A 144,179-nucleotide genomic window follows, 5' to 3' on the forward strand; every position below is an offset into this window, starting at 1 on the left:
TGAGGGCCTTAAGAGACATTGTTAATCTTGTGGGAGCTTTGAATACTCATGCAATATAAAAGAATATGGGTTCATGAAGAATTTTTTTCGATGTTATTAATTCCTTGTAACTACTCAGAGGGATTTGTTGTGAGGGTTGACGTAATTCGAGGAAACAAACAAAGGCGTAGTCAGAAGGAAGGATAAAAAATGAAAACACATACATGAGATGATACTACAATTTCCATCAATGGTGTTAATACAGATTTAAGTGCATAATATGGGGTATTAAAAACACATAATCAACTCACAACATGTAAATCGAATGGCTATCCTAACCCCAATCAAGGCTTTAGGTCTGAAAGAAATAGATGTTGAGGTCATTGTGGATATAGAGCAAGTTCAACTTCCAGTGATGATATGCCATCAGAAAATGGGAAAAGTCAACAATATGTAACAATAAGAGGGAGAGGAAGGAGGAATTTTTAGAGAAATAAATAGAGTAGAGGTTACTACAATTGGAGGAATCAAATATCCTATCCTCATCAAAATTACACTGCAAAAGAGGGCATATTTTAGCCAAGGAATGTCAATGAGGTATGCATCCTGGGATAGAGCACTACAAATTAGGATTTTAGTGGAAAGAGTTCTACAAATAAGGGATTCATTGGTCAATCCAATAATGGAAATCACCCACCCACAAAAACAAAAAAAATTCTAAAGCAAATGGATTTGAGGGGTGCTAAGAACAAATCTAATGTTAGTACATTAGTCATCCTACCATCTTAATCATGTTTATCAACAAGTGGTCTCAATTTTCTTGGTGGAAAACCAAATATTTTTTACCATCTACCTATAGAATAATTTGTTTAAAACTCAAAAATTAGTAACAAATGAAGCATAATTAAAGTATCTACTACATAATTAAAAAACAAAAAATTGTTAGCAAACATTTCAAAATGTAGGAATCAGAAGAGGTATCAGGTGTCGTATCCTTAGTAGTGGATGTGTAAGGAGTTGAAGTAGCAGTAATAGATAAAATGTGGCACTAAATTTGAGCTAGCCAAGTGTCCCTTCTCTAAAGATAGATCCAGTGGTTTCTATGGATATGTTTGACATCCTCAAGAATTGCAAATGATTATATCTTTCGGCCTGCTTTTCAGTAAGGACCATTCCCAATAGGCTTTTTATTTTTTATATTTTGATAAGGTTGTTGGGTGTGGAGCCTGATTATCTCCTTTATTCAGAGGTATCGCTATTGGATCCCAGTTTTTAATGTGGTGACAACACTGCCCGTAAATGTACGTCGTCACGGGGGATTGGGGGCAACGCCCCCGAAGCTAAAAATAGATGTAAAATTGCCTTGTAAAATGTTGTAATTTTTTAGTCAATCTGGGTCATTCATTAGGCAGAGATCTGATAGTAGAAGTTATGTTCAATTTAGGGTTTTTTCCCCTAGAAGGCAACCCCTCACTATATATGAGGGAATTGTATTGCGTCTATGCAAATCTATATTCTGAGTGAGAAAGAGAGAGGAGATTGTGTGAGAGTGAAGAGGGAATTATAGTGGATTTGTTGTAGGTTGTATCTCTTTAGTTTGATGGATAATATAAAAGGAATGACTAGCTGTTTCTCCATGGATGTAGCCCAAATTGGGTGAACCACGTATATTTGTGTCTCTCTTGTTTTATGTGTTTTCTGTGTTTATATTTTTGCAATATATTTTATGTGTTCCATTGCTCTGTAATATATAATTTTCTAACAACTAGTATCAGAGACGAAGGTCTATTTGGATGATAAACTTGTAGGAGAGAAGGGTTCCTGGTTCGAGTGGGAGAAATGGTAGAAAATGATAGGTTTTGGGGTCGAAAAATTTAACAACCAAAACTACCAGCTATGGAAGATGCAGATGGAAGATTATCTGTATCAGAAAGATCTATACCTACCATTGAGCGGAAAGACAAAGAATCCAATGAGTATGACAGACATAGAATGGGATATTCTCGACAGAAAGGTACTTGGAACAATACGGCTATGCCTAGTGGCGTTGGTAGCCTTTAATATTTTAAAGAAAATGCCAACAAAGGGTTTAATGTCGACACTGACCAAACTATATTAAAAACCCTTGGCCTCAAATAAGGTATTTCTCATGAAGCACTTATTTAATATGAAGATGTCAGAAGGTGGATCTGTTGCTGATCATTTAAATGAATTTAATATAGTTACCAGTTAGTTAAGTTCTATAGGGGTAACTTGTGATGATAAAGTTAGGGCTCTTTTATTTTTGTGCTCATTACCAGAAATTTGGAATGGTTTAGTTATGTCCATTAGTAACTGTTGAAACCCCGAAAATCAGGTCTACAACAAGGGGGATACCCTCCCGATCCGGACCTTGGTTAGCAGCTCCTTTTCCGTTTGGTATAGTGGGTCCGACTGGGGATATGGGACCAGTTTCCCAATTTATGTGTGTGTGTGGAGAATTGATATTTATTTTCTAATGGTTTTTAAATGGAATTCCTTTACTCTAACTCTAATCTAATAACATGCAACTATATTCTAATAAACAGAAACATCTAATTCTACAATAACCCGAGGTGTAATCCTTCCGTTATGCGATATAAAATGATTTCAAATAACAATTGGTAATAAAAATCATTCAACTATTATGAGAAAAGAATTCAATAGAGATGAACCACTTCATATAAAAAGTTAGACGAAACAGTTGTGAAAAACATATCGCATAATAAGCTACTCATATATTAAGCATAAATAAATAGCTATCACCGTACAGAAGTGCCAAATGATAACTCAAGCATTCACGCATCAATATATAAATAACTAAACATAAATATCACTTTAACACAAAGGCAAAAATAGTTAAGAGATAAAAGAACCATTTGTAACTAGTCCTACTCATGCACTTCAAGTGATAATGATTTATCTCTCCTTAATCCAACATCCACTAAGAGTACAGAAGTGCAACATCAATAGTAGATATTAAAAGCAGATATCAAGAAATTCTATTCCATTAATTCATCAAAACCTCCTCAGAGGGTACAAAAGTGCATGTTCTGGGGATAGGTTTTCGACAAATTTCAGGACCCTTCTCTAAATGCATGAGAAGGGTTTAAATACTACTAACTGTTACACAAAATATTGTCACCATGACTATTTGTAGTCAGTATGGGTCTATCATCATTCATAATGTCCTCCTAAGCAAGTCTCAAACCTCAGCTCTTCATGTCAAGCTTTGAAAATGAGAGAAAGCCCTTAAAAATCAATAAAGCTCTGGTTCTACACTTTCTCTCACTATTGCCTGTGGTCCCGCACCCCCTGTACATGTTACCTATGGACCTGCCCGCTCTATCTCTAAAGGAGTGGGTGCGGATCCCTGTGAAAGTAAAAAAGGTGCAAGTTTATTCTTAAAAACTCACTTTGGGTTAATTCTAGATGATTCTAGAAGGAATCTTGACATGGATGGTTCGCTCCTAGGTGGTTCATGCATCCCAAAAGTGAAGGAGCTAATCCCTTGATGAGAGGATCTTATCCCTTTGAAGGAGGGCTTTATCCCTTTGAAGGAGGACCTAGTAACTTCCCCCCATTGCACTATAAATTAAGGCATTGGGTTGGTTGCTAGAGAGGTTAGAAGATAAACATTTTTGAGGGTAAATGCTGTTGGAATTGAGACTTCCTAGTTAAGCTTGGAGGAGAGATCACATACCTTTTGGCTTCATTGGGAAGAGAGTGAAATTTGTCAAAGTAGAGGAGACTTCTTGATGGACCCTGGGAGGAGCTTGTACAACATCAAGGCACAGGTTGTAAAGTTCTTCTTTGATTTAAATTAATACAATCAGATTCATTTTTCTCAACAAATTGTCTTATGTGATTTGTTTCATGAATTCCTTGATCATCATGATAAGTATGCTTATTATATTGGATTTTCAGGTGCTATTTAATTTGTGTGCTTGTTTGTGTTTGCAGATTCTCTACAAGGGAGCTCATTTGGATCAACGGAGTCAGGTTTCCACAAACTTGCATTGGACCCAAGGGAGGCCTAAAACACTTGTTTTCCTTTATTTGTAAATTGCATATTTAGAGAAATATAGAAGTTGATTGGTTTGTTTGTCGCTAGATATCAGTAGATACTAGGGAGGTCGGTCTTGTCCACAAGAACGACTGATCCGGTTGACAAAATGGCGACTCCACTGGGGACTTGATTGTTTGATTTGCTTTTACTTTGACTTGAGAAACTGTGTTTTTGTTTCTGTTTTTGGCTTGTTGTGTGTGGAATTGGGTAGGTTTAGTTAATCTTGAATTATTTTTTGTTTTTCATACTTTTGGGAGAGGACCGCACCCTCTACTTGTAACACAGTGCGGACCTATCCACACTTTTGCTTTACAAACAAAGCAGTCTCGCACCTGTGTGAACTGCAGGCCCGCGAACCCTGTCGAAATTTTGAAAAACTTAAGATTTTCCCTTTCAGTCAGCTTAGGATTTGTTTAGGTGTTTTTATCCTCTGCTCAGATTTGCACGTGACTTGTCAGGAACTTTTCTTAGGTTAACTCCATTGGCATTAGGGTTTTAGGTGAAATTCCTAGAAGTTTTGGTTGTTGGGCTTGATTTTGATTTCGATCTTGTACTAGCTCAGAGCTTAGAAGCCTTAGAAGCCTCAGATCACCTTGGTTTTTACTGGCCTTCTTATGAGTCTGACCGTTTGCAAAATCTGCCTTTGTTGAGGAATCCATCTTGTTTTTTCTCTTTTCGAAACTTCGAAAGGACTTGTGATTAAAAGTTTTGGATTTCATTTTTAGAAAAGAAAACAAAAATTGGTTGTTTTTTGATTGATTTGTGATTCTGGACAAATTAGTCCTTAGTTTGCTTATAGCTAAGTAAAACATCCTTGAAAATAAATCTTGTAAGCTTTTACTTCAAATAGTTATTAGAATTAGTAGAGTTTAGGCTTCTGTGATCCATATCAAGTTTACAAAAAAAAAAAAAATCGGCGAAGATCACATGAGACATCATTTGTCGATGCGTTTTGAGCCAACCAGTGTGGTTCATCGTCAGGACCAGTTGAAGAAACAGATCCAGCTTGGCATGTTAAATAGTCTGAGCAGAGACTCCAACGGCTAAATCGACCAACGGCTAATTTTGACCTATGGTCCATAGGTCAAATACTATTCATAATTTAATATTATTATTATTAATAAATTATTCATCAATTATTATAAAATATATATATAATATAGTTGAGGTTAAAATTTTTATTAAATGGTTAGTTAGAAAAGGTAAATTCTTTGATTTAATAATATAAGTAATTATTTATACTTAATATTATATTGGTAAAATAGCCTTGATAATAATATATTATTAATATTAGTAGTGGAAATATTATTATTAATTTAATATTATTAATATTAATATTATTATTATTATTATTTATGGAAAAAAGTTAAATTAGGTAATATATATAGATAAATTATTTAGTTTATTTATCTAAATTATTTATTAATAATTATATATATATATATATATATATATATATATATATATATATATATATATATATATATAAATATATTAATAATATTAGATAAAGTTAGGTAAAAGACCGATGAAAAATAAAATAAAAATAAAAACAAGGAGCCACTGTTGTGGCGCTAGTCCCTGCCGGTTAACAGAACAGTTTGGTCAGTTATTATTATGAGATTTAATTTGCGTTATCATGAGAGCTGGTTTCCATTACTAGTGTGTTGTAGGCATGCTTACTTGTATTAAGATTTAATGAATTGGATGGCCAGTTGTTGTATGAACTTTTTGACTTTATGCGAAGAGTGAAATATAATGAACTTTGCCTTTGTTAAGTAAGAATTGTCATAAATGTCATTGAACTGATAAATGCTTGTAATGTTGAGTTTGTATTTCTTAAAATAAGATTAGTTTTAGATATAATTTTCCAATGTTTCATGATTTAAAAAATGCTTAGATTAATAATTAAAATATAATGAAATTTAACAGTGAATCATAGAAAACTTGAGGGAAAAAAACTATAAAAGGTAATAATAATGCATTATAATGTATGAAGAATTAGAGAGTGTTAAAGCAAGTTATGTATTTTAATAAGCACGAGGTATAAAATATATTTAAATGCATAATAATGAATTATAATGTACGAAGAATTGGAAAGTGTTAAAGTGAGTTATGTATTGTAATAACCATGGTGCACAAAACATATTAAAATAATAGGAAGGTGTTAAAGTAAGTTATGTATTTTAATAAGCATGGTGCACAAAACATATAATTTTCTTACTTTTTTACATTTGAATATTATGGAAATATTCATAAATTGATAATGACCAAATAAACATTATTATGAATATAAATTTGTTAATTAAATTCGTGGTGGAGAGTGTTCAATATTTACATAGATCATTCTCGAAGGTCAAAGAAGAACTTAAGCATTTAAAAATTATAGTTATGGAGTCTTGAACCCATGATTAAAAGATTACATATCAATGATTGAGGAATTATTCCATGGTCAAAAGAACAAAAGATATATTTATTTAAAAATATTGTTAATCATAACTTTAGTGTGAACTTTAAATTTGTCCAATTACTAATTAGCAAAGAAAATAAACCCTGCATCTAATTTCTAATTAGTAATTTGTTGCATTTAATTAATAATTTGTTGTGATGCAAAAGGACATGACTTTTGGCCTTTTTTATAGTTTTGGGTTAGTAAATATAGCATCTAAGTACAATAATAAAATAATTTTGATAAGTTTATTTTATAAATTAAAAATTAAAATAAACAAATTAAAATTAAAAAAACATTTAAACTTTACGAGTTGAAATGTAAATTGATCATGATCTCCAAGAAAAAAATCATTAGCTTTTGGTGTTCTATACTCTTGCTTTCTGCAATATCATAGTATTCGAATTAAAAAATATAATTTATAATTTAAACTGATAAGCTAATACATTGTGTAATAATATATTGAATATATATAAAAATACATATTTTTTACACAGAGAACATTGGTTTTGGAGCATAAGCAGTGGCAGTAGAATCCAAATTCAAAATATAATGCAGTTCATGTTTATCAAAATCGTTCTGTCATTTTTGTTGCAAAATACATTTATGTCAAGTCAAAGAAATGGCACTTTATAGGCTGGATAAAGAAGTATTGTGTCAGTACAATGTCAAATTTTGTGTTGTAACATTTTGTCATTCTGTCAGTACAATGTCATTTTGTCAGCAATGACAGCACTTCATTCCAAGTCTCCATGTTTCAAAAATTTCAGTTGAAGTCCTAGAATGGCTGCAACTGTGCGTTCAGATATTACAACTTCAACTGTAGTTTTTGTGATAAGCTCACCAGCTGCTCTGACACTGCCAAAGGTGATATACAATGCCAGGGACATTAGTACAGAAATGGTGATCAGCAAAACCCCCATGATAGCAGTAATCGACAAAGTTTTGCAAATCTTGTGTACCTTCCAAATCTGGCAGAACTCCCTTGACGAAGAATTGGCTCCTCAAACTCAGAGAAATTGCCAATACTGTTTATATCGCGATTTGACTGAATTTTGAAACAAAGAATATAGTTAGTACTACAGGGGTTGGTGTTTGCAGACAGATTTATGCTTAATTATCTTAAATAGAAATTTAATTGCAGCAAGGAATCTGCTTTTATTCTAAGAAATCAAAATAAAAAAGTAGCAACAGAGGGACAATAGAGAAATTGTTGGCAAATGTTGGAAAATGTCAGAGGGAAATCAAGAACTGCATACAAAATGGGTGCACTTGTTTTCTGTGGAGTGCCTGAAATTTGAACCAGTGCTTCAGATGTTCCTGGTCTAACTTCAAGAAGATTAACTTTGGCATGAGAAATCTGTCCATACAAAGAAAACATGATCAGTAAATAAAGGGTCTTCATAGCAAGGTATATCAGATAAGCCATCACATATGCATAAACCTTTCGAGGCAACAAAATGCAACCATACCCGACATTGTCTCTCTCAACCATATTTTCCACTATGTGCTCTTTCTCGAGATGGAACTCCAAGCAGGGATTTCATTGCATCGTATGTAGTAAAGCCAATTGCCACTGAAGGTACAACCTGCCGAGACCAGAATGGCAATTATTACTAATCAAATGTTAGCTTTGCTAAACTATTTAATTCCCTTCTGTAGAAAATAAAAACCCAAAATGTCATGTAACCATTGGCATCACCATAAACAATGAAAAGCTCAAACGCCAGCTTGGGCATCCTTCTATTTCAAAAAATTATCTGGCTATATTGTATGCCATAGCATATGCATAACATTAATAGGTGACATTGACAACAGAGAATCACGAAATGCTGGCTAGCGAATCAAACAGGAGTCAAGCAACTCAATAATTGTGTGGCTGATGCTGAAATTTAAAATACACGCAGCAATAAATTACTTTTATGCAACGAGATTATAAAGTTTACCTTTACGTAATTAATACTTAGCCCAGAAAACATTTGCTTCCAGCCTTGTCTTTGAACAATGGTAACAAGACCATCTAATGTTCCTTTGAACTTGGGTTCCATTTGTTGAAGAGAAGATGCACTATTTTGGTTAGCTGATAATGTCTGTACCTGTAGTGCCACTCAAACCATAATGGTCAATTTTCAGTATCATAGACTTAAATAGCCTGTATCTTTGACTTAAAATTATGAATACAGAAAACCAAGACTCCAGTTACCAAGGAAATAAAATGTTCAGCCTGCATTTGTCGTCTAACAACATCCAGAGGATACGTGCAAGTATCAACAATCGAGCTTCAATCATATACAGAACAAGTCCTGTCAAAAATTGATCCACTACAAAATTATGAAAATGACAGAAACTATCATTTGCTAAAATTCTGAAATTGAAACATGATACATTGAACCAAGCGATTATAACCTAAGTTGAACCAAAGTTTTGGGGTGGAAAGGTTTTGGGGTCTTATTGCGGGTTTCGCATTGTTCGAGGTGAATGGCAGGCTTTGGCTCAGTGTTTGATGTTACTGCGGTACAGATGGGAGTGCTTTTGGGGGTGGAAAGGTTTTGGTGTCTTATTGCGGGCTTTGCATCGTTCGAGGTGAAGGGCACATGGTCCCGCGACTCCCAAGCGGATGTGTAACGCTCCTATGAATCGGACAGTATACAATTGATTTGGTAATAAATTCATATTGATTTACAATCAACTTGGGTTACGGCATGTACTGTAGTGGTCTTATCGGCAGACAACTGTCCCTCCTCGAGATCCTGGAAAGTTACTCGGCTTGGGTTTTACCCTGTTCGCGCCCTTTGGGTTATTATTGTTACTTGGTTGTTTAGCTCTGCAGTCTCTGCGATTTTTCCTTTGTATTTTTTGTATTGTCTGCGGTGAAAACACAATGCGGTTCCTGCCTGCTCGGTTAACTGTATAGTTTGGAGAAAGGAATAACTAGACTTTTCATGGTTTAAATTTTCGGGCAGTGTTGAAGTTATGTGAACTAAAGCTTGTTGTGTAACCCTTATATCACGTACAATGTGCCAAAAACTTGTTTAAGATTAAAAAGGGTATTTGATTGACTAAAGCTGTATAAGACTAAAACACATGCCTAACATGGCTTGTTGCAGCTTTGCAATGTTGACGAGATCTCTTTTGATTTGCAAAAACAATTTATTAAAAAGTGAGTATTGTATATACCTGAACCAACTGATCAGTTTCGAAAGCACACCGAGGAAGGTATTCTCTTTGTAATATTCTAATATTGGCAGCTGTTATGTGCCTCATATCAGAAGTCACTGCAGCACCCCTGTGAATTAGACAACACAATTTCAAAATAAGATCAAGCTGCTGAAAGGTACTTTATCATATGCAATCCTATTACTGGTTACAGAACTGTATCTGCCATCAAACTTCAGATTCACGCTGACTAGCTAAACATGACAATGCAGAAGGAGAGATCAAAACTGTGAGGCTACAAAGTCATAAACTTCTGGAACAAGGCTTGCAGCGCGTGCTTTTCAATGAGATCTAATAGAAACATTGGCTGAAAATATTGCACAGTGCTGAGGATGTAGGCAATTATGAGATTGGCATTGTCTTAGTATACAACAAAGGGGCAAAATGGTGCAAGAAAATGCAAACAACCGACTAGAAATTTTAGGCACGGGTTTCATAAAAACCTTTAAGTCCCCTTGCCGAAGTACTCCAAAGGTAGCTTCTCCATACACGAGACTGTGTGTGAAGTGCACTTCAAATCATATAAAAAATGAAATGGGTTGAGGTAAACTTACTGCTTTGAAATCCAACATTGAGTGCGAGCAAGAATACCAATGGAATGAGTGGAAGCTACCAGAAATGTATATCAGCCATTGTGTCCTTCGTCCTTTGTAGATTGGAAACCATGTGACCATTCTTCAGATTGTAAATTGCAAACCATGTAAGCACTCTTAAGATATATGGCATATTCAAATGGTCTCTGGGATAAATTCTTTCCTGGTAGTGTTAGCAGATTTTATGCAAAGCAGTTACCCTGTAGCATTCGTTTCGAAAATATAACTCTACGTTTGACTTTGAATCAGATGTATTTATAAACATGCAAAAAAATTAAGCAAATTGTAGAGGTAACAGTAAACAGAAACTTACGTAAAATAAAACAAAACCTTTCCATTGCAAAACTTTTGTTCGATTTAGGTTATAATGCTATTATAATGAAAAATCATGTCTGTCAAGCAACGGCCAGCAATTGATCAATCCCATATAGTCACAGGGAGGTAGTAATAATACCAAATGCATTATGCCATAATTCCATTTTCAAACAACATATATTCATTTTAAAGTCCATATAGTTTGGTGCTATTTATAAAGTCTAGCTTCAAGCATGTTGCAGAATGTGTTCGATCTCAAATACAAGACAGAAACACAAACAATACAAATAGACATGTATAAAGACTTTCTAGCTCTCTTTCCTGAATCGTTACCTACACTATGCAAGAAACAAAAACTAACATAGCATTCAGCCATAACATAGGAAGAAACAGAAATGAGTAAGCGATTCAATATACAATTTGTCATTTAACTTGAGTGGATAATAAGTACATGTTTAATCAATCTATGGAATCTTTGGTGTTTGCATTGAGCAGCTATAGATACAAAATTATTGCTCATCTGATGTTGCATTTGCTGTATTCAATGATATAATTTAAACCAAACATGGTAGTTTTTAAGATGGAGCAAAAATATAAATAAAAAAGGTGGAAAGACAATCTCTGGTTGTCAAGGTTGAAGCATGATGCAGAATGCGTTCCATTTGAGATACAGAACAGAAACAGAAACAGTACAAACACAGATGCATAAAGACTTTGTAGCCTTTTTTCGTCAACTGTTGCGTTACATGTTCTTTGTAAATGAGTCAAAATTGCAAGTCAAATACTTGTATTGCAGTAAGAGCATAATATGAAGAAACATATTCATATTACTTTTGCATTTGTTCTGGACGTGAAGGCCAGCATGTTCCTGCATTTTGTAATCTGTATAACAAATAGTTAGTTAGAATAAAATGATAACATTGTAAATTGAAGAGAGGACATATTTGAGACAAAACATCTTAAGGAGTTATGTGAACTAAAGCTTCTTGTGCAATCCTTCTATCATGTACAATGTGTCAAAAGATTGTTTAACATTAAAAAGAGTATTTGATTGACTAAAGCTGTATAAGAGTAAAACAGATCTCTAACATGGCTTGTTCCAACTTTCCAATCTTGACGAGATCTCTTTTAATTTGCAAAAACAATTTATTAGAAACTGAGTATTGTATATACCTGAACCAACTGATCAGTTTCGAAAGCACACCGAGGAAGGTCTTCTCTTGGTAATATTCTAATATTGGCAGCTTTTGTGTGCATCATTTCAGAAGTCACTACAGCAGCGCTGCTAATTAGACAACAAAATTTCAAAATAAGATCAAGCTATTCAAAGGTACTTTATCACATGCAATCCTATTACTGGTTACAGAACTGTATGTGTCATCAAACTTCACATTCACGCTAACTAGCTAAACATGACAATGCAGAAGGAGAGATTAAAACCATGAGGCTACAAAGTCATAAACTTCTGAAATAAGGCTTGGAGTGCCTGCTTTTCAACGAGATCTAATACAAACATTGCCTCAAAATATTCCACAGTGTTGAGGATGTAGGCAATTATGAGATTGCCATTGTCTTAGTATACAATAAAGGGGCAAAATGGTGCAAGAAAATGCAAACAGCCGACTAGAAATTCTAGGCATGGGTTTCATAAAAACCTTTAAGTCCCCTTGCCGAAGAACTCAAAAGGTAGTTTCTTGATACATGACACTCTGTGTGAAGTGGACTTCAAATCATATAAAAAATGAAATGGGTTGAGATAAATTTACTCTGTGTGTGAAGTGGACTTCAAATGATATAAAAAATGAAATGGGTTGAGATAAACTTACTGGTTTGAAATTCAGCATTGAGTCCGAGCAAGAATACCAATGGAATGAGTGGAAGCTACCAGAAATGTATATCAGCCATTGTGTCCTTCGTGCTTTGTAGATTGGAAACCATGTGACCATTCTTCAGATTGTAAACTGCAAATCATGTCAGAAGTCTCCAGATATATGGCATATTCAGATGGTCTGTGGGATAAATTCTTTCCTGGTAGTGTTACCAGATTTTATGCAAAGCAGTTACCCTGTAGCATTCGTTTTGAAAATATAACTCTATGTTTGACTTTGAATCAGATGTGTTTAGGAACATGGAAAAAATTTAAGCAAATTGTACAGGTAACAGTAAACAAAAACATAGGTAAAATAAAACAAAACCTTTCGATCCCAAAACTTTCGTTTGACTTAGGTTATAATGCTATTATAATGAAAAATCATGTCGGTCAACCAACGGTCAGCAATTGATCAATTGCATATAGTCCCAGGGAAGGACTAATAATACCAAATGCATTATGCCATAATTCCATTTTCAAACAACATATATTCATTTTAAAGTCCATATAGTTTGGTGCTATTTATAAAGTCTAGCTTCAAGCATGTTGCAGAATGCGTTCGATCTCAAATACAGGACAGAAATAGAAACAATACAAACAGACATGTATAAAGACTTTCTAGCCCTCTTTCCTGAATCGTTACCTACATTATGCAAGAAACAAAAACTAACATAGCATTCAGCCATAACATAGGAAGAAACAGAAATGACTAGCCGATTCAATATACAATTTGTCATTTAACTTGAGTAGATAATAAGTGCCATGTTTAGTCAATCTATGGAATCTTTGGTGTTTGCATTCAGCAGCTGTAGATACAAAATTATTCCTGATCTGATGTTGCATTTGCTGTATTCAATGATATAATTTAAAACAAACATGGTACTTTTTAAGATGCGGCAAAAATATAAATACAAAAGGTGGCAAGACAATCTCTGGTTGTCAAGCTTGAAGCATGATGCAGAATGCGTTCCATTTGAGATAGAGAACAGAAACAGAAACAGTACAAACACAGATGCATAAAGACATTCTAGCCTTTTTTCATCAACTGTTGCGTTACATATTCTTTGTAAATCAGTCAAAATTGCAAGTCAAATACTTGTATTATAGTAAGAGCATAATATGAAGAAACATATTCATATTACTTTTGCATTTGTTGTGGATGTGAAGGCTTCCATGTTCCTGGATTTTGTAATCTGTATAACAAATGGTTAGTTAGAACAAAATGATAACATTGTAAATTGAAGAGAGGACATATTTGAGAGAAAACATGTTAAGGCATATGTTGATGTACCTTCCATTTGTTAGTTGACATGTAATAGCTCACTATCTTCATCGAGTGTGAACTTGCTCTGAATTTTGAATTCACGTAAGATGTAAACAGTGGTAGATTTCTGTTGCAAATATGTTTCATATGACATTGATTTTAAATCAGGAAGCAAGTCATGTAATAAGGGCTCCCTAATAATGCACTGGACAAAGTTATTTGTAATGGATTCTATTACAGCATTTATACAATGCTTGTAGAGGAAAGGGCAATTATCATTGCATTGTGAACAGAAAATTGTTGCATTGGCTATTGCTATGGATGAATTCACTGGGGAGTTACAAATTGCACAAACAGGTTCGAAAGGAGTTGAATATGGATTTGTTGCGATCAGAATACCTTCGACCTGTTTATAAAACATTCAAGCGTTAATTTACATTATTACATGGAAAATGCAAAGGCAGAAAAAACATTATTATTGCTATACTTACAGCATAGGTAGATGTAGTTAGTTTTCTGAGATTGTTGAGTGCATCTGTGTTAAGTTCAGTCATGAACGTTGACTTCGATGCTATGAATATTGTTTCTTTTGTGTTTACCTTTTTTGTTAAATTTTTGAAAAGGATGAGCGGAAAGTGTCCTTTTTGCAATTGTTTTTCCATTGAAAGGAAAAATTGTTCATGTGTCAAAGAGTTGCAACTCCAAAACAGAAATTGTTATGTATTGAAAAATACAAAAAGTAATATGCAAATACATTGTTCGTATGCATTGAAAAATTGCAATTGCACTAGACAAATTACAAAAACTATAGACAAATTACAACAACTATGTATTGAAGTGATGCATGTTATCTACTGAAAATTAGGAATAAGTAACATCTGAATACATACAATTGCATTGTCATTTTCAGAATCTCCATCTTTGATATGAAGTATGTAATGCAATCCAACTCGTTTGGCAAGTGTAACGGCGGCAACGATTGTGCCAATTGGGTACATTTCTTTTTTGTTTGCAAATTGCCTAATGGTTGTATTGGGAATGAAGCAATATTCTTTGCAAACTTCAGGTACAGTTTCTATGATACTTGATTCATTAAGCATTATTATTTTGTCACAGTCACCGCAATCATAAACAGTTTTAGGCAATATCCTGAAATTTGTAATTGAGATGCTGTTGCCTTGCAAAATTTTGTGTTCATGTCGCTCCACCAAATGTGTAGGTACACTCAACGTTATAGTCATCATTCCTTGAGCATCTGTCAAATCAGCTCGTAATACTTGACGTGATTTGTTTGCTTTATCAAGGAATGCAGTATAGACAACCATTATGTCTCCAACAAATAGCTGCCCAATTTTACGACTATTGAGATCTTCAATTGATACTTTAATTGGCAGTATCTGTTTTTGCCTATTAAAATTGCTTAGTTAGAAATTGCTATAAACATTTGTAGAATAGTATGTTTCTCCTAAAGACTGAATAAGTAGAAATAGATTAGAGTGTTGTGTTTCATATGCATACATTTTTGATGTATCATTTTGTACATTTGTTGAATGAAGTTTGGCTGCGATTATTTCAGTTGGACTAACACAGGCAAACGCATGGTTCAATATGATGTGGATATTATCACATGTATTTTGTGATAAGCAATCAATAAAGAAATTTTGATATGTAACTTGTACATGTCTTCTTGCTGCATTGTTTGGGGGGACTTACTACTAGTGCTTTCTTCACTCGTCCAATATTTTCTAATTTATATACATTTAAATATAGATATGTAAAAAGAGAAGATATATATAGTAAACATTAATCTGATATATATACATTTAAATATAGATATGTAAAAAGAGAAGATATATATAGTAAACATTAATATTTTAAATAGAAAATAGCATATTTGTATAGTTTTCATACATACCTTTTCAAAGCAAGTGGTTGGTTTGCATTTTCTAATTGAGTTATGCGCTCTATTTCTTCAGTTGTTTGTTTTCCTTTTTCAGGATTTATGCTATGTTATAGAATAGCAACGTATATTTAGTTCAATTTGAAAGAGCATATAGAAGTAAACAGTTAACAAGGAACATTAAAACCATACAACCATACATATGTAAAGATAGAATGCATTTATAGTAAACATTAATATTCTAAATACAAATTGGCATATTTGTATAGTTGTTATAGACATACCTTAGTGAACATTATTATTCTAAATACAAATTAGCATATTTGTATAGTTGTCATAGACATACCTTTGCAAAACAAGTGGTTGGCTTGCCCTTTCTAATTGGGTTATGCATTCTATTTCTTCAATTGTTTCTTTTCGTCTTTGAAGATTTAGGCTATGTTATAGAATAGTAACATATATTTAGTGCAAATTAGAAGTAAAAAGTGAACAAGAACATTAAAACCATAGAACCATACATATGTAAAAATAAAAATAGAATGCATATATAGTAAAGATTAATATTCTAAATACAAATTAGCATATTTGTGTAGTTCTCATAGACATACCTTTGCAAAACAAGTGGTTGGGTTGCGCTTTCTAATTGGCTTATGCATTCTATTTCTTCAATTGTTTCATTTCCTTTTTCAAGATTTATGCTATGTTATAGAATAGTAAGACATATTTAGTGCAAGTCAAAAGAACATATAAAAGTAAAACTTGAACAAGAACAGAAGATCCATAGGAAAGGAAAGGCAAAAAGAATATACTCTGTTTGTTTATGTTGCATGTTGTTGTTCTTTTTTCTTGGTCGTTCTGTTCAATTGAAAAGGGTTTTACTAGCAGAATCTGCATCCATAAATAGATGAGGTCATATCTGCAAATTTATGATAGGATACTTGTGTTGGTTAATTGAAAAGGTTGTCTTTGGCATAACTTGCATTGATCAATACAGAACGCCATATATGTAAATGTACAATAGAATTCATAGTATGTATGTTGTTATCACTTCGTTTAGTACAAAAAGGATATTGTAGTATGCTTTAGTAAAATAGATATGGTAAAACCAATGAGGTATTGCAAAAATGTCAAAATTTGGAATTTTGTAAACTGTTTCATGTGTATATCATAGCTGAAGGACAAGAGATATTGTATCATGGTCAGACCAATATGTATCCAATACGAAAATTCTATATTTTATATTAGCTAGATTTGCCCAAACATGGTCAATCAATGATTTGTGCATGCTATTAGTTTTGTCAACTAGGAAATGAAGACTGTAGTTTTGCATGTAGGTTTCTAGCTACTTTGTTTTTTGATTGCAATGTACCATATCAATATTGAAGTCCCCTAATATAACTATGATATTGTTTAGATCTAAGTGGTATAAAGCTTTTGCAATGACATTGAGGATATTGTTTAGGTTTGCATGTGGCGATGCATATATATTGAGTATTGCAATTTGTAATGTGTGAACTTTTATTTTTGCGAGCAATGCTTCTACAAAGCAATCTTCAAAATGGGTATGTTCAAGGATAATGATATTTTTCTTTATCAATATCATTACTCCATGCTTAATGCAACTTGAGATGCAATTGAAATTTTTGAAGTATTCATTTTCTATACACAACAACATATGTGTTTCTTGTAAGCACAAGATATCAGATTGCATTGTGTCATGGTCATTGCATATGTCAGTAAGATGCGCATGAAGATTGCGAGTGTTCAATGAAAGAATAAAGATGGATCGAAATGATTGTATTGATGAAGAGTCATATTCTAATTGCCATTTTGCAGTGGTTTGCAAACGTTGCATTTCACAATTTACTTTTTTCTTGACCTTGAAATTATTATGTTTAAGAGGATTAAGCAAATACAATGATTCTATGTTTCTGACATGTGATAGTGCTGTGTATACTAGGCCATGCACTTGTACTCCAGTAGGGTCGAATGCAAGCCTATCCAAGGTTAAGCCTTGTGATCTATGTATTGTGCGTGCACATGCAAGTTGAATTGGAAATTGTTTTCGTATTTTCAATGGGGCCATCTTTGATGTCATAGGCATTGCTTTTGATATTCGCAATATTGGTGTCCAATCATGTGCTATCTCTGAAGTATACAAATGAGCTAGTTTTCTAGATTGTCGATGACCAATATTAGGGTCATGGAACTTAATCCATAGAACATCGACCTTATCTGTATGGGTATATGCTTTAAATATTCCATCTGCACCATTCACTAGCCCATCTGGTGCATCATAATCGCAAGCATACATTTCAAATAACATGTTCAACTTTATCAAAAGGTGCGGAGGCAAAATAGCCGTATGTTGATGAGTTGGGAAATTGTCGTTATTCTCCTCATTTTCGTCAATTGCATTAATTAAAATTTCTTTGCCAGGTATCAGCATCAACATTTTCTTGTTATGCATTGCAACATCATTGTTTTTGTAAAATAAATAGGGAAATGTTGGATCATTTGGTACAGGGCGCATGCAACTTGTATTCATGTATGTTATATCGTCAGATGTTTGACAATTTGTTCTCATTCTATTTAACACTGATATGAATCTCTTATTTGTTTGTCGCATCATCATATGCAATTGGAAGCACTTGACATTATCCTTCCAAAAATCATGCGTTATTGTTTGATTGTTGAATGTTGGTTGTTCAAAAATAAGAGAGTCTTGAATAGGTTGTGCTTGATAGAAATCACCACAAAATATGATGTCAATGTTCCCAAAGTATTTCGTTTGGACATGTTTTATGTTTCTGAGTCTATTGTCAATAGAATATAAGAACCGACTTCCAATCATCGAGATCTCATCTATGAAAGCTACTAATTCTTGATATAGCTTTGATAAGTTGTCCAATACTTCTTTGCTCAATGAGAACAGTTGAGACTTGTTAAAAGGCATTAGCAATGCAGAATGGATTGTTGTTCCACCTGCATTATATGCAGCTTTTCCTGTGTATGCTAATATTAGACATTTTGGTTTCATAGGATCAGTTGTGTTTTGTGAATCATAAATTCGTATAAGCATTTGGAAAATCGCTTTTGCTGTGAGCGTTTTACCTACACCTGCTCCACCTGTAATAAAAAGGTAAATTGGTTCCTTGGGGTTTTTTTTTTTAATTGCAATGTCTTTTACAATTGCTTGTTTCTCTTTGTTCAAGATTCTTCTAAGTTTGTAATATTCATTGTTCTCCATTAAAAATGGATGGGCAGTAATTTGAAATCCAAGATTGATTTTTTTCTTCATTTCAAATTGTTTTGGAAATTGCAAGTCCGATTGCAAATCATATTCCTCATAATGGCAATTGTTCTCTTGGTTTTGCATATTCATTTGGTTAGCATTCAAAGAACTAATTTTCTCATTTGTTGCAGTCTCTAAATCACCACATGTTGGATTGATGTTATATGTAAATTTGGCTTCATTGACTTGAATTGTTTTTTCATGTAATGTATATGCAGAGAGCCATGTAGGCAATTCTTGTTTCAATGTATCTTCACAATTTTCAAATGGCATATATAACAATAATTTCTCTCGACAAAAGTTTTCAATATCATTGTGTTTGTTATATTTGAAAAATCGTATAGCATTTGGTTTTTTCCTTTTAGATATGGGTCTGCCATCTTTCTTGTAATTTGATACAAATTCTGCAAGGCAGATTTTGCTAATGGAACTTGGTCGTCCAATGTAGTAGTCAACAATGGAATGGCACATAACATCTTCTGAATCATCAGGTTCTTGTTTCAAAAGAATAGGCGGTTTAAGCATAAATGTGCATTCATCAACTGGAGATGTGTTTACAAATATACATTCCCTTGAACTACAACTCAATGGCAATGAAAGTGCGATATGCACTGCTTGTTGAGCTGACATTTGCTGTAGATTGAGTAATGTATTTCCAAGTTTACGAATCATTTTCATAGCATCAATTTCATCTTTCTGATGCTCTTTGCGTATTCTTCTAAATGCATTTGTCATAGACTTGTCAATTTTGGTCATATATGAACTACAATATGACACTGCAGCGTATGCATTTAGCACAAATTGTGCATCTGTATTTGCATTCCATAAAGTAGGCATAGCCTTTGCAAAACTGTTATTCCAAATGTGAGAAGGTTTTCGTTTCAGGAAAATTGTTGGTTGTTTTATTTTATGTTGTAATAGTTCTATGTACTTATTTTCTAATAGCCCTATTTCTAGGAGGAAATTGTCATGTGTTATTGAATCATTGTAGTTTGTTTGCTCCAAGAATGCAAAAAACGATATTGATTTCTCTACAATTTTTTTATTTTCTGCATTGGTTGGTTCAATGATCATTGTTGATTTCATTAGTGGCGTGGGGAAGTTGTATCTGCAATTTGAATTTTTTCGCTTCTTACAACTTTTTGTATGGTGATGTTTATGCAATTTAGCAACATCTGGCTCCAAATGATCTGTATTACAAGTGATGTAATTGTCAAGAAACTTCTCAATTTCTGAATTGCTTTCTTTTCCATACATTGGAGCATTCTCTATCCATAACAGTCCATGTTCATGTTCAGTTCCTCTATTTTGGAATTCTGTTACGAAATAGTAATCAGATATTTTTCCAAAGAATGTAGTATCTTAAGATATCAATCGCTTTATAGCATTAATTCTATGTCTGTAGTATTGGCTACATGTGACTGGATATTTTCTTATAAGGTAGTCAATGTCATCATCTTCTAATATATCAATAGCATTTTTATTTGATTTATTTCCAAACAATGTGACGAGTGTATCTACTAATGGTTTCCATCGATGTTCTGCACTTGTGAATGTCACAAAGAAAGTTGGAGGCCCCAGTTGTCGTATCATTGCAAATATGTTTTTCCTAATTTGTTCCAAATGGTCAGAAGATATGCGAATGTTTTTGAAATCTATGTATCCAATGTCAGACTTCAATAACTTTTCCAAATTTGCTCGATACTTGACATCTTTTGCTAATATTTTCTTGCCTTTTAGTTGTCCTTTTCTTATTCGTACCCATATGCAAGAAAGCACTTTATCAATTATTATTCGCATTGTCTTGAAAAACAAATTTGTTGTATGATATTGGAAGTCACCACTTGCTTGTAACAATTCCCATTGTACAATTTTTTGGTAACTAAACCTATTTGTGATGTCATGATCACGTGAATTGCCATAAAATAATGTTGGAAAGTTCATTTCTTCTGCATATTTGTCCTTGAAAATGCCTAATGGTCGTTGTCCTTCAGCAGGTGCCAATTCAATAATCTTGTCTTGCAAATCGTAGATGCGTTGTGATTTTATTAATCCATGCACCAATGTTTCAGCAGGTGTTTCATTATTTGCATCAATATCTGTATCACTTTCATTGTCACTGTTTGAATTTTGTACAATGTATTCATTATTCTCTTGTAAAACATGGGCCCAATTCTCATTTATACAAATGTTGCTAGCTTTATAAAGACTTCTAGAACATAGTTCGTTCAATGCTTTCATGACAATAATTGGACGTACTTTACCTGTTTGGTATGCATTTTTGTATTGCAATTGTCTTTTCAATGCAACTGCAATTGTCATTGTATCATTTAGATATTGTGGCAATGCTTTTTGCACAATGTCCATATGAACTGGTACATTGATAATTGATCCTGTTAAGCCAATTTGTGATCGTCTATGTCCCCATTGTCTGATTTGTGCAAATGCAATTCTCAATGACACAAGTCTTTCTGCTAGGTCTGAAAGTATATTTACAGTTGGCAATGAAATATTACGTCTTATTTGTTCAGGTGTTGCAAATTGTGGTAGCTTTCCATTCTCGAGCGCTTTCTTGCAAGAAACACATATGTTTTCATTGCTAAAGGTCCTATTGTTCAATGTCAAATTCATATGCTTTTCTTGCAAATCTATAGTGAAGAATCTAATATTTTTTGCAAAATGCAATTTGTTGCAAACTGCACATGTATTCCTAGGCGTGTCTTCGACTTTTTCCATATAAATTTGTATTGCATTTTTCTTGCTTGTAATTCTTGACTTCTTATTAGAAAATGGTTTTTTGCATTTGTCATTGCATTTGCGTTTTGTACGTATGAATTGCTTTAGCTTGTGATAATTCAGCCTACAATCCTTAGTTGGTTGCATTTGATCTAAATGACATGCTATCTCAAATGCAATATTATTGCTAAAATGTACTTGAGATATACATTTCTCTTTTTCTACTATATGCTTATGACGCAATTGATTACAAACGTCATTTGCTTCCATGTGCAGTTGTTGAGAATTGTGAACATATTCTTGTATCATTGCGTGGTAGTGAATATGTGATGTATTTGTCATGAATGACAAGATGTTAACAATATCATTGCATCTCGAATAAGCAGAACTGTAATTGACAAATTTATTAGCAACAGAGGACCATACTTGGATATTGACTTTGAATATCACAGATATCCATTGTAGACAAAATGGTCCGCCTTCCACTTGTCCTTTTTCATATGGCATTGCCATATTTATCAGATATTGTTGCCAGTTGCTATTCATTGTATAGTGTATCTCATCAACTACTAGGTATTTCTCTAAACAATGCAATGCCTCTTGATTCTTATGCATAAGTGCATTGCAAAAATATTGCACAATGTAAAGTCGCAAACACTCTGTATTGAATTATGTTGCTACTAAATAGCAAATTGCATTAAAGAGACTGTCACCACAATTAGATGTCACTTGCTTTGCAATTGTTAGTCCATTTAAAAGCATATTATTTGCAATGTGCATCCAATGGCTTTCAATATCTTTGCAAATAGGTGACATGTAGATATTAGACTGGTTGCAAATGCCAATTGGAAACTTTTGGTAAACCAATGGTTCATAATGACCACTAACAGGATTTGCATCATGAAAGAGAATGAAATATGGAATTGCATTTTCATGTTGATTAAAGAGCAAATATCTCGTTTTTCTTGTCAATGACCAAACTGCAATTGATATATCTAGCCATTTAGCTAACCAACGTATGCAAAAGGTATCACCCCATAAACCTCGGTCAGACTCCTTTATATTTGTAGATGCAGAATAACACATTTTATGAAGATATGTACCAATATCATTAACACCATGTAACTCGTATAGGAAGTCAGGTGCTAGTTCATACTGATATGATTGTATTGCTTCAACGTCATTGTTCTTTAAGCAAAAAAGAAAGTGGTCTACTAACCCATTTCGCAATTCATTTGAAGTATAACGAAAATGTAGAAGCATTTCGAATGAGTCAAATAGACAATCTCCTACAGTATATGAAAATGCATTTAGTCTAAAAAGACCATTTCTTTTTAATACAATATCAATGTTCTCAGGCAAAATGCATTGCAATCTGAATTTGTAATTGTCAACATCTATTATTTCTTCCATCATTTGCAATTGCTTACCAGAGTTGCCTTTTGCAATTGTCTTGTACAACTTTGCAAAAAATATTGATGAAGTTAGCAAAAACTGAACATGATTGTTTTGAACAAAATGTATGTATATTAAAAAAATAGGCTATTGCATTATGTTGCTAAACAAATATCAAATTTCTAGCAAGAAGCCATATTTATAAATAACAAAGAAATTGGAAATGGAAACAATGCAAAGACATAATGAAAAAATGGAGCATAATTTTAAGAATATTTGTGCAAGTTAACAAAAGGAAGCAATGGAAAGACAAAATGAAAAAATGCAGCATAACTTTAAGAATATTTCTAAAAGTTAACATCATTGTCAATTGCATTTGTGAAATAAAATAACTGTGAGGCTATTTATGAGTTTTACATAAGTGGTGCACCAATTCAACTGTCAAAATATAAAAAGTATTGTCTCCAATTTGTGCTAGGTTGAAACTCCAATATATTTCAAGGTAAAAAGTTTCCTGCTATTCGGTATCAGAGTATGGTTATACTATATGGATCTAAACAAAATTCAAGGATCAAGGAACCCAAACAAGGCATTGAGAACCAGATACGAGTAGTGCATAAGCATACTTCTATAAGGCTTGTCAAGAAGATCCATCATTATGTGATGCTGGAGGTATGATTCATATAAATGATGAACATGTAATATGTTCAAAGGACAGCTTTGGCAAACACAGCAACAATCTGCCTGAGCAAATTGTCCCAAGACTGTTGCCAATTGTGGCACGTGAAAAAAGATGCCCAAAAATTACAGATCTTTGATGATTCACAAATTGTGGTGAATTGGATGAATGGAACAAATTCATTGGATAATTATAAATTTCAGCCTATATTTCAGGAGATTCAACTTGCTTGAACAGAGTATTTAACACATTATCTTTCAACATTTCTACAAAGACAGAAACATGGAAACTGATGGACCGTCAAAAGCTAGATTACACTTGGTAGCACGAGCTTGGATCATTCAAGAGAAAGTGGAAGGGCAACTCATGGAATGTCTTGACACAGTTTTCATATAATCATGGGACTGTTTAAATGTGAATATCCATATGTATATTTTTTTATGGCACTGTTTATGAACATATCTAGGAGCTAATTTTTTATGAGACAAAACTGGTTTCAAACCTGCGATATATGTCAGAATGACCATGATAGGGCTGTCATATTGACATTTTTGAAAACTGTTTATGAAGCAAGATATCTTCTCAGCCATACTTTTATCACTTCCTATGCTTAAGGATATCTATGTATGTATATTTTTTATGGGACTGTTTATGGACATATCTAGGAGCTAATTTCTTATGAGACAAAACTGGCTTCAAATCTCTGATATATGTTAGAATGACTATGATACTTAGGTTATATTGTTAATATAATGAAAAATCACGTCGGTCAACCAACGGTCAGCGATCGATCGATCGCATATAGTCCCCGACAGGGATCACGGAGTAACTCGACTATAAACCTAGAGTAACTGGACCATAAACCTACACAATATAAAAATTAAAAGCCTAACAAATTGACAAAAAGCAATTAATAGAAAAATTGACAAAAAGCAATCAGTAGAATAACGCCGTACCTGCAACGAAGCCGAAGCAGTCCGCACAAGCCTGATAACTCGTGAAACCAGACCCTTGAATTTAACAGAGGAGTACCAGGCAAACAATGCTCCTTTCCCCAAACCATAACACATTCCATTAATAACAATACGTTCCATTAATAATAATAAAAGCCAATATGCGGCACATACATACATAAATACTTGTAGGTCTTTATTTCTTTCTCCAAACCACAATACATTCCATTAAAAACCCAATATGCGGCACAAACAGTTCAAACAGTTCAAAACCCCAATTTATTTAGATCTTCATGTGCAAAAACACTTCAAACTACAAAAGACTGCTGCTCAATCTGTACCAACAATCACAGCTTCACCCAAGTCATCTCGGCCCAAATGATAAGGAAGTCACATGGTGGTCAAAACCGACATTTACGGAAATTTCCATAAAACCCATGCAGGTAAGAGAAACCCTCAGTATTTAACCAGAATGCCATTAACTTATAATGCTCAAATAACCATGGACTCTTGAGGGAAACGAACAGACAATACTGTGACAAACATCAACGCCACTGGAAAATGCCAAACGACAGAGGAACAAACATCTAAACAATACAGTAGCCGAACTTACCAAAGCGACACCAGACAGTCGAGGCATACAAGCCGGACCTGGAACAACAGAACCGCAACCAAACGTTTGCTATACAGTTAACCGAGCAGGCAGGAACCACATTCTGTTTTCACCGCAGACAATACAACAAATACAAAGGAAAAATCGCAGAGACTGCAGAGCTAAACAACCAAGTAACAATAATAACCCAAAGGGCACGAACAGGGTAAAACCCAAGCCGACTAACTTTCCAGGATCTCAAGGAGGGACAGTTGTCCGCCGATAAGACCACCACAGTACATGTCGTCCGCTTGGGAGTCGCGGGACCACGTGCCGCTCAATCTGTACCAAGAATCATAGCTTCACCCAGGTCGTCTCGGCCCAAATGATAAGGAAGTCACATGCTGGTCGAAACCGGCATTTACGGAAATTTCCATAAAACCCATGCAGGTAAGAGAAACCCTCAGTGTTTAACCAGAATGCCATTAACTTATAATGCTCAGACAATACTGTGACAAACATCAACGCCACTGGAAAACGCTAAACGACAGAGGAACAAACATCTAAACAATACAGTAGCCGAACTTACCAAAGCGACACCAGACAGTCGAGCCATACAAGGCGGACCTGGAACAACAGAACCGCAACCAAATGTTTGCTATACAGTTAACCGAGCAGGTAGGAACCGCATTGTGTTTTCACTGCAGAAAATACAACAAATACAAAGGAAAAATCGCAGAGACTACAGAGCTAAACAACCAAGTAACAATAATAAGCCAAAGGGCGCGAACAGGGTAAAACCCAAGCCACATGGTGGTCAAAACCAGCATTTACGGAAATTTCCATAAAACCCATGCAGGTAAGAGAAACCCTCAGTATTTAACCAGAATGCCATTAACTTATAATGCTCAGACAATATTGTGACAAACATCAACGCCACTGGAAAACGCCAAACGACAGAGGAACAAACATCTAAACAATACAGTAGCCGAACTTACCAAAGCGACACCAAATAGTCGAGCCATACAAGCCGGAACTGGAACAACAGAACTGCAACCAAACATTTGCTATACAGTTAACTGAGTAGGTAGGAACCGCATTGTGTTTTCACCGCAGACAATACAACAAATACAAAGGAAAAATCGCAGAGACTGCAGAGCTAAACAACCAAGTAACAATAATAACCCAAAGGGCGCGAACAGGGTAAAACCCAAGCTGAGTAACTTTCCAGCATCTCGAGGAGGGACAGTTGTCCGCCAATAAGACCACCACAGTACATGCCGTCTGCTTGGGAGTTGCGGGACCACATGCCCTTCACCTCGAACGATGCGAAGCCCGCAATAAGACCCCAAAACCTTTCCACCCCCAAAACTTTGGTTCGACTAAGGTTATATTGTTCATATAATGAAAAATCACGTCGGTCAACCAACATTCAGCGATCGATCGATCGCATATAGTCCCCGGCAGGGACTAATAAATAATTTAATTAATTAATTAATTAAATTAAATTAAATTAAATAATTAATCAATTAATTAAAAAATAAATAAATAAATAAATATCAGGACAAGTTGAAGAAACAGATCCAGCTTGGCAGTTTAAATAGACAGAGCAAAGCCCCCAACGGTTAACAAGACTAATAGCTACTTTTGACTAGGTACCTTAAAAAATGCTACCCAGGGGACCAGTCCTTTAAATAAATTAATATTAAAAATAATTAAAAATATATAATAGTTATGTTCAATTATTACCTAAAAATAATTCATGTTAAAAGTTAGTTAAGGACAAATAACTAAAAATCATATCTAAGGGGAAAAATTACCCCAGAGGGGACAGTCCCTCAAATAATAATTAAAATTATTTTTAAAATAAATAAACAACTCAATTAGTAAAAATAAGTTATAAAAATAGTGAGTTAGAGATAAATGATTAAATATTATATCTAGGGGAAAAAATATTTCTCATAGAGGGACCAATCCCTTAAAATAAATAAATTAATTATGTGAAAACTTTTATATTAATAAAACTTATATGATAATAGTTAGTAATGGTAATAGTTAAATAAACATAAATAATCAAAAATTATATTGAATTAAATTATATTAAAATTATATTAAAATTAAAATATAATAAAAATTATATTGAAATTATATTATTAAATTATATTAAAATCATGTTATAATAATTAAAATTATATTACCCTAGGGGGACCAACCCCCTAAAATAACATGATTTAATTCAAAAAATTAAAACTTTTAAGTTAAATTAGTAATTCAAAATACTTCGTGATAATATTTATTTACAAATAAATTAATAAAAATAAGAAGGAATTAAAAACCGGACCATTAACATGAGTAAAATAAAAATATATATGTATATATAAAAATATATAGAAGAATAAATAAATAATTAAATAATTAAAAATAATTAAATAAATACATAAATAAATAAAATAAAAATAATAATTAAAAAAAAAGAAGGACTAGGTCGAGAGTGCTGGGACCCAACACCGACTAATTTTCCAGCCATCATCTCTATTGAGATTACTCGGTCTCTTTTCAATCTCAAGCGCCTCCCTAAATTTCCGATGATGGAAGTGCGAAACCTTAGCAATAACACTAGCTTCTTCAATACAAACATGATGATTGGTTTTCTCGGCATGCTCAGCCAAAGCGGAAGACTTAGTATGCATATGCTTAAGATCAGCTGCATGTTCACTAATCCTCTGATTAATGGAGCGACCAGTTTCCCCAATGTAGGGGGTCCCACGGGAACAGGGGATCAAGTACACACCTTTCATATCCTTAGGGTCGACAGGATCCTTCGCTGATCTGAGGGACATGCGAATGGTGTTCAGGGGCCTAAAGGTCACAGGAACATCATGCGACCTGAGAATCCTACCTAGAATTTATAGATCTCAAGATTAGATTTTTCCATAGTTTTGAGTGTTTTATAAAAATAAAAAATCTCTTTTGAAAAAGTTTGTTTTTGTAGTATTTGTGTGTTTGAAAGAAAAGGGAAATTTTCATGAGCATAACTAGTTGTCTCATTTTTGAGTGTATTGGAAAAGACAAAAAGCTCTTCTTTTGATTTGTTTGTTGAGGAAAGATTTGTTTTTACAAGCATTTGCATTCTCAACTCTTTCCTAGCTAGAAATTCATTGAAGGGAAAAGATTTCTTATCATCTTAAGTGAATTTTTTAGTGATTTGGAGTCGAGTCTTCATACCATAAGTTTCATCTCCGCACCTTTTGACTTAGGAAAAAACCAATAAAAATAACACTTAAAGTAAAATCTATCTAGTAATCTTTTTATTTCTAGGGCTCTATATCACCAACATAGCTTAGGCTAGTATCTTCGAGTAGGGAGTAATTAACTCTCCAAGATAGTAAAACAAACAAGTAGTTGTATCTTGCGGTAGGAGATAAAATCCAATTGTTACATCTATGCTCTGGGAAAGATCCTCTTAAAGGAGAAGCACAAGATCATATCTGAACCAGTGTGGGAATCAATCCTTCCTCATTAGGAATGATAGAAGATATTCACGTATAAAAAACGGTAAACCTCGGATTAACCATTGTCGAGGTGCCTGGGGTCACTTGTTGGTAAACCTTGGATTATGTCAAGGAGCATTCAAGGGGATTGAGCTTGTTACTTTGCCCTTGCGTGCATATCGGATAGTAGAATGTTCCCCTAGGTATATTTGTTTCTGTTGGTAACCATAGTGACCCTATTCTATAGGATTCTTTCCTAAGGTGATGGTGGAGGGAAGATCCCACTGTACCTGGAGCAGACATCGGTTAGACTCGGATTTTTTGGGGGGTTCTATTCACTCGAGACAGTTTAGTGGAGAAACTTGTGCCAATCTATTCATTAAGCAGGTTGCTGGGGTAACTGTTCCAACCACCATTTCTGTATTGAACTCTGCGACTTTGGATTTCATCACCAACTAGTGTTTTCAGTGCGGAAAGTTTTCGTTTGTGTGTGGTTTGATCTCCTAGATTCTTTAGGCGTGTGATTCAAAATTGTTTGGTTCTTTAGAGACTTTAGGTGGTTTTCATTGAGATTTTTCTTTGTTTGCGTGTGAAGTAGTTAAAATATTTAATCATGGCTGATTTACCGAGGAAGTCCCGTAGACTTCGGGGCCAACCTCCTGAGTTTTCACCGAGACAGCCTGAAGGGTTACGAGCCCTTGTAACTCCTAGAGACAGTAGAGTTGGGTCACCTGAAGAAGGAGAGTCTTCATTGGTTTTACATCCTGATTATCAAGCTTTAGTAACAGATTATAATCCGCAATCTATTTCATTTTCCGAAATTACTGGTATTTTTTCATCTACTAGTGATTTAGGTGAGGAACCTGAAATATCTGAACCTGAAACTGAATTTGCTGCTACTCCAACATCAGGATTTTCCTCTCCAACTTCTAGTGGTCCTATTTCACCCAGGGTAGAAAGAGTAATTACCCAAAATCTTCCTTCTGGACTTATAGCTATTGAATAATTTGCTGCTCCAGAAGAAGGTATCCCTGTCCCTAAAAATCAACCAACTATAGAACTTAGGGAGCGTGAATCAATATTTTACAGTCCACCTAGGAGCAACTCTTGGTATCTTTCATTGACCAATTTTTTGGAAAACCCAGGACTAAGTTTTTCACCACCTCGCATTCCTTTTCACCCAACAACTAAGGGTTTTATCCTCCGTTAAATATGTCAAGACAGTCGTCCGTGTTTTCTCAATCTCCAGAAACCTTTTTATACAGTGGTCCTTCTATTCCCTCTGGATATCAGTCACTTACTGGTACTTTTTTGGGAGCATCTCCTCAATCTATTGAACAAGGGTTATTAACTGGAAATAATGGAACTAAGCAGTTGAGTGTAGAAGATATTCTTATGATGTCAGGTACTATTCCTAATCCTCAACCTCAAGGTGGCCAGTTACCACCTAGGGGGCAGCCTCAAAGTCCTCAAGTATCGCCTAGGGGGCAACCTCAAGGTACCCAATTTCTGCCTGGGGGGCAACCTCAAGGACAGTACATACTTATGGGACAGTACGTTCCTCAAGGTCAACCCCAGACTCAGTATGTACCTCAAGGTCAACCCCAGTATCAATATGTACCTCAAGGTCAACCCCAGTATCAGTACGTGCCTCAAGGTTATCAACCTCAAGGTCATTACCCAACCCAAGGTTTCCAACCACCTTCCGGTCAATCATTTGTCTAAGGAGCTGGAAATGTACCTTTGAATTATCAACCCTACCCTCAACCCGGTTATGGTCCTCAATATTCTTAGCCTGTTATGGGTTCGTACCTCGGAATGAATTTAGTGTGGGATCCATCTCAATCTCAACAGACCTTGCAACCGAATGTGCAGTTGTCATCTCAAACTGGACAACCCTTGGTTTCTGGTTCACCCCAACAACCTGTCCAGTCTACTATTCAAACTTCTGCACCTTTTGTAGTTTCTCAGTCTGGGCCTAGTACGCCTCGTACTCCGCCTCAAACGACTGCTGCAACATCTATTCAATCTACCCCACCTACTTCTGGAGTATCGACAGCTCCGGTTTCTACTGTTCCTGTATCAACTCCTCAGACATCTTTACCTCAGTCTGGATCCACAATTCAGACTTCGGTTCAAATGCCTGTAGGACAACCTGGTCCAAGTACGGTTGTCAAAAGTCAACCTCAATTTACTTATCAACTGTACCAGGGATAGTACCAATTTGGTCCTGCTATGCAGCAGCCAGTCTATCAGTATCAACCATACCCTGGATATACATATCAGCAACCTCAACAACCCCAGTACGGTCCGGTTATTCCTAGTTTTCCAGGAGGATATAATATCCCAAATGCAATTCCAATTCCTAGTTATCCTGGATATCCTCCTGCTGGGGTTGGTCTCATGACCCAGGGTTTCAGGGATCTAATCGTCAGTTACCGTTTATTGCAACTTTGGACTTACCTGACTTGTTGCGCCTTACGAATGATCCAATTAACTATCTTCCGTTTTGGCCGCCAATGCCAAATAAGTTTCCTAGTGATATTCCTAAGTTTGAAGGCAAATCAGGGGAGGACCCGTCGAACCATGTGATGACTTATCACCTCTGGTGTGCGTCTAACTCCATTTCAGATGATTCAATCCGTTTAATTGGCCTTGCGGCCAAGTGGTACATTGAGTTACCGCGAGCCACTTTTTATAACTTTAGTCAGTTAGCTACTTCATTTTTAACTCATTTTCAGTTGTCAATCAAATATGACAATGGCATCGAATTATTAACTTCATTAAAGCAGCCAACGTCCACTTACATTTCAGATCACATTCATGAATGGAGACGTCAACGGCATTTAGTGAAAGTTTTTATTCCGGATCAAATCTTACATGAATGGTTTGTAAAATCTTTATTGCCGAAGATCACTGAGGATGTAGCTAAGGCAGAAGTCGTTACTGAGGAGCAAGTAATTGCTCAATCTCAGTACCTTGACTTAGTTTATATGTAGTCAGGTACGTTACACGAGAAAATCCCTGACCTTCCTAAACAAAATCAAATAACTGCAGCTCCTTCAAGGTCTCATGCCGCTGATGGTATGATTGGTACGGTTAATACCAAAAGTAAGAAGAAATCTTCTAAGAATTCTTTTCCTATCATAACTTTACCAGATTCCCCGACAAGAGATTCTTCCGCGGAAATCTCCGTCGATATTCATGTTGTAGAGTCATCTACAGCCAAATCAAAATCCGGCGGTAAGAAGAAAAATAAAACAGATAAAAATTCGAAAGAGAAACCAGAAAAATGGAATCAACTAATGAGAAAGGAAAACCTCGTTATCCTTGTCTCATTTGTGACGAAGAGCATTTTACAAGAGACAGCCCTCATCGTGCAGAGGTTGCGAAAATTGTCAAAGGTTCCCAAACGCCCACTGTTTTGAAGGATCCTTTTCCTAGTCAAGACAGTAAGATGATAGGTTCTTCCTCAAATGCCTCTGAAGAATCCATAATGATGATGTCCCATGTTAGGATTGCGACTCGATCGCATGATTATGGAAGTAAAAGTCATGTTGATGGTAAGGAAACAGAATATTCTCATTCGAACCCATCAATTTCAACTCCTGGTTCTGATCCACTACAGATCGAGAAACCTAACCTAGACTTAGTAATCAAACCGCCCGCCAAGGGTATACTTCGAAAGTCGTCTTTCAATCCACATGCGAGAGTGGCTTAGAACTATAACATTGTTGAAGAATTGGCTATTTCACCTTCAGCAATGTCGGCTTTGGAAGTGCTGCAATCATGTCCAGCACAGCGTAGATTGCTATTGTCGGCTATAGGAGCTATTGACGTTCAGGACTCGAACCTTATAATTTTCGATCTAGAAAATAGTACACTGTGCTTACCTCATCAAATGGCTTTCCAGATCCCAGTGTTAGTCAAAAGCAGACCTTGTTATAGGACTGTGATTGATGAGGGAGCCTCAACGTGTATTATGTCGATATAGTGTTGGAGATTGCTTGGTTCTCCTACGCTAAATCAATCCCCGATGATTCTAAAGGCCTTTGATGGCCGTGGGTTTCATCCTTTTAGCATTCTACAGGATTTGCCTATAGGGGTTGAAGGCAAAACTGTTAATCTATATGTGGAGGTGGTTGATGCCCCTCTAGATTACGACCTTCTCTTGGGTCGTAGTTGGTCTTACGGTATGACAGTTGTCGTTTCATGGGTCTTTCGGCTTATAAATTTCCCTCATAATGGAAAGATCGTAACTATAGATCAGCTGACTTACTTTTCATCCGACCCAGCCTCTTCTGAAAGTATTCAGCATGTTGGCAAAACAACTATCCCGTATAAGGATGTTGGAGTAGGACTAGTTAAAGATTCTGGTTTACTAGGAACTTTTCCTTCTCCTCCTATCAACGCATCGTCTTCTATTGCAACCATTCATATGATTTCGTTAGACACTATTGTTTATGATGATCCTTGGATCGTACCTTCTGAATCTAAGATAGACTCATTTGGTGATTTTATGCCTTTGAGTCCATATGAAATTTCGTATCAGGTCGTGCAGTCGTTTTCCGACCCTTCTTCAACCAAAATTGACTTAATGAATGTGGTCCATGAGGAACCACTTTCAACATCAAACTTGGATTCAACAATTTTTTCCGAACTTGTTCACACCGATGAGCAAATTCGTGAAATCCTATGTGTCGATGATTTACCATGGGAAGATATTCATCATAGATCTTCGTTTTTACCTAAGATTGATCGCTTTGAAAATGATTTTTCATCTATTTTTACGATTGAATATGTCAAGGAACCTCAGAATCCCATGAAAAATCCTGATTCTGAGTTAAATTTGGGAAACATTTCTCGAACTATTCCTATTGATTTAAGCCTGGAATTGTTGAAAACATTCATATAGGTGCCTCTTGTACGTAAGATGAAATTCAAACATATAAGGCCCTATTTCAAGAATTATGTGATGTATTTGCCTGGTCATATGAGGAAATGCCAGGAATTGACCTGGCAATTGTTGTTCATGAAATCAAAACTTACCCGGATGCTAAACCCGTCTGGCAATGTTTGCGTCAGATCCACCCGCGAAAAGCTTCTTCTATTAAAGTAGAAGTTGAAAAATTACTCAAAGCAGGTTTCATTTATTTGATTCCGTTAACGGATTGGGTATTGAATATTGTTCCTGTTAACAAAAAGCAAGGGACAATAAGAATATTTATCGATTATAGGGATATTAATCGAGCCTGTCCAAAAGACAATTACCCAACTCCCTATATCGATCAAATCATTGATGATTGTGCTGGAAGTGAAATATTCTCCTTCATGGATGGTTTTTCTGGATACAATCAAATAAATATTCTACCTGCTGGTCAGCCAAAAACGGCTTTCATTTGTCCATGGGGGACATTTGTTTATTGCAAATTACCTTTTGGGCTCAAGAACGTCGGGGCAACTTTTCAAAGAGCCATGTCTTATGCGTTTCATGACATCAAGCACATTGTGCAACCCTATCTCGATGATTTACCTGCTCATTCATTACATCGAGCTGATCATCTCATCCATTTAGGAGCAATCTTTATGAGGTGTAGGCATTATCGAATTAGGTTGAATCCACACAAGTGTGTTTTTTGTATAGAAACGGTTCGGTTACTGGGTTTTGTTGTTTCGAAAGCCAGAATCCGCGTCGATCCCTCGAAGGTTGAAGCTATTGTCAAATTGCCTCCTCCTTCGAGTCTTTGCCAACTCCAAATATTGCAAGGGAAAGCAAACTTTTTATGACAATTCATTCCTAACTACGCCGAGATCACAAAGGGTTTTACCCGGTTGTTGAAACAGAATACTCCATTCTTTTGGGATGAGATAGCTGATAAAACTTTTGATGCACTAAAACACACGTTGACCCATGCACCGTTATTGCATCCTCCCAACTACAACCAGGACTACTTCTTGTATCTCGCCGCCTCGCATTCCACCATTGGAATGGTGTTAGTTCAGGAAGATGAATTCGGTAGTGAACATGTGATATATTATCTTAGTCAAACTTTAAATCCAACTGAGCTAGAATACTCACATGTGGAGAAATTGGCATTGGCAGCTATTCAAGCTGTCCAACATTTTCGTCATTACATTTTACTACGTAAAACTACAGTAATTTCTGATTGCAACCCTATGATCTATATTTTGACCAAACAATTGCTAGGGGGCAAGTACTCCAAATGGATTGTAATCCTGCAGGAGTTTGACTTGGAATTTGAAAAATCTAAGTCGAAGAAATCTTTAGTTTTTGCGGAGTTGATGTGTGACTTCCCGCGTGCTGACACGGAAACTGTGGCAGAGGAGCCCATTGCGGACGAATCCTTGTTTCTAATCAGCACTTTAGATCCATGGTATGGGGATATCATAGTTTATCTCCAGACCCAATCCTTTCGTCCAGAAATTTCAAGGTCAGAACGTCGAAAAATACGATTCCAGTCCCAACAATTCAAAATTATTGGAGATACACTTTATCGTCGTGGGGCGGACTCTGTTTTTTGACGTTGTTTAACTCATGAGGAAGCTGAAAGGGTTCTAAATGACTGTCACTCTGGAGCATGTGGCGGTCATATGTCTGGGTTTGCCATATTCCAAAATATATTGCGCGCTGGCTATTTCTGGCCGTCTTTGTTTAAATATTGTATTAACACGGTCCGAAAATGTCACAACTGCCAAATTTTTGATCGAAATATGTGCGCTCCACCTGCTCCTCTCCACCCTATAATTGCCATCGGTCCTTTTGTGAAATGGGGTATCGATTTTATTACATGTAACCCTCACTCGACTGGGGGGCATGCGTATATCATCCTTGCGGTAGGTTATTTTACCAAGTGGGCCGAGGCGATGCTTACATTTGAGGCAGACGGCAAAACTGCTACGATTTTCATGTTCAATCATATAATTGCTAGGTTTGGTGTTCCACAAGCGATTATCACTGATCATGGGCGTCATTTTCGAAACATTATGATGACTGAACTTACAGACCAACTTGGCTTGCGTCATGATAGTTCAACTCCATATTATCCACAGGCTAATGGTCTGGTTGAAGCCATCAACAAAGTTCTAGTCATCATGATCCGATGAATCATTGGAATTCATAGGTCGAATTGGCATAACATGCTATTTTCAGCGCTTTAGGCGTATCGAACCTCAGTAAAAACGTCAACCGGGTTCACTCCTTTCCAACTAGTTTATGGTCTGGAAGCTGTGTTACCCATTGAATGCAAAATCTCGTCATTGCAAATGGCCATCAAATTACTTCCAGCCACTTCTGAAGAGGAAAAACGTTTGTTATACTTGGCTCAGCTAGATGAGAATCGACGTGATGCTGCATTAGCAATCGAAACTCATACCAAATGTATTAAAGCTCAGTATGATCGAAATGTTACCCCTCGAAATTTTTCGGAAGGAGACCTAGTCTTATTGTACGATCAAGCAAATGATAAATTAGGCGCTGGGAAATTCGTACCCATGTGGCATGGTCCTTATGTTGTTAAGCGAAAGGTAGCAAAAGGGGCCTATGAATTGGTAGACTTTGATGGGGTCTCTTTAGGTAAAACCAGAAATGGTCTTTACCTGAAGAGGTATTATGCTTAAATCTGGGTGTGGAGATTTTTTAGTTAGGTTAGTTTTCTTTCTAGCTGGTGTGTTTTAGTTTAAAAAGTGTGCTTAGATTAGAGAGTGTTTTTTGTCATTATTCCTGCTTATCTTGGTTTTACTCTTGATATTGCAGATGTCGACGCCTCTCCAAACATACATTGGTTTTGCTGATGGTGCTTGTCGTAATACACGGAACATTTCTTCCACAGCTTGGGTTATCTATTCGCCCTTTGACGAGTTGGTATATATGCATGGGGTAAGCCTCGGTCAAACAAAAAACAACATTGCAGAGTATAGTGCAGTGATTGAGTTATTATCTGAGTCTATTTCATTTGGGATTCGGAGTTTGATAGTGAGGTTAGATTCTGAACTAGTTGTATTATAGCTTAATAGAGTATATGCCATTAGAAATCTAGTGTTATTGAGATTATTTTTGAGAGTTCGTTTCTTGGAACGTGAATTTGACTATATTGAATATCAACATATTCCAAGATATTTAAATACATTAGCAGATGCAATTTCTTCTCGAATGTTAAGTAGACATTTGCAATAATCATACAAGTAAATTTAAAAACATTCCATAACATGTTTTACAAGATAAGCCGGTAATAGTGATATAGTATAGTATAGAAGTGTGCCAAATATACATCGTCTTCGATCATAGGTTGAAAAACACCTTATGATCGGCAAAAATGATAGTAAAAAAAGAAAAAAATGTCATATGTATCTACAATAGGTGATCATCCTATCACTGGTGATGATCACGATAATAAACCACTGTACGGGCCACCTTAGTAAGGAACCTCCTAAAAGGTCCTGGGACCCCAATCACATAGCGCTATAGCCTAAAAGGAATGTCATCTATGCTGGTCTCCGGAATGTCTATTGTCAAACACTCTAGATGACTCTCCAATTCGGCCAAAGTCTCTGTGGATTCGTCTTGTGGGGCTGGTGCTGCTGCAGCTGGTTGTTTCCTCTCATAGGGCCGGAGAGTGGCAGGTCACCCTGGACCTACATCTACATTTAAAACTTTTACTATCAATTTTGGGACGAGATAAAAACAAAACAAAAAAAATTAGAAAATGTTGAAAATGATTTTACCTGAGTCATCCCATTTCTCTCCTGGTGGAAGAGCCATGTCTGGGTCACCACGATAATCAACCCCAGCGTAAGGAAAGTCCTGAATAGCAAAAAATTGGTTCTCCAACCAATGGAAATACTCAAGAGTGAATCGAACGACCTCTGTCCCCTCCTCAGGATGACGGGCCATAACTGCAACCCAACGCATTAGTTTGGGCTCTCAAGGAAGTCCAGCTCCAACAGTGAGATGCTATGGGACCAACATTGGGACCCTCTCCAGACCAAAGCTCACGACTAAAGCACCATATCCAAAGGTATTCAGTTGTCCATTCTTTGCTCTAATCAGTTGGCCTTTTATATTAGCCAACACAGCGTCGCACCAGTTGAAGATGGTGCCTCGAAAGCAGTCTACTGCCATCTGCATTTGCGATCCAGTGGCTATATGTAGTGATGTGCTTCCGCAGAGCCTGGTAATAGTAAACGCAATCACTTTCAGTTCATAAAGAGATACGGTTTTGATATCTATCCCTTTGTCTCTAGTCTGGTCGTTGCAAAACTCTAGCCGGAGGCTATCGACAGACTGGCCACCTGGCCTAGTCCCAAATAGAGTCAAGTGTTCATATCTCTTAGGAAAACTAGTCAAGAAGTAAATGTCTTGCTGCTCCATTTTGAGCTGGTGACCACCAATAAAGAAGCAGTGGTCCTGTATGCTCCACCTGTCTACCAGCCACTGCAAAAAGTCCACCGGGGCCCTCATGCCAGGTATGGCCCAGAATTTGTATAAGCCGCATGACTTCAATGCATCAATCGAAGGTTGATTTATTGCGGCGAGATCTACATCCTTGTGCTCCCGTTCTCGTCAATCAAGCATGATGTATACCCTACATTCAATAAAAAGGCAAATTAGAATATCTAAAAGCAAAATTTTTGTGTGAAATTTGAGAAATTTAGGTTTAAAAACCCTTGCTGCGGGGACCGCACCCTCTCTACTAGAGACAGTGCGTGGGTCCGCACTTTGCCTTCATGGCAGGTGTGGACCCCTGACTTTTTTCCTTTTACGAAAAAGTCGGAGTTCACAGGTTACCTGTGTTATGCTTGCGAACCCCTGTGCGCGGGTTTCTAACCTAAAAATCCCTTAAAAATGAAATCAAAGCCTAAAAACAAATTTGAAATGGAGGAAATTAAAGAGTAGGATGATGTAGATTACCTGGAGGAGACGGCGTTCGATTCCAACGGACGTATTTTCCGCAATCTTCACGGGAAGTTTCTGACCAAAAAACTCTCTTTTCTCACTCTGAAGTCAAATGGTAAAAATGAATTTACAAAAGCCCTTTTTATAAGTTTTTTGAATAAATGAGTTTTTAATTTGTTTATGTTTCACTTTAAAGAGGTAACTTTTGAAGCATTTTTATCTATTTTAAACAGGTATGAGTAATGTTTGAGTTTTTGTGCAGGATAACGAATTTTTCAGGAAAAATTGGTCATTTTCGACAAAAAACATTAGAGTCACCTTTAAGCTCTTTTCTGACTCCTAAAACATGAAAATATCGCTGAGTTTTTCTTTTTAAACTCGTTAAAACGGAACTAAAAAGACGGTCCACTTACAACCCTTTACTGACCGTAAAAACATGAAAAGATTGCCAGATTTTTGTTGTTTCAAATTCGATACTGGTTATAGAATGACGTGTCATTGATCGCTTTTTTACTTTTTCGGATCAGAGGCACTAATTATGAAAAGTAATCCTTGGTCATAACGATCAAGCAGTTCTCTCAAGTATTATTTTATAATTTTTTGGGCTTGGGAGACACAAATTTACGAAAAAGGACAACCATGGAGTTTTCTTAAGTTTTTTCAAACTCTCTAAAATTGAAAAACACCGAGTTTCTCCTATACTGGACTCGTTAAAATTTAACAGTAAAGGACCTGTTCAATTACAAACAGGAACAGACCACTCCTTCTTAGGGTTCAAATTTAAACTAAGTTGGACTCATCCGAAGGATGAGCTTATAATCAAGCAAATGTTATCCTCCTCAAGCTTGTCAAAAATAAAGAGGTACTTGCCAGAAATGGTGGGGGAAAAGAGAGAAAAATGAGCCTCTTTGTCATACTTTGTAACCACTCTTGAACACGACACTTTTATTCACCTGGGTTGGGAGATCCTTTGCCTAACAGTTGATCAAACCATATTGAAAGTCTTCAGTCGGTTTTTGGGTATTAACTTTGTGTCAATTGTCACCAAATCATCTGTTGTGTCGTTATGTGTTCAAGAGGTCAGTGCAAATAAGCCATTCATCTGTGAAATATCTGTCATACATTTTGACCATCCCTGAGTCAGTCCTTGCAACTAAATTTCTTCAAAATTGATCTATGATTTCGTTTTGTGGGCTTGCCTACGACGGATCGCTTTCTATCGACTTCAGCTCATTATCTAGAAAGATGATCTAGAAATCGTCAGTACCTTGGGATCTGCATGCCTCAATGGCAGGTTTCTCACCTTTGATGATAGGTTGCATCATTGACCTTCGATCAAAGGATTCCATGACATGTTCGACATCAACACATCTATTCACATTTCATGGATTGTACTGAGTACTTTGAGAGCCATTGACATTATTGGTGGTTTCTCTCACACTTGTTAACAATTTACATCATTGACTGGTAATCAAGTGGTTTCTACCATGTTCGACTTTGACACATTCATTCACATGGTTAGAATCGTATTATTTCGGGAAGTAGAAATCAATACCCTGGATCTAGTTTCCACCATCCAGGCTGCGAGGAATTTTGTATTCATTATACAGTGGACTATTCATAAACAGATGGCTGCATCCATACTGTGTCTACATGTGTCTATACTTGTGATGTATTACAAGATCATTCCTATATCAGAGCAGTGGGTAGTTTTCTAGTCAGTTTTGATTTGAGTATGGGAATTCCTACCTCAGCGATGATATGATCTCATATATATATATTTTGCATTGAATTTTTTTACAGGTTCCAACTGGACTCTCCACAAGATGATCCTCGAAATGATAAAGTACTTCACTCTTCTTAGATGATAAATGAAATCCTCATCTACGACAAACTTCGCACTTTAGGGGGCAATCTGTTACAAAAATATTGTCACCATGACTATTTGCAGTCAGTATGGGTCTATCAGCATTCATATTGTCCTCCTAAGCAAGTCTCAAACCTCAGCTCTTCATGTCAAGCTTTGAAAATGAGAGAAAGACCTTAAAAATCAATAAAGCTCTGGTTTCACACTTTCTCTCACCGTTTCCTGCGGTCCCGCACCCCCTGTACATGTTACCTGCGGAATTGCCCGCTCTGTCTCTAAAGGAGTGGGTGCGGACCCCTGTGAAAGTAAAAAAGGTGCAAGTTTATTCTTAAAAACTCACTTTGGGTTAATTCTAGATGATTCTAGAAGGAATCTTGACGTGGATGGTTCGCTCCTAGGTGGTTCGTGCATCCCAAAAGTGAAGGAGCTAATCCCTTGATGAGAGGAGCTTATCCCTTTGAAGGAGGGCTTTATCCCTTTGAAGGAGGACCTAGTAACTTCCCTCCATTGCACTATAAATTAAGTCATTACACTGGTTGCTAGAGAGGTTAGAAGCTGAACATTTTTGAGGGTAAATGCTGTTGGAATTGAGACTTCCTAGTTAAGCTTGAGAGGAGAGATCACATACCTTTTGGCTTCATTGGGAAGAGAGTGAAACTTGTCAAAGTAGAGGAGACTTCTTGATGGACCCTGGGAGGAGCTTGTACAACATCAAGGCACAGGTTGTAAAGTTCTTCTTTGATTTAAATTAATACAATCAGATTCATTTTTCTCAACAAATTGTCTTATGTGATTTGTTTCATGAATTCCTTGATCATCATGATAAGTATGCTTTATTATATTGGCTTTTTAGGTGCTATTTGATTTGTGTGCTTGTTTGTGTTTGCAGATTCTCTACAATGGAGCTCATTTGGATCAATGGAGCGAGGCTTCCACAAACTTGCATTGGACCAAAGGTAGGCCTAAAACACTTGTTTCCCTTTATTTGTAAATTGCATATTTAGAGAAAGATAGAAGTTGATTGGTTTGTTTGTCGCTAGATATCATTAGATACTAGGGAGGTCGGTCTTGTCCGTAAGAACGAATCATCCGGTTAACACTAACTAGAGATAAAAATAACTTATTACAAAAATGTAGGATGCGGTTTAAATGACCGTCCTAATTTCAGGCAAAAATAAAACAAAATTAAAACTAAAACTGAATCTGAAATTAAAAATACTAACTAATTATTTTTGTATCTGCTCCTTGAAATCGCACGTGTTCAGCATTTGTTTGAGAAGAGTCGGCTGGCTGACTTCCGATTTTAGCTATGCTGTGAAAACATAATCGGCAAGAGCTGGCGCCATCTTCTCGGCAGAATTGATGATACACTTGAGAGTCATGCACTAGCTGTGTGGTTTTACCAAGTATGCCCAGTAAGAATCCCAATTCAACTTAGTTAATCTTTTGATTGATTCTACCTTTTCTTGAGCCTTCTGTCTCCAGCCTGTCTGCAGTTGTTGAGCATATATACATACCATTTTGAAGATATTTCTGACAAATACCACTGGTTTTAGAATTTGAGTTTTTATTCTTTACCTCTAGCGTTACTTTCTTACAAATTTCTAGGCTTACAGGTGACTGAGCAATTAGAGGTTTTCCCTTTCAAGAGGTTTTGCATTGGAAACTGCCTCCGTTTCTTGATCCGGGCTTCCTTGGTGCAATTTTTTGCCTCTTGCGCGCTTTTTGTTAGCAGATATAAAGCTTAAATTTTGTGAAAATAACGAATCTGTAAGTTGTTGACACTGAGTCTTAAATTGTCTGTTTGTGATGTCAGCACTCTCCAGTACCTATTTAACCATGTCCATGTATGGAAGAATTTTGGGCCTTGCTGCTATTTGGTGTAAGAATGAGCAAGCTAGCTCTATAATAGATGCCTCAGAAGACCTGTGTGAGCCAGCAGTAGCCGCAACCTCCATCACTTTAGGATTCTCCTCCTCAAGTAGACTATACATGCCTTCCCAAGTAGCAATACCAGCGTCTCTGTTACAGGTGGTGTCTGTATACAAGGGCGCCATTTCTTTCTCTTTAGAGCTCGGAGCTTTGCCTTTCTTCCCCATAATATCCTGTGTACTGCTTTGTATATTTCTCTATTCTCTGTTCCTGCAGTTTACAAGTGAAGTGAGAATAATGATAAGGAAAGGTGACGGGAAAGTTTTAAATGCTGAAGACATATAAAATACCACCTTATGTGAAATGACTTTTCGATAATCACAAAACCATATTCCATTAATTATTGGCAACTAACTCATTAATTAGCATTAAAGCACATAACCAGGTCTCTATTTATGGAAAATACTTTTTCGAACCACGAGCCCGAAAGATCTGTGATGAAGCGATTTTGCGATTTGCTTCACAATATCGTAGATCACAACATCGCAAGATCGCTATATCGCAATATCTTTGGATCGCTATATCGAAATATCGCAATATCGCTGGATCGCAGCATGTGTCAATCTTTGTTAATCTGTTTTCTGCGAAATGCGATTTGCAATATGCGCCATTGCATATCGGCAGTTTGAGGCTTTTCAACGTAAGTGATTTTTGAGGCATGCAATGCGATAAAAATGTTTTTTAAATGCATAGCTTCGCATCACGATCTCACAATCTTAGACTCTTGCTTGTAAGGAGGTATCCATTATCTTTTTGGGATGCGATATTTCTTAAGGCGTGATTTTATCCTACCTTACCAGAAAACTTAAGCCTTTTAGACTTTTCAAGGATATTCTTCTAAGCTTATGACGGTAAGTTTTATTAAAAAGGAAATACAAGCACTAATTAATTTTTAAATTTTTGACTAAGGGCCCCCACTTATTTAGTGTTATTCCTAATACTAAATAAGAAGGGGGGTTGTTGCTGGCCACAAAAATTGGCGATTCACTTGGAAGAACCAGTTATCTTTGCTTTTCTTTTGGATTTTCTAAACTTCCAAAACATAAAATTTTCCATAAAATTAAACTTTATTATAGAAAGACAAAGTACATTATGCTTTAACCTATCAATGATATTTTGTTTCTTCTATTTTCAACTTTGATTATTTACTCCCTCAAGCTAGTCCTTGTATCTACATCAGTCATTACTTGATTTATAAAGATAAAAACAAAGCCTTCTCTGTAAATCAGTTTTGAATATGCTCATTTGTTGAAGGTAGAGCCTCTACTGCTAGCGGGCGTTTATAGCCTTGACAGGGTTACCTGTTACCCAACAATGATCCTATATCCTACTTAGAGAAATTTACAACTTTCAAAGAGAAATCCATATCCATACTTATTGCTTTCATTTTCTTTTTTACCCTTAAAGAACAATGTCTTGGTTTGATAGCCAATTTATGACACAGTCATTCACTTGATTTATGGCTTTGCTGAACAAGCTGGCTCGTGATGAGACCCCTTGTCTTTTGATTGCAACAATCTTGAGTCATTTCCTTGTTGTGGTATGCAGTATTGGCAAAGTCAGCAAGCTATAATATCTATGATCATGATAAGCCGGATCGTGATGAGACCTCTTACTCTTTAATTTAAAGTGTATCATTCGATTATTCTTTGAACGTTGAAGTTTCCTAGGTGGGGAGGAAGTCATTGTTTCCTTAAGACAACTCTGGACGACAATGGTAGAGTTTTTGGAAAGAGATTTTCTACAGAGAATCTTCATTTTTGTTATTGATACCTTTCATTGGACTGATATAAAACAATTTCTTACTAAAGGTCGTTTTTTGTCAAAATTTACAAAGTTGAAACTAGTATCATTTCTAGGCCTAGAGTCTTTCACTGTATCTTTTAATAATAATAATCAATTTTCTAAAAAAAAAAAAAATCTATTTATATAAGTGAAAAAACAAAATCTAAAAGAGAATTTGTGTCTTTTCCGTGAATTCCTAATGTAACCGTTTACAACTGGTTTTATTATAAAACTAAAACAATTAATCTACAAAATAGAAGAATAATCTCCTATGGAAAATATTTTTTGAGGATCTGTCCGTTAACAGGTAAAGACTCTCTTTTTCCTGTTAAATCTTGTAACATAAAGGTAGACAGACCTATGACTTCTATGATTTGAAAAGGGCCAAGCCACATTCTTTGAAATTTTGTATGTTTCCCTTTTTCCTCATGAGCTTTGTCCCATTTTAAAACTAGATCTCCCATCTGAAAGTCCTTTCTAGATATTCTGTTTGAATCAAAAGAAGCTTTTACTAATGCTTGGTGATGAACATGAGTTATTTTGGCCTGTTCTTGTTTATCTTCTAACTTAATTATTTCCAGTTGCCTTAGTTGTTGCTAAATGAGTTGGAAGAACCACTTCTTTCCCATAAACTAAATTAAAGGGAGAAGTGTCGATGGAGGTTTTCTACATTATTCAATCTGCCCATAAAGCATATATTAAAGATTTGTACCAATTTTTATGATTTTGGTCAATGGTTTGCTTAATAATTCTGATTAAGTTTTTATTTGTAGATTCAGCTAATCCATTCCCCTGTGGATAGTAATTGGCAGAGTATTTAATCTTGAAACCCCTTTTGAGTGCAAATTCAGTCACAGAAACATATGATGCATTATCGAACATTAAAGTAGGAGGCAACCCAAACCTGGTGATTATGAACTGATCTATGAACTCGATGATATGTTCAGCATTATCCATCTTGAGTGGAATTGCTTCTACCCATTTGGTAAAGTAATATGTTGTTGTAAGGATATATCTATGCTGTTTAGAAGAGTGAGGAACGATCTCACCTATTATGTCCAGTCTCCACTGATCGAAAGGCTGCTCAATGTTAACTGGTTGTAGTGGCAAGGATGGTTTCTTTTGTCTCCCAGCAGCAGTTTGACAAACTTGACATTTCCTTACGTAGTTATGTGAGTCTTTGAATAATGTGGGCCAGTAATAGCCTACGTGTAAGATTTTATGAGCACTAGCGTCTCCAGCATAGTGTCCGCCTGTTGGCCCATCGTGGAGTTCCTGCAAGACTTTTTCAGCTTCAGATTTCTCAAGACACCTAAGGAGAACAAAATCATAATTTATTCTAAAAAGAACGTCGTTCACGAGCTGATATTGTTTGGCTTTCAACCTTAGAGCTCTTTTCTTGGTATGATCAAGGTTTGAAGGAGCGTATCCATTCTTTAGATAATAAATGATATCAGCGTATAATGACTCAACATCGTTTAGGCTTACCTCGTACATTTGTATCTCTGCAGATGGAATTTCGGACATAAGCGATGCTTCGGTCAGCATTTTGCAAAAGCCTTGACCTTTTACAATACTTGTTGGTTTGATTTCTACGTCATATTCCTGTAAGGCAGTAACCCAATTGGCTCTTTTCTCACCCACATCCTTCTGTACTAGAATATTTCTTACCGCTGGAAATGGTACTATGATTTTTGTATGTGTTTTGAGTAAAAAAGGTCTGAAATATTTAATTTCTTTCAAAACAGCATAAGCTTGTTTCTCCACATTTGAATAATTTAACTCAACCCCTTGTAAATTGGAACTAGAAAAAGCAATTAGGGCTTCTGCCTTTTCTTGATTTGCTTGAGTGAGTATCGTAGCATATGATCTATCAGAGGAAAATGTATATAAAATAAAAGGATCAGAAAAATTTGGAGTTGCTAAAGATGGGGCATTAACAATTTCTTGTTTGATCAGATTGAATGCCTCATATTCATCTTGGCCCCATTTAAAGTTTGAGTTCTTTTTAATCATTGCTTGTAAAGGAGACACGATTCTTGAAAAATCTGGAACAAATCTCTTTACAAAGTTAATCTAGCAAAGAAAAGATTGCATGTCTTTCTTGTTGTGAGGTAGGGGTATTGTGGAAATCTCCTTGATTTTGTCAGGATTAATGTGAATTCTAGATTTTGACACTATGAATCTGAGAAGTTTTCCTTCACTTAATGTGAAAAAGGATTTTTTCGGGTTAAGTGAAATTCCATTCGTTTGAAAACATTGGAAGATTTGTTTTAAATCTCTAAGATGATTGTTTCGTTTTTTGGAATATACAGTTATATCATCTAGGTAAATTACCACTGATTTGTTAACTAACCCCTTGAATGCGATGTCCATGGCTCTCTGAAATGTGGCACCAACGTTAATAAGACCAAATAACATCTTTTGATATGCGTATGTGCCCCATTTAGTTCTGAATGTGGTTTTTAATTGATCATCGGGATGTACCAACACTTGATTGTATCCTAAGAATCCATCAAAGAAAGACATTAATTCTGACCCTGCGACTACCTGCAGTATTTGTTCCATGGGAGGTAAAGGAAAATTATCCTTTTGGCAGGCTTTGTTAAGATTTTGAAAGTCAATGTAGATTTTAATGTCTTCGTTTTTCTTTCTAACAAGGACCATATTGGAAACCCATTTGGAATGTTGAACGGGAAAAATGATTTTGGCTTTCAATAACTTATTAAGTTCAGATTTGATCTGGTTTTCTAGATTGGGATGGATTTTTCTCAACTTTTGTTGGACAGGTTTTTCATCATCTGTCATTGGAATAATATGTTGGATGATGGAGGTGTTGTACGTTTTGAGTTCATCGTAATTCCAAGCAAAGACACTTTTGTATTGTCTCAAGAGATGAATATACGCTAATTTTTCTTCAGGAGCTAAACCAAGGCCTAGATTGATATTCTATGGTTTGGTATCAATTCCTAAATTTACTAATTCATAGTTCAAAGTTGAACTTTGGAGTTTTGGATTGGTAGATTTTTTAAACTAATCTTTCAAATCATAAAGGTCTTCTAACTTGACTACTGACTTAGGTATGGCATTGTAGTGCTATCTTGTTGCAATTGTCGGTCATGTTGGTCTTCGTCAATTATTTGATTAGTGTAGGATCCTTCAGATGTGAGGAAACTCACGATATCATGATCATCGTTAAAAATCCTCCAATTGTAATGTTATCAGGAATAGATGGTCTGAAGATTAATTCAATTGAAAATCGATCAGGGCTAAAATCTTCTGAAGGAATGAGTTTGGAAGCTACATTAGCTAAGAGGTCTGCACTAGCATTCTGGAGTCTGGGAATTGATGAAATATTAAATGCTATAAAGTGTTCAGTCAGATCTTGAACTAAAGATTGGTAGTGTTTTAAATGACCTGATAAACAATGTATAGTATTACGTACCTGTCTGATTACAATTTTAGAATCTCCGAAAACTTGAAGGTATTTGACATCTAATCCGATTGCTTTGTACAACCCTTGGACTAAAGCCTCGTATTCTGTGGTATTGTTGGTGCAATCAAATTTGAGTTTGAAAGTTAGCATAGTTTTATCTCCCTCTGGACTTATTAACACACATCTTGCTCCTGCTCCTTCATTAGACTTATAACCGTCAAAAAATAATTTCCAAAATAAAGATTTATTTACAGGACTATCTATAAAATTAATACATTTAGAACTATCTATTTGAGAGAAATTTTCTACTTGAGATAAAACAGAACATTCTAATTAAGGTGAAGTATGAGCATTAAAATTTCCTAGGAAAGAATCTACTGAGTAGTTGCCAATGATGTTATTGCTGTATGCTACTGGTTCATTTTCTCCCTCCAGTTATGTTACTATGTATTTCTGATGTCTTTCCCACTCAACTTTTATTTGATTTGGTTTACCATTGTAAGGGAGCCACATGTGTGAACAGTCAGTTGCAAAGTATCCATGAAGTTTTTCTGACCAATCTCTGCTAAGAATTAAGTCATAAAATTCCGAAATATCAGCAACTAAAATGTCAATAACTTGACATACCTTTGGGTTGGATGACAGACTTATGGTAACTTGATTTAATTCGCTAATCACTTCGACTTGCGATCGATCTAATTGAACTATGCGCATAACGGATTTTTGTGGTTGAACGTTCAATTTTGCACATATTGACTTTGGTAAAATATTCGATGAAGCTCCAGAATCCACTAAGCAATTATGCAAATTTTTATTGAAAATTTCATAAGTAAGAAGAAATGGGGGAGTATGAGATCTCGATCTTCCTCCAATTAAGGCAATATCATTTGGATCAACTTTATTAATCACATTAGCTGGAGGTCTTCCCATGTCATGGGAAGCTTGAGAGATTACAACGGTGGGCAAAGGTGCAACTGGTACAACATGTAATTCTTTCAAAAGTATCTTTTGTTGGTGTTTTAACTTGCTCAATTCGTAAAAAGTGATATTGGCCCTAGTCTTTTTCATGTCTTCTATGATATTATACTCCATTTCATCCAAAACAATCAACGTTTTAGATGGAGTTGATGGGTCTGTTTGGACTGGGCTGGTTTGAGTCGCTTTAGGTGTCATTTTCTTGGCTGCGACTTTATCCTTAGTCATCGAGCTTGCGCTCTTTGGCTTAGGTGTAGGTTGAGGAGGATCAAGTTGATTTCTACTGCGAGTACTAACCGGGGATGCCTCTTGATCCTCTTCATCTGGGAGGATGAAATCCCACATACCTTGTAACTCTACAACTTCTTCTTCATCGGTATGTTCTTCAGTAGCGATTTCCTCTTCTTCTTCTTTGGATTCAACACTTGTAATAGCGTTAGGGGGTTTGGAATCGGTCGAAGGGTTTCTTTTAAAAGGTCTGTATGGCTTTTTAGAAGAAGTTTCTGCCACTTGTTTCTTAATGTCGACCATCTCGTTAGACATGGTCTTCAAAACTTTTTGTAATCCTTCTAAATCGAATGGATCTTTCGATTGTTTTTTCTTGGGATCTTCCTTGAAAGAAACCTTCTTGGATTTTCGTTCTTCTATCACGTTTTTCTTTTCTAGGGCTATAATACATTTCTCTACTGCTATTGCTTCTTTCATATTTTTGGCTAAATTTGTTTTGTTAGCCCTATCAACAAAGATTGCTATGTTTGATGGTAAAGCAGTGATGTACCATTCACTTCGCACTTCTTCGCTAGGCTTGGAAGTAGTAGGAATTTTGTTTAACAGTTTATTGAAACGTGAATTGAAATCTTTGATAGGTTCTTTTGACTCGGCCCTAAGGTTAGACAGGTCGTTGATCAATGTCGTCGTAGACCTATCATCACCAAACTTAATAAGGAATTGTTCTTGGAAGATATCCCAACTAGTGATAGATCCAGATGGTAATGAAAAATACCATGATCCGGCTACTCCTTGTAGAGTATAAGGAAAAATTCAAACAACAGCGTCTTCGTTGGTAACTCCATTGAGATTTATGGATAGCATAAAGTTATTTATATGTTCTTCTGCTAGCATGCCTGCCTCAGGATTAAACTTAGGCAACCATTTTTCAGGATGGGCTGGTAACTGACTCAAGGGTGCAGGCATTAAGACTACCCCTGGGTTATTCCATGGAGATTGGGTCATCGCTAAACTACTAATAGAGGAAAGTGCAGAAGATGATCTCTGCGGTTGAGAAGATGAGGATATTACGACTCCAGATGATTGAAAAGGAGATGTGAGAGTACCGGTGGACTGATGGACAATGATCTGAAGTGGAGGAGTGGATGGTTGACTTCGTAGTGGAGAGTTTGAGATGGATGATGATGATGAAAGAGTCTCGCTATCAGACCCTTTAGGAGATTTCCTTGCTCTCTTCCTTGTGGGTAGAGGTAACTCAGTTGGCTGAACACCAAAGTTTTTGCTATTTATTCTGGTAAGAGGATGAGCAGGGTTATATTGCAACTTCATGAGGTTCAATAGTAGATTTTTCTGAAATGTCAGGGTTTGTAGCAGCGGCTGTTGCTCTTGCGACTTTTGGCTCTGGATTTGAGGATTCTAAATGCAATGGAGAAGTTGGGGGAGATGGTGAGGGTGATTTACTCTCATAATGGTATTTAGATTTAGACTTGCTTTCCATTCACAATTCGAGGCCCTCCTTCTAGTGCCAAATATGTTGAAGCCTCAAAAATCGGGTCTACAACAAGGGGGATACCCACCCGGTTCGGACCTTGGTTAGCAGCTCCTTTTCCGTTTGGTATAGTGGGTCCGACTGGGGATATGGGACTAGTTTCCCAATTTATGTGTGTGTGTGTGGAGAATTGATATTTCTTTTCTAACGGTTTTTAAATGGAATGCCTTTACTCTAACTCTAATCTAATAACATGCAATTGTATTCTAATAAACAGAAACATCTAATTCTACAATAACCCGAGGTGTAATCCTTCCGTTATGCGATATAAAATGATTTCAAATAACAATTGGTAATAAACATCATTCAATTGTTATGAGAAAAGAATTTAATAGAGATGAACCACTTCGTATAAAAAGTTAGATGAAACAGTTGTGAAAAACATATCGCATAATAAGCTACTCATATATTAAGCATAAATAAATAGCTATCACCGTACAGAAGTGCCAAATGATAACTCAAGCATTCACGCATCAATATATAAACAACTAAACATAAATATCACTTTAACACAAAGGCAGAAATAGTTAAGAGATAAAAGTACCATTTGTAACTAGTCCTACTCATGCGCTTCAAGTGATAATGATTTATCTCTCCTTAATCCAACATCCACTAAGAGTACAGAAGTGCAACATCAGTAGTAGATATTAAAAGTAGATATCAATAAATCATGTTCCATTCATTCATCAAAACCTCCTCAGAGGGTACAAAAGTGCATGTTCTGGGGATAAGTTTTCGACAAATTTCAGGACCCTTCTCTAAATGCATGAGAAGGGTTTAAATACTACTAACTAAATCTAAAAATAACTTATTACAAAATGTAAGATGCGGTTTAAATGACCGTCCTCATTTCAGGCAAAAATAAAAATAAAAAAAAATTAAAACTAAAACTGAATCTAAAATTAAAAATACTAACTAATTATTTCTGTATCTGCTCCTTGAAATCACACGCGTTCAGCATTTGTTTGAGAAGAGTCGGCTGGCCTACTTCTGATTTTAGTTGTGCTATGAAAACAGAATCGGCAAGAGCTGGCGCCATCTTCTCGACAGAATTGATGATACACTTGAGAGTCATGCACTGATTGTGTGGTTTTACCAAGTATGCCTAGTAAGAATCCCAATTCAACTTAGTTAATCTTTTGATTGATTCTACCTTTTCTTGAGCCTTCTGTCTCCAGCCTGTCTGCAATTGTTGAGCATATATACATACCATTTTGAAGATATTTCTGACAAATACCATTAGTTTTAGAATTTGAGTTTTTCTTCTTTACCTCTAGCGTTACTTTCTTACAAATTTCTGGGCTTACAGGTGACTGAGCAATTAGAGGCTTTCCCTTTCAAGAGGTTTTGCATCAAAAACTGCCTCCGTTTCTTGATCCGGGATTCCCTGGTGCGATTTTTTGCCTCTTGCACGCTTTTTGTTAGCGGATATAAAGCTTAAATTTTGTGAAAATAACGAATCCGTAAGTTGTTGACACTGAGTCTTAAATTGTCTGTTTGTGATGTCAGCGCTGTCCAGTACTTATTTAACTATGTTTGTGTATGGAAGAATTTTGGGCCTTGCCGCTATTCGGTGTAAGAATGAGCAAGCTAGCTCTGTAATAGACGCCTCAGAAGACCCGTGTGAGCCAGTAGTAGCCGCAACCTCCATCACTTTAGGATTCTCTTCCTCAATTAGACTATACATGCCTTCCCAGGTAGCAATACTAGCGTCTCTGTTACAGGCGGTGTCTGTATACAAGGGCGCCATTTCTTTCTCTTCAGAGCTTGGAGCTTTGCCTGTCTTGCCCATAATATCCTGTGTACTGCTTTGTATATTTCTTTGTTCTCTATTCCTGCAGTTTACAAGTGAAGTGAGAATAATGATAAGGAAAGGAGACGAGAAAGTTTTAAATGCTGAAGACATATAAAATACACCACCTTACGTGAAATGAATTTTCGATAAGAACAAAACCATATTCCATTAATGACTGGCAACTAACTCATTAATTAGCATTAAAGCGCATAACCAGGTCTCGGTTTATGGAAATACTTTTTTGAACCACGAGCCTGAAAGATCTGTGATGAAGCAATTTTGCGATTTGCTTCGCAATATCGCAGATCGCAACATCGCAAGATCGCTATATCGCAATATCGCTAGATCGTAGCATGTGTCAATCATTTGTTAATCTGTTTTCCTCGAAATGCAATTTGCAATATGCGCCATCGCATATCGGCAGTTTGAGGTTTTTCAGCGTAAGTGATTTTTGAAGCATGCGATGCGATAAATGTTTTTTAAATGTGTAGCTTCGCATCGCGATCTTGCAATCTTAGACTCTTGCTTGTAAGGAGGTATCCATTATCTTTTTGCGATGCGATATTTCTTAAGGCGTGATTTTATCCTACCTTACCGTAAAACTTAAGCTTTTTAGACTTTTCAAGGATATTCTTCTAAGCTTATGACGGTAAGTTTTATTAAAAAGGAAATACAAGCACTAATTAATTTTTAAATTTTTGACTAAGGGCCCCCACTTATTTAGTGTTATTCCTAATACTAAATAAGAAGGGGGGTTGTTGCTGGCCACAACAGTAAATTTGTCTCTGGATCTAGTAATTTAAAGTTTCATGATGTTGTCGGTGCAATCCTTAGCAAGGAAATATGACAGAAAAGCTTTGGTGAGACATCAAGTAATTCTTTGACTGCAGAGACTAGGGGAAGAAAAATGGAAAGAGGAAAGAGCCCAGGTTATCATGGTAAGTCAAGGAAAGTCAGATCAAAGTTTAGATTGGGGATAGTGTGCTGGAAATGCAGGAATAAAGGACACATGAAGAAATACTGCAAGTCTCGGAAGGGAAAAGAAAGAGACACGCATCAAGAAAACAATCATGAAGCGAATGTGACAGGTGATGTGTTGCAATATGTTTTTACTCTTTCATTAGAAATTATTATTGATGCCTGGGTGGTAGATTCAGGGGTCTCATTCCATGCCACACTTGATAGGAAGCATTTTCATGATTATGTTCAAGGAGATTTTGGATAGGTTCAATTGGGTGATGATAAACCCTATAAAACCATTTGAATGGGGACATTTTTCATAAAGTAATAGAATGGAAATTAATTGCTATTGAAGGAGGTAAGGCATGTTCCATATATAAAGAAAAATATAATTTCAATAGGGGAGTTGGAAGGTGAAGGTTGTGTGACTAATTTTAGAGATAAAACCTGGAAGGGCACTAAAGGAGCCCTGGTGACAGAAAAGGGAGAAAAGGTTGGTACATTGTATTTATGCAATGGTATTTCTAATTCTATTAATGCTTTAACCTCTACAGCAGAAGATACGACATTGTGGCATCATAGACTTGGGCACATGAGTGAGAATGGGATGCATATTCTTCACTCAAGAATTTTGTTGCTAGGTTTGAATCATGTTGATTTAAAATTCTGTGAGAATTTTGTTTATGGAAAACAGAAGAGAGTTAGATTCCTTAGAGTTGGGAAAGAAAATAATAGCAAAAAATTAGAGCTTGTGCATACATATGTATGGGGATATGCTCAGGTATCATCTCTTGATGAATCTCATTATTATGTTACTTTTATTGATGATGAAACCAGAAAAACCTGGATTTATTGTATTCAAAATAAATTTGATGTATTTGATACTTTCAAGAAATGGAAGGCTTTGGTTTAAAATGAGACAGGAAAAAGGTTGAAGTGTCTCAGATTAGAAAATGGAGGTGAGTATTGTAGTAAAGAGTTTGATAGGTATTGTTCCGGGAATAGAATTCGCAGAGAGAAGAAAGTTTCAGGAACACCACAAGAAAATGGTGTGTCAGAAAGGATGAATAGGACAATCATGGAGCATGCAAGATACATGAGATTGGATGCAGGATTTCCTTTAAATTTTTGGTCAAATGTTGTAGATATTGTTGTTTATATAATAAACAGAGGGCCTTCAAGTTCCTTGGATGGTGGTATTCCAGAGGAGGCATGGATAGGTAAAAAGGTAAACTACTCATTTTTAAATACTTTTTGTTGCGAAGCCTTTGTCCACATTAATAAAGAAAATAGAACAAAGCTTAAGGAAAAATCAAAGAAATGTACCTTTATTGGATATGGTGTTAATGATTTTGCTTATCGCTTTTATGATTATGAAAAACACAAAATCATTAGGAGAAGAGATGTCATATTCAATGAAAAGGTTTTGTATAAGGATTAGATGCAGGAAAAAAATAGGAAAAAGAAAACAAAGAATACATGGTTCCTGTTGAGATCACAGAAAAAGTGAACGTGCCTGAAAATCATAATGATCAACAACTAGAACAACAACAACAACAACCACAACAACAACAAGCACCTCAAATTCCTGAAAGTGGTGTTAGAAGATCTACCAGGATAGGTAGACCCCCTGAACGATACTCTCCATTATATTATGTACTGTTCACTGATTTTGGTGAACCAGAATGTTATGAAGAAGCAGTGCAAGTGGAAACCAAGAAGAAGTGGGAGCAAGTCATGAAAGAAGAGATGGAATCCTTAGCACATAACCAAACTTGGGACTTAGTCAGGTTGCTTGCACGTAAAACAACATTGCAAAATAAATGGGTTTATAGGTTGAAGGAAGAAGATGGAGGTAGAAAAAGGTATAAAGCTAGTGTCACACGGAACGAGTCGATCTTGCGGACAAGATAGACCTTCCTAGAATCTAAAGAGACCTAGTGACAAGCAAGCCAATCAAAAACTATCTTTCTCTAAATATGAATTTATAAACAAAGGCAAACAAGTGTTTTAGGCCTACCTTGGGTCCAATGCAAGTTTTTGGAAGCCTCGCTCCTTTCATCCAAGTGAGCTCCCTTGTTGCAAATCTGCAAACACAAACAAGCAAACAAATTAAATAGCACCTGAAAAGCCAATATCATAAAACATATTTAACATGAAGATCAAGGAATTCATGAAACAAATGACATAAGACAATTTGTTGAGAAAAATGAATCTGATTGTATTAATTCAAATCAAGAAGAACTTTACAACATGTGCCTTGACGTTGTACAAGCTCCTCCCAGGGTCCAACAAGAAGTCTCCTCTACTTTGAAAAGTTTCACTCTCTTCCCAATGAAGCCAAAAAAGGTATGTGATCTCTCCTCTCAAGCTTAACTAGGAAGTCTCAATTCCACCAACATTTACCCTCAAAAATGTTCAGCTTCTAACCTCCTTAGCAACCAGCCCAATGCCTTAATTTATAGTGCAATGGAGGGAAGTTACTAGGTCCTCCTTCAAAGGGATAAAGCCCTCCTTCAAAGGGATAGCTCCTCTCATCAAGGGATTAGCTCCTTCTCTTTTGGGATGCATGAACCACCTAAGAGCGGCCAATCCACGTCAAAATTCCTTCTAGAATCATCTAGAATTAACCCAAAGTGATTTTTTTGGAATAAACTTGCGCCTTTTTACTTTCACAGGGGTCCGCACCCACTCCTTTTGGATAGAGAGGGCAGGTCTGCAGTTTTTGTAAACAGGAGGTGCAGGATTGTAGGCAACAGTGAGAGAAAGTGTGGAACCAGAGCTTTGTTGATTTTCAATGTCTTTCTCTCATTTTCAAAACTTGACTTGAAGAGCTGAGGTCTGAGACTTGCTTAGGAGGATAGTACAAGTGATGATAGACCCATACTGGCTGCAAATAATCATGGTGACGATATTTTTGTGTAACAGATTGCCCCCTAAAGTGCGAAGTCTATAGTAGATGAGGATTTCATTTATCATTTAGGAAGAGTGAAGTACTTTATCATTTCGAGGATCGTCTTGTGGAGAGCCCGATCGGAACCTGTAAAAACATTCAATGCAAGATATATATATGAGATCATATCATCGCTGAGGTAGGCATTCCCATACTCAGATCAAAACTGGCTTAGAAAACTAACTACTGCTCTGATACAGGAATGATCTTGTAATACATCACAAGTATAGACTCATGTGGACACAGTATGGATGCAGCCATCTGTATATGAATAGTCCATCATATAATGAATACAAAATTCCTCGCAGCCTGGATTGCAGAAACTAGATCCAGGGTCTTCATTTCTGCTTCTCGAAACAGTACGATTCTATCCATGCGAATGAATGTGTTGATGTCGAACATGGTAGAAACCACTTGATTACCAGTCAATGATGTAAACTATTAACAAGTGTGAGAGAAACCACCAGTGATGTCAATGGCTCTCAAAGTACCCAGTACAATCCATGAGATGTGAATAAATGTGTTGATGTCGAACATGTCACGGAATCCTTTGATCGAAGGTCAATGATGCAACCTGTCGTCAAAGGCGAGAAACCTACCATTGAGGCATGCAGATCCCAAGGTACTGATGATTTCTAGATCATCTTTCTAGATAATGAGCTGAAGTCGATAGAAAGTGATCCGTCGCAGGCAAGCCTACAACACGAAATCATAGATTAAGTTGAAGAAATTTAGTTGCAAGGACTGACTCAGGGATGGTCAATATGGATGACAGATATCTTGCAGATGAATGGCTTATTGGTAGTGACCTCTTGAACACATAATGACACAACAGATGGTTTGGTGACAATTGACCCAAAGTTAATACCCAGAAACCGGCTGAAGACTTTCAATGTGGTTTGATCAATTGTTAGGCAAAGGATTTCCCAACCCAGGTGAATAAAAGTGTCGTGTTCAAGAGTGGTTACAAAGAATGACAAACAGTCTCATTTTTCTCTCTTTTCCCCCACCATTTCTGGCAAGTACCTCTTTATTTTTGACAAGCTTGAGGAGGATAACATTTGCTTGATTATAAGCTCATCCTTTGGATGAGTCCAACTTAGTTTAAATTCGAACCCTAAGAAGGAGTGGTTCGTTCCTGTTTGTAATTGAACAGGTCCTTTACTGTGAAATTTTAACGAGTCCAGTATAGGAGAAACTTGGCGTTTTTCAATTTTAGAGAGTCTGAAAAAACTTAAGAAGACTCTAGGGTTGACTTTTTTCGTAAATTTGTGTCTCCCAAGCCCAAAAAAGTATAAAATAATACTTGAGAGAACCGATTGATCTTTACAACCAAGGAGTACTTTTCGTAATTAGTGTCCCTGATCTGAAAAAGTAAAAAAGTGATCAATGACACGTCGTTTTATAACCACTATCGAATTTGAAACGACGAAAATCCGGCAATCTTTTCATGTTTTTACAGTCAGAAAAGAGCTGTAAGTGGACCATCTTTTTAGTTCCATTTTAACGAGTTTAAAAAGAAAAACTCGGCAATTTTTTCATGTTTTAGGAGTTAGAAAAGAGCTTAAAGGTGACTCTAAATGTTTTTTCGTCGAAAATAATATATTTCGCCAGAATAATCCGTTATCCTGAACAAAAATGCAAACATTACTCATACCTATTTGAAATGGATAAAAATGCTGCAAAAATTACCTTTCCAAAGTGAAACATAAACAAATTTGCAATTTATTTACTCAAAAAACTTATAAAAAGGGCTTTCGTTAATTCATTTTTACCGTTTGAGATTTGGGTGAGAAAATAGTGCTTTTGTTCAGAAACTTCCCGTGAATATTGCGGAAAATCCAACCGTCGGAATCGAATGTCGTCTTCTCCAGGTAATCCACATCATCCTACTCTTCATTTTTAACCGTTTCATTTTTTGTTTTAGGCTTTTATTTCATTTTTTGGAGGGTTTTTAGGCTAAAAACCCGCGCGCGAGGGCCCGCAGGCGTAACACTGGCAGCCCATGGACCTCGACTTTTTCTCAATGGGAAAAAATTCAGGGGTCCGCACCTTCCATGTAGGCAAGGTGCAGACCCATGCACTGTCTCTAACACAGAGGGTGCGGTACCCGTAGCAAGAGTTTTTAACCCAAAAATTCTCAAATTTGACCCAAACAAATTAATTTCTAGCATTCTAATTTGTCTTTTTATTAGATGTAGATGGTACATCATGCTAGATTGGCGTGAACGAGAGCATGAGGATGTGGATATTGTTGTGTTGAATCACCAACCTTCGATCGATGCATTGAAGGCATGGGGCTTGTACAAATTCTAGGCCATACCTGGCATGAGGGCCCAGGTGGATTTCTTACAGTGGCTGGTTGACAGATGGAGCATATAGGACCAGTGCTTCTTCATTGGTGGCCACCAGCTCAAAATCGAGCCGGTAGACATATATTTCTTGATCGGTTTACCTAAGAGAGGTGAAGACTTGACTCTATTCGGGACTAGGCCAGGTGGCCAGTCTGTCGATAGCGTCCGGCTAGAGTTCTGCAACAACCAGGCTAGAGACAAAGGGATAGACATTAAAACCATATCCCTTCCTGAACTCTTGGTGATTGTGTTTACTGTCACCAAAATTTTCGGGAGTGTCGCATTACATATTGCCACCGGATCCCAGATGCGGATGGCAGTTGACTGCTTTCGAGGCACCATCTTCAACTGGTACGATGTTGTGTTGGCCAATGTAAAAGGCCAACTGACCAGAGCCAAGAAAAAACCACTGAAGACCTTTGGTTATGGGGCTTTGGTTGTGAGCTTTGGTCTGGAGAGGGTTCCAATGTTGATCCCGCAGCACCTTACTGTTGGAGCTGGGCTTCCTCGAGAGCCCAAACTGATGCGATGGGTTGCAGTTATGGCCCGTCATCCAGACGAGGGGACAGAGGTTGTTCGATTCAAACCTGAGTATGTCCAGTGGTTGGAAAACCAGGTTTTTTCTATTTAGGACTTCCCTTATGCTGGGGTAGATTTTCATGGTGACCCAGACATGTCTCTTCCACCAGGAGAGCAATGGGATGACTCAGGTAAAACCATTTTCAACATTTTCCTATTTTATTTTTTTATTATTTTTCTATCGTCCCAAAACTGATAGTAAAAGTTTCAAATGCAGATGTGGGTCCACAGCGACCAGCCGCTCTCCAGCCTTACGAGAGGAAACAACCAGTTGCAGCCGCGCCAGTCCCACAGGACGAATCAACAGAGACTTTGGCCGAGTTGGAGAGTCATCTAGAGCGCTTGACAGGAGATATTCCAGATACCAGCATAGATGACATTCCTCGTCGACTTCAGCGCTATGTGATTGGGGTCCCAAGACCTTTTAGGAGGTTCCTTTGCAAGGTGGCCTGTGCAGTGGTTTCTTATCGAGATCATCACCAGTGATAGGATGATCGCCTATTGTAGGCACATATGACATTTTTGCTTTTTGTACTTATCATTTTTGCCAATGATAAGGTGTTTTTCAACCTATGATCGAGGACGATATATTTTTTGACACACTCCTATATATATATATATATATATATATATATATATATATATATATATATATATATACACTAGCTTATCTTGTAAATCATGTTATGGAATGGTTTTAAATTTACATGTATGATTATTGCAAATGTCTACTTAACATTCGAGAAGCAATTGCATCTGCTAATGTATTTAAAGATCTTGGAATACGTTGATATTCAATATAATCAAATTCACGTTCCAAGAGATGCACTCTCAAAAATAATCTCAATAACACTAGATTTCTAATGGCATGCACTCTATTAAGATGTAATACAACGAGTTCAGAATCTAACCTCACTATCAAACTCCGAATCCCAAATGAAATAGATTCAGATAATAACTCAATCACTGCATTATACTCGGCAATGTTGTTCGTTGTTTGACCAAGGCTTACCCCATGCATAGATACCAACTCGTTAGAGGGCGAATAGATAACCCAAGCTGCGAAAGAAATTTTCCGTGTATTACGACAAGCACCATCAGCGAAACCAATGTATGTTTGGAGAGGCATCGACATATGCAATACCAAGATAAGCAGGAATGATGACGAAAAACACTCTCTAAGCTAAGCACACATTTTAAACTAAAACACACCAACTAGAAAGAAAAACTATCCTAACTAAAAATTCTCCATACCCATTCTTTAAGCATAATACCTCTTCAGGTAAAGAACATTTCTGGGTTTACCTAAAGAGTCCCCGTCAAAGTCTACCAATTCATAGGCCCCTTTTGCTAGCTTTCGCTTGACAACATAGGGACCATGCCACATAGGAACAAATTTTCTAGCGCCTAATTTATCATTAGCTTGATCGTAAACTAAGACTATATCTCCTTCCGAAAAATTTCGAGGGGTCACATTTCGATCATACTGAGCTTTCATATGTTTTGCGTGAGTCTCGATCACCAATGCAGCATCACATCGATTCTCATCTAATTGAGCCAAGTATAACAAACGTTTTTCCTCTTCGGAAGTGGCTGGAAGTAACTCGATGGCCATTTGCAATGACGGGATTTCGCATTCAATGGGTAACATAGCTTCCAGACCATAAACTAGTTGGAAAGGAGTGAACCCTGTTGATGTTTTTACTGAGGTTCGATACGCCCAAAGCGCTGAAAATAGCATGTTATGCCAATTTGACCGATGAATCCCAATAATTCGTCAGATCATGATGACTAAAACTTTGTTGATGGATTCAACCAGACCATTAGCTTGTGGATAATAAGGAGTTGAACTATCGTGATGCAAACCAAGTTGGCCTGTAAGTTCGGTCATCATAACGTTTCGAAAATGATGCCCATGATCAGTGATAATCGCTTGTGGGACACCAAACCTAGCAATTATATGATTGAACACGAAAATTGCAGTTGTCTTGCCGTCTGCCTCAAATGTAGGCATCGCCTCGGCCCACTTGGTAAAATAATCTACCGCAAGAATGATATACGCATGCCCCCCAGCCGAGTGAGGGTTACATGTAATGAAATCGATACCCCATTTGGCAAAAGGACCAACGGAAATTATAGGGTGGAGAGGATCAGGTGGAGCACACATCTTTCGATAAAAAATTTGGTAGTTGTGGCATTTTCAGACCGCATTAGTACAATCTTTAAACAAAGACGGCCAGAAGTAGCCAACGCGCAATATCTTTTGGGCTGTGGCATACCCAGACATATGACCACCACACGCTCTAGGGTGACAGTCATTTAGAACCCTTTCAGCTTCCTCGTGAGTTAAACAACGTCGGAAAACAAAGTCTGCCCCACGGCGATAAAGAGTATCTCCAATAATCCTGAATTGTTGGGACTGGAATCGTATTTTCCGACATTATGACCTTGAAATTTCTGGCCGAAAGGATTGGGTCTGGAGATAAATGATGATATCCCCATACCATGGATCTAAAGTGCTGATTAGAAACAAGGATTCATCCGCAATGGGCTCCTCCGCCATAGTTTCCGTGTCAGCACACGGGAAGTCACACATTAACTCTGCAAAAACTAAAGATTTCTTAGACTTAGAATTTTCAAATTCCAAGTCAAACTCTTGTAGGATAACAATCCATTTAGAGTACTTTCCCCCTAGCAATTTCTTGGTCAAAATGTAGATCATAGGGTTGCAATCAGAAATTACTGTAGTTTTACGTAGTAAAATGTAGTGACGAAAACATTGGACAGCTTGAATAGCTGCCAATGCCAATTTCTCCACATGTGAGTATTTTAGCTCAGTTGGATTTAAAGTTCGACTAAGGTAATATATCACATGTTTAGTACCGAATTCATCTTCCTGAACTAAGACCATTCCAATGGTGGAATGAGAGGTGGCGAGATACAAGAAGTAGTCCTGGTTGTAGTTGGGAGGATGCAATAACGGTGCATGGGTCAATGCATGTTTTAGTGCATCAAAAGATTTCTAAGCTATCTCATCCCCATAGAATGGAGTATTCTGTTTCAACAACCGGGTAAAACCCTTGGTAATCTCAGCGTAGTTAGGAATGAATCGTCGCAAAAAGTTTGCTGTCCCTTGCAAACTTTGGAGTTGGCGAAGACTCGAAGGAGGAGGCAATTTGACAATAACTTCGACCTTCGAGGGATCGACGCGAATGCCGGCTTTCGAAACACCAAACCCCAGCAATCGACCCGTTTCTATACAGAAAACACATTTGTGTGGATTCAACCGAATCCGATAATGCCTACACCTCATAAAGATTGCTCGTAAATGGATGAGATGATTAGCTCAATGAGCAGGAAAACCATCGAGATAGGGTTGCACAATGTGCTTGATGTCATGAAACGCATAAGACATGGCCCTTTGAAAAGTTGCTCCTGCATTCTTGAGCCCAAAAGGTAATTTGCAGTAAGAAAATTTCCCCCATGGACAAATGAAAGCCGTTTTTGGTTGATTGGCAGGTAGAATATTGATTTGATTGTATCCGGAAAAACCATCCATTAAGGAGAATATTTCATTGCCAGCACAATCATCAATGATTTGATCGATATAGGGAGTTGGGTAATTGTCCTTTGGACAGGCTCGATTAATGTCCCTATAATCGATACATATTCTTATTGTCCCTTACTTTTTTTTAACCAGAACAATATTCGATACCCAATCCGTTAACGGGATCGGATAAATGAAACCTGCTTTGAGTAATTTTTCAACTTCTGCTTTGATAGCAACAGCTTTTCTCGGTGAATCTGAAGCAAACGTTGCCGGACGGGTTTAGCGTCCGGGTAATTCTTGATTTCATGAACAACAATCGCAGGATCAATTCTTGGCATTTCCTCATAGGACCAGGCAAACACGTTGTGGAATTCTTGAAATAGGGCCTTATATATTTGAATTTCGTCTTCTGTACACGAGGCACCTATATGAATGTTCTCAACAATTCCAGGCTTAACCGAAATGTCAATAGGAATAGTTCGAGAGATGTTTCCCAAATTTAACTATGAATCAGGATTTTTCATTGGATTCTGAGGTTCCTTGACATATTCAGTCGTAAAAATTGATGAGAAATCATTTTCAAAACGATCATTCTCGGGTAAGAATGAAGATCTGTGATGGAGATCTTCCCATGGTAAATCATCTACACATAGGATTTCACGAATTTTCTCATCAGAGTGAACAAGTTTAGAAAATGTGATTGAATCCGAGCTTGATGTGAAAATTTATTCCTCACGAACCACATTCATTAAGTCAATTTTGGTTGAAGATGGGTCAGTAAACGATTGCACGGCCTCATATGCAATTTCATATGGACTCAAAGGCATAACATCACCAAATTAGTCTATCTCAGATTCAGAAGGAACGATTCAAGGATCATCATAAAGAATGGTGTCTGACGAAATCATATGAATGGTTGCAAATGAAGACGATGCGTTCATCAGAGGAAAAGGAAAAGTTCCCAGTAAGCTAGCATCTTTAACTAGTCCTACTCCAACATCCTTATACGGGATAGTCGTTTTACCGACATGCTGAATACTTTCAGAAGAGGCTGGTTCAGATGAAATGTAAGCCAGCTGGTCTATTGTTATGATCTTTCCATTATGAGGAAACTTTATAACCCGAAAGACCGATGAAACGACAACTGTCATAGCGTAAGACCAACTACGACCCAAGAGAAGGTTGTAATCTAGAGGGGCATCAACCACCTCCACATCTAGATTAACAGTTTTTCCTTCAACCCCTATAGGAAAATCCTTTGTAATGCCAAAAGGATGAAACCCATGGCCATCAAAGGCCTTTAGAATCGTCGGGGATTGATTTAGTGAAGGAGAACCAAGCGATCTCCAACACTGTATCGACATAATGCACGCTGAGGCTCCCTCATCAATCACAGTCCTATGAATAGGCCTGTTTTTTACTATCACTGGAATCTGGAAAGCCATTTGATGAGGTAAGCGCGGTGTACTATTTTCTAGATCGAAAATTATTAGGTTCGAGTCCTGAACATCAACAGCTCCTATAGCCAACAAAAGTAATTTACGTTGTGCTGGACATGATTGCAGCACTTCCAAAGCCGACATTGCTGAGGGTGAAACAGCTAAATCCTCAACAATGTTATAGTTCTGAGCCGCTCTCGCATGTGGATTGAAAGTTGACTTTCGAAGTATACCCTTGGCGGGCAATTTGATTACCAAGTCTGGATTAGGTTTCTCGATCTGTAGTGGATCGGAACCGGGAGCTAAGGTTGATGGGTTAGAATGAGAAGATTCTGCTTCTTTACCATCAACAAGACTTTTACTACCATAATCATGCGATCGAGTCACAATCCTAACATGGGACATCATCAGTATGGGTTCTTCATTGGAACTCGAGGAAGAACCTATCATCTTACCGTCTTGACTTGGAAAAGGATCCTTCAAAACAGTAGGCGTTTGGGAACCTTTGACAATCTTCGCAACCTCTGCACGATGAGGGCAGTCTCTTGTAAAATGTTCTTCGTCACAAATGAGACAAGGATAACAAGGTTTGCAGTTTTCATCATTGAATTTCGATTTTTTAGGTTTCTCTTTTGAATTTTTGTCTGTTTTATTCTTCTTCTTCCCTTTCTTCTTGCCGCCAGATTTTGATTTGGCTGTAGATGACTCTACAACGTGAATATCGGCGGAAATCTCCGCGGAAGAATCTCCTGTCGGGGAATCAGTCAAGGTTATGATAGGAGAATAATTCTTGGAAGACTTCTTCTTACTTGTAGTGTTAACCGTACCAATCATACCATCAGCGGCATGAGACCCTGAAGGAGCTGCAGCGATTTGATTTTGCTTGGGAAGATCGGGGATTTTCTCGTGTAATGTCCTTGACTGAGTATAACCAAGTCAAGGTACTATGCTTGAGCAATTACTTGCTCCTCAGTAACGACTCCGGCCTTAGCTACATCTTTAGTGATCTTTGGCAACAAAGATTTTACAAACCATTCAGCCAGGATCTGATCCGGAATAAAAACATTCACTAAACGTTGTCGACATCTCCATTCATGAATGTGATCTGAAATGTAAGTGGATGTCGATTGCTTTAATGAAGTTAGTAAATCTGTGCCATTTTCATATCTAACTGGCAACTGAAAATGAGTTAAAAACGAGGTACCTAGTTGACTAAAATTATAAAAAGTGCCTCGCGGTAACTCAATGTACCACTTGGCCGCGAGACCAATTAGAGTGCGCTGGAAAAGCCTTAGACGGATTGAATCATCTAAAATGGAGTTAGATGCACACCATAGGTGATAAGTCATCACATGGTTCGACGGGTCCTCTCCTGATTTGCCTTCAAACTTAGGAATATCACTAGGAAACTTATTCGGCATTGGCGGCCAAAACGGAAGATAATTAATGGGATCGTTCGTTAAGCGCGACAAGTTAGGCAAGTCCAAAGTTGCGATAAACGGTAACTGACGATTAGGGTCCCTAAAACTCTGGGTCATGAGACCAGCCCCAGGAGGAGGATATCCAGGATAACTAGGAATAGGAATTGCATTTGGGATATTGTATCCTCCCGGAAAACTAGGATTAACCAGACCGTACTGGGGTTGTTGAGGTTGTTGATATGTGTACCCAGGGTACGGTTGATACTGATAGACTGGTTGCTGCACAGCAGGACCGAATTGGTACTGTCCCTGGTACGGTTGATAAGTAAATTGTGGTTGACTTGTGACAATCGTACTTGAACCAGGTTGTCCTATAGGCATCTGAACCGAAGTTTGAATCGTGGATCCAGATGGAGGTAAAGATGTCTGAGGAGTAGATACAGGAACAGTAGAAACCGGAGTTGTCGATACTCCAGAAGTAGGTGGGGTAGATTGAACAGATGTTACGACAGTTGCAGCAGTCGTTTGAGGTGGAGTACGAGGTGTACTAGGCCCAGGCTGAGAAACTACCGAAGGTATCGATGTTTGAATAGAAGACTGGATAGGTTGTTGGGGTGTACCAGAAACTAAGGGTTGTCTATTTTGAGATGACAATTGTACATTCGGTTGCAAGACCTGTTGAGTTTGCGATGGATCCCACACTAAATTCATTCCGGGGTACGGACCCATAACAGGTTGAGAATATTGAGGACCATAACCGGGTTGAGGATAGGATTGATAATTCAAAGGTACATTTCCTGTTCCTTGAACATATGATTGACCGGAGGGTGGTTGGAAACCTTGGTTCGAGTACTGACCTTGGGGTTGATACCCTTGAGGCACATACTGATACTGGGGTTGACCTTGAGGTACATATTGATACTAGGGTTGACCTTGGGGTACATATTGAGTCTGGGGTTGACCTTGAGGAACGTACTGCCCCGTGGGTATGTACTGTACTTGAGGTTGCCCCCCAGGCGCAAATTGGGTACCTTGAGGTTGCCCCCTAGGTGATAATTGAGGATTTTGAGGCTGACCCCCAGGCAGTAACTGGCCACCTTGAGGTTGAGGATTAGGAATAGTACCTGACATCATGAGAATATCTTCTACACTCAACGCCTTAGTACCATTGCTTCCAGTTAATAACCCTTGTTCAATGGGTTGAGGAGATGCTCCCGAAAAAATACCAGAAAGTGACTGATACCCAGAGGGAACAGAAGGACTGCCGTACAAAAAGGATTCTGGAAATTGAGAAAACATGGACGACTGTCTTGACATATTTAACGGAGGATAGTAACCTCTAGGTGTTGGGTGATAAGGAACACGAGGTGGTGAAAAACTTAACCCTGGGTTTTCTAAGAAATTAGTCAAAGAAAGATACCAAGCAGTGCTCCTAGGTGGACTGTAAAAAATTGATTCACGCTCCCTTAATTCAATAGCGGGTTGATTTTCATGGATAGGGATGCCTACTTCTTCTTCCGGAGTAGCAAGTTCTTCGATAGCTATAAGTCCAGAAGGAAGATTTTGGGTAATTATTCTTTCTACCCTAGGTGAACCAGGACCACTAGAAGCTGGAGAAGCAAACCCCGATGTCAGAGTAGCAACAAATTCACTTTCAGGTTCCTCACCTATATTACCAGTAACTTCAGAAATAGACACTGATTATGGATTATAATCTGCTACTAAAGCTTGAAAATTAGGATGTACCACCAAAGAAGACTCTCCTTCTTCAGGTGACCCAACTCTACTGTCTCTAAGAGTTACGAGGACTCTCAACCCTTCAGGCCAGCTCGGTGAAAACTCAGGAGGTTGGCCTCGAAGTCTAAGGGACTTCCTCGGTAATTCAGCCACGATTAAAAAAATTTAACTACTTCACACGCAAACAAAGTAAAATCTCAATGAAAACCACCTAAAGCCTCTAAAGAACCAAACAAATTTGAATCGCATGCCTAAAGAATCTAGGAGATCAAACACACACAAACACTAACTTTCCATACTGAAAACACTAGTTGGTGATGAAATCCAACGTCGCAGAGTTCAATACAGAAATGGCGATTGGAACAGTTACCCCGGCAACCTGCTTAATGAATAGACTGGCACAAGTTCCTCCACTTAACAGTCTCGAGTGAAGAGAACCCCCCAGAAAATCCAAGTGAGTCTAGCCGACGTCTACTCCAGGTACAGTGGGATCTTCCCACCACTGTCACCTTAGGAAGAATCCTAAAGAATATGGTCACTAAGGTTACCAACTGAAACAAATATACCTGGGGGAACATTCTACGATCCGATATGCATGCAAGGGCAGAGTAGCAAGCTCAATCCCCTTGAAGGCTCCTTGACATAATCCAAGGTTTACCAACAAGTGACTCCAGGCTCCTCGACAATGGTTAATCCGAGGTTTACCGTTTTTAATACGTGAATATCTGGCATCGTTCCCAATGAGGAAGGATTGATTCCCACACTGGTTCGGACACGATCTCGTGCTTCTCCTTTAAGAGGAGCTTTCCCATAGCATAAATGCAACAATTGGATTTCTTCCCTACCACAAGATACAACTACTTGTTTGTTTTACTGTCTTGGAGAGTTAACTACTCTCCTACTCCAAGACACTAGCCTAAGCTATGTTGGTGTATCAGAGCCCTAGAAATAAAAATATTACTAGATGAATTTTACTTTAAGCGTTATTTTTATTGGTTTTGTTTTTAAGTCAAGAGGTCTGGAGATGAAACTCGTGGTATGAAGACTCGACTTAAAATCACTAAAAATGCACTTAAGATGATTAAACAATATTTTCCCTTCGATGAACTTCTAGCTAGGAAAGAGTTTGAGAATGCAAATACTTGTATACACAAATCTTTCTTAACAAACAAATTAAAAGAAGAGCTTTTGTCCTTTCCAATGCACTCAAAACGAGACAACTGATTATTTTCACAAAAATTTCCCTTTTCTTTTCAAAACACTCAACCACTACAAAAAAAAACTTTTTCCAAAAGAGATTTTTTATTTTTTATAAAACACTCAAAACTATGAAAACGACTAACTTTGAGATCTATAAATTATAAAAACCTATTTGAAGTCAAAGCTTACAAGATGTCTTTTTTAAGGATGTTTTACTTAGCTAGATGTAAACTAAGGACCAATTTATGCAGAATCACAAATCAGTGAAAAACAACCAATTTTGTTTTCTTCTTTAAAAATGAAATCCAAACTTTTAAACACAAGCTTTTCGAAGTTTTGTAAAGAGAAAACACAAGGTGGATTCCTCAACAAAGGTAGATTTCACAAATGGTAAGACTCATAAGAAGGCTGGTAGAAACCAAGGTGATCTGAGGTTCCTACAGCTTCTAAGCTCAAAGCTACTACAAGACCAAAATGAAAAACAAACCCAACAAGCAAAACTTCTAGGAATTTCACCTAAAACCCTAACACCAATGAAATAAACGTAAGGAAAGCTTCTGACAGGTTATATGCAGGTCTAGGCAGGGGATAATAACTTCTAAATAAAAACTAAACTGACTAACAGAGGAAATCTTAGGATTTCCAAAATTTTGACAGGGTCCGCAGGCCCACAGTTAACACAGGTGCGGTACTGCTTTGTGCTAAAAGCAAAAGTGCGGATAGGTCCACACTGTGTCAAAAGCCCAGGGTGCGGTCCTCTCCCAAAGTTATGAAAAACAAAAAATAACCCTGGATCTACTAATTCTACCCAATTCCACACACAACAAGCCAAAAACAGAAACAAAAACACAGTTTCTCAAGTCAAAGTAAAAACAAGGAAAAAATCAAGTCCCCAGTGGAGTCGCCATTTTGTCACACGGAATGAGTCGATCTTGCGGACAAGATAGACCTTCATAGAATCTAAAGAGGCCTAGCGACAAGCAAGCCAATCAAAAACTATCTTTCTCTAAATATGCATTTATAAACAAAGGCAAACAAGTGTTTTAGGCCTACCTTGGGTCCAATGCAAGTTTGTGGAAGCCTCGCTCCTTTCATCCAAGTGAGCTCCCTTGTTGTGAATCTGCAAACACAAACAAGCAAACAAATTAAATAGCACCTGAAAAGCCAATATCATAAAACATATTTAACATGAATATCAAAGAATTCATGAAACAAATGACGTAAGACAATTTCTTGAGAAAAATGAATCTGATTGTATTAATTTAAATCAAAGAAGAACTTTACAACCTGTGCCTTGATGTTGTACAAGCTCCTCCCAGGGTCCATCAAGAAGTCTCCTCTACTTTGACAAGTTTCACTCTCTTCCCAATGAAGCCAAAAAAGGTATGTGATCTTTCCTCTCAAGCTTAACTAGGAAGTCTCAATTCCACCAGCATTTACCCTCAAAAATGTTCAGCTTCTAACCTCCTTAGCAACCAGCCCAATGCCTTAATTTATAGTGCAATGGAGGGAAGTTACTAGGTCCTCCTTCAAAGGGATAAAGCCCTCCTTCAAAGGGATAGCTCCTCTCATCAAGGGATTAGCTCCTTCTCTTTTGGGATGCATGAACCACCTAAGAGCGGCCAATCCACGTCAAAATTCCTTCTAGAATCATCTAGAATTAACCCAAAGTGAGTTTTTTAGAATAAACTTGCGCCTTTTTGACTTTCACAGGGGTTTTCACCCTCTCCTTTAGGGACAGAGTGGGTAGGTCCGCAGTTTTTGTAAACAGGAGGTGCGGGACCGCAGGCAACAGTGAGAGAAAGTGCGGAACCAGAGCTTTGTTGATTTTCAATGTCTTTCTCTCATTTTCAAAGCTTGACTTGAAGAGTTGAGGTCTGAGACTTGCTTAGGAGGACAGTACAAGTGATGATAGACCCATACTGACTCCAAATAATCATGGTGACGATATTTTTGTGTAACAGCTAGACTTGTGGTGAAGGGGTTTGCACAGAGAAAGGGTATAGACTTTGATGAGATATTTTCTCCTGTTGTTAAAATGACTTCAATTAGAACTATTTTAGGTCTAGTACCAGCGAAAGATTTGCATCTTGAGCAGTTATATGTAAAGACAAGCTTTCTCCATTGGGATTTGGAGGGAGAGATATATATGCAGCATCCACAAGGATATGAGATAAAAGGGAAGGAGAAACTAGTGTGCAGGTTGAAGAAGAGATTGTATGGCTTAAAACAAGCTCCAAGGCAGTGGTATCTAAAATTTGACAGGGTTATGCCTGAACAAGGTTATACTAGATGTCACTCTAATCATTGTGTTTATCTCAAAAGGGAAAATTATGCTAGTTATATTATATTTTATTGCATGTAGATGAAATTCTTGTTGCAGGTTCTAACATGTACGAAATAAATGTTCTCAAAAGAAAATTGGCAAACTCATTTGCAATGAATGATTTGGGTGCAAAAAAACAAATCCTTGGTATGAGAATAACTAGAGACAGGAAGAATCAAAAATTAAAATTGTCTCAGAGTGAGTACATAGAAAAAGTGTTGAAAAGATTTAATATGCAGAATGAAAAACCAGTTAGTATACCTTTGGCTAGCCATTTCAAACTCTTGGTATGAGAATAACTAGAGACAAGAAGAATCGAAAATTAACATTGTCTCAGAGTGAGTACATAGAAAAGGTGTTGAAAAGATTTAATATGCAGAATGCAAAACCAGTTAGTATACCTTTGGCTAGCCATTTCGAACTAAGTAAGGAGGTGTGTCCCAAGACTCAGGAAGAAATGGCTTATATGTCTAAAGTTCCATATGCATTGGCCATTGGAAGCTTAATGTATGAAATGGTCTACATAAGGTTTGATATTGCACATGTAGTGGGAGTTGTAAGCGGTATGAACAATCTAGGAAAAGAACATTGGATGGCGTTGAAGTGGATTCTCAGGGATTTTAGAGGTACCAAAAATCAAGCATTATGCTTTGGTAGTTCAAACATTGCTCTATAGGGATATGTTGATGCAAATATGGTGGGTGATAGAGATAACAGGAGGAGCACCACAGGGTATGTGTTTACTATAGGTGGAACAACTTTCAGTTGGGTTTCAAAACTACAAAGTGTTGTTGTACTCTCAACAACGGAAGCATAATATGTTGCTGCTACAGAGGCTAGTAGAGAAATGATTTGGTTAAAAAGGTTTCTAGATGAATTGGGTAAGAAGAATGAGTTGGGCAGGTTATACATCGACAACCAGAGTGCCATACATATTGTAAAGAACTATCCATTTCATTCCAAGACTAAACATATGTAGCTCAAGTACCATTTCATACGGTTAGTGTTGGAAGATGGACAATTGAAGTTGGAAAAGATAAACACTAGCTAGAATCCTACAAATATGTTAACAAAAGTTGTAACGAGGGAGAAACTAAGATTCTACTTGGTTTCAATTGGTCTTCAAGTGTAATGATGAAGATGAGAAATAACCAGGTCCAAAGTGGAGTCATTTTCCAGCAAATGAAGCAGCAGTGGAGTTTCTATAATCAGTCTCCAAGTGGGAGATTGTTGGGTGTGGAGCCTGATTATCTCCTTTATTCATATGTATCACTGCATTGGACCCTAGTTTGTAATGTGGTGGCAATGCCGCCCATAAATGTAAGCCACCAGGGGGTCTAGGGGGGGCGACGACCATTATTTGGAGCCGCAGCGCCCTCGAAGCTAAAAATAGATGTAAAATTGCCTTGTAAAATGTTTTAATTTCATAGTCAATATGGTTCATTCATTAGGCGGAGATTTGATGGTAGAATTTATGTTTATTTTAGTGTTTTTTCCCTAGAAGGAAACACCTCTCTATATATGAGGGAATTTTATTGCGTTTATGCAAATCTGTATTCTGAGTGAGAAAGAGAGAGGAGATTGTGTGAGAGTAAAGAGGGAATTATAATGTATTTTATATAGGTTGTATCTCTTTAGTTTGTTGGATAATAGAAAAAGAAGGACTGGTTGTTTCTCCATGGACATATCCCAAATTGGGTGAACCATGGATATCTGTGTCTCTCTTGTTTTATTTGTTTTCCATGTTTATATTTCTACAATATATTCTATGTGTTCCATTGCTCTGTAATATATAATTTTCTAAGAAACGCATTGAAGTACTCCTTTTTCCTTCCCTTCGTATGGCTAGGGTAAAGAAACTAATGCCACAGTTCATCAATTATCTCTAAATTTGAGTAGGCCTCCCTATCTCTAGTTGTTAGGGTTTCCAACTGCTGAATTTCATTATGGATTTTTGGGGGAGCAACTGAATGAAAGGTTTTAGCATCCTCTTAGGCATGTTGTTGGTATTAGTTTCAACCTTATGGGTTGTATCCTCCCCTCACACCTACTTCTCATGCGTTGGTACTACATGTAGTCAAACATGCATATCCTTCTAGTATCAACACATAAATGGCTAAGAACACAAATTTGAGTGTAGAGATAAGGCAAAGTCATAGTCGTCGACAAGACTGGGATGATGAAACCCAAAAGGAAACATACCCAACTCCAAAGTGGGAAAATCTAGTAATAGATATTTAAACAACACTAGTACATATAGGGTTTGGAAAAAGTAAAATGAAAGCTACCACAATGCATGGATATAGCCCCACTACGCAAATGAGACAACAACCAAGCCCATATGAAAAAACAACACCAAAAGAAAATAGTCGAAGCCAAAAAAAATAATAAAAACAAAATTATATATATAAGAAGACTTAAGAATTACCCAAGATGCAGTGACCTTTGTGCATCAATAGAATACTAGCGAGGGTCCCTGCGTACCAATTACATTGAGAGAAACTGAAAGACAGTGGTTTGCAACTAAAAGATCGCATGAACAACCAACATACTTCCTTAGCCCTGAGATGCATAGAACCAATGCCCAATTTTCCCTTACACAACTTACTTATAGCTTCACTCTCATATCCTTTCCCTCCATAGTCGCTCTCAGGGATGCCAAAAAATTATACTCCCATATTATTTTTTACCAATTGACTCTAGCTAACCTATATTTCTCCCAAAAGGAAGGCCAAACCTCATTTTTGGGGGCTTTAATCTTTTTCCCTAGGATAATTATTCTAAGATAGAACCTCCACCCCCCTTTCCTCCTCCGAATGCTACTTATCATGGTTAATGAGATGCAGTATACTCACATTGTTCTACATTCACAGGGGTGCCCATGCCACCCCCTGCATTTAATGTAATCCCCTTTGCAAGGTGGTAGGCACAACCACCAAGTCCACCAATCTCCTCCATTTACACCCCCATTACGGAGCTCCCATGGGTTATACTTATTAACATATTGTTACATATTAATATTAATATGTTATATATGTTTAGATTAATAATATAATAATGTTGGGTCCTTTGTTTTTGAAGTAATAGAAGTTGTGGAGGACATTTTGGACAAAGTTTTCGGAATCAGACCACCAGAAAATCAAAGTGGTAGTCGAATACTTGTTTTGGGACTTGTGCGATGGAAACAAAGACCACAAATTGAAGAATATGCATCCTATTTTGATATATTCAAATAGAGAACCAAGGTAACGAACCTAGATATTGGAAAACCATGGATTAAGCAAGCAAGGGACCAAAGACTAGATCAAGTGAGCGTAACTATGAAAGAAGATGAAAGGCAATGAGAAACAAGTTAGGCGATGCTAAAAAGTTTAAATCCTATTTCAATCTTAGAAAATGTTGTACAATTTGGACTGTGCTGGAAATTTTTTATTTTTTTGTAATATTTGGAATCTAAGCTATATGAGAAAAAAGCTGCTTACAGGCATATATGAACATGTAATGACCTGTTTTGATACTTATTTTTAATTTTAATATCTATACACAAGTTTGTAATGTGTCACAAAATGTAATGGAGAGATGTTGGTGTAATCAAGCTTTGATGTTTTAATAATAAAAGTAGAATGGGATCTTTTCTACCCGTTTATGTGTTCTTCACCCCCATTTAAAATTCTCTACATATGGTTACTTTTTGTTAAATGTATAAGTTAAATAGTTATGAATGAATTTATAAATGGTTGTGCAAGTTTTTTAGATAGCTAAATCCAAATCACCTACACCTTTTTATGGTTCTGGATCACCTTGGGTGAGACACACCTTTGATTCAAGGGAGTGAAAATGTCAGCAAAATGCTACACTACACGAAAACCTTTTTTGGCACCCTAGGTCGAACCCTAGGTCAAACTTCAATTAAACTTTTTTACCAACAAATGATTCTGTTTTTGGAACCTTCAGTTTCTTAAGAGGATTTAGATCACACGACCAAGGTACATTCATCTGGATATCCAAAAATGATGGCATGAGAGATTTGATTACTTTATTTTGCAGTAGGAAGAATTGAGACAATAGGATCTAGATTGGGTCAAAGGATAGGTTTTGTACGCCAAACCTCCTTGTGACCAATACGAGATATTTTTGGGAAAGTTCCCCGAGGATTTAGAAAATTGTTTGACTTGGCTTCACCATAAATCAAGTGTTTCGGTACAACCAAGGTTGCGCAGAACTTGGACTACAACTGATCTAGCTAACTTCATCGGTTGAATAAATATCTAATAAGAGTTGTTGACTTTTGGATTAACACGAATATTGAAAGCTATATCATTGAATTTGGGACATGGAAGCACCAGTCGTTCTCTTGTGTAGAAGCCATATTCAAATTTCAGTTATGAGGATGGTTGCTAAAAGATATTCCTCTTTGTATTAAAGTATTGTTGGTTGAAGACAGCTTGTTGGTGTTTCCATAAGATCAAATGGCACCTTAAAATTTTAGTAATGGGGGAATGGATTCGAGGAGAGGAATGTCGTGCAAATGCGGGAGAATGAGGAAATTATTATAATATATCAAGAAGAGTTATGGAAGGCAAGATACTTCAAATTGTTGCAATGGGAAAGAATAGTTGACGAGTGGCAAGAAAGGAAGTTGTGTGAAGTTAGGGTTATAAGAATGGAGTTTCAATGCATAGGGGACGTTATAAATTTTTTGGCGGTGCAGAATAAGGAAATAGAGACTCTGGAATGGTGGAATGGAAGTGAGGGAGAAGGTTCTCTTTTCTGGAAAAATAGGAGCTTCCAGTGGTTGTGAAGTGGAGTGTTTAGAAGTGGTTACTCGAGTACGCGAGGAATCAGAAGGATTTCAGACGCATGAGCCAACATTTCCACTGATTATGTTATCGAATGAACAAAAACCTTTAGATGATGATCTGCATTTTGCAATGAGGCAGATTTTCTTTGAGGATGATTCAGTACCAGAATATAGAACCCCGTAACATGGCAGAACAACTCCTCGCCCTAACCTTCCCTCAGTGCTATATCAAATTCTTGATCTTCTCTTTTTAAAGGTACACAATTTTATTGAAGTTCAGTTATTGCATAAGGGTAAAGGTAGTTTTAGTGGTGTTAGTCAACCAAGTTCAAGTAGTTGTTCTCAGCTGATTCCCAAGGATTCATACTTTTTTCTTCAAAACAATCAACTATGGCCAAAATCACAGCCGACTCACTTAACAGATATCTAGAGTTCGTAGGATGGGGGGGTGAAGATGTTGAACAACATTAGTATTTATGTGAAGTTGTTTGGAGATCTTGTCAAACACCTGACGCCACTAAGATTATTGAATTTCAAACTACTCTGTGGGATAGAGCATTGAGATGGTTTATAAAATGGATCGATGCTAACCCCAATGCTAGTATAGATTTGGTTTAAAAGGAATATATTATAGAATTTAAGCTATATCATCAAATCAACAAGGATTGGTGAAATTATTAGATATTCACCAATGGGAGGGGGAATCTACTTAACAATGTATGCAGTGTTTTAAATGACGCTATCAACAAATTTTCTTATCCCATTGATTTGCATCATCAGAGAGATTTATTCATTAAGGCCATGTTACCAATGACTCACATTTTATTGTCTTAGTAGAATATTGATATAGTTCAATATTCCTTAGAACAAGCGATGCAGATAGAGGCTATGGCCTGTTATCCACAAAACTGTAGAATTGGTATTTATTCAACAGATCCTGCTATTAGGGGCGTTCATAATAAGATTGCTACCTTGATAGACAAATTAAAAGATCTTGCACCTTTATAGTCTGTGAGACCTCATATTTGTTGTACACACTATTAGGCTGAAGGACATCATGCTACAAAGTGCTAGTGACTGATGGGGTTGGGATTGTCTAGTGCTCCTATGGGACCTCCTCCATTGCAATCCCCTAGAATTACAAAAATATCTTATGCTCTTCCTTTTTCAGGCCATATGCAATTCCAATAATTTCCAAATCCTCAAGGTATGCCTTTGAATGATTATTGTGAGATATTTTGGCATTTTGGTCATTTACCTCATCTATGTCCTATTCTACAAAAGTACTCCAATTTTCCTAATAACTTGTTTTGTGAGCTTTTTGGATCACCCAATCATCATATGAATCAATGTCGGTCCTTAGATACTTTAGCTGACCACATTGATCATTCATCCTTTTGTATTAATGAGACTGCTCAAAGATGAGGAGGGGGAGCTCCAAGAGGAGGAAGATCAGGTGAAAGAGGCCTAACTAGGCATTATAACTATGATAAGGAAGGTCGTGTCATGAGAGAATTCGCTATGCCACAAACACCTTGGTGTTCATACTGTTGAGTGAATACCCATGCAACTAAATATTGTCCTGAACTTATTGCTCGATGGGAGGAATGAAACCGAGCTAAAGGAGCTAATTTAGTTTGTGGAGAACCTCAGGATCCCAGTCCTACAATTCAGCCCAATATCAATGTTGTTACAAGGGGAGGCAAGAAGAATGGAGTTGATATTGGAACTCTTGATCAGCCATCCATTATAAGACCTGCATCTCCAAAGAAGTCTTATGATATAAATCAACACAAGGAGCACTATAGGGAGGTAGTTGAACTTTTCCAATAGTTGATTTTTTCACAAGGATATCACAATAAACAACATGAGAAAGTAAAGGTTCATGAGCAGAAGCATTTTCCAGAACCTTTCCAACAAATAATGGATTGGCTTAAGTTATTTCTACAAATTATGAATGATGGAAAATTCACAGGTCAGTTGCAGAAAAAGTTAAAAACTATTGTTAAGGATGATGTTTTTTCTGAAGAACCAATGTTTGCAAATTTACCTGAGCAACATTCCAGGTGGCTACGATGGAACATGAAGAGAACCAAAAGGGATTTCCAAGTAGAGGTTCATATTGAAGGGTTTAAAATTAAGTATTCCATGTTGTATTTGGGGTTGGATGTCAATATTCTGCTGAGGAAAACTTGGGAATCCTTCAGAAAACCCAAGTTAGTCTTTCCCTATTCAGTTGCAGATGGAAAATAAATATTGTATTCTTCCTGTTGGCAGATTAGAGGATGTTGAAGTTGATATTGTTGGTATCAAAACTTATGTAGATTTTGAAGTTATTGATATAATTGGAAATAAATATTAATATCCAACTTTATTGGGCATTGAATCAGCTTTCAAGAATTATGTACTCATTGATATGAAGTGGGAAACCATGACTTTTGAAGTAGATGGCATGAGCTTCATACAACCTCTTGATCCTTATCAGGGCTTGGGATTTACTGAACCGGTGGATGATGTTTAGTCACCTAGTTTATTGGATCAAATATATCAACTGACTACTTGGAGGCAAGAAGATTTTATTAAACCCACAATTGATGGATCTCTTATTTGGTGGAGTATTCAAAGTATTGAAGTTGGCTCTAAGGCTACGATGGAAGATTGGAAAAAATGCACTCATGAAATTCATTCTCGATATTGTGCCATTATTTGATGTGTCCACTAGATTAGTACTGAGCTATGCGAGTATCCTATTTTTAATGGTACTAATTATGTTGTAAATTTTATTAAAGAAATTGACTCTTTCATAGAAGAAATTCAAAATATTCCTTTAATGAGTGTTGCTTTGTAAGAAACTCCTGCAAGTTGGTGGGCAGCCCATCGGGATCAACTTCAATATTGGAGCACCATTAAGGTTGTTCTTCTTTATTAGTTTATTCCTCCAAATGATCTTTACAGCAGAATCCCCGCTTATGATGGGCATACTTTCTTGCAAGAGCATGTTGAGCATTGTTGTTCTATATGGTAGGTTCATGGCCTAGCAATTGAAATGTGGCCATATCTATTTATCCATTCCTTAGGAAATATTCCACAAGCTTGGTATTTGTAGGAGGAGTTAAGACACCAAACAACAAATTGGGAGGTGTTTTCTACCCATATCTGTAGAGATTTTTCCTTCTCTGATGTTGATGGAAAGATAGTACAAGAACTTAGAGATATCATAGGAGTATTTTTTTTAGGTGGGGACGCTTTATCGAAATGCAACAGGTATGGAAACTTTTCACACCAATATGACTCGGGGTTTCATGAAGCTGTGGTTTGTAGCAAAGTTAATAAAGATCCAAATGATGACCTCGATGAGTTGAGACATTTTTCTTTTAAAGAGTTTAAAGGGAATGGAAAATAAAATAGGATCCTATACATGCTGCTGAACATCTTGCAACCTCTTAAGTTGAAGATGATGAATATTGAGATAGAAGATAAATCAAAGCTTGCTTCCATTGTGGACTATTGGTATGATCAAAGCACTGAGGAAATTTTCGATCTACTCAAAGAATATGAGGATTTATTTCCCTATTCTATTTCATAATTAAAGGGAATTAAAGGATATTTGGGAGAGATGAAAATAACATTGAAGCCAAATACAAAGCAAGTTAAACATCGACCTTACAGTTTGAATCTGCAAGTTAAGGAGAAAGTAACAAAGGAAATTGACAAAATGCTAGTTGTTGGCCTTATATTCTTGGTTGATGAAGATGAATGGATAAGCCCCATTGTCATCCAGGGTAAGACATATTCAGGTGAAATTTGAGTGTGTGTTGACTATCGCAGTCTCAATAATGAATGTGTGCATGACCCATTTCCAACTGCTTTTAGCAATGAAGTCTTGGATAATGTTGGGGGTAATGAAGGCTATTCTTTTATTGATGGTTTCTTGGGGTATCACCATGTTCACATTATAGAAGAATATAAGAAGAATAACATGTTAACTACTGAATGGGGATCCTATGCTTATAATTTTATGCCCTTTGTGTTAAAGAATTCCTGAGTAGTTTTCTAGCGCATTGTTATTGCTTCTTTCCATGAATATATACACAATTTTCTTGAAGTCTACATGGATGATTGGATTGTTTATAGTTTTCTCAAGCATCATCCTAGATTGATGAGGATTATGTTTGATAGGTGCAGACAACTTCAAATATCTTCAAAGCTAAAAAAATGCAATTTTGTTGTGTCTTTTGGAACATTATTGGGGAATATCATCTGCAAGGAGGGAGTTTGTGTGGATATTGCCAAGGTCGTGGTAATACTGAATATGACACCACCCACTTATGTCTAAAATTTTTGTTCCACTTTGGGACATAATGGTTATTATCGCAGGTTTATAATAAATTATGCTTCAATTATAGCTCCACTTGAGAAGCTTCTTAAGAAATTTGAACCCTTCATGTGGTCTAGTGAATGTGATGTTGCATTTGATACATTGAAGGAGAATCTTACTAGTGCACCCATTCTTACATATCCTCACTGGAACAAACAATTCCATGTCCATGTTGATGCATTTGGAATATATTTAGGAGCTATAATAACACAACCAAGTGAAGGAAACTTGGATCATCCTATCTATTTTGCAAGCAGAAAGCATTCCAATGCAGAGAAGAATTATACTACTACAGAATGGGAAGCTTTATCTGTGGTATATTCTCTCCAAAATTTCTGATATTATTTGTTGGGGGGTTCATTCAATTTCATCACAGACCACTCAATGCTAAAATATTTAGTTAATAAGCATGTGCTTGAAGGAATAATTTTTCAATGGTTATTTTTATTTTAGGAGTTTACTTTTAAAGTGATTGTCAAGTGGGGAAGATCCAATGTGGGGCCAGACCATTTGTCTAGGTTATAGTAAGGATAATCAAGGGGATCAATTGATGATTAGTTGTAAGATGCTCATTTGTTTTGTATTGAAGTTGTCCCTAATTACTTAGAAGATTTTTCTTTTTCTTGCTACAGGTTAATGTCCTCCTGATTATACTATGGTGCAAAAGAAGCATTTGGTGGTTATGTCAATAGGCTATCAACTTATTGCAAGACAACTATATAAAATGGGTGTCTATCAAGTTTACGCCATTGTATCCTTGATCATGAACGCAAAGGTGTACTATGGAAATGTCATGCTGGGGTTGCAGGATTTCATCTTGGAGGGAAAGATACTACCCAGAAAGTTCTGGAAGTTGGTCTTTGGTGGCCGACTCTCTTTATGGATGCAAAAGAATATGCAAAGACTTGTGATTTCTTTCAATGGGTTGGGCGAACATTGCATTTCGATGAAACAGCTTTATATCTTGTACAAGATCTTGTTGTTTTTGAGAAATGGGCAATTCATTTCATTAGGCCTATTCATCCTCTTACTCGTCATTTGGATGCTCAACATATAATTACCATGGTGGATTATTTGACTCGTTGGGAAGAAGTTGCTCTAGTTAAATATTTCACTGCTGATATGGATGCTTTGTTTATCTTTGAAAATGTTATTACCATGTTTGGTTGTCCATGAAGTCTTACAAGTGATCAATATTCCCATTTCATAAATGAAACTGTCCAGGCTCTACTGCATAATTTCATGATGAAACACCATAAGAGAACTCCTTATCATCTGGAAGCCAATGGGACCGTCGAAGCTTTTAATAAAATTTTAGAGAAATGACTTACTAATTTTTTTCTCTACAAACAAAGATGATTAGGATGAATGAGTTCCTGTTACTTTGTGGGCCTACTGAACTACAGTGAAGCGGTTTCAAAACTAGATTCCTTTTGAACTGGTTTATGGGAAAGAATTTTTTGTTCCTATTGACTTTATTATTCCTAATATTTTCATTTCTCATGAAAATGAAATTTCTTAAGATGAGTACATTCCTGAATTAGTGCATGAATTATCGCAGCTAGATGAGTCCTGATTTCTTGCTTATTTTCATCAAGTTGTTGAGAATGAGTGCCAGAAGGCATGGCACAATAAAAAAATCAAGAAGAAATAATATTCTATGGGTGACTAAGTATTACTCTATGACAACAAGTATCACAAGAATCATGATAAGCTCCAAATGCATTGGCTTGGTCCTTTTTGTTTTGCGGAAATCAAATATTTTGGTGTTGTTTTGATTGCTCAATTAGATGGTACACTTTTCTCTAGATGGGTGAATGGAGCTCGCTTGAAGCCCTATTTTTATATTTCAACTTCTAAATAATGTGTCCTCCCTTCATGAGATTAGTAAGTAGGAGTTAGGATATTTTCCTCAACAAATATTTCAACAAGTTAGTAGTTTGTGTTTTTAGTCTTTTTTGCAAGTCTGTTTCCTTTTCGGTTGCAACCCATTGTGGTCGGGGAAATTTTATCATATATTATCTTGTCAGTGTCATTAATGCTTGTCTTATCTATCATTATTTCCAGTCATATCCGATTTAGTTACCAAATTTGTCTCCCAATGCTCGATAATATTTCCTTCTATAGTTAAACGTTATTGTTACACTAAAACTTGTCACCATGACTATTTGCAGTCAGTATGGCTCCATCAATAACCATACTGTCCTCCTTGGCAAGTCTTATACCTCTGCTTCTCATGTCAAACTCCAAAAAAGAGAGAAAGCCTTTAAAAAATCAATATAACTCTGGTTCCGCACTTTCTCTTACTCTTACCTGCGTGCACGCACCTCAAGTACATAATACCTGCGTACTTGTACACCCTGTCTATAAAGGGGTGGGTGCGTACCCCTGTAAAAGTCAAAAGGCGCAAGTTTTACTTCAAAAAACTTGCGGTCGATTCTAGAGCATTCTAGAAGATGGTTTGACGTGGATTGAGCGCCTCCAGATGGTTCATGCATCCCAATGAAAGAGGAACTTATCCCATGAAGTGGGTAACTATCCCTTTGAAAGAGGGGCTTATCCCATTGATGGTGGACCTGTTTAACTTCTTCCAAAGCATTATAAATACAGGCATTGGGCCAGAGGGAGGGGAGGTTGAAAGTTGAACATTCCTAAGGGTAGATGTTGCTGAAATTAGGACTCCCTTATAGAGCTTGAGAGGAGAGATTCCAATCATTTCTTAGCTTCATTTGGAAGTGGGTGAGCTGATCAAAGTAGAGGAGAACTCTTGTTGGACCCTGGGAAGGACCTGCACAACACCAAGGCACTGGTTGTAAGGTTTCTTTTGTTTCCAATTAATACAATTAAGTTCATTTTTCTCAACAAGTTGTTATATATAATTTGTTTCATAAACTCCTTGGTCTTTATGATGAATATGTTTTATTATATGAGTTATTCAGGTGCTATGTAATCGTTTGCTTGTTAGTGAATGCAGGTTTCAAGGAGAAGGAGCTCATCTGGATCGGAGAAGCTTGGCTGCTACAAACAGCGTTGGACTGAAGGTAAGCCTTAAACACCTGGTTGCTTTTATTTTAAATGCATATTTAGGGAAAGATAGTACTTGATTGTTTTGTTTATCACTAGAAAAGCCTTGTTTTCTAGGGAGGTCGGTTTTGTCCGCAAAATTGACTCTTTCCGAATGACAAAATGGCGACTCCACTGGGGAATCCATGGATTTGATTGATTTCTCTTTTGATTGATACTTTGATTTGAGAAAAGTTGATTTCTTTCTAGTTTTTGACTGATTGACTGTGAATTTGGGTGGAATAGCTTAGGATTGAGTTAGCTTTTTATTTTTCTTGTTTTTGAGAGCAGTACGCACCCTCTACATTAAGCACAGTGAGTACCTATACGCACTTCTGCTTTGTACACAGAGCGTGACCGCACCTATGCAAATAGGCTGCCTGCGTACCCTGTCAAAAGTCTAGAAAATTTCCATTTTTTCCTTTTTACCTATTAGATTTTGTTTATAGTTTATTTATTGCTGCCCAGATCCACTGGTTACCTGTCAGAAGTTTTCATCTAGGCTTGTTTCATTAGCATCAAGGGTTTTAGTGAAGTTCATAGAAATTCTAGCCCTAGGTTTGATTTTTGTATTGGTCTTGTAGTGACTCTGGCTTTAGAAGTTGTAGAAACCTTGGATATCCCTGGTCTTTTCAGTCTTCTTAGGAGTCAGACCTTTCGTAAAATCACCTTTGTGAGAAACCTACCGTTGTGTTGTCTCTTTGCGGAATTTCGAGAAGGCTTGTATGTTAAGCTGTGAATTTCATTCTTAAGAAAAAGAACAAGAGCTTTTTATTTTTGTTTTTGACTGATTTATGATTCTGCATGAATTAGTCCTTGGTTGAATTGTAACCGAGTAAAACATCCTGGAATTATATTTTGTAGGCTTTTACCTCATTAGATTTTCTTTTAGGTAAATTTCTCTTAGATTTGCTTTTAGGTAAATTTCTCTTAGATTTTCATAGATCTTAAAATTGATTTTTTTTTAAGTAGTTTTACATGCTTTGTTAAAATAGAAAAAAAAAATACAAAATCTCTTTTGAAGAAAGTTTGTTTTAGTAGCGTTTGAAGTCTTTGAAAAGAGAAAGGAAGTTTTCATGAAATAATTAGTGGTCTTGTGTTGTGTGCTTTGGAAAACATAAAGAGATTGTTTCTTTGATTTTCATTGCCAAGAAAGTTGTCTTTATAAATTTTGCATTCTCCAACTCTCTTAGCTAGGGAATTCATTGAAAAGGAAAGATAGTTTAAATCATCCTAGGTGCATCTTTTTAGTGGATTTGAGTCGAGTCTACACATCATAAGTTTCATCTCCGCTACCTTTTGTCCTAAAGAAAAGCCATAAAAATTAACGCTTAAAGTAAAATTAACTTAGTAACTTTTTATTTACTAGGGCTCTGATACACCAACATAGATCAGGCTAGTGTCTTGGAGTAGGAGAGTAATTAACTCTCCAAGACAGTAAAAACAAACAAGTAGCTTATCTTGCGGTAGGATAAATCCAACTGTTACATTTATGCTCTGGGAAATCTCCTCTTAAAGGAGAAGCACAAGATCGTTTCCGAACCAGTGAGGGAATCAATCCTCCTTCATTGGGAATGACGCCAGATATGCACGTACTACAAACGGTAAAACTCGGATTAACCATTGTTGAGGAGCCTGGGGTCACTTGTCGCTAAACCTTGGATTATTGTCAAGGAGCCGGTAAGGGGATTGAGCTTGTTACTCTGCCCTTGCGTGTGTATCGGATCATAGACTGTTCCCCCAGGTATATTTGTTGCTATTGGTGACCTTAGTGACTATTATCTTTAGGATTCTACCTAAGGTGACGGTGGAGGGAAGATCCCACTATACCTGGAGCAGACGTCGGCTAGACTCACTTGGATTTTCTGCGGGGTTCACTTCACTCGAGACGGTTAAAGTGGAGGAACTTGTGCCAGTCTATTCATTAAGCAGGTTGTCGGGGTAACTGTTCCACCCGCCATTTCTGTACTGAATTCTGCGATGTTGGATTTCATCACCAACTAGTGTTTTCGGTCCGGAAAGTTATTGTTTGTGTGTGGTTTGACGCCCTAGATTCTTTAAGCGTGTGATTCGAATTTGTTTGGTTCTTTAGAGACTTTAGGCGGTTTGCTTTGAGATTTTACTTTGTTTGCGTGTGCAGTAGTTAAAAGTTTTTAGCTGTGGCTGAATTACCAAGACAGTCACGTAGACTTCGGGGCCAATCTCCTGAGGTTGTAACCGTGGCTGATTTGTTGAGGAAGTCCCATAGACTTCGGGGCCAACCTCCTGAAGACGTCCCGGGTCATTACGAAGGTTTGAAATTCCTCGTAACTCCTAGTGGCAGTAAAGTAGGTTCACCTGAAGAAGGAGAGTCTTCGTTGGTTGTTCATCCTGATTATCAAACTCTAGAAACAGGTTATAATCCTGAAGCTATTTCGGTTTCCGAACTTGTTGGTAGCTTTTCATCTACTAGTGATATAGGCGAAGAACCAGAGATATCTGAACCTGTTACTCCAACATCGGGGTTAGTCTCTCCAACTTCTAGTGCTCCTGATTCACCTAGGGTAGAAAGAGTAATCACTGAAAATCTTCCTTCTGGTTTGATAGCTATTGAAGAACTTGCTCCGGAAGAAGAAATAGGCATCCCTATCCCTGAAAATCAACCTACTATTGATCTAAGGGAGCGTGAATCAATTTTTTACAGTCCACCTAGAAGTACTACTTGGTATCTTTCTTTAATTAATTATTTGGACAACTCAGGGTTAAGTTTTTCAACACCTCGTGCTCCTTATCCACCTAGGGGTTTTTATACTCCCGTAAATATGTCAGGTCAGTCGTCCATGTTTACTCAATCGCCTGAATCCTTTTTGTACGGCAGTCCTTCTGTTCCCTCTGGGTATCAGTCTCTTTCTGGTACTTTTTCGAGAGAATTTCCTCAACCCATTGAACAAGGGTTATTCACTGGAAGCAATGGTGCAAAGCCGTTGAGCGTAGAAGTCATTCTTATGATGTCAAGTTCTATTCCCAATTCTCAACCTCAAGGTGGCTAGTTACCGCCTAGGGGGCAGCCTCAATTAACTCCTGGGGGGCAACCTCAAGGTACACAATTTGCATCTGGGGGGCAACCTCAAGGACAATACGTGCCTACAGTACAATACATTCCTCAAGGTCAATCCCAGACTCAATATGTACCCCAAGGTCAACCCCAATATCAATTTATACCTCAGGGTCAACCCCAGTATCAGTACATGCCTCAAGGGTAACTACCCCAAGGTCAGTACTCGAATCAAGGTTTCCAACCACCCCAAGGTCAATCTTATGTTCAAGGAACGGGAAATGTACCTTTCAATTATCAATCCTACCCTCAACCTGGTTATGGATCTCAATATCCTCAACCTGTTATGGGTCAGTACCCCGGAATGAACATAGTGTGGGATCCATCGCAAGTTCAACAGGTGTTGCAGCCAAATGTACAGTTTTCATCTCAAACTGGACAACCCTTAGTTTCTGGTTCACCCCAGCAACTAGTCCAGTCTAATATTCAAACTTCTGTACCTTTGGTAGTTTCTCAGTCTGGGCCTGTTTCGCCTCGTACTCCATCTCAAACGACTGCTGCAACTGCTGCAACATCTGTTCAATCTACCCCGCTTACTTCTGGAGTATCGACAGCTCCGGTTTCTACTGTTCCTGTATCTACTCCTCAGACATCTTTACCATCGTCTGGATCCACGATTCAAACTACGGTTCAGATGCCTGTAGGATAGCCTGGTTTAAGTACGGTTGTCACTAGTCAACCACAATTCACTTATCAACCGTACCAGGGACAGTACCAATTCGGTCCTGCTGTCCAGCAGCCAGTTTACCAGTATCAACTGTATCCTGGGTACACTTATCAACAACCACAGCAACCCCAGTATGGTCCGGTTAATCCTGGTTTTCCAGGAGGATACAATATCCCGAACGCGATTCCCATTCCTAGTTATCCTGGATATCCTCCTTCTGGGGCTGGTATAATGACTCAGAGTTTTAGGGATCCTAATCGGTAGCTACCATTTATCGCAACTTTGGACTTACCAGACTTGTTGCGCCTAACGAACGATCCAATTAATTATCTTCCGTTTTGGCCACCAATGCCGAATAAGTTGCCCAATGACATTCCCAAGTTCGAAGGTAAATCTGGAGGGGACCCGTCGAATCATGTGATGACTTACCACCTCTGGTGTGCCTCTAATTCCATCTCGGATGATTCGATCCGCTTACGTCTTTTCCAGTGCACTCTCATTGGTCTTGCGGCCAAGTGGTACATTGAGTTACCACGGGCCTCTTTTTATAATTTTAGTCAGTTAGCTACCTCATTTTTAACTCATTTTCAGTTGCCGGTCAAATATAATAATGGCACAGAGTTACTAACTTCATTAAAACAATCGACGTCCACATATATTTCCGATCATATTCATGAATGGAGACGTCGAAGGCGGTTAGTGAAAGTTTTTATCCCGGACCAGATCTTAGCTGAATGGTTTGTTAAATCATTGTTACCAAAGATTACTAAAGATGTAGCTAAGGCCGGAGTAGTTACTAAGGAGCAAGTGATTTCTCAAGCGCAGTACCTTGACTTAGTTTATACTCAGTCAGGTACGTTACACGAAAAGATCCCTGATCTTCCCAAGTCAAATCAAATCATTGCTGCTCCTTCGGGATCTCATGCCGCTGATGGTATGATTGGTACGATGAACACTAAAAGCAAGAAGAAATCCTCAAAGAATTCTTCTCCTATTATAACCTTACCAGACTCCCCGACAGGAGATTCTTCTGCAGAGGTTTCCGTCGATATTCACGCTATAGAATCATCTACGGCTAAATCAAAATCTGGTGGGAAAAAGAAAGGGAAGAAGAAGAATAAAGCAGACAAAACTCCAAAGGAGAAAACTGAAAAATCAGAATCCAATGATGAAAAGTGAAAACCTCGTTATCCATGTCTTATTTGTGAAGAGGAACACTTTACAAGAGACTTCCCTCATCGAGTAGAGGTTGCGAAGATCGTCAAAGGTTCCCAAACTCCTATTGTTTTGAAGGATCCATTTCCAAAGCAGGATAGTAAGATGATAGGTTCTTCCTCAAGTGCCAATGAAGAACCCATATTGATGATGTCTCATGTAAGGATTGCGACTCGATCGCAAGATTATGGTAGTAAAAGTCCGGTTGATGGCAAAGAAGCAGAATCTTCTCATTCTAACCCATCAACCTCAACTCCTGATTCTGATCCACTACAGATTGAGAAACCTAATCCAGACTTAGTAATCAAACCGCCCACCAAGGGTATACTTCGAAAGTCTGCTTTCAATCCACATGCGAGAGCGGCCCAAAATTATAACATTGTTGAGGATTTAGCTGTTTCTCCCTTAGCAATGTCGGCTTTGGAAGTGTTGCAATCATGCCCAGCACAGCGTAAATTACTTTTGTCGGCTATAGGAGCTGTTGATGTTCAGGACCCGAACCTAATAATTTTTTATCTAGAAAATAGTACACCGCGTTTACCTCATCAAATGGCTTTCCATATCCCAATGATAGTAAAAAACAGGCCTATTCATCGGACTATAATTGATGAGGGAGCTTCAACGTGTATTATGTCGATACAGCGTTGGAGATCGCTTGGTTCTCCTTCACTAAATCAATCCCCGACAATTCTTAAGGCCTTTGATGGCCGTGGGTTTCATCCTTTTGGCATTCTACAGGATTTGCCTATAGGGGTTGAAGGAAAAACCATTAGTCTAGATGTGGAGGTGGTTGATGCCCCTCTAGACTACAACCTTCTCTTGGGTCGAAGTTGGTCTTACGCTATGACAGCGGTCGTTTCATCGGTCTTCCGAGTCATAAAGTTCCCACATAATGGAAAGATCGTAACAATAGACCAGCTGGCTTACTTTTCATCTTACCCAGCCTCTTCAGAGAGTATTCAGCATGTCGGTAAAACGACTATCCCATACAAGGATGTTGGAGTAGGATTAGTTAAAGATGTCGGTTTACTGGGAACTTTTCCTTTTCCTCCTATCAACGCATTGTCTTCGTTTGCATCCATTCATATGATTACATCAAACACCATTGTTTATGATGATCCTTGGATCGTTCCTTATGAATCTGAGATAGACTCATTTGGTGATGATATGCCTTTGAGTCCATATGAAATTGCCTATGAAGCCGTGCAGTCTTTTACCGACCCACATTCAACCGAAAAAGACTTAATGAATGTGGTCCGTGAGGAATCACTTTTCACACCAACCTCGGAGTTAATAGCATTTCCCAAAGTTGTTTCATCTGACGAGCAACTTCGTGAAGTCCTGTGTATAGATGATTTACCATGGGAAGATCTCCATCACAGATCTTCGTTTTTACCTGAGGATGATCGTTTTGAAAATGATTTCTCATCAATTTTTACAGCTGATTATGTCAAGGAAGCTCAGAATCCAATGAAACATCCTGATTCAGAGTTGAATTTGGGAAATATCTCTCGAACTATTCCCATTGACATTTCGGTTAAGCCTGGAATTGTTGAGAACATTCATATAGGTGCCTCGTGTACAGATGACGAAATTCAGACATACAAGGCCCTATTTCAAGAATTCCGCGACGTGTTTTCCTGGTCCTATGAGGAAATGCCAGGAATTGATCCCGCAATTGTTGTTCATGAGATCAAAACTTACCCGGATGCTAAACCCGTCCGGCAGGGTTTGCGTCAGATTCACTCACGAAAAGCTGCTGCAATTAAGGCAGAAGTTGAAAAAGTGTTGAAAGCAGGTTTCATTTATCCGATCCCGTTAACGGATTGGGTATCGAATATTGTTCCGGTTAACAAGAAACTGGGAACAATAAGAATATGTATTGACTATAGGGACATTAATCGAGCTTGTCCAAAAGACAACTACCCAACCCCCTATATCGATCAAATAATTGATGATTGTGCCGGCAGCGAAATATTTTCCTTTATGGACAGTTTTTCCAGATACAATCAAATCAACTTTCTACCTGCCGATCAACCAAAAACGGGTTTCATTTGTCTATGGGGGACATTTTCTTATTGCAAATTACCTTTTGGGCTCAAGAATGCTGGAGCAACTTTTCAAAGGGCAATGTCTTATGCGTTTCATGACATCAAACACAATGTGCAACCGTATCTCAATGATTTGCCTGCTCATTCGTTACATCGAGCTGATCACCTTGTCCATTTACGAGCAATCTTTATGAGGTGTAGGCATTATCGTATTCGGTTGAACCCACACAAATGTGTTTTCTGTATAGAAACGAGTCGATTACTGGGATTTGTAGTTTCAAAAGCCGGCATTCGCGTCGATCCCTCGAAGGTCGAAGCTATCATCAAATTTCCTCCTCCTTCGAGTCTTCGCCAACTCCAAAGTTTGCAGGGGAAAGCAAACTTTTTACGACGTTTCATTCCTAACTACGCCGAGGTTACAAAGGGTTTTACACGGTTGTTGAAACAGAACGCTCAATTCTCTTGGGATGAGATAGCTCAGAAATCTTTTGATGCACTCAAACACGCGTTGACCCATGCACCATTGTTGCATCCTCCCAACTACAACCAGGATTACTTTTTGTACCTCGCCGCCGCCCATTCCACCATTGGGATGTTCTTAGTTCAGGAAGACGAATTCGGAATGGAACATGTGATATATTACCTTAGTCGGACGTTAAACCCAACTGAGCTAAAATACTCACATGTGGAGAAATTGGCATTGGCAGCCGTTCAAGCTGTCCAACGTTTTCGTCACTACATTTTACTACGTAAAACTACAGTCATTTCGGATTGCAACCCTATGATTTACATTTTGACCAAACAATTGCTAGGGGGCAAGTACTCTAAATGGATTGTTATCCTGCAGGAGTTCGACTTGGAGTTTGAGAAATCTAAGTCTAAGAAATCTTTAGTTTTCACGGAGTTAATGTGTGACTTCCCGCGTGCTGACACGGAAACTGTGGCAGAGGAGCCCATTGCGGACGAATCTTTGTTTCTAATTAGCACTTTAGATCCGTGGTATGGGGATATCATGGTCTATCTCCAGACCCAATCCTTTCGGCCCGAAGTTTCAAAGTCGGAACGTCGAAAAATTCGATTCCAGTCCCAACAGTACAAAATTATTGGAGATACTCTTTATCGCCGTGGGGCGGACTCTATTTTTTGACGTTGTTTAACTCACGAAGAGGCTGAAAGGGTTCTAAATGACTGTCACTCTGGAGCATGTGGCGGTCATATGTCTGGGTATGCCACAGCCCAAAAGATATTGCGCGCTGGCTACTTCTGGTCGTCCTTGTTTAAAGATTGTATTATTGCGGTCTGAAAATGCCACAACTGTCAAGTGTTTGATCGAAATATGCGCGCTCCACCTACTCCTCTCCACCCTATAATTGCCATTGGTACTTTTGCCAAATGGGGTATCGATTTTATTGCATGTAACCCTCACTCGGTCGGGGGGCATGCGTATATCATCCTTGCGGTAGATTATTTTACTAAGTGGGTCGAGGCGATGCCTACATTCGAGGCAGACGGCAAGACAGCTGCAATTTTCATGTTCAATCATATAATTGCTAGGTTTGGTGTCCCACAAGCGATAATCACTGACCATGGGCGCCATTTTCGAAACGTTATGATGACAGAACCTACAGGCCAGCTTGGTTTGCGTCACGATAGTTCGACTCCTTATTATCCACAAGCAAATGGTCTGGTTGAATCCATCAACAAAGTTTTAGTTATCATGATCCGACGAATCATTGGTATTCATCGGTCGAATTGGCACAACATGTTATTTTCAGCACTTTGGGCGTACCGAACCTCAGTGAAAACATCAACATGGTTCACTCCTTTCCAACTAGTTTATGGTTTGGAAGCTGTGCTACCCATTGAATGCGAAATCCCGTCACTACAAATGGCTATCGAGTTACTTACAACTACTTCCGAAGAGGAAAAGCGTTTATTATACTTAGCTCAATTAGATGAGAATCGACGTGATGCTGCATTGGCGATCGAGACTCACGCAAAACGTGTGAAAGCTCAGTATGATCGAAATGTGACCCCTCGAAATTTTTCGGAAGGAGACCTAGTGTTATTGTATGATCAAGCTAATGATAAATTAGGTGCTGGAAAATTCGTTCCTATGTGGCATGGGCCCTATATTGTCAAGCGAAAGCTAGCAAAAGGGGCCTATGAGTTGGTAGACTTTGAAGGGGACTCTTTAGGTAAACCCAGAAATGGTCTTTACTTGAAGAGGTATTATGCTTAAAAGATGGGTATGGAGAATTTTTAGTTAGGTTAGTTTCTCTTTCTAGCTGGTGTGTTTGTTAGTTTAGATAGTGTGCTTAGCTTAGAGAGTGTGTTTTTCGTCATTATTCTGGCTTATCTTGGTTTTACTCTTAATGATGCAGATGTCGATGCCTCTCCAAACATACATTGGTTTCGCTGATGGTGCTTGTCGTAGTACATGGAATATCTCTTCCGCAGCTTGGGTTATCTATTCGCCCTCTGACGAGTTAGTTTCTATGCATGGGGTGAGCCTTGGTCAAACAACAAACAACATTACCGAATACAATGCAGTGATTGAGTTATTGTCTGAATCTATTTCATTTGGGATTCAGAGTTTGATAGTGAGGTTAGATTCTGAACTCGTTGCATTACAGCTTAATAGAGTGTATGCCATTAGAAATCCAGTGTTATTGAGGTTATTTTTGAGAGTGCGTCTCTTGGAACGTGAATTTGATTACATTGAATATCAGCATATTCCAAGGTCTTTAAATACATTAGGAGATGCAATTGCTTCTCGAATGTTAAATAGACATTTGCAATAATCATGCATGTAAATTTAAAACCATTCCATAACATGATTTACAAGATAAGTCGGTAATAATGATATATATATATAGGAGTGTGTCAAAAAATACACCGTCTTCGATCATAGGTTGAAAAACACCTTATGATCAACAAAAATGATAAGTACAAAAAACCAAAATGTCACATGTGTCTACAAAACGACCATCCAATCACTGGTGATGATCTCTATATGACACCACTGCACGGGCCACCCTACAGAAGAACCTCCTAAAAGGTCCTGGGACCCCGACTACATAGCGCTGAAGCCTGATTGGAATATCATCTATGGTAGTCTCCGGTATATCTGCTATAAGACGCTCTAGGTCACTTTCCAACTGAGCCAAAGTCTCTGTGGCCTCATCCTGTGGGGCCGGTGCCGCTGCAACTGGTAGTCTCCTCTTGTAAGGCCGGAGATTGGCTGGACGTTGTGGGCCTACATCTGCATTTTGAAAATTATTACTGTCAGTTTTGAGACGATATAAAAAACAAAAAAATAGATAGTTTAAAAAACTTGTGGAAAATGAATTACCTGTATCATCCCATTGTTCTCCCGGTGGAAGAACCATGTCCGGATCTCCACAAAAATCAACTCCGGCATAAGGAAAATCCTGTATAGAAAAGACCTGGTCTTCTAACCAGCGAAAGTACTCCGGAGTAAATCGGACAACCTCCGTTCCCTCATCAGGATGACGGGCCATAACCGCAACCCATCGCATCAATTTGGGCTCTCGGGGAGGCCCAGCCTCAACAGTGAGTTGCTGTGGGATCAGCATCGGAACCCTCTCTAAGCCAAAACTCACAACTAAAGCCCCATAACCAAACGTCTTTAGCTGTCCGTTTTTGGCTCTAGTCAGTTGGCCTTTTACATTAGCCAACACAGCATCACACCAGTTAAAAATGGTACCTCGATAGCAATCAATAGCCATCTGCATCTGGGATCCAGTGGCAATGTGTAAAGCGGCAGCCCCGCAAAGTCTGGTAACTGTAAAGGCAATCACCATAAGTTCAGAAAGGGATATAGTTTTGATCTCTATCCCTTTCTCCTAAGACTGAGTGTTACACCACTCTTGTCGGAGACTAGCGATGGACTGGCCACCCGGCCTAGTCCTGAACAGAGTCAAGTGTTCGCCTCTCTTGGGAAAACCAGTGAGAAAATAGATATCTGTGGGATCCATCTCGAGCTGGTGCCCTCCAATATAAAAACACTAGTCCTGAACGTTCCATCTTTCTACCAGCCACTCTAGAAAGCTCACTTGGGCCCTCATGCCAGGTATGGCCCAGTATTTATAAAGACTGCATGCCTTCAAAGCATCAATTGACGGTTGATGATTAATGGCGGCCAAATCAACATCTTCGTGTTCTCTCTCACGCCAATCAAGAATGGTGAGCAATCTACATGCCAAAAAACATCCATTAGATTCCATGAAATCAAAAATTATTGGTCCATTTTGGAGAAATTAGGGTTTGAAAACTTGTTGCGCGGAGTACGCACCCCGCCTTTAGGAACAGAGCGTGGGTACGTAGGGTCCCTGAGGGCAAGGTGCGTACTCCCGACATTTTCCCAACTGAGAAAATGTCGGGGTACGCGGGTCCCTAGTGCGGTGCCTACGTACGCCGAGAGGTGGTTTTTGAAACCACAAAACCTCCAAAAAATGAAATCTGGGGCCTTAAAAAGAATTCTAAATGGATGAAATTAAAGAGGAGGATGTTTAAAATTACCTGGAAGAGACGGCGTTCGGTTTCGACGGTCGGATTCTCCGCAATGTCCACGGGAAGTTTCTTGCCAAAAGCCCTTTTTCTCTCCTCAACAATAAAATGGTAAAAATGAATTGGTAAAAGCCCTTTTTTTAGGTTTTTTGGGTAAATAAATGGTAAATTTGTTTATTTTTCACCATGAAAAGGTATTTTTCAAAGTATTTTTATCTATCTTCAACAGGTATGAGTAATGTGTTGGTTTTTGTGCAGGATAAAGGATTTTCAAGGAAAATTGTCATTTTTTACAAACAAAGACATCAGAGTCATCTTTAAGCCCTTTTCTGACTCCTAAAACATGAAAATATTGTCGAGCATTTCTTTTACACTCGTTAAAACGGAATTAAAAGACGGTCCTCTTATAGCCCTTTTCTGACCGTAAAAACATGAAAAGATTGTCAGATTTTTGTCGTTTCAAATTCGATATTGGAAATAAAACGACGTGTCCTTGATCACTTTTTACTTTTCAGATCAGAGACACTAATCATGAAAGTACTCCTTGGTCGTAAAAGATCAAGCGGTTCTCTCAAGTATTATTTTATACTTTTTCGGGCTTGGGAGACACAAATTTACGAAAAAGGTCAACCCTGGAGTCTTCTTAAGTTTTTTCAGACTCTCTAAAATTGAAAAACGCCGAGTTTCTCCTATACTGGACTCGTTAAAATTTCACAGTAAAGGACCTGTTCGATTACAAACAGGAACAGACCACTCCTTCTTAGGGTTCGAATCTAAACTAAGTTGGACTCATCCGAAGGATGAGCTTATAATCAAGCAAATGTTATCCTCCTCAAGCTTGTAAAAAATAAAGAGGTACTTGCCAAAAATGGTGGGGGAAAAGAGAGGAAAATGAGCCTATTTGTTATACTTTGTCTCGGAAAAACCTTATCACCACTCTTGAACACGACACTTTTCATTCACCTGGGTTGGGAAATCCTTTGCCTAACAGTTGATCAAACCACATTGAAAGTCTTCAGTCGGTTTCCGGGTATTAACTTTGGATCAATTGTCACCAAACCATCTGTAGTGTCGTTATGTGTTCAAGAGGAGTCTTGCAAATAAACCATTCATCTACAAAATATCTGTCATTCATCTTGACCATCCCTGAGTCAGTCCTTACAACTACATTTCTTCAACTTGATCTATGATTTCGTGTTGTGGGCTTGCCTGCAACGGGTCGCTTTCTATCGACATCAGCACATTATCTAGAAAGATGATCTAGGAATCATCAGTACCTTGAAATCTGCATGCCTCAATGGCAAGTTTCTCGCCTTTGACGACAGGTTACATCAATGACCTTCAATCAAGGGATTCTGTGACATGTTCGACATCAACACATTCATTCACATCTCATGGATTGTACTGGGTACTTTGAGAACCATTGACATCACTGGTGGTCTCTCTCACACTTGCTAACAGTTTACATCATTGACTGGTAATCAAGTGGTTTCTACCATGTTCGACATCAACTCATTTATTCGCATGGCTAGAATCGTACTATTTCGAGAAGCAGAAATGAAGACCTTGGATCTAGTTTTCGCCATCCAGGCTGCGAGGAGTTTTTTATTCATTATACAGTAGACTAATTATAAACAGATGGCTACGTCCATACTGTGTCTACATGTGTCTATGATTATGATGTATTGTGAAATCATTCCTATATCAGAGCAGTAGTTAGTTTGTTACTTAAGTTTTTGATCTGAGTATGGGAATGCCTACCTCAGCGATGATATGATCTCATATATGTATTTTGTGTTGAATATTTGCAGGTTCCGACTAGGCTCTCCACAAGATAATCCTCGAAATGATAAAGTGCTTCACCCTTCCTAGATGATATAAAACCCTAATCTACTACAGACTTCGCACTTTAGGGGGCAATCTATTACACTAAAATTTGTCACCATGACTATTTGCAGTCAGTATGGCTCCATCAATAACCATACTGTCCTCCTTGGCAAGTCTTATACCTCTGCTCCTCATGTCAAACTCCAAAAAAGAGAGAAAGCCTTTAAAAAATCAATATAACTCTGGTTCCGCACTTTCTCTTACTCTTACCTGCGTGCACGCACCTCAAGTACATAATACCTGCGTACTTGTACGCTCTGTCTATAAAGGGGTGGGTGCGTACCCCTGTAAAAGTCAAAAGGCGCAAGTTTTACTTCAAAAAACTTACTTGCGGTCGATTCTAGAGCATTCTAGAAGATGGTTTGACGTGGATTGAGCGCCTCCAGATGGTTCATGCATCCCAATGAAAGAGGAACTTATCCCATGAAGTGGGGAACTATCCCTTTGAAAGAGGGGCTTATCCCATTGATGGTGGACCTGTTTAACTTCCTCCAAAGCATTATAAATACAGGCATTGGGCCAGAGGGAGGGGAGGTTGAAAGCTGAACATTCCTAAGGGTAGATGCTGCTGAAATTAGGACTCCCTTATAGAGCTTGAGAGGAGAGATTCCAATCCTTTCTTAGCTTCATTTGGAAGTGGGTGAGCTGATCAAAGTAGAGGAGAACTCTTGCTGGACCCTAGGAGGGACCTGCACAACACCAAGGCACTGGTTGTAAGGTTTCTTTTGTTTCCAATTAATACAATTAAGTTCATTTTTCTCAACAAGTTGTTATATATAATTTGTTTCATAAACTCCTTGGTCTTTATGATGAATATGTTTTATTATATGAGTTATTCAGGTGCTCTGTAATCGTTTGCTTGTTAGTGAATGCAGGTTTCAAGGAGAAGGAGCTCATCTGGATCGGAGAAGCTTGGCTGCTACAAACAGCGTTGGACTGAAGGTAAGCCTTAAACACCTGGTTGCTTTTATTTTAAATGCATATTTAGGGAAAGATAGTGCTTGATTGTTTTGTTTGTCACTAGAAAATCCTTGTTTTCTAGGGAGGTCGGTTTTGTCCGCAAAATTGACTCTTTCCACATGACAGTTATGTTATGTTACGACATTCCTCGGTATGTGTTCAAATCGTTTGTCATTAATTCATTTTTAATTCATATTTCTCGTGCTTAATGGCTAAGTCCTCCACCCCATCGAATTTTCTATATATTCCCACTCTTCGTCTTCATTTTCATCTTTACTTTTCTCGTATTATTAGTTTCCACTCTCGCTATGTTACCACTTAACTTTTTCGCCCCCCTATTTGTTTTATGTATACCCGTTGTTCTTTAAGAATGGTTCACCAAGTTAGAAATGTTGTTAGATTATACCTTATTTATTCTCGTATTCACTGCCAAGACAACCTCTTGGGGAAATATGACAAAGCCCATCTTGTTGATAATGACCTCTCTCATCCCACTTTGTTACTTGTGCTTTGGATCAATGTTTTTATGGAGCCCAATACCCATTCCAACACCCACTCTACCATGAAAATTAGGCCACTCTTCTTTCCCTTGAAGCATTCCACTCTCCTTCTTATGCACAACTTACCTAGTTTTGGCACCACTGGTGAGGTAATTTACTACACCAAGTTACTAATCATTCGACTTCATTGGGTTTCTCTTTGGTTAGACTGGAAATACCCCATTCATGCGGTAGATATCTATAGAATTACGGGACTATCCGCTTATGGTGCCGACATTGGCTGGGATTTTCATAAAACTACTAAATGTGGCAAGAAGATAGATGAGAATAATGTGTATAAGAAGTATGGAACCACCAGAAAATGTCGTGGAGTTGTTCTTGATATGATCAATAATATGTCGGTCCGCGTTGTTGCTACAATTATCGCCACCAAACTCACGTGTCATTATACGAGAGGATAATGTTTGTTTGATGCCATCTCAGTTGTAAAAGCTTGTGTCTGAGGCGATCATCCAAATTGGTCTAGCTATCTCCCTCTTGAGTTATTTGAAGCCATCAATAATGTTTATGCTCGACCCACATATTTTATTTTTGGATTTCCACTTCTTTCCCTTGTTATGTCTACATGGTGTGCTCCATAAGGTCGTGACCTTGCCATAATTGTGGAAGATGAACCTCTTTCATATGCTCATGCACCTTGGCGTAGCACTGAAGATATTGTCAAAAAATAGTTTAATGATCTTGCATTTGGCCACTCATTCAAAAGAATGGATGATGTGACTAGAACCATTTCGCAAGTGTCACTCCCTCTACTCATTTAGTACTCTCCTTAGGCTTGGTTTGATATATCTCTTATTTCTTGTTATCTTCGGTTGAAGCATGTCTCTCCTACAACTTTTTCTATGCATAAATTGTCATTCTACATAAGTGAGAACGACTTCCACTCTGAAGTCATCACTTAGCCACTGGTCGTCTCATGGTAGCAGAATGGAAAGATCGTATACAACTATGATGAAATGAAACCTATCGAAGATGCCCCTTCATCTTTGTGAAAGCACTCTAAATATATGTCAAAAGATCTCCAGCCCCTACTGAAGAAAGATAGGGAGTGTGTGAACTCAGCCCATGCTACTTGGTCGAAGGTAGGCTCTTTTGTTCAGCAAACTCTTCATGTACATCAAATCACTCCTATGTCCACTGCACCACCCACTATTGCATCCATCATTCGACCTGCCACCATCCTTACTTTCTTTTCACCTCACCAACTCCACAACACTAACCCTACATCCACCTTCATTGAACTTTATGTCTAGCCTCCATCCATTGATCATGTTTTCCCATTGATGAAGAACAACCCTTATCTTCGCATACAGCCTCTAAAGAGACACCCCATTCATAAGAAGAAACCTTATCATACCATACTGACTCACCTATTATCATTGATGAGCCAATAGATATGGAAACTAACTATGCTTTTGTCACTTCTGTTGGTTTTCCTAACACTATCATTCCCCCACTATCAATTGTTTGTCCTCCTGCTGCTACTTCACCTCATCTATCTTCTTCCACCATTTCATTCATTTATGCTGAGCAAGTGGCTAATTTATGAAAGACCTTGAGTAGTGTCACCAAGTGATCTCCCTTTCCTCACAACAACATAACCTCATTACTTTTATTCTAACCCCTGTTCTTCATAGAATTGAACATAATAAAAAATTTGATATACAGAGAGAATCTTCATCGCAAGACTAGTTAGAGGTCTTAGGTTCTAGTGTCCAGCCACTGCAATTGTGACTTTCACCACCAGATCCCATTTCAGTTGACACCCTTAGCATATTTTTTATTCATGCCTCTGTGTCTCAGATGGAGAGTTTTCTTGTTCAGACTGAGACCTGATGCGTATATCTTCAAGCTACTCGTGAAGAACAGGAACACAAACTCCATGTTTTCGCTACCGTATAAACATAGTTGTGCCTCGAAAAGGGTGCAGTATAAACTCAGGTAAACGATGTTCATTCCAAATTGCAACTAATGTCACCTACACTTGCACCTTTTGCTGAAGAGTTGCCTAAATATTTTGCCGCCTATTCCCCTACTGAATGTTTCACTTTTTATGAAGTGACATATAGCTAAATTTTCGCCCAAAAACTTGTGTTCCAAGACACTGTCACTACCTTATAGAAATCCAAAATAGGTCCCTAAGAGCTATTCAAGAACCAGATCCCGGATAAAATTAAGGAAGTCACCTCTATCTTAGACATTTTTCCATAGTTTATGTAGGAGTCACAATATATGATCAGTCAAATTTCCGACTGCAGCGGTGTTCTAGAGAAGAAGAATAAAGTTATTAGTCCCTTGTGCAAGAACATCAAGAACGTTTTTCGGCAAGCGATAATGACCTCTGATTTGACAGTGAAGACAGAACTCTTAAATAAAGCCTATGACTTAGATGCTAATATTAATCAGTTGGAAGATGTGTCACAGGTGACTAAATGTGTTCTTCACGGCCTCTGCCCATAAGCAAAAAAACACTTCCTCACTTTGAAAAAACTATCTACTCTTGTTGATCAACAACTCTAGGAACTTGTATAGTTGTAGCCCATTGATCTTAGTGCACAGATAGTGAAATAATTTCAAGCAAAGTTTCTACACTATTGGACTCATGGAACTCATATGTTTCTGCATACACAACAATTAAGGATTCATCTCTTCAAACTGTTCCAAAGTTGGGTCATTCATTTGAAGGTACCATAGTTGATCCAAGCAGAAGCCAACCTGCACAAAGTTCAGAAGCAGCAACAGTAATATAATGCCTCGAGGGCGAGTAAATGGATTGTGGTCGGGGCATGTTGGGTCCTTCATTTTTGAAGGAATATAAGTTGTGGAGGACATTTTAGAGAAAGTTGTTGGAAGCAAAGCACTAGAAAATCAAAGCGGCAATGGAATACTTGTTTTTGGATTTGCACAGTGGAAAATAAGGGAGTGCACCAAATAAGATGGAGCTGATTTTGATATGGTCAAAAAAAGAACCAAGGTAATGGCCCCAAGTATTGTAAAACCATGGATCAAGCAAGCGAGGGACTAAATACTAGATCAAGTGAGCGTGACTATAAAAGAAGACGAAAGGCAATGAGAAACAAGTTAGATGACACCGCAAAGTTTAGATCATATTGCAAGCTTAGACAATGTTTTATAGTTTGGACTACGCTGCAAAGTCTTGATTTTTTTATAATGTTTTGAATATGAGTTGTATGAGAAAAAGACTGCTTACGGGCAGATCTGAACATGTAATGACCCGTTTTGATACTTATTTTGAATTTTAATAAATGCACGCAAGTTTGTAATGTGCTACAAGATGTAATGGAGAGATGTTGTTGTAATCAGGCTCTGATGTTTTAATAATAAAAGGAGAATGGGAGTTCTACTATGTATGTTTATGTATTTTGCACCCCTGTTTAAAATTATTTTCATATGGTTACTTTCTATTAAATATGTAAGTTAAATAACTGTGAATGAATGTATAAATGGTTGCGCAAGTTGTTTAGATATCTAAATCCAGATCCCTTATGCCTTTTTATTGTTTTGTCTCACCTCGGGTGAGGCGCTCCTTTAATTCAAGGGAGTGAATATGTCGACGAAGTGCTAGACTATGCGGAAACCTTCGTTGGAAACCTAGGTCGAACACGGGGTCAAAATTCAATTAAATTGTTCTGCCAACAAATAATATTAAAAAATATTACAATAATAATTTTCATACATTTATTAATATTAGAATATTTAATAAGTATGTATGTAGACGTTCATAAAATTTAGCAAAAAAATCGTTATGCTGAGGCAAGCCTATTTTCACACAATCAAGAGGGTAGCATACACCAATATGGTGTTGATCTTGGTCGTGACATTAAAGTTAAATTATTATTTTTGTTGTTGTTGTTATTATTATTATTATTATTATTATTATTAAAATTAGTAATTATATTTATTATTTATTGTGTATTTTAGATTTATAAATATGTTTATATGATATTGTATAATTTTAAAATAGATAGTAATATTATCATAAATAATGGAAATATTTTATAATTAAATGATAAATTGGAATAGCATACATAATAAAATATTATATCACATTGTGATGTGTGAAAAGAAATGGATTATGTGAGTTTGTTTGAGCAAAATATTAAGGAAAAATTAACAAAATTTAATATGAGCAGGTGTAGGGTTGGGGGATATATTAAGAAAAACTCATAATGAGGGTGAGAGAGAGGGTTGGGGGATACATTAGGGAAACTTAATATGATGGGATTGTGTGGGTGGGGGTAAATGTTAGGGAAAATGTAATATGGGGGGAATATGGGGTTGGGCGGTGATATTAGAGAAAATTCATAATGAGGTTGAGTATGAGGGGATATATTAAGAAAAACTTAGTATTAGGAGGCTATGGGGGAAGGGAAGATATTAAGGAAAACGTATTAAGTTTTCCCTAATATATGCTCCAACCCCCTAAAGTTTTCTCTAACATATCCCTTCAACTCCATGCCTTTATTAAGGAAATAATATCTCCCATAACCTTTACCTAATAAGGTTTTCCTTAATATGTCTCTCTCTCACCTCATATTATGCTTTCCACAACATCTTCCATTCCCTCAACTTGGCTCTTATAATTAATATCCACCACCACTTCCGACCTTATTATGAGGGTAATTATTTTTCCTTAATATATTCCCCCCACATACTTAGTTTTCCCCAATATCTCCCCCCAAACCCAATTAATAAGCTTCCATTAATAACTCCTCCAACCCTATCCTTCTAATTAATATATGTCCCCATATCCACCCTCATAATAAGTTCTCCCAGATATCTTTCTACCCACACCCACATTATGAGGGTAATAATTTTTATTTAATATCTCTCCCCAACCCCACCCTCATTATGAGGCAAATAAGTTTTCCTTAATATCTCTTCCCAAACCCACACCCTCACTCATATTAAGTTTTCCTTAATATATTCCCTCGCCCCCACATATTGCGTTTTCCCTAATTTCCCCCCTATCCCCACACCCTCTACCATATTAAGATTTACATAATACCTCCCTAGACACTCACCCTCACCCTCATAATTAATATCTATCCCCACCTCCACTCTCATTATGAGAGTCATGGTGAAAGAAGATTATGAAAGTGAGGATGGGGGGAGATATTAGGGAAAACTTAATATATCCCAACTTTTAATTTTATGAAATAAGATATGGCAAGAAAAATCACTAGTGAATATACCATGATAGAAATTTATAATCAGTTTAATTAGTTGATTGGGTTATAAACCTAGTTATATATAAGTTTAATTATTTTAGAATTAATTAACTATTATATTGATAGGAGAATCATTAATTTTGTGAGTATTTTCCCCATATTTTTCCTTATTATGAGAGAAAATGTGGGCGTTAGATATTGGGATAACTAATGAGAGTGGGGATGGGATTAAGGAGAGATAAATAGGAAAAACTTTTCATAGTTTTCCCCAATATGTCCACCACCCACCCTTAGTATGGGATTATAACTATGAACATGAAGAAAACTACTAGTAAAAACTTAAAAGAATTTTACTTTTAATTTTATGAAATAAAGTATGATAAACTTAAATCACTAATAAATATAGTATGCAATAAATTTTTAACAAATTAAATTAGTCGATTGAGTTTTAAAATTATTTAAAAAATAATTTAATTATTTTAAAATAATTAATATTATATTAATAAAATCATGATTATTTTTATGAATGCTTATTGAATAAGGAATTTCAATACTAATATGAAATTGAGGGAGTAGGAAAAGAGATACTAAAATAAACAAACACAATAATTAATCATTTATCATCTTAATAGAGTTTTTATATTTCTTCTTCTAAGTATTTATGAGATTTTCTTCCTTACTGGAATGCTTATAATAAAATCGTTTATGGGGTTTTTATATTTCTTCTTCTAAGGAATTATTTATGAGATTTTTTTCCTTTTACTCGAATGAATGGTTATAATAAATTTTTAAGAGATTTATCATATTTGAACTAGCCATTTTAGATTCCTTTATTGTAAAAAGTTTTGGATTGATAATAATTAAATGTCTAGAAATGTATTCTCATACTTCAAAGCAATTAAAGAAGGATGTGATTGTAAATACTTTCTTAGCATCAATCAACTCACAAAAGTAAAATATGAAATAAGTAAGATTTAAATTTGAGAAAAGAGAATGAAAAAAAAGCATCTAAACTAACCCCAATTATAAGTAAAGATCTACATATATAAATGCTTATATCAAGATAAGTTACATATACTTCATTAAAATGATTTACAATTCAATTTCGAAAAAAATAACACCAAGTTAATCCAAATGAAAATTACACTAATTATTTTATTTTTACTTTTTTTTTTCCAATAATTTTAATAAAGTTTACCTTTCTTGTGGTCAATATTTGATTCTATATATGAGATTCATACTAGATGTTATTATAAAGTACAAAATTTTATTGGGGTTAGATTTTTTAGTGAATGCTATTTAAGTTGAGATAGTATTTATTTTTGGAATGATCTATAATCTAAAACACTAAAATGTATAGAAAGGATGAAAATATGCCCTTATAAATTAACCAATCACGATTTGAAATTATATGATTTTTTAAAATAATTTTGATATTTTATAATTTCAATAAAATTTACTTTCTTGAAGTTAATATTTGATTTTATATGTGATATTAAGATTAGATATTACAATCAAACATATATCGATGTTTTTTTTTGGATAATATTTAAGGTAAAATTGCTAGTTTATATATTTACCATATATCGACAAACTTGAAATAATGCTTTTTTATTTAAAAACAAAATTGAAAACACATGAAAGGGCGATTTTCAAAAATATCATTTAAAAACAAACTTGAAAGAATATGACAACTCAGCTTAATTTAAATGATAATTAAAAGATTGGTGCAAGGAATCGTAATTAAAATTTGGGTTTAAGATTTTAATAGGATTCAAGAGGAAAAAGCTAGCTAACAATAAAAAAAAGCCTAACACTAGACTTGTCGTTTGAATGGGTTGAGTGATTAAATAGTCATTCTTGGTGAATGAATCATGATAGGAATCCAAGATTGAGAGAAGGTTCTACATAAGAGGATGAAATTCAAAGGCTGTTTTGCACAATTCAAAAACTAGAGGGAAAGGCAGTAAGAGATCAATTTGATTACTCATGGACAAGGTAATTTTTTTTTTCCTTAATTTGTTTGTGGGACGTTTGTGTAACATGACAAAAAGAATTCTATGTTCAATGTACACATTAAGCATGGATGTTAGATCTTTCTTTCTCTCTCAAACATTGTGATGTAAATTTGTTTTTCTTATGGAGCACTCCATGAATGTATTGTACCATGTAGTATTGTATGCATCAATGTATTGTGTAATGTTGTTGTATGCTTGCAACTTGTTGTGTTGTATGTTCGCAAATCTTTTTGTTATGTGTCTGTGGATTCTTGTTAATTGAGAGAGAAATTTGTGGCTGAGGTTGAACAGCCAACTTGATCAACAAATAATACACTTTCAGAGTGATTTGGTATTCATGTCGATATTTTCTTTAATTATTTTTAAATTCATTCTGTTTCATTTTTTATGAGCTGGAATTTTATATACAGGAGCTAGAGCAACACTTCCAATGGTTTTGAAGTAGTGAATGAGGAGTTTCCAACTATTTTGCAACCACCAATTTCCCCAGTTTCAACTCCAAAAGAAAGATTCCTGGGAAGAAAGGTTAGTATTGTTTGTCGATGGCCGTTCTCTTCTTATAGGCAAGGGTAAATATTTGTAGAGGTTTACTCATTTATTTTAGGAAGAGGAAAACATACATCCTGTATAAATGGCCCTACTTATTTATTTTCTAGGGTTTAAACAATTCAAACTTAAATGAACTTATTCTAAATTCAAAATTGACTAGAGAGATGCCAAGACCTACCCAATGATGGGATCCATAGCATTGATAGGGACATAACATTAGCATAAGGTCTTCTCCATTTCCTTACTGTCGGTTCTTCACACAATTACACATATCCCTAGCCCCTTGTTTATTGAGATCCACATTATGCATACTTGAGTAATCCATAAAGCTCGAAAGAGTCAGATGCTTGATAGCTAGATCATGATGCTTATGATTATCTAAGTCTTTAGGGAGTCCGATGCTCCAGATCGATCGAACAATTACAGCCCTGAAGTTACCGATTCCAAAACCTCTAGGGGAGAAACACCTATATTACATAGAGAGCCTATACAGAGGTCATTTATTTTAGTAAATTCCTGGATTTGAAGTGAAGGTTGAAGAACTTGAACCAAAACGAGGAATTTAAATTCCATCTTTTTTTAAATTCAAATCTCCATCTATTTTGTCTTGGATTTTATGGTATTGGACTCACTTAATGATCTATAACATGTTTTTTAAAATTTAACTTGAAACGAGTGACCTCTTTTATGTTTTTTTCCTCAAAATCTATGTCCATGTATATCTGTTTTGTTATATGTCTATGATATAATATTCTTTGGCCTTAGTGGGCTTTCCATGAATCTTTATCCCTACTAAATTTTCTATTTTGTATTATGAATGAAAAGAAAAAGCTAATATAGGTTTATACTACTATAATAATAAAAAAACACTTAAGCTTATTAGGGGAATTTTTGTACACGTGTGTCATTAGACTGTGGGATTCTTTATCCACTTGGGCCAAGGCTTGGTTGACTATAAACCCATTGCCTAATTTGTTTGTTTCATCTACTGTGGAGAAGATGTTAGACCCAATCATCACTTTAACATATCTAAAAGATGAAAATTAGTTTCAGTGATGAACTCGTGTATTTATTTAATTTGACCTAGTACGGTGAATCATCACGACTCACAGTTCAACAATCTTCTTAAGCAATATATTATGCAAGGGGTAGACTACGCAGAAAGGTGGTAAGCTAGATTACCTTGCATATACCAAAAAGAAAATCCTAGAAAGCACATTGTAAAAGGAATACAAAAGCATCAATGAAAATGCATATTAAAAGCTAATATTGATAAGTATGTTAAAAACTAATATTAAAGAGTAATAATTATGTGAATTTATGTTTTACGAAATAGATTAAGTATAATTATGCCAAAAGACATGTTTATCTTGGAATAGGGTTTCTATAATTCTAATTTAATAAGTACTAATTAGTATGTAGATGGTTAACCTCCACATTATTCTTTTTTTCCTTTTAATTAATTTGTTTAACTTAAAAAAATATCATACCAACAAGTGTCATATGCATTCACTTATGATTTTTTGGACATATGGTATTTATGAAGTATGGTTTTGTCACAAAATTATATTTACATGTTAAATAATTTCCATGATAAAGTGGGGGTAAATTTCAATTATTGGGAATCTTATTCTATATTTTAGAAAGAAAGGAAAAAATAAATGTAACTATGTTTTGAGAAATATGTGTGTATGTTTTTTTCATTAAAAAATTATTATCAATTAACGTATTTTTTCCAAATATTTTATTTAAAAATTATATAAACTATTATTTTTTCCATATTGCTAAGTACAAAGTATATTTAAATGTAGAAGTTTTAATTAAAATGAAATACTTCCTTAAAATTTAACTTTTCAAAAAAAAAAACACATGCTCTAAAAAAGTGAAGAATATTATACTAGTGTAAAAATTTAAGTTAAAAACCAATATTGATAAGTACCTTAAAAATGATGTTAATGAGAATATTTAAGTCAATTTATGTTTTAAAAAACAGATTAATTATAATTATCTTAATGGATATGTTTATTTCGGAATGGGGTTTTTAGAATTCTAATTGAATTATGAGCAATTATGAAGTGGATAACATTTTAAAATATTCATGGTAGCCTACACAAATGAAAGGTAGGGATTTTTCTATGTTCTTTTAATTAAATTAATTAACTAAAAAACATCATATCAACAAATGCCATATTAAGTGAGTTATGATTTTTGGGCATATGATATTTTAGAGCCATGATATTGCAATAAAATCTATATGCATATTGAGAATTCTCATGATAAAATTAAAATATATATTCATAATTAAGAATTTTACTCCATATTTATATATATATATAAATAAATATAAATAATTCACTTATATATTATTTTTTTTTAATAAATAATAATATTAATTTAAAATACAATTATAATTTAAATAATTTTTATTTTTCTTTAATCATATAAAATATATAACAATCAAATACTATAATAAATATAAACATTTACTAATTATTTAATTTACAAACTAACTTAATTAAAAAACTATAAACTCTTCAATCAATCAAATGCACCATAAAAATCTAAAACTATATCTAATTTACAAAATTATATTCATAATAATGAGGATGTTGTTCATGCTCCAATTGTTAATAATTATTTATCATCATAGTATGGTAGGGACATTTTTGTTATATTTGTTAGGACACTATTGGAATTTTTTGTTATATTTGTTAAGGCACTATTGGAATATGCTTTAGGGGTTTGTCAAAAAGCTACTTAAAAAATTAGCAGCTTAGGGTAAAGAATTGATCTAGTGAAGTTTGTAAATAAAGTAGCTAAATTATTTTTTTCTTCATTATGATTTAAAATTTAAAGATATTAATTATAGTATTTAGTGATAGTTTATTTAATGATAGTTATTTTTAATTTTTGCTTAATAATTAATTATGTTAAAGTTTTAGATCACTCACACATTATAACATTATAATATTTTATGATTGTTTTATTTTTTATTTGATAATCAATAATCTGTAAGTTTTAGACTACCCACTAATTATGTTATTTAATGATAGTTTATTTAATGATAATTATATGTAAATATTTTTGAAAAATAAATTACTTAATTGAAAGGAATTTAAGATAAGTGGGACTCAGGTGCTTTTAAGTTTTTTTAGTAAAATTAATTGAAAATTCCTAAGTAATTTTGATAGAAACTTTACTCATAGACCTTAATGTTTAGCATTTTTCACAAATTTGAAGATTCCTTAGATCATAAAAGTGATTATCACATGGAATTTGGTGACTACCCAGTGGTTATGCCTCTTAGTTTTAGTTCTAAATATTTTATATAAGAATGAATTAATAACTTTAAATTTTATTAGTTTGTAGGTGATATTAATATATCAGTTTAAATATTTTATTTTTACATTTTGTAAGATAATTATTACTCAAATCTAATTATGGAATGCAATATTTTAATTTTCAAACTATAAATTTTAATATCTAAATAAATTCAATTTTCTAAAAAAATTAAAATCTTATTTTTCCTTTTTAATCAAATTTTACCCTTTTTCCAATCAAATTTTAAAATATATATATGATTAATTTAAAAAGGTTATTATTAGCAAAATTAAGTTGATTTTCCTGATTTCACCGTTATGAGAATACAGTCTTAGTATTGGAGAGGCTTCGGATGAGATTAGATTTATGAGAGTAAATGCAGTATACTTGATATTACATTAAAAATTAAATAAAAATATAATAATTTATTAATCAAATAATAAATCAAAATTAAATAAAAATTTTGTGATAAAATCAAAATTATATCTATTATTATAATATCTGTAAGCATTCGGTTTTTTCTATCACTGAATAATTATAGAAGATCGAGCCACTATCCAGTCTGTACTATGCCGTTCAGATTCGATGCGTGATGCCCGCTAAGTATTGTTAAAGCCCAGTCGTTTACGTTATACGATTAGTGGTAGCTAAAACAGAATTTACATTATATTTCTATAAATCAATTAACGCCTGGTTGTGGAAGGTAGCAGGCGGGACTAACAACCGTGAGTACAGGAATCATCTAGAAGTATAGCGAAAGCGCAATTTACGGGAGTTGGGGGGCGTTTGTCAGAGGAAGCATCATTGTGCGTTATTTTTCCTGACAATTAAGAAGCATCTTAGACTCCCATTATGTAACTTCGGTTTGTATTACACTACTCCAACGTTCAAACCACAGGGAAAATACATATATCCGGTGGACTGTTCAAAGCAATCTGGGTGCCACGGATGTGTGACAGGGAAGGTATGCCAAGGAGTGGGAGCGTTTGTATTATACTCCTCCAACGTTCAAACCACACTGGAAATACATATATCCGGTGGTCTGTTCAAAGCAATTTGAGTGCCACGGATGTGTGACAGGTAAGGTATGCCAAGTAGTGGGCGCGTTCAAACCAAATTTGAATGTAGAATCAAGTAGTGGGCGTGAGTTTGTCAGAGGCAAGTTTTTTATATGCTCTGACAATAAAGAAGCATCTTACACTCCCATAATGCCACTTGTGTTTGTATTACACTCCTCCAACGTTCAAACCACACCGGAAATGTATATATCCGGTGGACTGTTCCAGATGAGTTGATCAAACGTTCAAACCATACCGAAAATGCATATATCCGGTGGACGGTTCCAGATGAAGCAAGCGCTGGAAATATATAGCAGTTCAACGAACTTGGTAAATGGCTATATATATGTCTTTCGAATTTCATTTTACAGCATTTTCATCCTCCTCTATCCATCTATGTTCAAACTTCAGATTGTCAGAGGTCAGTAAGTTTAAGTCTGTGGTTTGAGTATGGGTATGTGTAGGTCTGTGTGTGAGTCAGTAGTCAGTCATGTCTGGGTAGGATAGAGGAAGAGGGTTTGCAATTTTTGGGTTCATGGAGATCAATGATATGGTATGCACGCCATCAAAGTCTATTTCTGTATGCAATTCTATTTCATTGCCCTGTTTTTTTCTTGATTATAAATTATTCAATTGCCATTTACATCTGGATGTAAATAATGTTGCTGAAAAATGTTTAAATGATGCAGGTTATTGAGGTTGTTGTTAACGCTGGCTAAAGAAATGAAATCTTATTGCGAATCCCATCTCCAATTCCAGGTATGGCCTTTCAATTAATATACTGTACGATCTGAAATATTACATATGAAGGTGTGCACAATGTGATCTAGCTCACCATCCCGGCAGCAACAGGGTCATATTCCTTTATGTTTCACCCTATTCCTCTATGTTTTGTAGGCCATTCGATATTTGAGAAGGACCTGTAACCTTCAACCCATAATCTTGTTGTACCGTTAATCTCCACACCTAGAAGTAACGCCAGAATAGTCATTTCCATATAGAGATGCCGATCGTATGGGGCAGGAAAGACGCTAGCTACATACTCTGCATACCGAGACTAATAGGCAGTACTGACACTAGTCATAGTTTCTCTGCATAACACAACCACTAGCTTCTCATGCGTGGGTAGATTAAGCAGGAAGGCACCGCCAAAAGTACTGTCACTAGTCATAGAACCATTAAGCATGAGTCGTAGAGGCACATCCACTAGCATCTCCTGCATACACAGAGGTAAATTAGTTTTCCTAGCACAACCTCTAGCTTCTCCTGCATAGCGCAACCACTAGCTTCTCATGCGCGGGTAAGATCAAGTGGGAAGGCATCGCCAAAAATAAACTTACCCTGCATATACATACGCACGGCCAAAAACCTTATAGGGCAAGACCCTACAAAACCAGATCTAGAGGCAGCCTTTTCTATTTATTCTGCAATTCTAAATGGTGTCGGTAGCCAGAGATCTGTGAGAGAAGCAAAGGCTCCGATCCAATTGGCTATCGAAAGCCAACGAACTCCCTGTTTCCACGACGACCATGCAGGCACCATTAATGTGTCCTCCTCCAGCGCGGAATCCTGTTTAAATGACTTCTCCGGATTTAGATGAATGATAAGGCCGACTACCAAACCAATTTTTTTTTTTCCTGGCCCTAAGGGAGTACTTGCATTTCGTTTATTGCATTCGATCCGACCAATAGCTTTAATCGCACGAAATGGTGAGAGAATCTGTTTGTGGGATTTGTAACAGCTTGAAGAGGAACCTTGGCAATGAGTGAGCTTTTATATATTTATAAGGCTAATTAACAGTCGTTCTTATCTCCGATTGATGCTGCATACCGATTCCCATGAACCTTTCTTTCCCTGTGCTTACAGAATCCACTGATTGTACGTGATCGTTGATTCCAAGTCAACCCCCAAGGAAACATGGCGTCAACAATTTTGAAGTTGGTAAGACGCAGGTTGTTGGCACGGAACCTCCAAAACCATAATTTTTTATAAAATTTGAAAGTTTTAAATATTTTTTAATTAAAACTGTCCATATTTAGATCACAGCCCAAACAATAAAGTAATAGATGTGTAATTGTCCCAAATTTAATTCAATCCAATGTTACAGCTTCTTTACAAAAATGTATTAGCAGGGTAGATTTTATATAATATTGCGAATATTTTTTAATCAAAACTTGCTTAGATTTTAATCACACTCCAAGCTCTAAACTAATAATAGTGTGTGAGTGAAATTCAATGATTCAGCGTCCAGGTGGCATTTTCATATTACAAAGAAACTACAGTTATCCATGGTGGGCTAAATACAACCTAGTTGATCTTGATCATTACTACTCGGGCTAAATACAACCTAGTTGATCTTGATCATTACTACTCGGGGGAAAGTATTTTGATCCATGTGATTCTATTAAATTTCTTTTCTTCCTACCCACTGGAATTCCTCTAAGCCCTAAAGTAGGTAGTTTATATTCCAATGATTTCTGGCGTTTTTAGGTCCCTTGATTAAGGAGGTAATGCTAGGTCCGTCCATTAAGGAGGTACTTTCCTCATTTACTTGAGGAATTAGGTCATTGAGTTTGGTTCATTCCAGTTGTTTGATATTCAAAAGTTTGTGGCAGAATGTTTAGTTTTCCAACAAAATTAAGTTGAGACAATTAAGATCCCAGGGCTATTACAACCTTTATCCATTCCAAGTCAATGTTGGTAGGAGGTTTCAATGGATTTTATCACAGGTTTACCCAAGTCTGAAGGAAAGAGTGTTATCATAGTGGTAGTTGATAGACTTACCAAGTATGCACACTTTTGTGAATTATCTCATCCATTTACAACCAATACAGTTGCTACTGCATTTATGGAAACAATTCAAAAGCTACATGGAAACCCAAAGATTATTATAAGCGACATAGATCCCATTTTCACTGGAAATTTTTGGTCATTTTTTTTTTCTTGTTTGGGTACTCAATTAGCTCATAGCTCATCTTATCATCTTCAATCTGATGGGCAAACTAAGATAGTGAACACATTTTTGGAAGTATATCTTCATTTCTTTGTATCTGATAAATAAACACAATGGGTCAAATTGTTGCCTGGGCTGAATGGTGGTATAACACTTCCATACTAAAACAAAAATGACCCCATTTATAGCACTTTATGGATATCATCCACTGTCCATCACATCATATTTAAGAGAAAATTCTAAGGTTCAAGTAGTGGAAGATCACATTGAGCGTCAACAAAAAGTTGTCAAACTCTTAAAGGATAACCTCACTTTGGCACAAAATGGAAAGAAGTTTTGATGTAGGTGGTTGGGTATTTGTACAACTACAACCATACAAAAAATTGGCCCTCAAGCAAGCTAAGAAGGATAATAAATTATCACAAAAGTATTATGGTCCGTACAAGGCGTTGCATAAGATTGGTACTATGGCATATAAATTGGAGCTTTCTGCATCTTCCCGAGTGCACCCAGTTTTCCATGTTTCATGCTCAAAGAGGGTTATAGGTGACAAGCTCCTAGTTCAAACAATATTGCTAGAACTTGACGAGGAAGGAAAAAGCATATTGGAACCTAAAGAAGTCACAGAAACAAGAAATCGACAACTACGAAATCGATCAATTTCAGAGTATTTCATCAAGTGGAAGAAATTACCCACTAAAGATTCCAGGAGAATTTTATATAGAAGCATCCAAAACTACTCAAGCATTGAGGACAACACTTTTTTGAAGGAGAGGGGCATGTTAGGTCCCTATAATGCTAGTGTATTCCCTTATTATTATTGTCATTATACCCACTTATTGTTATTTTTGTGCCCATGTTGTCCCCATATTGTTATTATTTGCCCCATAGATGCCCACTATTGTTATTGTTGTGCCCCTACATTATTATTGTTGTGTGAGATCTGATATAGAGAAAGGAGGTCTTGTTATTCGTATCATCCAAGAATTGTTCATTTGTGTAATGTAAATGAGGTTTCCCCCTTGAAGAGGCTACTTTTGAAGTCGTTGATCTATCTCTTTCTTCTATTTTGTAAGCTGGTTTCATAACATCATTGAAGCCGCCAACAAATAATAACAACACGAAGACGAAGAAGGACACAAGGAAGTGGTGTGAGTTCCATAAGAGCCCCACTCACAACAAAAATGAGTCACAACAAGTAATCACTAGTGGCTGAGCTGAAGGCTTCGGAATATGATGCATGTTTTTACCTTGAGTTTGACCCTGCAAAGGGAAAGCAGATTATTGATGCAAAGCCCAACACCAACATTGCCACCACTAAGGTCTGGAAGAGCGAGTTTGGAGATCTAGAGAAGGGGAATGTCTCTTCCACTCACAAATGTGGGTGAAGGGGTCTCTGTTGCAATTCATTGTCAACAACGAGAGTAGAAAGAGCCTCATCTCAAAAAAGGTCATTAAGGGGCTAGGACTACTGACCACACCACACCCGCAACCATACACCATTGGGTTGCTACACTAAGGACTAGATCTCTGTGTCATCTAACAGTGCCGTCTTCCCTACAACATCAAACCCTTCACGAATGAGGTATTGTGTGACATTGCTCCTCTTGAAGTTTATGATGTATGATTAGGACAACCATACTTGTGAAAGTGTCATGCTATGTATGAGTCTAGGCCTTGCACTATTATTATTACATTGGGAAATAAGTTATAAATGATACCATAAGTATCCCTTCCTACTGCCATCTCTTTTATCTCGAATAAGAAACGCAGTAAGATCTTCTCCCAGACTGGGAAATTTGTTTTCTTTCTGATTCGCTCTCAAAGTAAGGGGAATATCGTGGCTATATCCATGGCCCCCAGGAAGGGATTCTACATGTAGCAGAAGCAGGTGGATAATTTTCTTTTAATTAAATTAATTAACTAAAAAACATCATATCAACAAATGCCATATTAAGTGAGTTATGATTTTTGGGCATATGATATTTTAGAGCCATGATATTGCAATAAAATCTATATGCATATTGAGAATTCTCATGATAAAATTAAAATATATATTCATAATTAAGAATTTTACTCCATATTTATATATATATATAAATAAATATAAATAATTCACTTATATATTATTTTTTTTTAATAAATAATAATATTAATTTAAAATACAATTATAATTTAAATAATTTTTATTTTTCTTTAATCATATAAAATATATAACAATCAAATACTATAATAAATATAAACATTTACTAATTATTTAATTTACAAACTAACTTAATTAAAAAACTATAAACTCTTCAATCAATCAAATGCACCATAAAAATCTAAAACTATATCTAATTTACAAAATTATATTCATAATAATGAGGATGTTGTTCATGCTCCAATTGTTAATAATTATTTATCATCATAGTATGGTAGGGACATTTTTGTTATATTTGTTAGGACATTATTGGAATTTTTTGTTATATTTGTTAAGGCACTATTGGAATATGCTTTAGGGGTTTGTCAAAAAGCTACTTAAAAAATTAGCAGCTTAGGGTAAAGAATTGATCTAGTGAAGTTTGTAAATAAAGTAGCTAAATTATTTTTTTCTTCATTATGATTTAAAATTTAAAGATATTAATTATAGTATTTAGTGATAGTTTATTTAATGATAGTTATTTTTAATTTTTGTTTAATAATTAATTATGTTAAAGTTTTAGATCACTCACACATTATAACATTATAATATTTTATGATTGTTTTATTTTTTATTTGATAATCAATAATCTGTAAGTTTTAGACTACCCACTAATTATGTTATTTAATGATAGTTTATTTAATGATAATTATATGTAAATGTTTTTGAAAAATAAATTACTTAATTGAAAGGAATTTAAGATAAGTGGGACTCAGGTGCTTTTAAGTTTTTTTAGTAAAATTAATTGAAAATTCCTAAGTAATTTTGATAGAAACTTTACTCATAGACCTTAATGTTTAGCATTTTTCACAAATTTGAAGATTCCTTAGATCATAAAAGTGATTATCACATGGAATTTGGTGACTACCCAGTGGTTATGCCTCTTAGTTTTAGTTCTAAATATTTTATATAAGAATGAATTAATAACTTTAAATTTTATTAGTTTGTAGGTGATATTAATATATCAGTTTAAATATTTTATTTTTACATTTTGTAAGATAATTATTACTCAAATCTAATTATGGAATGCAATATTTTAATTTTCAAACTATAAATTTTAATATCTAAATAAATTCAATTTTCTAAAAAAATTAAAATCTTATTTTTCCTTTTTAATCAAATTTTACCCTTTTTCCAATCAAATTTTAAAATATATATATGATTAATTTAAAAAGGTTATTATTAGCAAAATTAAGTTGATTTTCCTGATTTCACCGTTATGAGAATACAGTCTTAGTATTGGAGAGGCTTCGGATGAGATTAGATTTATGAGAGTAAATGCAGTATACTTGATATTACATTAAAAATTAAATAAAAATATAATAATTTATTAATCAAATAATAAATCAAAATTAAATAAAAATTTTGTGATAAAATCAAAATTATATCTATTATTATAATATCTGTAAGCATTCGGTTTTTTCTATCACTGAATAATTATAGAAGATCGAGCCACTATCCAGTCTGTACTATGCCGTTCAGATTCGATGCGTGATGCCCGCTAAGTATTGTTAAAGCCCAGTCGTTTACGTTATACGATTAGTGGTAGCTAAAACAGAATTTACATTATATTTCTATAAATCAATTAACGCCTGGTTGTGGAAGCTAGCATGAGGGACTAATAACAGTGAGTACAGGAATCATCTAGAAGTATAGCGAAAGCGCAATTTACGGGAGTTGGGGGGCGTTTGTCAGAGGAAGCATCATTGTGCGTTATTTTTCCTGACAATTAAGAAGCATCTTAGACTCCCATTATGTAACTTCGGTTTGTATTACACTACTCCAACGTTCAAACCACAGGGAAAATACATATATCCGGTGGACTGTTCAAAGCAATCTGGGTGCCACGGATGTGTGACAGGGAAGGTATGCCAAGGAGTGGGAGCGTTTGTATTATACTCCTCCAACGTTCAAACCACACTGGAAATACATATATCCGGTGGTCTGTTCAAAGCAATTTGAGTGCCACGGATGTGTGACAGGTAAGGTATGCCAAGTAGTGGGCGCGTTCAAACCAAATTTGAATGTAGAATCAAGTAGTGGGCGTGAGTTTGTCAGAGGCAAGTTTTTTATATGCTCTGACAATAAAGAAGCATCTTACACTCCCATAATGCCACTTGTGTTTGTATTACACTCCTCCAACGTTCAAACCACACCGGAAATGTATATATCCGGTGGACTGTTCCAGATGAGTTGATCAAACGTTCAAACCATACCGAAAATGCATATATCCGGTGGACGGTTCCAGATGAAGCAAGCGCTGGAAATATATAGCAGTTCAACGAACTTGGTAAATGGCTATATATATGTCTTTCGAATTTCATTTTACAGCATTTTCATCCTCCTCTATCCATCTATGTTCAAACTTCAGATTGTCAGAGGTCAGTAAGTTTAAGTCTGTGGTTTGAGTATGGGTATGTGTAGGTCTGTGTGTGAGTCAGTAGTCAGTCATGTCTGGGTAGGATAGAGGAAGAGGGTTTGCAATTTTTGGGTTCATGGAGATCAATGATATGGTATGCACGCCATCAAAGTCTATTTCTGTATGCAATTCTATTTCATTGCCCTGTTTTTTTCTTGATTATAAATTATTCAATTGCCATTTACATCTGGATGTAAATAATGTTGCTGAAAAATGTTTAAATGATGCAGGTTATTGAGGTTGTTGTTAACGCTGGCTAAAGAAATGAAATCTTATTGCGAATCCCATCTCCAATTCCAGGTATGGCCTTTCAATTAATATACTGTACGATCTGAAATATTACATATGAAGGTGTGCACAATGTGATCTAGCTCACCATCCCGGCAGCAACAGGGTCATATTCCTTTATGTTTCACCCTATTCCTCTATGTTTTGTAGGCCATTCGATATTTGAGAAGGACCTGTAACCTTCAACCCATAATCTTGTTGTACCGTTAATCTCCACACCTAGAAGTAACGCCAGAATAGTCATTTCCATATAGAGATGCCGATCGTATGGGGCAGGAAAGACGCTAGCTACATACTCTGCATACCGAGACTAATAGGCAGTACTGACACTAGTCATAGTTTCTCTGCATAACACAACCACTAGCTTCTCATGCGTGGGTAGATTAAGCAGGAAGGCACCGCCAAAAGTACTGTCACTAGTCATAGAACCATTAAGCATGAGTCGTAGAGGCACATCCACTAGCATCTCCTGCATACACAGAGGTAAATTAGTTTTCCTAGCACAACCTCTAGCTTCTCCTGCATAGCGCAACCACTAGCTTCTCATGCGCGGGTAAGATCAAGTGGGAAGGCATCGCCAAAAATAAACTTACCCTGCATATACATACGCACGGCCAAAAACCTTATAGGGCAAGACCCTACAAAACCAGATCTAGAGGCAGCCTTTTCTATTTATTCTGCAATTCTAAATGGTGTCGGTAGCCAGAGATCTGTGAGAGAAGCAAAGGCTCCGATCCAATTGGCTATCGAAAGCCAACGAACTCCCTGTTTCCACGACGACCATGCAGGCACCATTAATGTGTCCTCCTCCAGCGCGGAATCCTGTTTAAATGACTTCTCCGGATTTAGATGAATGATAAGGCCGACTACCAAACCAATTTTTTTTTTTCCTGGCCCTAAGGGAGTACTTGCATTTCGTTTATTGCATTCGATCCGACCAATAGCTTTAATCGCACGAAATGGTGAGAGAATCTGTTTGTGGGATTTGTAACAGCTTGAAGAGGAACCTTGGCAATGAGTGAGCTTTTATATATTTATAAGGCTAATTAACAGTCGTTCTTATCTCCGATTGATGCTGCATACCGATTCCCATGAACCTTTCTTTCCCTGTGCTTACAGAATCCACTGATTGTACGTGATCGTTGATTCCAAGTCAACCCCCAAGGAAACATGGCGTCAACAATTTTGAAGTTGGTAAGACGCAGGTTGTTGGCACGGAACCTCCAAAACCATAATTTTTTATAAAATTTGAAAGTTTTAAATATTTTTTAATTAAAACTGTCCATATTTAGATCACAGCCCAAACAATAAAGTAATAGATGTGTAATTGTCCCAAATTTAATTCAATCCAATGTTACAGCTTCTTTACAAAAATGTATTAGCAGGGTAGATTTTATATAATATTGCGAATATTTTTTAATCAAAACTTGCTTAGATTTTAATCACACTCCAAGCTCTAAACTAATAATAGTGTGTGAGTGAAATTCAATGATTCAGCGTCCAGGTGGCATTTTCATATTACAAAGAAACTACAGTTATCCATGGTGGGCTAAATACAACCTAGTTGATCTTGATCATTACTACTCGGGCTAAATACAACCTAGTTGATCTTGATCATTACTACTCGGGGGAAAGTATTTTGATCCATGTGATTCTATTAAATTTCTTTTCTTCCTACCCACTGGAATTCCTCTAAGCCCTAAAGTAGGTAGTTTATATTCCAATGATTTCTGGCGTTTTTAGGTCCCTTGATTAAGGAGGTAATGCTAGGTCCGTCCATTAAGGAGGTACTTTCCTCATTTACTTGAGGAATTAGGTCATTGAGTTTGGTTCATTCCAGTTGTCAGAGAAATTTTCTAACATTTATTTTTTATATTTTCAACATTTTTTTCCTTTTAATTTAATAGAAAATTTTACATTATTTAGATGAATTACTAGAAAATTTTACCATTTTCACTCTCATTTCATTGCAAACTATACTTGTTCTACTTAGCATATTCATACTTCACTGCAAAATGTTCATACTTTACACGGCTTTCACACATCATTGCAGTGAAGTGTGAATCTGTTAAGTAGAACAAGTATAGTTTGCAATGAAATGAGAGTGAGAATAGTAAAATTTTCTAGTAATTCATCTAAATAATAACTATTATAAATATGATAAAATTTTCTACTAAATTAAAAGGAAAAAAATATTTAAAAAAAAAAAAAAAAAAATATTTGAAAATTTATTTGACAACTAGAATGAACCAAACTCAATGACCTAATTCCTCAAGTAAATGAGGAAAGCACTTCTTTAATAGACAGACCTAGAATTACCTCCTTAATCAAAGGATCTAAAAAGGCCGGCCAGAAATCCTTGGAATATATAAACTGGGATTAGGAATTCCAGTGGGTAGAAAGAAAAGAAGTTTAATAGAATCACATGCATCAGAATACTTTCCCATCGAGCAGTAATCATATAAACTAGGCTGTATTTCTTTACAATTTCACGAAAGTAAAGCCCACCATGGATGACTGTAGTTTCTTTATAATATGAAAATGCCACCTGGACGCTGAATCATTGAATTTCAGTGACACACTGTTATTAGTTTATAGCTTGGAGTGTGATTAAAATCTAAGCAAGTTTTGATTAAAAAATATTCCAAATATTATAAAATCTACCATGCTAATACATTTTTGTAAAGGAGCTATAACATTGGATTGAATTAATTATAGTTTGGGCTGTGATCAAAATATGGGCAGTTTTTAATTAAAAGATATTTGAAACTTTCAAATTTTATTAAATTAAGCAGCTTCCTCCCCAGAAAATGTTTCTGGTTCTGGAGGTTCCGTGCCAACAACCTGCGTCTTACCAAGTTCAAAATTGTTGACTCCATGTTTCGTTGGGGTTGACTGGGAATCAACATTCACGTACAATCAGTGGATTTTGTAAGCACATGGAAAGAAAGGTTCATGGGAATCGGTATACAGCATCAAAAGCATTTTTAACTTCCAGGAAAGCGAAGGCAACCGACAACTTATGGTCTTAATTATTGGAGTTGCCCATCAGTTTAAACGCAAGTACGCTGGTTGAATCGGAGGAAAGAACGACTGTTAATTAGCCTTATAAATATATAAAAGCTCAGTCATTGCCAAGGTTCCTCTTCAAGCCGTTACAAATCCCACAAACAGATTCTCTCACCATTTCGTGCGATTAAGGCTATTGGTCGGATCGAATGCAATAAACGAAATGCAAGTACTCCCTTGGGGCAAGAAAAACAAACAAAAATTGGTTTGGTAGTCAGCCTTATCATTCATCTAAATCCGGAGAAGTCATTTAAACAGGATTATACACAGCCCCACCAGCAGTCAGATTTTAAACAGGATTATACACAGGCCCCAGCAGTCGAAATCTGAGCAGTTTTTAATTAAAAAATATTTGAAATTTTCAAATATTGTAAAATTAAGCCGCTTCCTCCTCGCGCTGGAGGACGACACATTAATGGTGCCTGCATGGTCGTCGTGGAAGTTCGTTGGCATTCGATAGCCAATTGGATCGGAGCCTTTGCTTTTCTCACGGATCTCTGGCTACCAACACCATTTAGAATTGCAGAATGAATAGAAAGGGCTGGGTCTAGATCTGGTTTTGTAGGGTCTTGCCCTATAAGGTTTTTGGCCGTGCGTCTGTATATGCAGGGTAAGTTTATTTTTGGCGATGCCTTCCCACTTAATCTACCCGCCCATGAGAAGCTAGTGGTTGCGCTATGCAGGAGAAGCTAGAGGTTGCGCTAGGCAAACTAATCTACCTCTGTGTATGCAGGAGATGCTAGTGGATGTGGCTCTATGACTCATGCTTAATGGTTCTATGACTAATGACAGTACCTTTGGCGGTGTCTTCCTGCTTAATCTACCCGCGCATGAGAAGCTAGTGGTTGTGTTATGCAGAGAAGCTATGACTAGGGCCAGTATTGGCTATTAGTCTCGCTATGCAGAGTATGTAGCTAGCGTCTTTCCTGCCCCATACGACCGGCATCTCTATATGGAAATGATTATTCTGGCGTTATTTCTAGGTGTGGAGATCAACGGTAGAACAAGATTATGGGTTGAAGGTTACAAGTCCTTCTCAAATATCGAATGGCCTACAAAACATAGAGGAATAGTGTGAAACATAAAGGAATATGACCCTGTTGCTGCCGGGATGGTAAGCTAGATCACATTGTGCACCTTCATATGTAATATTTCAGATCTTACCCTATATTAAATGAAAGGCCATACCTGGAATTGGAGGTGGGATTCCCAGTAATGATTTCATTTCTTTAGCCAGCTTTAACAACCTCAATAACCTGCATCATTTAAACATTTTTCAGCAACATTATTTACATCCAGATGTAAATGGCAATTGAATAATTTATAATCAAGAAAAAAACAGGGCAATGAAATAGAACTGCATACAGAAATATATTTTGATGGCCTGCATACCATACTGAAAGAGGATCATTGATCTCCATGAACCCAAAAATTGCAAACTCTCCTCCTCATCGACACATACCCACACTCAAACCACAGACTTAAAATTACTGACCTCTGACTCAAACCACACAGCCCCGCACACAATCTGAACATAGATGGATAGAGGATGAAAATGTTGTAAAATGAAATTCGAAAGACATATATATAGCCATTTACCAAGTTCGTTGAACGGCTATATATTTTCAGCGCTTGCCTCATCTGGAACCGTCGACCGGATATATGCATTTCCGGTGTGGTTTGAACGTTTGATCAACTCATCTGGAACAGTCCACCGGATATATACATTTCCGGTGTGGTTTGAACGTTGGAGTGTAATACAAACACAAGTGGCATTATGGGAGTGTAAGATGTTTCTTTATCGTCAGAGCATATAACAAACTTGCCTCTGACAAACTCACGCCCACTACTTGGATTCTACATTCAAATTTGGTTTGAACGCGCCCACTACTTGGCATACCTTACCTGTCACACACCCGTGGCACCCAAATTGCTTTGAACAGACCACCGTATATATGTATTTCCGGTGTGGTTTGAACGTTGGAGGAGTATAATACAAACGCTCCCACTCCCCTAAATTGCGCTTTCGCTAGATGATTCCTGTACTTACCGTTGTTAGTCCCGCCTGCTCCCTTCCACAACCAGGTGTTAATTGATTAATAAAAATATAATGTAAATTATGTTTTAGCTACCACTAATCGTATAACGTAAACGGCTGGGCTTTAACCATACTTAGCGGCATCACGCATCGAATATGAACGGCATAGTACGGACTGGATAGTGGCTCGATCTTTTATAATTATTCAGTGATAGAAAAAATCGAATGCTTACGGATATTATAATAATAGATATAATTTTTATTTAATTTTGATTTATTATTTGATTAATAAATTATTACACTCTTTACCTGATGCATTCCCTTTGCGCCTCCTTATAAACTTTCGAGCTCTCACTAGTAAGCTTAGCTGTCGATGTGGTCTTCCCAATGCCCTCTCTATTGGTCTATGATCTACTCCTATCAGTGGACATGTCCCAATGCTTTCCTCTTGATCAAATTCTCTTTGCAAGCATTAAATTCTTCTATACTAGACCTAGCGAGTTGAGTTGTTTTGTGGGGTTCGCCTTCTTAACTAAGAGCTAATAGCAAAGCTCCTAAGTTGAGTTGTCTCTTACACTATCCCTATCATCTTAATGCCCATTCATCCTATTGATCTTCCTTTGCACTGCTCCAAGACCTTTAGAGGTTATGCTAGTGTGATGAAATCATGTTGATGTCATCTTTGCTACATTTCAGCCTATGATTGGTCCACGTGCCACTCAAAATTGGACCATTAAAGTACCTAAAAACATAAAATTTGTCTTCCATGTGTCCATCTTTGATTGGACCACATCATGCATATGAAATCAACCTGTCATTTTTTGGGGCCAATTGAATACCGCCATGTTTCCCACTATTAGAGAGGAGAGAGAAGGGTCTAAGGCCTTGGTTTTGTGAGCAAATCCTTCATTCAAAATTTTTCTAAGTATCTGGCCCTTTCAACACTACTCAACCCTCTCCTTATACCACATATCCTGACTCTTATCTTTTGTGTGCCCCTTTGCATTCTTTTGGGCTAGCCTTTCTGGGCTCCCTCTACCAAGAATGCATCATCTTGCTCACTCCTTTGAGCGTTGCTTAAATTTCCTCCAAGATGGCATAACATGCATTGTTATCCCCCTGGGATATGTTAAGCGGGATTATGTGTCCGGTGGGGCTACCTTTGTGCATTTTCAATTGGTTTCAACAACCAACCGTACCAACGTGTCATCTTGGTTCTCTCCTCTCGGCTGCTTCTGTTGTGCTGCATTTTAGTCCTCTGGATTCTTACCGTCAGGGAAATAGTTGTAGGCTTACGTGTTATGTGGGCTCTTATGGGTTCAATAGATATCCTTTCCATTGCTATTGACTACCACATCTTCCTGCTAATTTAAATAACAGCTTCGTTGAGCATTCTTCCAACTTTTCCACTAAATGTGGCCACTTCACCAAACTTTCTTGCTCTAAAGGTCCTCCAACCACCTATTAGCTATGCAGAATTTGACTTGGGAATATTGCAACTTTGACTGGCTCTATCTTTCAATCTAGGAGGCCATTTCCATACTTTCGTATACCTTTGGAAATATTTTCCAAAGCTCTACCCATGTATATGGGTTATATCTACTTTTGAGGTGATCTGTTTCACCATAAATGGCTATGAAGCCTACACCATATTCATCCATGATGCTCTTCAACCTTATTCTTGTGTCTGCAACCTGATCTTCTGAGGCATCATTTTTTAAACCTTTTTAATCTATTGTTATCTGATGCCATCAATGACAACATATTTCCAACATTCTCCCCCTTTGGCATTGATGACAGCACCAAGCTCAAACAAAACATGCCAAAACATCATAAATATGCTTCAAACTTTCTTTTAAATGTTTCTCCCCCTAAGATTCACTTCTCATATGCTTAGTCTCTTTTGTTGTTGCTATTCTTTCTTGTTGCTTCTTTTGTTTTTGTTTGATCATTAACACTTCTCCTTCACCAAGTACCTCTCCCTTTGCTTCTTTTTGTTTGATCACCATGTACCTCTCCCCCTTTGAAATTAATGACAAAGACACCAATATGATCCCCCTGTTACCATACTCCCCCTGTCAGTAATCTTCCCATGTCAAGTTGATCCTATGGACCTGGCAGCTCCATCTTGATCTACTAATTATGAAGCAACTACCTTTCTTCGTGTTGAAAGAATATCTAGTTGAAAGAGGCAAAAGGAACAACTCCCAATCTTTGCCTTATATAGTCAAACTGTTCTCTAAGAAGTGGCTTGGTGAAAATATCAGTAATGTGTTCTTTAGTAGGTACATATTCTAACTTTACAATCTGATTAGCAAATTTTTCTCTCAAAACATGATACTTGATTGGGATATGATTTGCCTTGGAGTGGAAAACAAGGTTCTTTGACATATTGATTGCACTTATGTTGTCATAAATAATATGAATAGGTTGATCATAGAACAATTATACATCCTACAAGATTTTCTTCATCCATAATAGCTGAGTGCAACAAGAAGCTACTGCAATATATTCTGCTTCAGCTATAGATAAGGAAATGGAGGCTTGGTTCTTACTCAACCATGAGACTAGACATTTTCCAAGAAAGAAAGCACCACCACTAGTTCTCTTTTGGTCATCTACATCACCTTCCCAATCAACATCAATATAAACAGTTAATGAAAACTATTTACCTTTTGGGTACCATAGTCCATAGTCCAATGTTTCTCTGACATATCTGAGAATCCTCTTGGTTGGTAGTAGAAGGCTCTAGGGGTTGCTTGAAGTATTCCAACAATCTGAACAACTTGCATAATATTTGGCCTTGAATTTTTTGGTTATAAGAGATTGTCAATGATGGATCTATATAAAGTCTGGTCCACTTATAGTGACTCATCAATATTGCTATGTTTGCAACATGTGACCATTAGTGTGCTCACTTAAGAGCATTCTTCCATCCCAAATGTCTTCAACACTTCTTTTAGATATTTTCTATTTTCTTTGAGAGATGAATATCCCTTTAGAAGACTGTGCAATTTACAATCCAAGGAAATATGAGAGTTCTCCAAGAATATACATCTCAAACTCAACCTTCATATCAACTACAAATTTATTGGTTAAAAAAAGATGAATCATTGGCAAAAATAATGTCATCAACATATAAAACCACCACAATAAGTTTTTCATCCTTTGCTTTGACATATAAATTAATGTCATCTGCAGCTATTTTAAAACCACACTTAAGCATGTAGTTGTCCAACTTGGAATCATAAGCCTTTGGAGCTTGCTTAAGACCATACAGTGCCTTCTTAAGATTGCAAACATAATTAGGTTTCTATATCAACTGAAATCCATTTAACTACTCTATGTAAACTTCTTCCTATAATTCTCCATTGAGAAAGGCATATTTGACATCCATCTGATAAATTTTGAATTTCTTGAAATAGGAAAATGTCAAAAACATTCTTATTACCTCTAATCTAGAAATAGGAGCAAAAGTTTCATCAAAATCTAGGCCTTTTATTTGAGCATAAACTTTTCATACCAACCTTCCCTTGTTTCTTACCACTTCTCCACGATCATTCAACTTATTCATAAAAACCCATTTTCTACCAATGAAATTCTTGTTTGCAAGCCTTGGAACAAGTTACCATATCTATTTTTTCTCAATTTGGTCAAATTCTTCATGCTTAGCCTTTAACAAATTTTGATCTTGAGTGGCTTGTGCAACATCCTTTGGTTCCTCGATGGATAGCAGGGCTACATGTGCTCGCATAGGGGGCTGGCTCATTAGTACTGGTAGTCACTAGTTGTTTGACTTCAAATTCAACATGTTCATCTACTCTCACATCAATTTAGTTAACAATCCTCTTGGTATTCTTGTTATAGCACCTATATCCTTTTCTACTATGATAATATCCAAGAAAAACACCTTCATCTTCTCTTGCATCAAACTTACCACATTTGTCATCATTCCTCTTGAGTTATCATTTGTTGCCATAGACTTGAAAATGTTTAACTATTGTAGGTCTACCATACGAAATCTCATAAGGATTTTTGTCACTCTTTGGTCTAAAATGAGCTTTGTTGAGAATAACCACTGTTTTATGAATAACTTATGCCCAAAATCTTTGTTGAACTTTTCTTTCATCCATCATGGCTCTAGCTAACTGTTGAACATATTTGTTTTCTCTTTCTGCTACACCACTCCATTGTGGGGCCTCTACTATTGTGAACATTCCTTTTAATGTATTTCTTCTTGCAAAATTCATCAAATTCCTTTGAAGTGAACTCACCTCCATTATTAGATCTTATGCTCCTGATTTTGAAATCAATTTCATTTTCTTCCATAACTTTGAACTCTTTAAACTTTTCAAGGGCTTTAGATTTCTCTCTAAGGAAGGAAACCAAAATCATCTTGCTAAAATCATCAATTATCAGCATAAAATATAATTAACCTATGGGTGACTTCATTCTCGATGGTCGAGACAAATTCATGTGTACCATCTATAATGTCTTTGATGATGAGTTCTCCTTTGCCTTGAATGGTACTCAAGTTTGCTTACCCAATTAGCAAGATTTGCAAATGAGTATTATCTAGTTTTGACATCTTAGGGAGATCCTTGACAACATTATTCATGCTTAGTTTGACTATATTATCAAAGTTTAGTTGTCCAAGTCTCCTATGCCACAACCAACTTTCATCAATTTTTGATAAGCAACACCTCTCTATCTTTTCCTTGAACACATAAACATTATTATTTTTTCTCTCAACTTCAACAACTATCTCACATGTTCCTATAGACTTGGTTTGACATTTTTTAGCTTTAAAAATCACATCATAGCCTTGATCATACGTTTGTGACACACTTACCAGATTATGCTTTAACCATCAACATATAGAACATTTTTGGCTTTACCTTTGTCATTGGACATATTGACCACTCATTTTGTGTTAGGTCCCTATAATACTAGTGTAGCCCCTTATTGTTATTGTTAGTGTATCCCCCTTATTGTTATTTTTGTGCCCATTTAGACTCTGTGTTGTTATTATTGTTCCCCATAGAAGCTAACTATTGTTATTGTTGCAACATTACATTATTATTGTTATGTAGGCTCTGATTATATTATGATCCTTTAGACTCCTATATATACCAAGGAGGCCTTGTCATTTGTATCATCCAATAATTTTTCATTTATGTAATTTAAAGGAGGTTTTCCCCTCGAATAGGCTAATTTTCAAGTCGTTGATCTCTTCTTCTTTTTTATGTTTTGTGATCTAGTTTCATAACATTTGGTATCATAGCTTTGGAGCACATTGAGGAATTCAACGATGGAGCACATTGAGGAATTCCAAATATTGAATATCAAGGCAAATGATATTCTAGAGGGGCATAATATTGATGTAATCATAGGGACTTTAAGGGATAACATCCAACATGAAGTTCACCTTTGTGAACTTAATTAATTGGAGAAGGCATTGAAAGTGACAGGAAAAGTTGAAAGAAAAATTATGGCAACAAGGAATTCCACCGCTCAAAAATATAAAGTTGGAAGTGTTTCTACTCACCTCCCACAACCTACAAGTTTGAAACCACAAAAATTGGATGAAAAGAGAGAAAAAGGGATTTTTTACAGTTGTGATAGAAAATACAATAAGGATCATAAGTGTGACGAGAAGAAATTATTTTACATAGATTGTGAAGAGGAAGAACAAAAGAAACAAGAAACATCAAAAGAAGAGGATCTAGACCAGGAACCAACCCTAGAGAAAGAAGAAATGAAAGTGACCATATCTTGTAAATTTGCATTGGTAGGAATCACCACTCCTCAAACTCTTAAGATAGAAGGATATATTAAGAAAAAAAAGGTAATGGTGCTAATTTATTCTGGTAGTACCCATAAGTTTATTCATTGTAAGATAGCCAAGTAATTGAATTTCCTTTTATATCCAACGCCCAAGTGTCAAGTGATGGTTGCAAATGAAAGAACTATAAATTTCTCTAGGAAGTGACATAATATAAATCTAACCATGGGGGAATATGTATTGAATATTCCAATGGTTTCCATTCAAATGGGTGGTGCTTATGTTGTATTAGGAGTCTAATGGTTAAAATATTTGGGGATGATAGCTTTTAATTTTCAAGTTCCTTTCTTGCAAATTTCCTGTGAAGGAAAGGATGTTGAATTAAGAAGCATCAAAGGGAAACCGGGGAAGACAATCAGCTCTAATGGCATGACAAATATTTTGAGGAAAGAATGACGAGGCATAATTGCACAATTATCCTCACTATATGTCCAAACATCAAAATCATATGTTTCTATAGATTTTCAAAGAATATAGGCAATCATTCCAAGGTATATGAGACTCTCAAAGGCCTTCCACCTATTCATGATTATGATCATGCTATTCACTTGATTCTAGAAAGAATTCCCCAAAACATAAAACCTTACATATATTGATCCAAAAATGGATCCTGGATAAAGCTCTAAGTCTAAAAGACTTCATATAAGAGGTAAAAGGTGCCAAATGGCACAAATCCTTTGTAAATCAGAGGAAAACGAAAGTCACAGGCTGCTCTTAGAAATAATCTCATTGTAGGGACCTCCTCTTTCTGAATCCAATGCAACATGAATGGGCGAAAATGGACTTCAAATGGAGAACTTATCACAAAAAGAAGTTCCCCTTTGTTCCTTAGAGAAAGAGGCAAAATCCTTTAAAAATGGCCTAAAAGGCTTTATGAAGAAAATCGCATCGGAGGAGTTCAAAGTCAGACTTAAGCGAAAAGGGGACGCACCCCCGATCGCCAATCCCTACATATCGGGTCGGAGGTGCGCTTGTGTGTATATAAACTAAGGCGAGACCTGGGGCGATGCGATATCACGATCGTTGATATCGGCGGATCGCAATCGGTGACGGCATAAGGCAAAGGACAGACCCCGCGCTGAGCGACGTTGCGATCACTAAGTGACTTATGATAAAGCCAGACCCGACGAGTCTTATATGCATGAATATATATATTTTGAGATCTAAAAAAGGGCCTTTTCCTATGTAAATTGGCATTTTCATTAAATAAACGAACATGCCCGATGCGATATATGACAGACCCAAAAGGGTTTTGTAAACGCCACTGTATAAACATTTCAAGTCTGTCTAAAGTGTTTTTACGGGATTTTTCAATGTTTTAATGTATTTTTTAATACAAAGGAAACAAATGGATTTCAAGAGGACCGAAGGCGGAAAGTGGTTTGGGCCGGCTCTACCCGATCCCATACAATGGCTGCCACGTGTCTAGGCTGAGGAGAGAGAAAACCACCCTTATTGGGTGGTTAACCCCCATATTCCTAGGCCGCCCGACATCGCATATGGATCGTTAGATCGGGGATCTCGTAGATCGACAATGGGGAATGCACTAGCGCCCAAAGGTGGACCCAATAGGAAAATAGAGCAGATTTGAGGACTTTTGGAGTCCGATGAACAATGTTCTCTGCAGATTTTTCCCGTGTTTAGTGTATTTTCCTGTGTAAGCCAAGAACGCCAAAATTTAGGGATTTCAAAGGCCTGATGGCCCCTTCCGTTACAATATATATGGCCACCATCCAAGAGGGCGTTTAGTAATGAATGCTAACACTCAGAGAGGGGATTTAAGTGGACTAAAGAAGGAAGCCAGAGAGCCTGAGAGGGAAAATGAGCTGACAGTGATGATTTGGCTTTAAAAATCCACAGAACTACAGTTGTTAAAGGTTGTTGGAGTTGTTGCTGAAGGCGAAGCCAAAGCAGGAAGCTAAGGCGAAAAAGAGCAGAAAGAGGTAGCATAGAAGGAAAAAGAACAGCCAGGGGAGTCACTTAGAAGTCAAGTGAAAATCCAAGAGGGTTTTAAACTGATAGAGGGCCAAAGAAGCCAGAGCCGAAGAGCCAGAGCCAGAGCTAGAGCCGAAGAGCCAGAGTCAAAGCCAAGAGCTAAGAGCCAGAGCCAAGAGCCAGAGCTTCAAGAGCCAAGGAATGACATGGTGTCTGAACCCACTATTTCTATGTAAAACAGTAGGAGTTGAGCCAAGATCTTGTAAAAGGGACTTCTACCATAATCCCAGAGAACCTAGTTGAGTTGACTAGAGGTCACGGAGACATAGCCCAAGAGTTGTGCGTGAACTCCAAATTAATATTGTTGTTCATGTGTCTGTTTCATTGTTGCATTGTGTCTACTGCTTTATTTATTGTTATATGTATTTATATATCAATTTAAGCACATTAAATTATAGCACATAATCAGTTGAAAACAAATACCAGCATACACCTATAGTTTCAAGCATTTCTTAATTCCGCATTAGTTAATCAATAAGACTTGGGAAAATTTAAAGCTTTGGAAGTGGGAGAGGTTCTTGTAAGTTAGACAAGAAGCCTAAGAGCCCCATTTTTAGATCAGGTGGTATCAAAGCTTAAGTTTTATTAACCCACCTTCAAAGGAGGTTATATCAGAATGCTTGTTGCAGAATGAGGTGTTTAAACAGTCAGAGGTTGATTGTATGCCTTTTTTCAGATTGACTTTGTTTGAGTTTGCAGAAGTGAAGGGAAAGATATTGATAGCTCAGTCCAGGAAGGACAAATAGGAAGAAGGGTTGAAGGCATTCTTCTATCCCAAAGGACCTCAAAGAAATCCCTGAAGCACCAGAGGTTTATTGCAAAATATTTCTTGAATAAGCTCTTTATTTATCTTGTTGAAGTTTTTTTTGTTCATTGGCATAATGACAACTTCTACAAGTGGGTCCTCAAATTCTGCTTTGTTCACAAGATTCTTTAATGAAGACATGAAGCAAGAATTGTCCACCATGATGGATATGGTGAGAGAAATGTATGAGGATGGAAGGAAGAGCAGCATGCTTAGAGAGCAATTGAATTCCATGAAGGAAGAGAAGCAGTTGCTTTCTGACAAATTGCAAGAAATGGAGAGGTAACTTCATATTGCAAATATGAACCTAAAAAGGATGCATGAGTTAGAGACACAGCGCTTTGTTGCCCAAGAAGCCTTAGTAATGTATCAACTTGAAGAAGAGGTAAACCATTCCAGTTTGTTTTCAAATTCCTCTAAGGATGCTTATATTGGTTCTTTTGAAAAACATACTAAAGGCATAGGTTCAAAGCTAATGTCCAAGATGGACTATGAAGGAAAGGGCTTGGGTAGACATGCACAAGGTATTGTTGAGCCAATAATGATTGAGGAGAGGCCTAAGTATTTGGGTCTTGGCTATGGACAAGCTTATGGAGAAAGTTCCAAGGTTTCCATGAAGGCCATTGAAACAACTCCAAGAAGGAGTTGCATTACAGAGTGTGAAGATTGTATTCAGGAGGAATGTAATAGCTTAAAACATCATTTGTAGGAAGCAGGTGTTCAGAAGCACACACTTGAACCAGAGAGTTGGGTAGACTCCAACAACCTTGAAGAGATTGATGGTGTTCCAAAGGAAGCCACCTCTTCATTTGCTTCACCTCCTCATGAAGGCAATAAAGGTGAAAAAGAAAGGTAGAAATCTGGTTCTAAACATTTCCTTTTTGATTTTGCAAAACATGATAAATTTCCACATAAGTATGGGAAAAGAATTGCATGTTCCTTTTGTGGGTTGGATAACCATAATGTTTCTAGATGTTGGAAGAGAATGGACACATACAGGAAACTTTTGAAGGAAAAGAAGCAAGAAGCCAGAGGTCCATTGGACAAGGCAAATCATGCTATCAAGAGGATGCACATGCAGTGCACTTACTGCCATAAGCAAGGACATCTTGCTGCAAAATGTTGGACTTTGAGTACAACAATGCTTCCACAAAAGCTGAAGAAAGTGGAAAGAGTAGATGGCAGAAATGGAAAGGAAGATTCTGTGTAGACAAAGGTAGTACCTTTGAAAGGTATTGGTGAGAAATGGTTAGAGTTCTTATCCAGTTAAGATTGCATGTATATTGATGCATCTACATTATATTTCATTTCAGCTTCGAAAGTATAGTGTGCTTAAGTTAAAGTTGAAGGATGAAATGCATGCATGAGCATGAGATGCATGAACACAGGGATGTTGATGATTTCCTTGTTTTTGAACATGTATGTGTAATTAACTTGTAGGGTTGATTGCTTTGACATGCATGTGATGCCATCTTGGCTTGGAAGAAGTTAACTTGGTCGCCAAATGGAGATAATGATGAAATGTTTCATCTTTTGAAAAGAATCCTAATGGTCTTTTTATAGCTTGACATGAAGAGTCATTTGTTTTAAAGGCATGTTTTGTGGGCTTGTTGTCTAGTCCATCATTTGTATGCAGATGTAAGACAAGGAGGTATTCACAAGATGTGAAATCTGTTTCTTTGTTCAAGCAGGAGTTTAGTCCATCTAGTTGTTGTTTGTATGCTTGTTGTTGTTAACAGATGTTGTTGGCAGCTTCTCAAACAAGTACAAATGAAATTTTTGTGGAGAATATGACTTCACATTGGTTTGAGCCACCATGGATCAATGATCAAGGCAAAAGAGTTCAAACTACCTTCCATAACCATTTCAGCAGAAGTTCTGCATGAAGGCAAGAAGGAAGACCAGCCCGTCCAGAAGGGAAGTGGTCATAAACTTTGGTTCAGAGGCACTATGCAAGGCAAGTGTAGGGAGGCTGAAAGAAGAGGGTGAGTCACTCTCATTTACTGTTCAGAACAATATATCAGTCTTTTGGAGACCAAAAGTTCTCTTAGTGGGAAGGCGTGATCCAAAAATGGATCCTAGATAAACCTCTAAGTCTAGAAGACTTCATATAAGAGGTAAAAGGTGCCAAATGGCACAAATCCTTTGCAAATCGAAGGAAAATTAAAGTCGCAGGCTGCTCTCAGAAATAATCTCATTGCAAAGATCTCCTTACTCTTAATCCAACGCAACTTGAATGGGCGAAAACAGACTTCAGATGGAGAAGTTATCACAAAAAGAAGTTCCGCTTTGTTACTTAGAAAAAGAGGCAAAATCCTTTAAAAATTGCCTAAAAGGCTTTATAAAGAAAATCGCATCGGAGAAGGTCAAAGTCAGACTTAAGCGGAAAGGAGAAGCACCCTCGATCGATGATACCCAACATATCGGGTCGGTGGTGGGTTTGTGTATATATAACCTAAGGCGAGACCCGGGGCGATGCGATATCGCGATCGCTGATATCAGCAGATCGCAATTGGCGATGGCATAAGGCAAAGGATGGACCCCGAGCCGAGCGAAATTGTGATCTTCGAAATCGGCAAATTGGCGTCGGCAATGGCATGGGACTTAAGGCGAGTCCCCAAGCTGTGCAACTTGCGATAAAGCTGGACCCGACGGGTCTTATAAGCACGAATATATATATTTTGAGATCCGAAAAAGGGGTTTTTTCTATGTAAATTGGCATTTTTGTTAAATAAACGAAAGACAAAGGAACGCGCCGTTGCGATATATCATGGACCCAAAATGGTTTTACAAATTCCACCGCATAAACATTTCAAGTCTGTCTAAAGTGTTTTTACAGGACTTTTCAATGTTTTAATGTATTTTTTAATACAAAGGAAACAAGCGGATTTCGGGAGGACCAAAGGCAGAAAGTGGTTTGGGTTGGGCTCTGCTCGATCCCATACAATGGCTACAATGTGTCTAGGCTGAGAAGAGAGAAAACCACCCTTATCAAGCAGTTAACCCCTGTATTCCTAGGCCACTCGAGATCGCATATGGACCGTTGGATCGAGGATCCCATAGATTGACGATGGGAATTGCACTAGTGCCCAAAGGTGGACCCGATCAGAAAATAGAGCTGATTTGAGGACTTTTGAAGTCCGATGAATAGTGTTCTCTGCAGATTTTTCCCTTTTTCAGTGTATTTTCCTGTGTAAGCCGAGAATGCAAAAATTTGGGGATTTCAAAGGCCCGATGGCCCCTTCCGTTACAATACAGATGGCCACCATCCAAGAGGGTGTTTAGCAATGATTGCTAACACTGAGAGAGGGGATTTGAGCGGACCAAAGTAGGAAGCCAGAGAGCCTGAGAGGGAAAATGAACTGACAGCACCAATTTGGCTTAAAAAAGCCACATAACGACAGTTGTTAAAGGTTGCTGGAGTTGTTGCTGAAAGCGAAGCCAAAGTAGGAAGCTAAGGTGAAAAAGAGCAGAAAGAGACAACATAGAAGGAAAAAGAACAGCCAGGGGAGTCACTTGGCAGTCAAGTGAAAAGCCAAGAGAGTTGTAAACTAATAGAGGGCCAAAGAAGCCAAAGCTAGAGCCAGAGCCGAAGAGCCAGAGTCAGAGCCAAGAGCCAAAACCAAGAGCCAAGAACCAGAGCCAAGAGCCACAACTTTAAGAGCCAAGGAATGACATGGGGTCTGAACCCACTATTTCTATGTAAAACAACAGGAGTTTAGCTAAGAGCTTGTAAAAAGGACTTCTACCATAATCCCAGAGAGTCTAGTTGAGTTGACTAGAGCTCATGGAGACATAGCCCAAGAGTTGTGGGTGAACTCCAAATTAATATTGTCGTTCATGTGTCTATTTTATTGCTGCATTGTCTCTGCTGCTTTATTTGTTGTGATATGTATTTATATATCAGTTTAAGCACATTAAATTATAGCACGTAATCAATTGAAAACAAATACCAGCATACACCTATATTTTCAAGCATTTCTTAATTCCGCATTGGTTAATCAATAAGACTTGGGAAATTCTAAAGCTTTGGAAGTGGGAGAGGTTCTTGTAAGTTAGACAAGAAGCCTAAGAGCCCCATTTTCAGATTAGATATCCATATGCCCAAAGCAATGAAATTAAATGTATGGTTGCAGAAATGCTAGAGGTAGGTATAATTCAACCTAGCCAAAGTTATTTCTCTACTCCAATAGTATTGGTACACAAAAAGGATGGATCATGGCATGTGTTTGTGGATTATAGGGAGCTCAATAAAATCACTATTAAAGATAAATTTCCCATTCCTATCATTGAGAAATTTTTGGATGAATTACATGGAGAAATTTACTTCACCAAAATGGATCTTCATTCATGATTTCATCAAATTAGAATGAATATTGAAGACATTCCAAAAACAACATTCAAAACTCATGAACACCATTATGAAGTTTTGGTCATGCCTTTTGGCCTTACTAATGCACCTTCCACATTTCAAGGTTTGATGAATTCCATTTTCAAAACCTTCCTTAGAAAATTTATATTAGTATTTTTTGATGATATACTAATCTACAACAAGTATTAGAAGGATCTTGTTCAACATGTTGTCAGAGTGCTCAAACTATTGAAGGAGAAACAATGGTATACAAAAAACTCTAAATGTTTCTTTGGGGTACAAGAGGTGGAATATTTGGGTCATATTGTATTTAATGAGGTTTTTAAGTTATATCCTAACAAAATTAAAGACATCATGGAATGGAAAATCCCTACAACCCTAAAGCATCTTCGAGGATTTATCACATTGACACAGTATTATCACAAGTTTCTTAAGAATTATGGTAAAATAGTAGTAATTCTAACAACACTACTAAAGAAAGATACATTTTTTTGGACTCCAGAAGAAACTAAGTCATTTGATCTTAAAGAGGCAACGTCCGAAGCTCTCATTTTAGCTACTTCGGAATTCAAAAAAAAACTTTATGGTGGAATGTAATTCCTTAGGAAATGGAATTGGTGTTGTTTTAATGTGTTATCACTCAGGTTGTCCCTCGGCTCCTTAAGGGATACGGACGAGGTAACCACAAACCAATCTTTGGACTGCAGGTCCTAGCCTACCTGTAATCAGAGAGGGCTCTCTCTTTTTGATTTAACTTTGTTTTTTGGTTGATTTTAGGCTAGTTATGGACTTCTTTGGATTTTGTTTAAGTTTTGGTGGGATGATTGATGTTTTCAAGTAGGGAGGCATGCATCGTGTGAGAGGTTCAAACCATTTGGCATGGAGTCGTGGAGTAGGGCTGCTGGTGCGTTTTCTTGGTCACAAGAGGAATATAGAGTAGTATAGCTACACATGAAACAATCTTCCAAGTTAAAAGGATGAATGAAGGCTAAGGAATGAAAGGCAACTAAGAATATTTCATTCAGCTTAACAGAGGGAAGGTGAGTGAACTATATCTAAGAGCAGTCAAGAATTCCTAAATAACATTCGTACATGAATGAAATAGAGCAAATATGAGCCATGAGGAATTCATATTTATGCCTAACTCAGAAGAAAACATATAGAAGTCACGGAAACTGAGCATAGAGTGCAGCCAAGCAAATTCTAAGCTAATCTTTCTTTCTATAACTTAGATGGTGATATATGTATGATATAAACATATATGAATTTAAAACATAGGTAAGAAACACTTATTGGGCCATGTAGCAGCGCAAGAATTCTATATTTCACTCTTTAGCCATTAATAACACAATAGACAATCCATCCTCCAAACTTTTCAGCAGTCTTTGATTATAGAAATTCTCAAAACATATAGTGCGAGTCCAGCATGAGGATTATCAACCAACCAACCCTTTAAATAATGAATTAGGGTGGTTTATATAGGGAAAATATCTAAAAATATCCATTACAGAAGATCTTAAACAGATCTGAGGGAAGTGAGTTCTTTAATCTAATCTTGTCGTGGAATTAATGCAAGAAAATATCTATGAGCTGCGCTGGAGGCAGCCACCTCAAAAATGAGTCGAAATCTGTCCTTATGGCTCTGTGCTGTTCATTTAGCCATAACTGTGCTTTGGGCTTTGATCCCCTGCTCTTGAGTGGCTTTGATGTGCATTAACTGTGATATGAGAGCCTTAAATGGTTTCACCGCTTTCTTTGACTTTGCTTGGCGGCCTTTAATGTTCACCTGCTTCGATCTGATACTCTTTGCCGCTTCGCTGATACTCTTCAATTTAATCGAGGCTTCATCTTTCCTCTGATACTCTTTAACACTTGAATCGGGCCACTTTCTCTTGACCTGATATGCTTGACACTGTCAAATCGCCCCTTTTCTGCCCTTTCAAGGTAAAAATGGCTACTGCAAATGATTTCCGTGGCCTCTGGAATGCTACCGGCACTGGCCGATTTGAATACAAATGAAATCCTATCAAAACTGTGAATTTTCAGGCCTGTTGGTAGCCGAGCAATATGAAGCCTTCCATTTTGGTCATTTTTTCTTAGCGATGCGCGATTAGCGCTAAGCGCTAATCACGCATCGAAAACTGCCTCTGTTTTACATTTCGGGCTCTCTTTGCTGTGATTTTCGCCCTTCGTGCCTTCTTTTAGTGATGACGTCAATATGACGCCAGCAGTGGGTCCCAGTATGGTAGTGACGTGGCAGGGTGACGTGGGAGTATGGCCGGGGTTAAATCGGTGATCGGCAATCGGCGGGGACAGGGGGTGATGGCTTTTACATGTGCGAGGCGATGGGAGCGATCGCTGATATCGGAAAAGCGATAAGGCATGCGGCTGTGCGAAAATGGGAAATATTGCGGAAATGAGTGGATCGCGATGCGATATGCTTTCGGGTGCGACAGCAATATCGCGTCGGCGGATGAGAGGGGGGATATATATGTAGGTACAGAACCTTGCGACTGCCGATCGCGAAATCGTATCAGCGAATTGATATCGGGGAGTTATAAAAGGGGGGCCGATGACTGAATTTTGCGACCTCCGACAGCGATATCGCGTCGGAGGGGAGGAAAACTCATCGAAGGAGGAAACACTCAATTGGAAGAGGGTTAATGCGATCGGAGAATGATTTACATGATCGGAAATGGCTTTTTAAAGCTTTGGCAGGATCCTTAATGCATCGGAAGGAGTCCGATAGCATTTGAAGGGGGTTTTTGTGTTTTGGAAGGAGTCCAAACACCTTAGGAAGATGGTTTTTGAGCAAAATGAGGGTTCTTACTAAGTTTCAAGTAAACTTAGGAATTCCCAGGCGATATTTATGGTTATATTTGAACCAGAGGAAGGGATAAGTATATAGGGGAGTTATTAACACAGTTTTAGTAGGGGGAGGGGAGATAGATAGGGAGTTACATAATAAAGTTAGTAGTTAATATGAAATGTGATGAGAGAGCGCTAAGTATGTAAATCTTAGGCTATTAAGGGGGAAAGTGACTCATAGAGGAAGTATGAACATTCCTTGAGAAAAGTAGATCTTTACCAAGGCAAATGGTATGGAAAATGAAGAAACTAAGAGGTATCAAGCAGATCTTGACCCCTTTAGGGAAATTAGTGAGTGATTTGGGGAGAAAGGAAGAAGGGGAAGTTAGACATGCCTCGTTTGAAGTCCTTCAAATGAAAACTGCCTCAAACTTTGTGATATGAATAGATATGACACTTGAAAAGATGAAATGGATCACAAGCCATGATTCTGCAACCGCAAAACTACCTACCCGACCTACTCACCTAGCATTTTCTCTTCTTTTGGTTTGGGTGCACTTGAATTAGCATACCCAGCTTTTCATTCTTTTCTTCTTGCTGTCCTCCTATCTACATCTACACTTATTTCATCCAGGGGCTCAGATTAAGCTGTTGAGCACCCTTGTTTCTCTACCTATCTACAAATCTACCAAGATTAAGCTGTTTGGAAAGATAACGATTCTCTATATTCTACAACAGGTAATTGAAACCTAGGGAGACCAAGATTAAGCTGTTTGGCCCTCCCTTAATTGAAAACTCATCAAAAATGGATCAACTCATCAAAACTGGAACATAGCAGTGGCACTTAGACTAGCACACTTTCATGGCCTCTTCTTTGGCCTCTGTAGCAAATATGGAACGTTGCAGCATGCAAAGTATGACATATTTGGCATGTAAAAATGTCGATCATGAAAGATGAATACCTGCTGCAACAGGAGGCTAACAGTGGCTCCACTTGGGGATGGCTTTTCCTTGTGAAAAGCCAAGAACAGTAGGTCAGACCGCCTTGATCTTCTATTGTTGCTGTGGAACTGAAAACAATTCTTCGTTGGCTGCTAAAAGACTGGAATTTTGAGATCTGAACAACACTCTCCTCAACTGAATTACTATGAACTATATAGCGTCGCCTACTTTCTTCTGCGTGCTTAATGTTACGTACAATGTTGCCTGAGCACTGCCCCTTGAAATAGTCTCAAAACATGGATAAAAAGGAGCATTTTCTATAATTGGCTTCCACCTTATTTAAGCTTGAACTCTGAATGCGACCTCCTTTAAACATGAATCATTGTACAATACAGCATTACCTCTTTTTAACATTGAGTGCTTTGAATACATCTCAATTGATCCTCAGCATCCTTTTGCACTTTATTTGAAGACAGGGGTCGAATATGGATAATTCTTTTTGACATCAATTTCACAAGAACAGAGAGCAGGGTGCTGCATTCTATTGCTCCTTTCATTCAAAACTGCGCTGCGCACTTATGCCGAAACCAATGCAAAGACAGAGCCTTTGAAAATGGATGATTTGCATGGGATGTGCCTTATAAACTTTGCTGCGCTGTTCTCCTAAGAATGATGCTGTGGATGATCATTAAAATAAAGGACTACCTTGCTCTGCCTCCATAACTTCGCTGCTTGGTTCCAAGCAATCGGATCGCTTATACAAACATAAAAAGGAAAACGCTGACAGATATACAAACAATAATATACAAATATATACACAGGGGCATTGTATCCATTAAAAGGGATCTCGATAATGTTTCAACATTCGACCATTTACAGGGCCATCTTCCACTGTGCTGTCATCTATAGATTTGAGAAAATACGTGTTATTGCCCTGCACAGCGCTGATAACAAATGGGCCTTTCCAAAGAAAATCAAACTTGGCATACTTTCCCTTGTCTTCTCTTCGTGAGTCCCACCTTAGAACTTTGTCACCAATGCAGAAATCCTCAGCCTTGGTCCTTTTGTCAAATGCTTTCTTCAGCCTCTATTGCACAATTTCAGCTCTGTCATACACTTGCTCTCTGGTTTGCTGAAGATGAATGGTCTGATTTATTCTTCGTTGAATATTATTTGGTTCTGCCTGAATCTCTTGTAACAGTTTCATAATGGAAATGCCCAAAGAAGATGGAAACCTGGCCTCCATGCCATACACCAGCTCATAAGGGCTCATCCCAATGGATCTCTTTGTTGAAAGTTTGTCTGCCCAAAGGGCATTTGTGAGCTTTTTATGCCAGTTCTTCTTGTTTTCTTCTAAAATCTTCTTGATAATATTAATCAGGCTCTTGTTGGATGATTCGGCCAAGCCATTACCTTGAGGGTAATAGGCTGTGGAGTGGCCTAAGGTGATATGAAATTTATGGCAAAAATTGATCATCTTTTTGGATTTGAAGGCAACAACATTGTCAGTGATGATCTTCTTAGGGCAGCCAAATCTATAAAGGATGTTGCATTCGAGGAATTGGATAATGGTGGTGTCATTAACTTGCCTACATGGGATGGCCTCAATCCACTTGGTGAAATATTCTATGGCTGTTAGAATCCATTTGTGCTGGCCTGAGGAAAAGGGATGGATTTCTCCAATGAAGTCAAGACCCCATTGTTGAAAAGGCTTTTCGGTTGAGATGGGCTTAAGGGGCAAGGGCAGCAGCTTTCTTTTGCCCTCAAAGATTTGGCATTTGTGGCATGAGGTAGTAAACTTCTTTACATCTGCAAACAGAGAGGGCCAATAGAAACCAACCCTTAAAATTTTATCAGCAGTGGACTTCCAATATAGATGTCCTCCACAGTCCCCTGCATGGAATTCTTTCATGACATTGTTAGTTTCATTCATGGTTAGACAATTCAGCAATATTCCTTCATGATTTTTCCAAAATAATGCACTATCTACGACACAAAACTTTGATGCTTTCATCTTTAAAAATCTCTTTTTGGTTCTGGACAACCCTGGAGGAGCACACAGGTTTAACAATACAAAACAAATATCAGCATACCATGGGGATTGCAAGAAGGTTTCACTGATCTGTGGAGTCACCAGCTCCTGTTCATTGTCCAGTTGGTTAATGTCTAGGGCTTGAAAATTTGTTTCGGACATCAGTTTGGCTAAACCTTGTCCCTTTATGAGCTTGGTTGGCTTTATCTCAATGTCATACTCAAGGATATTAGCAATCCACTTGCCTCTTTTGCCTTCTAATCCCTCTTGGGTTAATATGTCTTTTACAACAGCATTTGGGACATAGGCAATCACATGTGAATATAAAATGTAAACTCGGAAATCTTTGATTGCTTTAACAAGGGCATAGGCCTGCTTCTCCATGATTTGGTACTTCAAAGGGGCATCCCTAAGGGCTCGGCTAAAAAATGCAATTGTCTTTTCATTTCCTTGATCATCCTTTTGTAAAAGGACAGCAGCTATGGTGTGATCAGATGATAAAATCTTTGTCAAATTGTGGACTGGTGAGGACAGGGGCTTGGGTTAAGGCAGCTTTGATACTCTCAAAGGCTTGCTTGGTTTCAAGAGACCATTTTACCTTGGCATCCTTCTTTAACATGTTGCTTAGCATTCTTATTAGTTCAGCTAAGTTTGGGATAAATCTCCTAAGAAAATTGATCTTTCCAAGGAATGCTTGCAACTCTTTTATGTTTCTTGGATATGGGATTTGAAGGATGGCTTGAATTCTTTCAGGATCAATTCTAATCCCCTCTTTTGAAATGATATGGCCAAGTAGTTTTCCTTCTTCAAGGCCAAAGAGAGACTTCTTGGGATTCAAGGAAATGCCATATTTCCTACATGTCATGAATATTTTCCTAAGGTGTTTAAGGTGCTCTTGATCAGATTTGGAGAAGGGGGTTAAGTCATCAAGGTAGACAACTAGGAAATCATGGATTTCCTTGGCAAATGCAATGTCCATTGCCCTTTGAAAGGTTGCACCAGCGTTCTTTAGTCCAAAAGGCATTTTAACATACTTAAATGTTCCCCACAGTGTGGTAAAGGCTGTCTTGTCTTGGTCATCCGGGTGAACAAGTATTTGATTAAAACCTGAAAAGCCATCAAGCAGTGAAATTCTTGATGACCCCACTACTCTTTGTAGAATGTGATCCATTTTTGGCAATGGGTAGTGGTCTTTTAGGGAGACTTGGTTTAAGTTTCTTAGGTCCACACATAACCTAATCTCACCTGTCTTCTTTCTTGTGGGAACAAGATTCAACACCCATTCAAAAAATCTAATGGGTGCTATGATACCTGCTTCAAACATACTCTTGAATTCCTTCTCAACCAAGGGAAGGAGCATGGGATTGATTCTTCTAAGTTTTTGTTTGAAGGGCTTTTGGTTTGGTTTTAAGGGAATGGTGTGTTGGATCACTGAGGTGTCATAGGACTTCAATTCCTCATAACTCCAAGCAAACACATCTTGAAACTCTTTGAACAAATCCACATACTTTGGTTTTTGATCAGGTGGCATATTTTTGGACAATTTAATCATTTTGGGCTTCTCTGCTATCCCAATGTTGTGTTCTTCTATAGCAGCATTTAAGGGCTGAATTTTTGGCTTTTTGGGAACATCATTTGCATCAAACATATCTTCTAATGGAGTGAGGCCAGCAGGGAGAAAGTTATCCTTTAGATCAATGATCTCGGCCTCTGTTTTGGCTATTTCCTCCAAATGCATTTGTTTCAGCTCTTCTATGTTTGAATTGCCAAAAACAGTTGGGTATAGGATTTGTTTGGCTGTTACAGCTATTACAACCTACTGATTTTCATTTGTTTGATGTTGGGAGTCGTTCATGGCATCCATGTCAATGTTTATATTTGAAAACTCATGCTCAAGAGTGAGGAAATTGTTAATTTGTTCATCGCTTTCAAACACTTGCCAATCTTTAACGTTATTTGGGACAGCAGGCCTATGTTTTATTTCATCATTGAAATGGTGATTTGGCTCAAAGGGAAGCTTGCATGTGCTAGCAAAGGTGGCTAGACTGTGAGCATGAATGTTATGATTTCTTGAAATCTTGGCAAGCTTGGATTCAGAGAATGCATTGAGTATATTAGTGTCGGTTGTCCTATAGGCCCTCATTCTATTGTCATTAGTAACAAAGTTACCTTTCATTTGTTGGATTACTAGGTCGGAGTCACCTAGAATAGACACTTTGGCAACTCCTAAAGCTTTGAGCAGCTTACGGCCTAAGAGGAGTGCCTCATACT

The sequence above is a fragment of the Pinus tabuliformis genome, chromosome 1_1 (assembly GCF_031772625.1).
Source record: "Pinus tabuliformis cultivar Carrire ecotype Pingquan chromosome 1_1, CPIR1, whole genome shotgun sequence".
Taxonomy (NCBI): domain Eukaryota; kingdom Viridiplantae; phylum Streptophyta; class Pinopsida; order Pinales; family Pinaceae; genus Pinus; species Pinus tabuliformis.